Source organism: Patagioenas fasciata, chromosome 8 (genome assembly GCF_037038585.1).
Source record: "Patagioenas fasciata isolate bPatFas1 chromosome 8, bPatFas1.hap1, whole genome shotgun sequence".
Lineage (NCBI taxonomy): Eukaryota > Metazoa > Chordata > Aves > Columbiformes > Columbidae > Patagioenas > Patagioenas fasciata.
Window position 1 is genome coordinate 37243561 of NC_092527.1, and position 144179 is coordinate 37387739.

Consider the following 144179-nt stretch of genomic DNA (forward strand, 5'->3'; position numbering starts at 1 on the left):
ATCTTTCCATGCGCGATTGCACCAGTCTGCGAAGTGAAATTTGTAATTGTAGAATAAAAGAATCGCAGGCAGTCAAAACATTCTCATTTATTTTTGCAAATGGTCTCATTGATTTGATCTTAACAGTAAGCACAACAGTGGGAAATCAATACATTACCCATAAGCCATGTAGTATATTGCAGATGTTAACCACATACACATTGCCTTGAAGGGAAAATGTTATTGTTTTCCTGTGTGCTCAGGAAAACTTGGTGAAGTCAATGGAAATATTCCCATTGGCAAGCAAGAGGTTTTCATGGGGAAGGAGGAAATACCAGAGTCACTCTTGCTTTAGAGATAACAACTGCAGCTGCCATGTGAAAAAGTTATTCCAGTGGAATGAAAGCTGAAAATTAAGTCAGGCAAAAACTTCTTATGCTGAACTGCTTTCTCTGTTTTTGAGAAAGTTTTCATTTTCTTGCCAAAATCTAATATTCATGCCAGTGGTTTTGTGTTTTTCTGTTATAGAACATAACATACAAGTGTCTTTCAGAGTATTTAATATTGAAAATGCATTTACAGGTAATTGTAAATTGTTCTGGTGCCAAGTGTTGGCTGTCGCAAACAAATCTCTTTTTTATCTGCTCTGTTGCCAATCAGAAGAGCTTGTTGTTTTACTTTTGTTCTGAGGAGGTACCTTCTCAAAGCAGGCTTTTCAGAGTGTCTGTTTAATGCATAATATAACCTCTCCAAAAAGCACACAAAAGCCTTTTAAAAAAATATATTTCAGAAGAGGAAAGTAACTCAAGAGCCCCTCTTGCATCATAGTTTATTAACCATCTCACACAGCTGGGGTGCTGTCAGGTTAGTAGATATGTGGTGAAGGATTAAGTGAATTTAAGAATCGGATAGGAATATTGTAAAGCCCTTATCCATGATGTCACTTAAGAGAGTAAGGGTATAGCATCATGATTTATTATTCATATTCCTGTATTAGTAGGAACACATTAGAACCATCTGAGTTACAGAAACAGGCAAATCAGTCTGTCTTGTCTGCAAAAACAAACAGTTTGCAAGAAAACTAGCAAGCATAACAGGAGGCCGGTCTGGCTGAATGGGGAAATGACCCAGCTCAGATGCAAAAAGGGAGCACATGGAAAGCGCAAGTGGGTAGGGACTACCAAGGAGGAAAACAGGTGCATTGCCTGGGCACACAGGGATGCAAACAGGAAAGACAAAGCACAGCTAGGCTAAAAACTGGCAAGGAGTATGAAGGGTAACAAGAAAATCTAAGTGCATTGCTGAGTGGGGTAGGCAACCCTGTGATGAAGGGTGTTGAAAAGGCCAAGGCCATTTTTGCGTCAGATTTTACTGGAGGAACTGCTTTCAGGCCTCCCATTCCTCTGTGCCCAATAGCAAAGTCGAGGTACAGAAGTCCTACCCGCGGTAGAAGCCCGAGTTAGGGATTACTTAAATAAGCTGACATACAATATTTCCATGGGACCTGATGGGATGCATCCAGAAACTGGCTGGTGTCACTGCAAGGCTGCTTTTTATCATCTTTATCATAGTACTCGACACTCCTGTAAACAACTAGACTGAATATACCTTGAATAAACAATAAGGCAGCAAAAATTGTTTCCACTCATTGTCAGATAGCTAAATAAGTGATGGCTCAGCCTGTCAGTCAAAAACAAAGCAGAAAAAGTCCATACTACACATTTTCCACCAACTGCACCTATGAACTGGTATCTCTAATAGCAAAAGAGGAATGAGCTGACTAAAATATCGTGCAGGCAAATAGGAGTGCTTCAAATGTTGTAAGTGTATTCACTACCAAGAGCATTTTTCTGGTGTTTGTCTGGAAGCTACCAGGAGCAAAAGACAAAAAACCAAAAAAGTGCTCCATGACTTCTTAATCGCAGACATTTAGAAATAAAGATCCTTACACTCTCTACAGCGTCATTTTCAAAACTGGGGTCATTCATCCGAGGAAGAGCTGTGCATTTGTCCAACCTATGCAATCAATCCAGACTTGCTAAACCACCTCACTTCGCATTAATCAACATTTAAAGTTGAAATCAAGCTGTGGGCAAACAGGTAATATTGAGAGTGAGCATGCATAACTGATTGTCAGCCTGAGCTATTCACAACGAATTGCAAAAATGCAAAATTCTTTTTCCACTTTTTATGCCCAGCTAAAGCTGACAGGTTCAAAAAACACTGCCCAGCAGTGAAACTACAGAAAACACACTGAATGTAAACAGAAAACTACCCAAGGGGAAAAACATCCTGACCAAAGGGTGAACAAGGACAAAACAAAGTCTGTCCTTGAATCCCTGCAAGGAGCTCTGTATTATTTTAATGACAACCTCGTGCACTGCACTACAACACGGAACTATTTGGGAAACACATGCAGAACAGAGATGATATTGCAAGTGGCAGTGACAAATATTTAGCAAATGATAGAGAAGACTGCCCAGAGGAAAGAGATGGGAGGAAAAGTAAAGGGTTATGTTTTGATCCATTGAGATGTTCAGCTCTTAGTTTTAAATCAGAAAAGTTCTGAAGCTCACGCTCATCTTAGAAGATGTTAATGTCCAATCAAACATATTTAATTTATACAACTAAAGTCATGCATACACTTAAATGCTTTTCTAGGCTGGATGCTCAGTACCTTCCAAAACCAAGCTCGTGCCTGGGTCTTGAATGTTAACATTTAATAAGGAGATTTCTCAGTTCTTAACGTCCTATACTCATACATTTTGTAGCATAACTAATTTATATATATTTGAGTACACTGATGGAGTAATGTTGTATGGAAGAGATACTAATCTTTTTAAAAAGTGGTTTTAAAGTAGTGCTGTTCAATCATAAATAATTTAATAATAATCAGTAATTTTTTAAAATTTGTGTGATGAAGAGGCTAACCTCCCCCATAGTCCATCCCGCTCTGTCAGCAGGGACTTCAGTCCTTCCAGATAGAGTGTGTGTGAAGGAACCCTTGATTAAGCCTGTCAAAAGGAAGCGGAAGCCTCTGGCAGGGGAGGGAAATTCCTAAAATGTATCTGCCAGTGACAGAACAGACTCATTCTGGAAACCTCTGCCCTCTGCTGCCAGTTCCCAAGCCCCAGCTGGAGATTCCCACTCTCCTGTTGTGTGACAGATACCACATCAACTGTTCATAGAGCCACTCTGAGTGGGTGGAGTCTGTAGCAGGACATCTTTCTTACCGTCATTTTCATATTGATCATCATTTGTTCTTACAAGACAGTATTAATCATCTCAGTTAGAAGTCTTTATGAGTTTTTCAGATAATTAATTCAATGTATGTGTAGAAGTCAAATGCTTACATTTACACAATGAAATGAACGAATGGTGCCACCGAATACAGTGTTTATTTGCACTGTCAAGAAAACAACAAACTATTTCAAGCAGGCAGGTGTATACAACTGACAGCTAAAACAGATTATTTCACCTGCAGAGAGTTGACTTCTCAAAAATCTGCCTCATCTCATTTTAGCAAATCTCAGCTCCAATTAATTCTCATTTTTTTTTATTCCTTAAGGCTTTACACATTTCCTTGTGAGAAGGGGAACGCTGCAGCTACTGCCGCCAAGATGTCTGCTGCCTGTGACTCATCATCTAACTAAACTACTGTCCCGCTGCCCTCCTCATAGAGCAACGCAGGGAAGAGAGAGAGGAAAGGAGCAAAACTCAAGAATCTCTTCCAGCTGTCAATTGGCAGCTTCCTTGCAAGGTCACAGAGTGACTGCTCTCCAGGAGAAGCTGCAGTGTGGATTTTACTGAGCTGAGCACTTGAAAAACCTGAGGATCTTGCTGCTCCTCACCCTTCCCTTTAGGCAGCTAAAACTGAAGGACAGACACAGCTTTCAGTTAGAGACACAAAATGCATCCCATTGCAGTCACAGCTCTGCTGTCCATTCATCCCACCTGATATTTCACAAAGCCTTCTCTACTTGAGCTAGACTTCATTTTATGACACTACAAATGTATTTCATTTACACATGGGAAAATAGCACTATGTTCTGCTAGGAAACAAGCCATGGACCAACCCATCCCTGCTACTTCATTTCTTTGTAAGTTTGAAAATATATCACATTGTGCTTATGGAAAAATCAAGAGACTAATTCAAAAGAGATACATTTATTAAAAGGCTAACAAGCCATTTAAACCCTTCTCTTGACCAGTACCTACCGGAGTGATCTGAATTACCAGCATTCTGCCAACGGCATTGACTGCTGCACACAAGAATTAGGCTACTCTGGAAGTTGTGGGGCATTCCCAAAGCACAGCATTTTCAAAATTGGCATCTGTAGCCAAGGAAGAACAGTTCTGCGTACCTGCCCCAGGGAAAACGTTAAGAGATACTGGCATCTATTATCGAATCAAGTTCAGTTCCATTCATATCGTTCCTGTATTGTTTAAGTGTACTTAAAAGAAAAGAGTGACAACATCAGAGTTCAGACCTTATATTTGAAAGAAAAATCCTAAGCTGCATTAAAAATACTATAAAGCCCATCTAGAGACTTCTTTAAAAAAAATTGTTCATTGTCTTAATTCTCTTAAGAAAGAAGGGTAGATGGAAGTAAAAAAAAGAGAAAAATCGGATTTCCAGTACTATGTAAAATTACTTACTTAAATGTGCCATTAATTTCCAAGATACACTGAAGATGTTCTTTCAACAAATGCTCCCAAATGTCTGCATGCACGATGGGACACTTTTTGTCCATGTCCATTTCTATTTCAGTTTTACAGGGAGTGGGACTTCAGCTTCTGTAAACAAATAAAAGTTCTGGAAACCTGCGGACAGCTGTCCAGTAAGGGTCTGTAGCAGTGATGAGTTTGCTCGTACATTTTCCAGCATTGCCTGAAGAGACAGGGTATAATTACCCTTGTATAAGGAGGTATCCCTTTCTGTACAAATATTTAAAATCATAATGAGTCCCCACCGCAGCGCCTCAGCCCAGTTCCCTTCCCCACTGTCTCTGTCAGGTCTGGGTGCCTCCTTCATGGGGAGCAGCTGAGGGGACTGGGCTGAGGGACCTGGAGCACAAGTGTGATGGGAGCAGCAGAGGGACCTGGGGGGTTCAGCCTGGAGAACAGGAGCTGAGGGGAGACCTTCTGATCTCTGAACTGCCTGAAAGGAGCTTGGAGCATGGAGGGGGTTGGTCTCTGCTCCCAGGTAACAAGTGACAGGATCAGAGGAAATGGCCCCAAGTTGTGCCAGGGGAGGTTTAGATTGGATATTAGCAAACATTTCTTCATGGAGAGGGTTGTCAGGCATCGGAACAGGCTGCCCAGGACAGCGGTGGAGTCACCATCCCTGGAAGGGTTTAAAAGGCGTTTAGACGAGGTTCTTAGGAACATGGTTTAGTGCTAGAGTTACGTTATAGTTGGACTCGATGATCCTGAGGGTCTCTTCCAACCGAAATGATTCTATGCCCTAAGGGATTAGTTGCCAGCTCTTCTCTCTGGGCATTTTAGGGCTCTGCAATGTTTTGAACTGCTCCACTTGGGGATAATGGCCTTCAACCTTCTAGAGGAGTCCACAGCGATAAATCCTTGCCAAGGCTTCGATACGGACAGTGTCCCACTGCCCCACGCTCCATGAAGCCCTTTCTAGGAGTCTGACCACAGGCTTCCCCTCCCTTCAGAGGAAACGCATTTAGACGAGGTTCTCAGGGACATGGTTTAGTGCCAGAGTTCGGTTATGGTTGGACTCGATGATCTCGAGCGCCTGCCCCAACCGACACGACTCCGTGACTGGCTCTGAGGGACCGGCGGCGGGAGCGGCAGCCCCGCCCCTCGCGCTCCCCAAGCCCCGCCCACCGCAGCTGCTGCGCCTGTAAGCGCGCGGCGGGGGCGCTGACGGGCCGCGTCACGTGCGGGCGGCGGGGCCGGAACCCGAGCCGGAGCTCGTGCCCGGCTGAGGAAGCGCCGCGACCCGGCGGGCGGTCTGCGGGAGCGCGCGTCCCGGGAGCGCGCCCGGCCCTCCCTCTTCCGTGCGCGGGAGCGGCGGGGTCCCGCTCTGCCGCTCGCCCTCTGTCCCTGCCGGCGGCGTGCGAGCATGGAGCTGTTCCAAGCCAAGGACCACTACATCCTGCAGAGCGGCGAGCGGGCGCTGTGGTGCAGCCGGAGGGACGGCAGCCTGCAGCTGAGAGCCGGTGAGCCCCCCGCCGCCGCGGGGCCGGGGCGCCTCCCTCCCCGCTTCCTGCGCGGGGAAGGGACCCGCCCGCGGTGCCCTCGCCGTGCGGCGGCAGTGACCGGGGAGGGGGCGCGGAGGGGAAGGGCGGTGGCGGGGCTGGGGGGGAGCGCCCGGTGGAGCTGCCGAGCCCCGGGTTGGTCGGTCCGGGGGAGCTTAGCGCTCCGCGGGCTCCATCGCCCCGGCCCGGGCGGCCGGTCCGGCGTGTGCTGGCGCTGGTGGCCCGAGGAGAAACGTCCCTTCCCGGGGCTGAGGGATCGTTTTGTCTGGCACGGGGCGTTTGTTTCTCTGCAGAAATGAAGTCGCGCTGCCCCCGCCAACTCCCCGTTGTAGTTTAATGTGTTGATATGCATCTGGTCACCTTCACCGGAGCATCGTTGAATGGGAAAGGGCCATCTTGTGTTGGGTGTCAGCTTTATATAATTGATGCTTGCCAGCGCTGGTGACAAATGGTGATCACGTCCTTGAACACATGTACTTCGTGGTCTCTTCTTTTGGGAGGAACTGAGCAGGTGTCTACACTTGTAAATTGCTCTCAAATCGTTTTAGTGACTGTAGGCAGTATAAGTGACTATTAGGGGCCCTACATGTATTAATATGAGGCCGCAGACAAGGTAGTGGGAACAAACACTGTAGATACAGTGAGTTGTGTTAATGGAAATTTTGAGATGATGGTGATTGTAACATCCTGTCTTAGAGATTAGTAAAGGTGCCTGCAAAACGGAATACCATCCTTAGAAATTAGCTGTCCTTGAGTAATGTATGTAGCCTAGATGTGAAGGACCCTAGTGTGCCTGCTTATAAGTTAAAACTACTCTGAAATAGCTGGATGTTTCACCAAACATGTGGCAGGCTGCGCAGATGTTACCTGCGGCTTTCAAAAAAATGGGATCCATGTTATGCTGAAAAAGCCAGTTAAGTGTGTGTATGACCAGGTTGGTTGAGTACAGTACACTTCTTCAGCTTTTTAAAAAAGCTGGAAAAACTTTATATATAAACAGCAAATTCCAGAGTTATCTGTGTTTATGCAAACAACTTTCATACTGACCTTTCTTGTGTTATGTTTTCATACTTGCCTCATGCTAATGCTTTTGTGTTGTCAGTGCAATTGGTTTACATCTCTTAGGTAAAATTACAGTTTGCCTCAAGTTAAGGTGACTTATTCTTGTCCAGCACCTTCACTTATGGTTGGAAGTCCAGTAATACTTTGATTTATGGATCACCTTACAAAATACTTGATGTTAAGCTAGCAAATGAGACTGCTGGTCATTGAAATGCATGTTTTTGCAGAGAAAAAGTTCTTCAGTTTTAGATTGGTGACAGCTGTAATCATCTGCATAGGCATAACGACTCGAACAGGAGTAAAAAAAGCACAAACTAGTGAGCTGTTGTTTTGGAAACTGGTGTTTGAAAGCTTTCATTTTAAAAGCATCAGTCACTTGTTTTCATGTGGCCAGTGCTGTGATTTGTTTGCTTTTAGTTGGTTTTTTCCCCCTACGCCCCTTCCTGCAGTTCATTGACTTCGCTGAGGCTTTGTCACCGCCCAGCAGTTTGTCCTTAGCCTAGCTTTAAGTTTTCAGCCAGTATACATGTGATCCCTATTGTGTGTGACCTACAGATTAGTGAGAGGTAATATGATATTGGAGTCTCTTGGTCTGCTTGAAACTCTGGATTGTTAGTCACTCTTTCCCTTTGTGTTTGTAGTTTTGTTTTTCCAACCCGGTCTGTTGATGACCTTACTGAAAGTGGGATGTGAAATCAAATACCTTAGTATGTTGAAAGAATCAGTTTTCTCACAAGAAGTATTTCTTGCATCAATAGCTCTTGCTTGTATTAAGACAAAGATAGATATCCTGAAGTTCACAATTTTATTACGTTTGACCATTTATAATCAAGGCCGCTGACCGGACATGAGTAGATGGATTACTGTGTGATGAGTCACTGCCATATTAAAAAAACCAAAGTCATAACTTGTGTTCATTGACATGTTTAATAATCTGTCAGAAGGCTATAATCTAACTATGTGTCTCCACTAGTTTTTGGAGGTCTTGGTTTTATTCTGTCCCACAGAGGCTGCTTTGAGTTAATCTTTATACATTCGTGGATTGAAATAGATAATACTGGCAAACCTTGCAAAGTATGGCGTTATATGATAGGTCTTAATCTAAAGAGCTGATGCTGAGCTTTATAATATTCTCCTCCCTCAACTGTAAAGGCATGTTCAGAATTTTGCTAGTCTTGAAAGCTGTATTTCTGACCTCTTTGAATCATGGAGAGAACAGCTTGAATTAAAGGCAAAAAACCTCGGTAAATATTTGCTATAAGCAAAGTCTGAGGTTGGCCCTAGTTAGAAGGATGTCAGCCTGTGTTTACAAGATGTTTCTGGTGTGTTTTTTCTCTGAAGTGAAAGCACTAATGAGTCACCTGCTGGAAATCCATGAATCACTGTGGCATCAGAGATTTTGTTTGGAATTTAACTGTGCAGTTTTTTTATTTTCAGCGCAGTGAAGAAGCCTGTGTTGTTCAGCCATGCTTTAAATATCTTTCATTAGGTCTTGATCAGGATTTCACTCTTGGTTTACTCTGTTTACACTCTGCTTGGCTGCTCCTTCTACACAGATTGCAAACATTGTTTTATTGATGTTGTTGGTATAAATTATGTATTTATGTAGGCATGTGTATGCACATATAGAAAAAAGCAAAAGTTTTGAAGACACTGAATTCTTCTCAGTATTTTCTTATCAGCTATTTTATCAGGTGAAACCTTCTGTTATCATTGTGTTGGCCTTGATAGTAGTCTGGGCAGTAATGCCAGACTAAACAAGACTGGGAATATTTGAGTGTAGTAGCACTTGTTCCCACCACCTTGGAGAGAAAATCTACTAGATATTTTGAGAGATACACAGGTTGGAATTATTTTAACACAACTTTTGGGGACTTCATGCTCCAGTCTGCCTGTAAGAGTGTCTTACCTCTGGAGCTATAATTAGAGTCAAACGAGCATTTGTTTGTTTTGAATGCTTTAAGAAATTAATGTTACAGTACTGATCTTCATCTCTTGAAAATGGTTGTGAATCAGCAACTGAAGCAATGCTTCTTAAATATTTTCCTTTTAAGGAGAGACATATTACCACACATATTTCAGAGTATCGGGGAGAGGTTTCAGGTGAGGCGTCCTCATCTGACAATGCGAGATATTCTCTGAATCACAAATCATAAGGCTATCTAATATTATAGGAATGTGTGCTTGCCTTACTCCTCAAAGATGTTACAGGAGTCATGTAGAAATTACTTGTCAGGATTCCTGAACTGCTGTTCATGATTGTAGACTGGAGGAGACAGTTGCTTCCTTTGTTTGAAGTATAATGGCTGTAAATGCGCAAGTGAAGGCCTCAATCTAATGAACATTTTAAGGAGCAATGGATGTCTGGGTAAGTGTAAAGCTACAGAATAGTCCAGAGCATGGCTCTGAGCGGTGATGGCCTGCGTGCCCATTCATGTTGATAAATTAGATATTTCATATAAAACAGACTTCCTGAATTTCAGTAGTTTGTATTGGAAACTGCCTGTCTATTCTGGAAAATGTTCCGGAGGAGGTAGCTGTAGCTTTAGAAAATTTCTCCCCATATTTCAAGTTACTTCATAAGGGACCTCAAGCTGTTTTTTGACACTTTTCTAGCTGTGGTGGTTATGAACTGTTTCTCACCCTTGCCTGCTCATTCTGCTCCCTCTTCCCCATACCCGTTCTTAGCTGTCAGCACAACATACTTGTGGTGTATGTGACAAACTGAATGTCAGAACTGATCTGTATCAGCTGCGACCCAGCAAGAATAGATGCTTAAAAAAATCTTGAGCAGTTAGTTCACTGTTGCTGCTTATTCCTTCTCACAAAAGAGAACGAGAGAGGACTAGGGGAGAGGGCTGGGCTGCTGTGCATCCTCCATCTGATTGAATATTACATACAGCTGTCGATTTTGTAGCTTCTGAATGTGAAGTGAGATCTTCAAATGTGTTTACCAGAGATAATATTCTGCTTTCATTAAATAAGATCTACTTTGTAATTCCATCCATGATTCTTCTTAGAGCATAGTAAACCTAAAACTGAGGCTTACATAGGTTGATGGTATGCTACATCCTAATCTGGTGAGACTTAAATCTAGAGGTGAGATGTTTCTTTGTTTTCCTGTTGGGTCTCAGTAGCAGAAGACAAGTTGAATATAACAAGACTGTTACTGTATCTTTATTTTCTTCTCCTTTTTCTTTATATTAAGAGGTCTGGAAATGCCAAACCTGTCCCAACTCAGATGCATAGGTGTCCTGAAACTCCTGCCCATACTGGAATGACTTTAGGTTTTAAAGAAATGCATGAGAAACCTCCTAAGCTTGGTATGCTCTGTATGTGTAGTGTGGGGTTTATTTTTTTGTGATCTGAAAGTTTCTTGCTTGGTGGAAAAAAAAAGCCTCTCTTTTTTTGAGTGCCAGAATTAAAATGAATCTGTAACTCAGGTGGATTTTTGTGGCTTGTGTTTCGCTGTCGGAGGTTAGACTCATCTTTGATCTCTAATGGGTTAGTATTAACTAAATAGTAGTGAATAGGAAATTTTAGACTAACTGTAACTAAAATATTTAGTACAGAAGGCACTGACAGGTAGCAACCTTTCAATTAAGAAAGATCTACATCTATAGCAAAGGCTTGTAGTCTTTTCACTCTGCAAATACTGTTCTTATTAGGTTCTTTCGCAGTTTAACAGTGTGGGCTCTATTTCAGCTCTATGTGTAAGGAGACATTAGACTTTAAGTGACTTAAGTTTGAAACTGGCTGAATGGTAGTAAAAGGTGACCATTTATTTGATATGCCACTTATGTTCTTTCAAAAACAACTATCGTAGATTGGAATGTGATTTTTTTTTTTTAATGATTATTAATGATGCTATTAAGGAGAGAGACCTTATGTATCTCAAGTTATGTCCCAGAAAGAATAGTTAATGCTGTAGCTTCTGAAGCTGAGAGGCTTTTAAAGACACTTAGCTGAAGGGCTTGGGTGACTTCAGGAGGTCATTAGGTGGGCAGTGGGGCTTTTGCTGCCAATGAAATAGTGAGACTGACAACAAGAAAACATTTTCTCTTGCTTTTCCTCTAAAGCACTTGTGCTGCAACAGGAGCCGTGAGATGTCCAGGGACACTGCAATGACTTCTGCTAAATATTCCCCTCAAACCGTGGGACTTTTCAGATGGTGGTTTAGAATTTTCTGCAGTGCAATATCAAGCAGGTCTATAATACAGCTTTATTAAACATTGAATGTGTGTTTCAGAAATTCATTCTGTTAGGGTTGTGTATTGAGACTCAGGGCTCCGAGTTTGGCAGACTGTAATTTTTTTCCCCTCAAATGTTTGAAATATTTGAGACCACTGACAAAGGCTTTTTTTTTTTTGTCAGTGTTTGAGTTTTCATGATGAATGTCATAAAGAACATGAAATTTCAATATATCTAGAAGTTTTTAGAGGATAATATACAGATTTAGTAACTCAAAACTTGCTTCTCATTAAACTTGCTAAAAACTTGTGGTTTTAAAGTGGTTCTGTTCATTGAATGTTCTGGATTTGTTATAAAAATACATATGGTTGTTCTAATTGAGAAATTCACATGTGCAACTGAATTGTTTTTCTTGAAAACACTATTCTGGTATGCTAACCTAACTTGGTCTAGGATGGTTTAACTCGTTATTGCTGTTGTTTGTTTAAATAAAAACAAAACTCTCCCCAGTTTATTTTCAGGTATCTTTTGGCCATATCACATACCCTTGCAAGAATCATTAGGAGAAATTCTAGCCAGGAAATAACACTGGTTGTGAGATAGAATATGAAAGTCGAGCCCACCAAGGAGGAGTGTGCCCGTGGGTATGTGCAGGTTTCTCTTCCTCCATCCATCTAAACCTTTTGTGAAGGGCTCTGATTGCTGCCTCTGGAGTTAACGCTTCCAGCTGATGGTCTTCAGTTCTATCAGCTGATCATGTTCTGATTATATCCTTCTCTGTCAAAATAATTGCATTTCTCATGTTTTCATAGGAAACAATAGGAATAGAATATCAAGAAGAGAAGAAGTTGGACAGATTTCTACAGGAGGATTTTGGAAGTAGTGCAAAAAGCTTTTTTAATGAAAGCTCTGGTTTAGTAAATGGAAATATTAATACTCAGCAATCAGTTGTATGTTCTTATTCCAAACATCTAAATCCTCCCCAGTAAAAACTGGGAGAAGATTTTTTTGTGTTCTTGAACTGAAATGAATGGAATTCCCCTTGAACACTTAGGTTTTCCTTTAAGGAAGAAATATTACTTGAATAGGAGCCCTAAAACAGTGTTCATTGTGTCTTTGGAAAACTGAAAACAAAGTGTTTGGACTTACTTTGAGCTCAAACTTTATTTTCTATTTTGAGTAACATAGCAAGTCTTTATCTGTGCTAAAATGTTAAAGATAGTAGGCAACATCATACAGAGATGCTGAAGTAAACCACATAAAAGATGCCAGCATTGTGAGAAACAGAATTATGAGCCACATCTGAAAGTATATGACCTTGTCTAAGAGGCAGTTGCAAAATGTAAATGACGTATGTGCTGGCCTGTCATTAATTGTTAACTCTGTTTGTTTTTCTCCCTGTCTGTTTCTCAGGCTGGGAAAATCGGCAACTTTCCCACGTAGAGCTGATGCTGAAGTTTTTCCATATACTGGTGTGTCTTCCAGCAGTGTTTACATGATCTATTGCTTGTTGTAATTTGATTAAATAGTTGATTTGTGCCCAATGTTTTAAAAACAGAGAGGAGGAGTGGAGGAGGGGGAGAGTGTGTTATGTGGTGTGTGTGGCATCAAATCCTTTACTTTCTGTTCCTGAAACATGTGTGTCAAGTTTGAGTGTAACTCCATTATTTAGTGTTTGCAATGGTCGTTCCCAATCCATAATTCTTTTTCTGCATTGAGTTCGGTTAGTTGGGCAGTCAGGGAGGAAAGTTAATTATGGAGTGAGAAGAAAAGGTGACCGTGAGGGAGAACCTGACCTTGGCTTAGGCTTGGCTCACCAGAGCTGGACCAGTATTTCTCTCATGGCTCTTAAGCATTAACATAGGTCAGTTCAGTGATAAACAAACTATTTTTCATAATAGTGAAATCCTTCTGCTCAATGTTTAAATCTTTTGAGGATGGGATAGCTTTCTTGCATTCTCTTTCGAGTACATCTGTAACTGTTGAGCGAACTTTAAAACAGCATCTTTTCAGAACAAGTGAATGTAGTGTTTAAGCTGCTTTGTAAGTAGATTTGAATAAAGTGTTTCTTCCTTTCTGATAATTTCCCTCTTACGAAGCAAATAAGATCAAAAAAAATGCAGACAAACCTACTGCTTTCCTAGCTTTAAGGATATACCCACAAACAACTTGAGCTTTGAAATACCAGCTGAAAATGGGAATGTATGCTAGTCTGTAATAATATTAATACAGTGTTGATAGTTTTGGTAGGATAAAAGATATATACTTTCTCAGAAGTGATACAGGTAAGGAAGTATGTTTACTAGCAGAGTTCAGGAGTGTAGAAGAAGAATAAAGGGAAATTCTCAAGTAAAAAAAAATCAAAGAAAAACCCTAGCAAAACACAAAGCCAAACCCAAGCAAACCAACCCCAAAACAACAACAAAAAACCCAACCCACTGAGCTTCAGTGGCTCAGTGCCTATTCACATTTTGAGAGAGTCACTGTTGGCCACTTATCTGAATGGTATTTACAGGTTGTGGGAGGGGCGAGGAGATTATTCTTATTTCAAGCAGTTGAAGTGAATCTATATCATTTATAAATTACAAATACTTGAGGTGCATGCTAACATGTTTTTTTCACTGATGTCGTATGTGATAAAGTTTGGAGACCACTGGTCTATAGGTTCAAATTCTGTTTGGAGGGAAGATGTTCCACCTGGTAACAACTGGTATTAATAGCAGCAGCTTGTTACCACTTCTAGTACAGGAGTTACTTGTAATACTGGATACTCTCCAGACAACTGAACATTTTCTGTATGTTTTTAAGTTTCCTGAGCGTTGCCTGATGACTTGGGGGATTTTATAACTGCAACAGAATACAAGGAAGTATTCTTCATCAAAAGGAGTAGAAAGAATTAGTTTTTGTTAGGTACTTTCTCTGGGACTTGCATCCTGCTTTTGCACCAATAATCCAAGCCTGTATTATGTACTCCCATCCCCTCTGCTTTACATCTGTCACTGTACAACCCGAATTGTACTTGGACTGTTCCTTTTCATCTAGTCTGAGATACTGAAATGTCCAAAGAAACTAAATTACTGTTTAATTTTCCTGGACACAAGCGGGTTGATGTGCACTGTGGTGTGTGCTGTGCTGCAGTTGAGACAGGCGCCCTGTCAGAAACATGCACTGAATTACTGTTTGAAAACATGCTTTTCCTTGTTGGAAACTGGCTTTCTAGCAAGGCTGTGAGGTCTAGGAGAAGACTGAGTCTTTAGAAATCCTCCTTATAATGGGCTTCTGGAGGTGGGGGCAGAATGGGGTGTAGTGATGATTTAATTCGCTCTTTTATAAAGCAAAGCATTTCAGTTCTGAGTGATTGGGGCCTCTCAAGACTGTAACACAGTGCTACAAATGACAAAGATAATTAAGGTGGGTGAGTAGATGAAGGGATAACTTGTTTAGAGTTTGGGAGAGAATATGCAAGTAAATACAGTTAATACAAGATCTTAATTGTTGTAATACTGCATGTCTTAATACTCTTGCATCTTTTTGCAATTATAGTGGCTTAAATATAGGGATCTGTGCTGAAAGGAAAACTTAATTAGCCTGTTTGTTTGCATAAGCAGTGCTTTATTTCATGCAAGAGAAAGAAGTTCATACTCTTAAGTCTTCCCAGTTAATTTGTAATCTCTTAATCCTGGCTAATATTGCAGAAACTGATCAAAGATGAACAGGAGCTTGGAAGCAGACTTGGTTTTGAAAAGCCACAAGAGATCATAAAGGTCAAATAGTGCTAATAATGAGGTCTTGGGGTTGGTTTTGATCTAAACCAGACCCAATTTAAAGAAAATCTCAAATCTATGTAGAAAGGGTATTGAAGTTTTTTTCATAGTGCTAACACATCAGGTGTCAAATGTTATGTTAGTGGAGCTGAAAGATTTACTTGATTTACTGTGAGTTACTCAGCTGTTACATTTTGTATATAAATATCTGCTGCTTGTGTTGAATGGTGAGAGTGGCTACTCTGTCAGGCTACGCAAAGAATTCTTGAGAAATAGTGTGCATTTATATCTGTGTTTATACACTTCCTTATAAACTGAGCTTGAAGTTCAGTGATGTTTTGAATGTTTTTATACTGAGGACACTGACAGCAAACACTTCCTAGCCAAGGTGCATTCCTGAAAAGCAGCTGAGTTTGGGAAAGATAGGAGGAGTGTACTCCCTGGACTACAGCAAGGTTGCGAGATAAGTAGTTATAGCCGTATGATGGATTGAATAAGGCAGCAGCTCAGTAGTAAGGGTTGGATTCAAGTGATTACGAATGAAATGTTTTTTTCTCCCCAAATGAAGCTGACAGGCCACCTCCGTGAACTCTTCACACTTGCCTGGAGCCATTCAGTGGTGAGCAAGTGGCTTATCTCAAAGCAGCAGTTTGTTTTCTGACCAGAATTTGTGCCTGACCCCGGACCAACCCTGGTGGTAGACTAGAGAAAGAAAGCAGTTTGGGATTTGATGCTTTTCCAAATTGCTTTTGTATCACCCGTTTCAGGGTTACCTTTGTATAAACACAAAGAATTTAAGAAGCTTTATCTGGTATCGCCTGGCCCTGTGTCGCTGCTGATGAGCTCTGAGTGGTGGTGCTGGAAGCAATCACATCAAAGCTGGTTTTGTTCTGAATTTGTGACCCAAGTGCTGTTGTGCTGGGACTACAATGCTGATACAGTCACTGCGAATGGTGAATGTATTGTCAGTGATTTCTGACAGGAATCGGCAAAAAGAGGCAACCCTTATTTCAATAGCTTGAATAAGGGAAGGCATGAACATTTTTGTACTTTGGGATCGAAACTTGGTAAGCAAATACATAGCTCAGAGTACTAGGAGTGTGTGTTATGGCCTGTCAAACCCTGGCAATTTTCAAACTGAAACATAATGAGGACACCAGAGAACTCCCCAAGTTGGGGAAGATCTTCCGTGGGGCTCACCTTGCTGCTCATAGTGAATTTCCGTACACAGCTTCCTACTTTCTGCTTTGAAGGACAATGACTTTGATGATGCCTGTTTTCACCAGCGCAGTACTGTAAAAAGTCTGAACAACATTGTGTTGCAGGTTGATAGGTCTTGATTTCTGTCTTGAGTTTCGAGAGTTCACCAGGTGACTGGTGTGACATCTATAGGAAGGGAAGTTTGTGTGGGGAAACAAGAGTAACTGTATTGATAAACTGTAGTTCATATTATATCTCAGAGCATTCAGTCTGGATTGGGTGTACAGTCCAGTGTTTCTTTTGATTGAGCCCTGTGGTAGTTAATCATTCTTATTGCTAAGGCATTTCTTTTAAAAATAAAATTCAAACTTGCCATGTGTTTCAGTATTCAGTAGTCAGAAATGCAGCCGCATGTCTCTTATGTATGCAAACCCTGGACTTTTAACTGATGATTTTCAATCTTGTTTTCTATGGCTTTAAAAATACATAAATACATTCTTTAACCTGTATCATTTGTCTACCAATTTGTGTTAACCTCTTGAATTCTGCTGTGTTTTAGAGTTAACTGCAAGCCTGTAGGAGATTAGTCTTTAACTTTCTTGGATCTCTGTACATTTAAAATTGTTACATATACAAATATAAGGTTGGTTATCATTTTCAAAGATACAAGGTGGTGGCTGAAGACAGCTGCTGCCAGAAGTGCCAGACAGGCTAAATGGCTGCAAACAATCAGCCTCAAACAATTTTACAGTATTAGATAAACTGGAAAGAGCTCCTTCCAAAAAAAGAGTGAATAGGACTGCACTCAATATCAAAGCCTCTGTTCTTTAGGAGTGGGTTTGGGGAACAATAGTTAAACCTTTTAATTTGGTTAATCCATTTCCAGAACATACTCTTCAAGACCAAGAGGTTCATATCAGTATTTACTGCAGTGATATTTGTTCAGCATGACTGGGTGTTGGCTCTGAGTTAAGATAGGACTGTCCTGCAGGAAACTGAGCTATAACCAGCTAATCAAAAGCTCAGAACCAGATGTGTTTTATTTATTTAAAGCAACTTGCTTCTGTGCTGTCATGGATACTTTCCTATAGAAGTTATCTAGAAATAGTGTAATAAATAGTGTAATAAAAAGCCTTGTGATACTGTCACCAAAGCCAGTGTGATTCCACAACTGGCATTTTTTTTTGCAGCCTGCAGGCATTTCTTCTGTAAGATGACTTTGCAGAAAAATGTTAATCTCCTCAAATGTTGCTAAATGTGTCATTTTTCTTGAGGCAGGCAGGACATAGGGAAATTTTAAAACAGCTTTCACTGTTAGTAGCTTGATAATCACACTTATCTCAAGAAGCAGTGGTGCCTGGCTGAGGATCTGTGTTTGTCATTCAACTCTTAAAGCAGAAGTGTCACTGGCGCCACGTAGGTTGCCTTCAAAGGGCCGAATGTAATTTTAGGACTGTAGAAATGTAGGAGTAGTTACATTTCTACAGTCCTAAAATTACATTCGGCCCTTTGAAGGCAATCACAAGGCTGATGTGACCACCGGTGACAATGAGTTTGACACCCCCGTCTGAAAGTATAACAGGCATTTAATTGCAAATGCATTCTGGATTTTTCCAAAGCTCCTCTATAATTTAAGTGAACATAAAGTCCAAGTTTAGAGCCGGTTCTCATTGTGTCTCTGTGCTGTTAGGGAGGAGTATCCCTGTAGAGGTCTTGGGCATTGTTTATGATTATGTGTAGGGCTATGTATGTTAGAGTAACACACAAAACTAATAGAACAGCTACATAAGACCCATGTGTCCTACAGTCCCTGATATCAGTTTTCTTATGGTCTTTTGCAGGCAAGTCTAAACTGTTGTTTCCTTATATCTGTAACTAAAACAAAATATTTTTTCATTTTTATCTCTTGTAAGGAAAAACTTGTAAGGCACTAGAAGTAAGGTGCTACTAATATCTCATCATAGCAGGAAATCAGTGGTTTGAAAAGACTTAAGGGATATTCTAGACTACTAAGTTTGTAGTAGCTATGGCAAACCTTCAGTGGTTTGGTTCTTCAGATTCCATCTGTCCCTGGCCTTTTTTGGCTGCTTGGCGTATTGCTGGTTTTTAGCTGCCACAGTGGAATATGAACATGGAAGCCAATTGCAGAGGTAGCAAAATGTAGGTGAAGTCTGAGACAATACATGTCTAGAAAATTCCCAGGGGTGAAGACAAGACCCTGGGATTGTGTGGCTAAACTGGGAAATGTGGAAGATTTGGGAGTGAGGAAAGCTGCCTGTGTTGTTCTTTCCTGTAAGTCTGATAGTGCAGGTTTTCCACTTGACATACAGATGCTCTTGCATGTCATTTGGAATGAAACTCTGAGCTCAGGCTGGCCTAGAAGTTGTTTTACATGAGTCTTTGGCATATGGATACAGGAAGAGTTCAGGTACTCTAGCAAGGTTTGAGGGTAAATCAGACTGTTTGCACTGTTATAGCCACAGTCCCTCCTTTCCTGGTATTTATCTGGGTTAGTTTCCTTGAACTTCATTTAATTAAGGCATGATTCATACTGGGTTCTGTATAGAGCAAGTAGCAGTCTATCGCTCTTGCAGTGTAAGAGGAAGAACCAGGAGTCTCTTCGCAGTTATTGACCATTAAATGTCACAGCCCAGTGACACGCATTAGTTGTAGCTCTGTTCTGCCTCTTGCAAACTGCTTTAAATTCTGCTGCTGTGTGCTCTTTGTGCTTGTCTGCATACAAGCATGTGTGATAAATCCCATTTAAATGAGGTCAGTTTAGATCTATCCTGACTTAAACAATTTCTGTTGTATCTCATGTAAGTGCTTGTATTTAAAGATGAAGTTAGAGCCCAGTTTGCTATTAAATGTTATGCTGAAAGCTAGGATTAAATCTGTGTTCTTGGAACAGCAAAGTCTCAATTACAAATGTCTCAAGGAGGATACAGCGTTTGAAAATGTGTATGTAAGAAGTATCAGACTATCAGTTGTCACCTGCAGATCTCAGACTTCCAATAAGAAACTGAAGTCTTGTAAATAAAGTGTGTGTAGGTGGATGATTTGTATTATTCTGTATCTTAAGATATTGTGTGAGTTTCTTTCAAATGTTCGTCTTCTTACACTGGCAGCCAAGATATTTAATGTCTAGATGTTGAAACTGGAGAAACTCTTCTCTGTTGGGACGAGTGAGTTTTGATAGATAACAAGCTTCTTGTCCTTCTTGGTATAGAAAAACCTTCTCTACTGTTGAGTTTGTTCTCTCCTACACAGAAATTAACTGTTTTTAAGGATTTTTCTTCGCTTAAAAGGTTTGACTTAAGAAATTTATTATTTCCAAGAGTCTTGACCTCTTGAGCAGGTCCTGCACCACCACTAGAAACTCTTACTGGGTATCACCAATGTGTGTTGGTGCCCATGGGTTACTCTTCATGTTTATACCATCTCACTGGTTGAATGTGTGTTGAGAGGAGTTTCCTTCACAGGCTGGAAAACCCATAGTGCTGCCTTCCTGCTTTCTCTTCTGCTTCCATGATGTTCACTGGAGTTTCTGAACAGTAGGAGAACCAGAAACCTAAACTTGACTTTGTGTACTTCAGTATTCCATGTAGTTTTGTTGAGAGTTTTTAGAAAAGAGGAAAGGGTGTGTGTGCATGTGTATAGAAAGAAGATATGAAACTAATGGTAGTTGGATTGGTGTGGGAGAGAGCTGGGACTGAAAGTTGACATCCGCTAGGTTTTTGAAGCTATTTTATTAACTTAATGATGTGTATTCAATTTCACTACAGCCATGTGAAATTTCAGTTAGGTTCCAAATTCTAATGGATGTTAGAAGAATTATGCCTCTGTTAAACTGAATTACTGTAGCCCAAAACTGTTATTTTCCTTTTTTTTCTGAAATATCTGGGGTGTGACTTTAATTTGGAAACTTAGCAATTTGGTCATAGCTGCTTGGTAACAAGAAAAAATTGAACAGCATATGTATCTTAATGTGGGAATCCAGGTTTATTTTCTTCGGGGGAAGTGGAGAGAATGCCCATCACTGGATTAATTGTTGGGTTGAGTTTACTTTAAATAAAACAGCTTTTATTTTTATTTTTTTCAGCGACTGACCTTCTTTTGGCTTGGAATCCCATTTGTCTGGGCCTGGTGGAGGGAGTCATTGGTAAAGTTCAGCTTCATACAGGTATGTGGTTGTTTTTTGTTTTGTGTGCTGTTTTGGGGGTTGGATTAGATGACCTTTGAAGGTCCCTTCAAACCCAAATTATTCTATGGCTTTTTCTTGTTATGGCTAATGCACTTTGTTTTAAAGTCAGTGATACTACAAATAATGCTGTGTAGCTCAAAAGGAATTAGGTAGTGTTCTTTGCAGCTGAGGGATACTCCCCAACTATGAACTTGTCATAGTGGTTATATTTTAGCTGCAGGTGCAATTCCCTCTACTTTCCAGTGTATACGCTTTGGTCCATCACTGTCTTGTAAAGGTGCAGAACTGCATTCAGAGTTTGTTTTTGATGTTTTAGCTGAGACTTCATGTGAGATGCATCAAATTCTTGCACCTTTTTGAGAAATTATTTCAAGCAGTTTTTCCTTGTTCTCCCGTGGCACAGTGCAACAACTAATGAAGTTCTCACAAAAATATAAGGCTTAAATTCTCAATGCTGTATGAAAACCTGAAGAATAATTACTGCCTTAGTCAACTATTTGACAGTAAAAGGAACACTTAAACTTATTTGTAGTTAAATGTAAGATGTATCTATAAAATGAAAGCAGGTGTAGAATACATTGGGATTTAATGTTAAGCTTGTCTCTTAAGTGATTCTAGTGACTTTTCCCTGTAAAATAAGGTAAATACTCGCTTAGATTTAGTCAGCTGCAAATTCCTGTAGCCATAATAAATATTTTGGTATGCAACAGCTTTGTCTAGAAAGATTCTTTTGCCAGTAGATCTCTGGATGTGTATTTACTGACAGCTTGGAAAGACAGAAAGTCTGCCTCACTTAGGGTGTGCTGTTCTTTTTGTGAATGCGTAGACCCTGCATTTAAATTAGTGCCTGGCAATGTGATCAACACAGGTAAAGTTTCAAGTGTGTTCCGGGACAGCAGGACGGGTTAAATGCTGAAATGGATCAGATGTTTGTGGTTCATTGAATAGAAACAGATTAGTCGCGGTGGCACTGGCATATGAACAATAGGGGAGGAAGGAAAATGGGGGCTGGTGCACCAGTGTATGATGGGTCTAGTTCTAGGAAATGCTTGGCTCTGTAGTTACTGTAACCCCGGGGTCTCATTTCTGAGATTAACAATTCAGAGATGGTCTCTCCATGAACTTCCTGATCATGTCCTCCTTCCAACTGCATCACTTCATCTTCTTTGTATTTCACCCGATGCTTTTTTTTTCTGCTCATTCTGCAGATCTATTCAGCCATCCTTTTTCAGAGCTGATGATATGAGATGGCTCATACTCTGCCATCTCGCTTTCTCTTCTCCTCCTTCAGGCTCTCTGTGCCGTTCAGCACGTGCTGTTCATGATGAATGATGGCTGAACTCCAGTAATGGCCTCTTTCTGCTATGGGGACAATACTCAGTTATTGTTTATAGCATGCTATTTTTCAATGTTTTGATTTTTTTTTTAAACCAAGCGCTTAGGTAGACAAAGGCCTTTCCCCCCATCTCTCTAGGGAGTATAGCAGGCTTTGAAGTGGGAGACCTTGTCAGATGCTTTCTGGAAGGTCTAATATGCTATGGCAACTGAATGGCCTTGTGTGTGCTCATTGTTAGGCGCTTCCTTTGCTGAAAGCCGAATTAAAACTCCCCAGCGTGTGACACTTCAAGTGCCACCTTGCTGTTGTTAAGTAAATCAAGATGGTTGGGTAATAAGCCTGATACCTGGTCATCTTTCTATGTGTCCCATAGAGCTCTTGAATCAACGGTGCTGATCCAGGCACTCTGAGTTGCAGCCTAGGTCAGTGCAAGAGTTTTGTTTCTTCTCTGCCTTGTTCAGATGACACCATCACAAACTGTCCATAGACCATCCTTGGTGTAGATAGTCAGGTATTTAGTGATGCAACTGTCCTGTAAAGATGTTTTTCTACCATTAAATGTTCAAAGAAAGATACAACCTCCAGCTATTTATCCTTTTCTGCTGAGAAACTGAATTTGCTGACAGCTGTTGATGAGCGTCCTCTGTCGGGCTGACAGAGATGTCTTACACGGGTCTCTTGAAACCTGTTATTGTCAATGGGCTCACACTTGATCATAATCAAGTGTGGTTTTCTGTAATCATCTAGTGCTCTGTAACAGTACCCTGTCTTCATTACTTATTCTTCTATCAATCTTTGTCACCTGGAAACTTTATCAGCAGAAGTCATATAAATATTTAACATTGCAGGACCACGATCTCCAGGCTTGGTAAGAGTCCTGTGCAGCCCCAGCTGGGTGAGATGTTTTTCCATCAGAGCTGATCTGGAACAGGAGGACTTGCTCTGATTTCTCTCCTGCCCACAGACTATAAGGATCAGAAAAGTTAATCTGAAAATCTTTTGGTCAGCTAGTCCTAAATGGGCTTTTCCTGCTCAGAACCTTGTTATTAGCTCTTGTTGGAAAGTAGTACTGGTGTGTTTTGAAAATGCTTAGCGCATACTAATACTGGAAACTTTAGTTTTATGTATTGAAGTTCTTACTTGTGCACTATAAAGCTGTCACTAAGCTTATACACACTTCAGTGTCTTGGGCATAGATCCTTAGTGTTCTTGAAAGATTTGCTTAATGCAAGAATGCTGGAGCAGTCCAAGATGACCTTGAAACGTCCCTGTAGTCAGTCTTGGGCTGTCTTTAATTTAGGATTGAAATACCCTTGCCAAATTGCTGTGACTAAGGATGGGATTTAATTAATCTTTCTGGTTTTATTGCTGGCCGTGTACAGGGGAGTGTGTAGGAAAGCTTTTGTGGAAGGGCAGCAGTCTCATAGAAACCAGCTAGCCAATATTACATGGCTTATTTTTTTAATTCTTTAAAGAATTTTTGCTATGAGAGGGTCAGTTGTACATCTAGACATAGCTGTACACTGACATGGGAGATGAAAGTCTGCTTAAAGTATCATTTGGTTCATCCCCAATACTGAATTTTCTTAAACATAAAGATGCTTTATTTGGGAGGGGAGGAAAAAGCCCAACCAAATAGACACATCTTTACATTCTGATACTCAATTAAGGTTTTGTTGTGGTCTCTTTTTTTTTCATCAATCTCAAGATAACTTGTAAGAAAATGCAGAGTACAAGTAGGAATAGAAGGAAAAGGAATTTAGGATGTGTTGCAGAGATAAGTTACTGAAAGAACATTCCATGCTTTCTTGGTACAGATGCGTGATTAAAATTGTCTCTGTGTCGTCTTCCCATACAGAGGCAAGGATATCTCTTGCATCAAGTATCTCCTTATAGAGTATTAATTTTGTGTTGTCCAGTTAGTGTGCATACATACAAAATATAAACATAGGCACTCCATTTTCTTTTGCCAAAATCTCAATACAGAAGTAGGAGGTTGTATTATTTTTCATTAGAATAGAAAGTAGATACTTAATGGTGATGGTAACCCGAAATGGTGTTCTGAGCTGGGGTTTACTGATCTGCTTTAACAACTTTAATTTTACTTTGTTGAAGACTCTGGCTCTTGATTTATTGAAGTTGTTGCTAGCAGTACAGTTTGCTAGTTGATGCATATGTTTTAATAGTGTAAGTTCTCATTTAGAGGCTTTCAGATCACTTTTGATCAGTCTATTTAGCAAGTTGATGAAACATGACTATGCTCAGGGTTAATACTGTGCATCTAACTATAACCAAAGCTGGATTCCTTAACTAGTTCCAGCAACTTCCGCATAAGTCCTTCATTGCCAGCATGTTTTTCAGTTTCTTGGTCAGAGGACACTTACGCAGTTTAATGTCTGTACTTCTGTCTGTTTGGTGTGCTCTCCCATTGCTGGTTAATTAAGACCAAATTAAATGCTGCTGGCAAGGTTTCACAGACTCACTGAACAGAAGGAGTTCTTCCTTCCCTGTCCCCAGGAAAGGAAAGCTTTTTGTTGGCAAGTTTCTGAATCTTGAGAGAAACAATGAGTGGTTGATTCAGTATCTGAAACATCTTCAATGAGATGTAACTGCTGCCATTTCTGGCTTCATCCAATCAGCAACTTAAAACGTTCTTTTTATGTGCAATTTTTTTTAAGTTATTCAAGTAACAAAAATAAAAGGTATTTCTTGGCTAAAATTAAAATACTTGCAAAAAGCCTGATTAACTTATACAGAGTTTAAGAAAATTACTTCAAAAACCTTTGGGGAAACAAAATGCTAGATGGCTTGGGAAGTGTTAAGGAAAAATAAACAGCAACGGTGTGCTGATGGTGGTGATGCAGAAGAGCAGCTAAATTCCTGTTTTAGTGAGGAGGTTTACTTCAGATATAGTGCTTTAAATTGGCTGTTACCATCAACTCTGCCAGAGTTTGTGAGACACTTGAACATGAGTTCTGATGAGATGGATGATTTAAAACATGCACTTTTCTGGAATGGCAGGTAGCTGTGCTGGTTTTCCATGCACACCATAACTCCCACACTGAGTAGACAACTACTCCATTTGGGGATTCAGTTATTTAGATTTTGCTGGCAATTATAATACGCCTCATCTGTGGCCTATTGTTGAAGCTTTTACTTTAGGGCATTCTTTATCTGCCTAATTACTTCCTGACTCTTTTCTTTTGATCTGCTGGGGAGTCCCTGTTTCCTTTCAATGTTTTGTGGATCTGGCTGTAATACAAATAGAATTTAAGTGCACACCAAGAGAACTTTGCATTTTTAAAAATGCCAATGATACAGAACTCACTTGCCTCTATTAAGCTCTTAAGTTCTTATTTACTGCTACTGGGGTTTGTTAATATGAGGTAAACTGAAGAGACTTTTTTCTTTTCCAGTTTTCACTAAGATGTATCTGCTTAGAAATGCATTTACATTCTACTTTAAAGGTGGAATCATATTGATTATTTCACCAGAGCTCTAGGTGGTATCCTTTTTTAAAAGAGGATCTGTTTGGTGACATACGTTGTGATTTCTTAATCTCTGTGAATTCTTAAGCACTTGGAGGATAAAATACTGTTTAGAATTTACTGAGCAAGGAGAACAGACTTTGTATTTGCTGTAAAACCTCTAAACAGATTTTTTTCAGAGGCTGTATATTGTATTCAAAGGCATAATACATGACCCAATGTACTGTCACAAGTGTGGAAACAGATTTAAGTGTACCATAACAGGCTTTCAATGTTTGTATATGACCTCTTCAGTTAAACTCAGTTGCTTCTCAGCTGGGAGAAATAGTGTATATGTGTCTCCAAGACTTTCTGTGCCTTTTCCATCTCTCTTAGCAGAAAATTGACTTTTGACTTGTGAAAGCCCAGCATACTATGGTTTGGTATTGATCTAACGAAGGGATCAAAAACCGGGACACTCATACCCAGGCACTCAGTGGGAATGTTAGTTTTGTTTCCCTTTCTCTAGAGTGTTGAAGCTCTAATTGCAACTACTGTAGATTGAATGTGTGTATGGCATGCACATGTTACCAATGTCTTCATTAATCATTTGCCTTATTAATTTCTCTTCCACTTAGCATATGCTTCACGGATGACATTGTGAAGCTTTATACATACATAAGACGCTCTACAATGCAGTCCATGTTTGCCCAACACACTTCTTACTCCTGAATTTTGCCACCATGTGTTATCCATGTCTGTCTTGTTTGCTGTTTTGTACACAATGTAAGGTACAAAGGGAAAATCTTAGCTTGCTGTGTCATGGGCTCCAGGTATTCTTTTCAAATAGTGCTGCCGTTAGTGACATTGGTGGGAATGTGCATCATCCTAGAGATTGCGTAATTGCAATAGATGAAGCAGTACTAACTTTACGTCTAATGGATAAGCCTATGAAATAGTTAACCTTATTATATTAGACTGAATTAAGTATTGTGTGTGGTTTGTTTTTTTTTTATTTTATTTTATTATGGCAATGAATAATAACAAACCATAGCAATAGTGAATCATTGTTCACTGGAGTTTTCTAGTCAAATGGTTCCTGGCAGGGGTTTTACACTGGGGAGAAGCTTCTGGCAGACTAATCAAAGTAAATGCCTGACAAATAAATCAAAGCATCTGATCTTTTTCCAGATTTACCATGGTGGCTGCTTTTAATTCGTCAGAAAGCATTGATTGGCAAACTCCCAGGAGACCATGAGGTTTGCAAAATAACAAAGATTGCAGTGATTCCACTTTCTGAAACAGAACCTCAGGATCTGGAGTTGGAGGTATGATTGTCTTCAGTGAATTCCAACTTTCCCCTTTCTGCTTCGGTAAAACTTAAATGTGAAAATTGGGTGGGAACTTGAGGTGGGTCTGGTTGCTCAAGTCACATCAAATTGAGGCTGACATTCGCACAACCACAGGAGAAAATGCTTTCTATAAAAAAGAGAAATATACCTGCATGTTCCCCCTATATCTTCAGAGTGTCTCCCCTAGGTTTGTGGACATTGTGGTCTTGCTTTTGTAGATACTAAAATTTCCTTGAACTTGTTTAAGAGTATTTAAGTATTTGCTTTAATTCAATATTATTACTTAGCTTTGTAAAAAACACCATTTTGGGATAAACAAGCCAGAGAAGATTACACAGTCCCCAGATGACACCAAATTTCTGCTGAAGACTCTTACTCAAATTAAATCAAATGTGTCTGCTCCAAATAAAAAGAAGGTAAATCTTTCTTTTTCCTCAAACTATTTAGTTGCTGCTTCAAAGGTTGTGGATGATCAAATAGAGAACTGAGACTTAAAAAGAGAATTGGGAAAACTGCAGAATGTGCAACTACTGTCTTGAAGTTCAGTTTAATTCTTGATTATTTACCTGTTGCTCTTTTATGACTTTCGTTTTGTAACTATATAATTTAGTCAGAATTACTTAGAGTACCTTCTTACCAGGATTTGGTTGTAGTGGGATTCTAAACTTCTGCAAATTGCTCTGCATAAGCATCTTGTACCATATAGGATTGGAGACAAAATTTGGTGCACAGTTCCTCAGAGGGCACCGTACAATCTTATCCAAACGCTTCCTGCCTGGTAATGGTTTGGGTTTGAAAGCATTTCAGGGTCTAACTGCTCTGAATGCCTGTACTGCTAAAAGTAACAGCATGGTATTTCTGAAGATTCTGGCCCTTGTGTTCATCTCTGCCAGGTATCTTAAGATCATGCTCTTCAATGAGAACGTTTGTCCTACAAGCTTAGAAATGGCATTTAGGAAATAAGGTTGGAGTCTTTGAAGAATAAGACATAATAAGGCCATTTGTTTTCTTTCAGATTAAAGAAAGCAAAGAAAAGGAGAAACTGGAGAAGAGATTATTGGAGGAATTGTTCAAAATGTTCATGGATTCAGACTCCTTTTACTACAGCCTGACCTATGACCTAACAAATTCTGTGCAGAGGCAAAGTGCATGTGAGAAAACTAACTTACCACTGTGGCGAAAAGTAAGTGGGGTGTGGGTTTTTAATATGTATTTTTCTTCCCTTTTTGAAGATTGCCGTTCAGCGATGTCACCAGTCAAGTTTGGACCACATACATTATTTGCTGGGATAAAGTACAGCAACTGTAGATCTTGCCCTGTAACCAGCTTCAGAGCAAGGGAATGAAACAAGTATCTGGCAGCATGTCTTGAGCTGTTATATTCAAAACCAGGGAATGCTAGATTTTTCTGTACAGGTGCAGTGAATAACACTGGTGTATTGACCCAAGATATTGCCAAACCTTACTTAAAATATTGCAAAACCTGCCCATTTTGTTTTAAACAGGTTGATGACAGATTCTTTTGGAACAAGCACATGATTGAAGATCTCATCAGCATTGATGTGAGTCTTATTTCTTGCAATAGCATGTGTATTATGAGAACCGTTCTTTAGTTTTTGGTTGAAATGTTTACTTAAGGCCTCATCGAAGTTATCTGAAGAACCTGTTTGGCAGACAGGTGAGGATCAGAGCTGTGCCCTCGGCAGCTGAGCAGCTGGCGTTACCCTCTTCCCACAGCCACCCTTCCAGCAGCCTCCTGGTTCACCTGTGGTCATTGCTAATGCTAATGTAAAATTTTATTACGATAGAACAATGCAGAATAACTTGATGTAGGATGCATTTACGCTGATTTATGACCATAAACTTAATGTATTTATCTGTGAAACAGACTATCCCGGGACAGAGCTGAGTATTTGGTAAGGAGGAAGAGCCAGAAAAGAAAAACTTGGATTTCCAGAGTTTTCATGAGACAAGATTTTTGTCTTCCTGAGTAGAGAATACTGTTTTTCTCCTTTAAGAGTTGCTGATCAATGTAACAATAATGTAGAACAAGTTATTATGAATAGCTGTTCAGAGTAGCAGGGAAAGCATTTTCCTAGCTATTGGACACAAAAATGCAGAACAACAACTCTTTTCTTCAATATGTAACCTCCTAAATAAAGCACTGAGTTACTAACTACTATATGCCAGTTTAGGTCAAATCTTAGGTTCTTTTTAAGGTGACAGTGGACATTTTGCCTTGTGCCCTGCATCTCTCATGAGTTATTTTACATACTCTAATGCTTATAGAGTCAAAGCAGGGTAAGCCTAGGTGCTCTGTGAAAGATAGTATATGATGTGCATATTTAACCAGTTGTATTTTTAATGGTATACGTGGCTAACTTTGAATTAGTATGTAACTGAAATCCAAGTTCTGTTTAAGAAATTGGGGTTTTAGGGTGACAAAGCACTAATGTGCAGAGCCCTGAGCCAGGTCACTTGGGTACGAAGTCAGCCCATATAAAGCTTATGCCAATATGTTTTGCTGAAAACAGGCTAACAACATTATGCTTTGAAATTTTTATCTGTCTACCTATACAATGTAATATGCTGTATGTCCACAAAAGGGTTGTAAAATTGCCTGAAAGCAGAAAGTAAAATTACCAATACTTGATGCTCTATCTGAACTGACTAACTTTGACTGGATGAGTTACTACCAATGTGTTTAAACATGAGATGTAACATCCTATGAAAATTTCCTTTGGGGAAACGGGAAAAGAAGCTTTTGACTATTGTAGGGTTCTTTTCCTTCCATAGATAGCTGGAGTAAAGGAAGGAGCTTTGCCTTGCCTTGTGTGAGCTTGCTTCAACTTCACAGAAAAATCTTAAGTTGCTTCCTGTTTTCCTGATTTAAAAGCCCCACAACTAATGGAAGAAAAATGCTGGTACCCCTTACAGAAATAAGACAAGGATATAGTAAAAATTTCTTAAAACATGACAAGCATACGAAGCAACAGTTTATAAACATGAGGAATGGCAGAAATAACCGTAGGTAACGTAGAACCAACAAGAATGTAAATGTTTTTTGTAACCTTCAGAATGCTGAAGTGGACTTCTGGATTATACCCATCATACAAGGATTCGTGCAAATTGAAGAGCTTGTAGTAAACTATAGTGAATCTTCTGATGATGATAAGAGCAGTCCTGAAACTCCTCCTCAGGAATCAACTTGTATAGATGACGTTCATCCAACCTTTCTGGTGGCGCTCATTTCACGCCGGAGTCGGCACAGAGCTGGTAGGCGAACAAAGTTCAAGGTGTTGGGATCGTTCCTGAGCACTGGAGAGAGGTGAAAGATAAAACTTGGGTGTGATGTTGTTCAGCAGATGGTCAGCTCTTGTCAATGTATGTGCTATGGCCTTTGCTGCTCATAGGGAGAAATAAAAGGCTGTAGTGCATTCAGCTGTTACTTGGAGCAGTTACTGAGTGAGCTTCCCTAATCTCCTCTTGGGCGCTGAATGTATTTTTGGAGGTCATGGTTGTGAGATCAAAGTTCTGTCTTTGCAAAGAACACCTTGGTTAGGACCTTGCGTACAGCTCTGCCCTGGTGTATTTCAGTAAGCCTGGGTGGGAGTTGACTTTTCAAAGGTCTTTATTTGAGGGCTTGACAACAGCTGAGTCAGGTTTTTAACATTACAAAACAAGAAAAATCCTGCTTAGCTTACTCTGATATGGGACTGGCCTTCGTACCGCAGCTCAACTCAACGCATGCAGTTCAGTTCTCAGGAAAATTGTGTCAGAACAACTCAGAGTAAATATTTGAGGGTTTCAGAGTAGTATCTAGTTTGTAGTATGCCTTACTTGTACTGAATTGTTTTACAAATACAGAAACTGAATTCCCTACACTATTAATGACATTATGCTCATGGGTTTGCTAGTCCAGGGCATAGACTGTGTTGAACTTCCTCCCTAGACACAATAAGATTATTTCAGTAAATTGACGCAATATTTCAAAGAAAAATTGTGGGGTTGTGTGTTTAATTCATTCTGTAATACATAATTTTAGCCAACAGTTCAAAGTGTTTTAATTTCTGAAATACTGTAGTTAAAAAAATCCAACCCCTCAAAAACCACTGATATGAAAGCTCAAGACAATTGTGTGTTAAATATACAGATTCTTTATTAATTAGGCAGCTTGTTTGTGATTTGTAAAAAGTTAAATAACTGCTGCACTAAATTATAAACCTGCCCAGGACCTTAAGGAGAGGTATCATGAGGTAAAGGAAAACAGCTGTTCTTAAGAGAGTAAGAGCCTGGTGTCTACAAAACAGATATTGAAAGCAAGGGAGCTGAAATTTTCTGTGCAATGATTGAGCTTGAGTTTTGATGTAAGAGCCACTATTGGTGCCAGAATGTAAGTAAATGGTGTCTGATATTGTAGTGTACAAGCACCTCTCTGATTAAAGGCTGTGAAATGGCTTTAACACTTTGTCCCTATGACATAAGTCCCTGCAATAGGTATTTTGTTTTGACACAGATCCCTATGATAGGTATTTTACGTTTCTTTCACTTCCTTGTTTTTAACCTTTTCTCCTTCTTTCCCACAGTCCTCAGCTAGTGCTGTTGAGGTTCAGTTGGGAAGTTTGGTCCAGTGCTCCTTCAAGGCTTGGAACAGAGTTGTTCCAATTCTGTAGAACTGAATTTCCGTGTTATAAACTGTGGCCTTGAAGACTTCTCCAACCCTGTTGACTGATTCCTTCCCCATCCCTTGCTACCACCTGCATCTATTCTGCAACAGTGATGTACTGTCCTTTGAGGAAAGGATGTGCAAACACTTATCTATTCTGTTTAATGATCAGATAGAGATGAGTAGGCAAAAAAATCCATGTAGTTGGAAGAGCAGTATCTGTTCTTAATGTGCAGAATTAGTTACGGGTTAAAACAAGGGGGTGGAAGTTGAAGTCTTCTATTCTGTGAAAATCTTCTTGTGCTGCTTGTGGAATCTCTTATTGTGAGAAGTGAAGCATCTGTCAGTAGAAGTGGCTTTTAGGTTCATGTAAAATATTGAGCACTGAAGCAAAACTTTCTGCTAAACTTGACAGAAGAGGTGGTAACATATCCTTTAGGGTGGACTAGATGTATCTGTAACTTCATAGTGGCAATAAATTGCCTTGCCCTGTCAACTTACTTTCTGCTGCCCGTAGTATATCAGTAAATAAACTTTATCCATATAGTCAATGTAACTTGGGGATTAGATTAGGGTAGGAGTGATCATGGCTTTTGTCTAGAACTCTCCTTGTGTTACTGTTGTCAAAGTTGTAACAAAAATTATTAATATCAAAGTGTTAGCCTTAAACATTAATTGATGATTCTCATTCTTCCTAGGAATGCGGTATAAGAGAAGAGGTGTTGATAAAAATGGAAATGTGGCAAATTATGTTGAGACAGAACAACTGATTCACGTTCATAACCATACTCTGTCGTTTATACAAACAAGAGGCTCTGTGCCAGTTTTCTGGAGCCAAGTTGGATATAGATACAACCCACGGCCCCGGCTGGACAGGAGTGAGTATTTGAATAGAACACCTGAAGATCGGAGTTCCCTTAAAAGCAGGTTCTTTGGGCTGTTACCTCACCACTACTATTTCTGTGTCACTTTTTAAAAGCCAAGAGTAGTAGTAATGACTTGACTCCGGTGAACTCGTACTCTAATTGCACCTATGCAGATCTTTGACTCCTTGCATGTTGTAAATTCTAACAGGTCTTGAATTTTAGTATTTAATGAAGTATGTGTATTATGTCCACTCTTACTTGTTGCAGTGTTCTGACTTGAGAAGGAGACAATTTGGTTCTCTCTTTTAAGAACCTGTTTAGACGTTGATGTCTTAGAAATATCTTTGTCCATGAAGTTCACTGCTGTTTCAGTGTGATAAAACACAGACATTTCATATAGCACCAGTTTTGTAGTGTGCTTTTGTTTTCTCTGAAATGAATTACTATCTAGTGGGCTTTGTCAGATCTGAATTGCTTCATTTTCAACTCAAAGATAATGCAAAACATAATATTGAGACTGTGGCAGATCTGGATGCTTGTGTGAACTAGGTATTCACAACCTTGACTATGGTAAAAAAGTAGAACTCAACAAAATCTTCTCTTGGTTTAGTTTTTTAAAGGAGAAAGTTTTATTGGAGGGAAGCTTGTAGGTTGATCATCTTGTGTGATCAGACACCCAACTGCATTGGGCTGACTGGCATCCTGGATCATGAGTATGTACTTCTACAGGTCCATCTTATGTCTTGGATTCACCTTCTCCTCCAGCATTAGCAGCTCTGGTCCTCTGCCACTGAAGAATATTTTTAGGGCTGAAGATAAAAACAAACCAGAAAAAAATTGCCAAAAAAACCCTCATAATCCTATTTTTCAAGTGGGCTTGTGATGTTGGAAAGTCGAAGTGCTGCTTTTCCACTGAGTCTTGAGTAAAATCTGGTAAAATGGCCTTTTAAGCTTGCTTGAGAAATTGGGCAAAGCACATAATTTCACATTGAGAAGCAGTTACTATCATTGCAGACTTAAGGAAGATGCATCAACAGATTTGGGTTTCTGGAGGTTACTAGACAGGGGTGACTTGTTGCCACATCATGGAAATGGAAACTTAAATAGATAAAGTGAGGAAAATGAAACTAAAACGCCTCTTTATCCCCATCCAGATATTTGGAAGCAGAACTTGATTAGTTCTAACTGAAAGCTTGTGCTGTCATGTGTGTTTATAGAGCTAAGTGATTTTTTTCCCACTTTTTTAATAGGATTATTTAAAAAAAATATTTAGAAATTGTGTTTAATTTGATAGCTTTACAGTTAGGAATTGAGACTTTGAGGAACCACTGGTGCCTTGGCATTTGTGGTTTTTGGTTAGGAGCAGTTTTGTCCTCTGGTGGAGCTGGATAACACTTCCAGGATTGTCCCTGTTCTGCATGTCCCCCTTTGCAAATTGCAAACCTCTCTTGTACTCCAGTTTGTTTTCAAAAGATGCAGAACAAATATAAGCTCTCCCCCATTTTGGAAGAGATGTTTATTTGGGCATGTGGTGCATATGTGGAAGGATTAAACAGGCTTATTAAAAGTTAAATTTTTGTCCAATCTGCTCTGCACAAAGCAAAATATAAGAATGGTGTTTCCTGCACGATATAGTAACAGAATAAAAATATTGAAGTTGAGCAAATTGATGAAAGACCTTAGAAAGGAATTCTGTACAACGTGTTATGTTGTGTGTCCAAGTACTTTTAAGCAAAGCTATCTTTGTTTTTTAGAGTGTATTATAGATTTGGGCATCATTTAATAGTTCAACCAGGAACTGTTGCTGAACAGGCTGTTCTGCCTTGTAGGTGAAAATGAAACCGTGTCCTGTTTTCGTGCACACTTTGAAGAACAGCTGAAACATTACAAAAAGCAGGTGAGTGCTACATAAGTCATTTTATGAAAACGTAGGACATGAAAGTTAATGTTTTCAGTTTGTTTTTCTTGTGGTTTTTTTAGCTCACTGACAATTGAAAGTGTGATACATACACAGAGGATACTTGAAAAACTTGGTAAAATTCTAAAAACCAGCAGGAACTTATAGCAATATGTAAGCCCTGATTTTGTGTACCTGTCTGTGAATTCATAGTTTCTCTGTATCAAAATTTGGGTAAGCCAGTAACTGTTGGAGCTTATTTGATCTTGGGTACAATCTAGCAAAGACTCCAACTTCAAGATTATCTGCAAATCGCTTTTAACTCTTGAGCTATTCATTATTCTATGATATATGTCTAAGCAAGTTGTGTAGCAGATGACAAGTGTTTAAATTAAACTTTTGAACAGGTTATTATTAATTTGGTGGATCAGACAGGCAGAGAGAAGATTATTGGAGATGCTTACCTTAAACAAGTTCTTCTGTACAACAATGCAAGTCTGACTTATGTTTCATTTGACTTCCATGAGCACTGGTAAGAAACCATTTAAAAATGCCACTTGGCTTTTTTTTATTAGCATGAAAGACAAGTAGAAGGGAGGAAAAAAGCCATTATTCTACTTCTGCATGAAACACACTCCTTTTAAATAGGAAGAATGCATTTTGTAAACAAAAGCACTATGAAAGTTCATGTTTGGATAACCAAGCACTGTTTGTTGATCTCGTGTCCCTGACCTGTTTAATATGCAGTTATTGGACAAAGCTTTTTTGTTATGCATTTTAGGCAAGTTTCCTTAGACATGCTGTGAATGTAAAGCTTTGACTGACCCGCTTTTCAAACTTTGTAGCATTAATTCTTTTCTACAAGCCGTTCTTCTGCTTCTCTTGCTTGTGTCTATATACATATGACGAGTTCTTTCAGAATCTTGCTGCTGCTGTTCCATTATAAAATACACTGGATTTTATTTTAATCCGATATAAATAGTTGCTGTTTTCATGACTTCACTCTGACATGGCCTAGTACAGTGTTCACATGCCCAAGAATGTGATCTGTCACACAGGCCTGTATTTCTATAGAACCTAAAAACTGTTTTAATCTTAATTTCCCAACTTAATCTATGTATTGCATCTGGCCTGGAAAAACATTACTGACTGAATAAGTGTGTCATTAGTGGATACTGTCTGAGGTGGTGGAAAAAACCCCCTCAAAATAGTACTGACCTTTAAGAGACTTTTGGGTAGCGCTGTTGACATACTGAATTGACTTGATACTTACTCTTTCATTTAAATGAACTTTTGTTTACTTGCATTTTACCAAAGAACTGCTGTGGTAACCGAGACTGTTTCTTTTTGCACTGTGAGCATTAGTGAACAGAGAACAACACTGAGAACCACCTGGTGGGGTGGGGGGAGGAAGGGACGGTGTGTCTATAGGTGTTTTTCTGTAGAATAACTGGTAAAGCAGGGCAGAGCATCCCAATGTCGAATCTATAGTACTTGCTTTTGTTGAGACTGTGCCTAAAATGAAAACAGAACGTTGCATGTACCTGAATAGCTGCACAATTCTTCTTTCTTAGGGAAACAGCATTCAAGACTGCAAATTCTCGAGAATTCAAAGATCTGAATCTTTTGTCTGAATTTGGATATTGAACTGTACATTAAAATAGTTCTGAATGTTGGCTGCTATTTAAGGTTTATTGCAGAAGAGACTCTCTGTCAAAACACCATCTTTGTTAACATTACAAATGATATAAAATAATTAAGTAAAGAAATCACTAGTCTAGTTCAAACTAACTTGGGTGAATTTCTATATTTTAGCCGAGGAATGAAATTTGAAAATGTTCAAACACTGACCGATGCCATTCATGATATTATTCTCGACATGAAGTGGTGCTGGTAGGTACTTAACTGTTTTTAAACTAGTATGAAATATTTGTAGGGGGGAGAAAAGTACATATTCAGAGGCCTTGATTTTTTTTGTCATAACTGGTATGTTTTGTATTCTTCTCTTGGTGCCCAGCTTGTGTGTCAGATTTTGTGTTCCAAAGTATTAGTGTTCCACACATGTAACTGCAAAAATTCTCTGCGGTTTGCCTGGGGCTTAATGCGTTTAACACTTCTAGGATTTCTTGGATTTAATGTGAAACACTTTGCATTTGACCCACAAACCATGGAATGGCCAACTTCACTATTGAAGAGAATAGATATAAACATATCTACTTTAGTAGATATCTACTACAAACCTTTAGTTTGTCCTGATTAAAGTTCATGTGTTTGGGAATAAGCATTGCTGCAGTCTTGATCAGTTATTACATAGTGCTTAGTACATGTTGTGTGAAGTGTTGCTGTTACTCTTGGTTTCTAAATTTGAGATTAAGTGCCTTCTCTTGAAAGCTTGTATTATATCTTTAGGAAGTGAATTCAACATCTGATTACATACCAAATTTATGACCCCAATAGGATGCATTGGATATTTAGCCTGGATGAAAGAGTAATTAATTCTGGGGTGATGAGTGCAACTATAAATAGTATTTCATGTGTAAAGTTTCCTACTGTTTGTAGAAGCTGATAAGTTACTCTGGATTTTAAGTCTCTCGGTATGCTTCTGCTCTGTTTTTCTCTTGAAAGGGTTGATCAAGCTGGTGTGATTTGTAAACAGGAAGGAATTTTTCGCGTTAACTGCATGGACTGTCTGGATCGTACCAATGTCGTGCAGGCTGCTATTGCCAGAGTGGTCATGGAACAGCAGGCACGTATGATTAATGTACTTTGTCAAGTACTGAGGTAGCTCAGAACTTAACTGTTATTCGTAGGGTCATCTGTGTGTTTGAAAAATGCTAAACTAACCTGTACTGAAAAGGATCTTTGCAAACTATCCATGTTTGGAGAGCCATGAAGCTGCAGCTAATATGTACAGTTAAAATGACTTGAAATCATTCTAAAACTGTGATGCCTAATTCCCTCCTTCCAAGCAGAAATGACTCTCCACATCTCAGAGACAATTCTCCTGTTTCGATTTAGTTATTTTAACGTAAGTTGTGCAGTAAAACAAGGTTGAAAATCTCTGCAGTTGGTCTGGCATTTAGTGACTACATTGCAGTTATATAAGTGCAGCTTTACCAGTTTAGTGTGTGCAAAATCACTCAAGTTTCTATCTGAGACTTACATTGGTGGTTTCGAAGAGTAAGGTATGTTACTTTAAGTATCGGTGTTAAACAGTAGTTGTCCAAAATGTGCAAGCATTAATAATAATCACAGCATGTGAAGTTGTTTTAAGGTTTTATTTTGGGAGAGGAGTAAGTTTGAAGGTCGTGCCACTGCATTTGCTTTAGTGCAAAAGATTAAGAAACTGTTACGCTGCTTCTTGTAATTGGAAAGTGATTCCATTTCTTTATTTTGAAACCTTTGAGGTCATGAATGCCTTTGCAATAGGAGAGATTAACTTGTTTACTCATGTCAAGTTTCTGTGGTGTCTGTTTTGATAGCTCCCTACAGAAAATAGAAACACTGCCTGTATCTTGAGTAATCAAGAGTAGCTTTCTTTCAGCTAATTTTTTAAGATTGACTCCTACATCCATAATTAATATAATCCTTCTATATCCAGTGATGTGTTTATCAATGGTTTAGTAATTCTTTGCTAACCACCAGTTTAACCCGACAAATTAGCAGAACAGCTTCCTTTTTCAGATTGCGTAAAACTTCACCATTAAATGCTTGGCAGGTGCTCCCATTTTCTTTATCAAGCTCCGATATTGAGAATTATTTTTATCCTCGAGCCTTGTATTAATGCGTATATCAAATTCTAGCTCAAAAAACTGGGAGTGATGCCACCAGAACAGCCTTTGCCGGTGAAATGCAATAGAATCTACCAGATAATATGGGCCAACAACGGCGATGCCATAAGCCGGCAGTACGCAGGCACAGCGGCCTTGAAGGTAAAGGGTGAGGAATTTTACCTGTTCTGATGTTGTGGCACAGGTTTTATGTCTGGGGAGAACTCTTGTACGTGTCGCAAAGTCAACCAAACGTTCTGCATGGTTTTTGTCTTGAGGCCTTTCAAGAGAAGAATGTGTTATATCACATTTGGTGTGAACTGGAGGAGACTTGAGTGTCTGTGGCAGCGCTGGCTGTATTTTAACTTCATTCTGTTATTTAATATCTAGATACAAAGCAAAGCTGACCTAAGAATTTAAGATCTATATTAAACATTACTTATTTAAATTAAAGCACCATTTTAGTTCTTTTAAGCACAGTACTTAAATACTCTGAAGGACTGAAAATCAGGATATGTAGGTAATAGGTAAATTTAACTAGTTATTTTTTTAAAGACTTAATTAGTTGTAATGCATTTTGTCTACTGAGACCAGAAATCATGTGTGAAACTTCTTACTGTTCACTTCTGCTTTGAAAAGTCAGATTTGAGCCACTCTGTGTGTAGTCAGTGCTGGAACAATTTTTAGTATTCCTGGTATTTGACATTGAAAACCTCTTTATAGCAGAAATGCTTAGCACTTAAATATCTTTAAGTCTCTCTACTGAACTTCAAGTCTGTTACATTAATCCTTTAAAAAAAAAAGCCTGACTCACTTGATTGTAAATATTTTAAACTTCGTATCTGAAGCACAGAACTAGATTTGTAGAGCTACATTTTCATCCATTCTGCTTAAATATTACTCACTGTTTAGATGAATGAATTAAATTTATTTGCAGTTTAATTATGATATATCTTTTAATTTGGAAGTGAAACACACTTGAGGTGTCCCTAGCAGTAGTTGGTGTGGCTTTTAGAACTGTTCCGTGCCAGTGTTCAGAGTATCTCTGCAAATTGAACCCTCTAATGAAGCGTAACTACCAAAACTGCTTGTTGTTCAAATTCTAAGCCTTCTGTGGCCTAGGAACTTTCTTTTGTTTCTGAGCTTGTGAGAATATGTACTATTTTCCTTCAGTATGTTATGCTTGTTTTGGTCACAGAAGCAGAGAAGATGAAAACCACTCTTTAGTAAGCTGCAGTCTTCTCCATTGCTCCAGTAGTGCTCCTTTTACATTAAAAGCCAAAACATAAGTGTTGTAGTTTTTATTTTTTGAAATATTAAAGCATCCCAGTGACTGTCTTGAAAGTTCTGCTTTAATGTTAGCTGGCTTATATTCCAGATTTACTCTTTTCCAGTAAGACTTTATATAGAATCATAGGTCTATCAAAGCATAATATTCTCTGTAGAAGCAGACAATACTATGAGAAGCAAATGCTTTTTGAAAATCAGTATCTTCAACTTCTATATGGAATAGTTGATTCAACATCATTTCCGAGTTCTCATCCATTCAGTTCTGAGTTTCGGAACGCCAAAGCTTCTGAGCTGAGGCTGCTGCTGGCAGGTTGTGTGTGTGCATGATCTGTGTGTTCTGTGTGGCAGGGTGACTTCACGAGGACTGGGGAAAGAAAGCTGGCAGGTGTGATGAAGGACGGAGTTAATTCTGCAAACAGATACTACTTGAATCGTTTCAGGGATGCTTATAGGCAAGCAGTCATAGGTAAGAAATCAATTTCATCTGTAAGCTGAACTATGGTGTTTAGAAGAGTTTATTGAAGTCATCTTGGCTTTATCCCATTGACTTTTTCCTGGAGCTTAAAAGCACCTTGAGTGTACATAATGTTCATGTCTATGTAGTGGATGCCATATGGAACTGTCATGCTCTATTTGGAGATTAAACAACATTCAGTTCAGAGGGATTACATACAGTGTAACTCACTGTATAATTTGCTCTTAACTCCATTTTAGCATTAATTGTGTTGTAACATCTCTCTTAGACAGTTAAATTTATGTAGTGTTTCTTAAAACGATGAGTTAATTCTTCTTTCTCACTGGGAGAAAATAGTGCTATACCTGCTGACTTTTCAGTTTCAAGCAACATTTTATTCACAAAGTATAATTAACCATTTTTTCCTGAGCATCTTCAAATAGGAAACGTTTGGAAGGAATTTACAAAGGAATCAACAGACTATTGCTGTATCACTTATAACTGTTGGCTTCTTGTTTCATATTTTTGTTTTGCTTAGATTTGATGCAGGGTATCCCTGTAACAGAGGATCTTTACTCCATATTTACGAAAGAGAAAGAGCATGAAGCCCTGCACAAGGAGAACCTGAGAAGCCATCAGGAGCTGATCAGCCAGCTCTTGCAGAGCTACATGAAGTTGCTTTTGCCAGATGATGAAAAATTCCATGGAGGTTGGGCACTTATTGACTGCGATCCAAGGTTTGTTGAATCAAATTAGAACTGATCAGCTGCTACTGTGACACCTCGGATAATTACTATCGCCTTTGTTACTACTGATGGTAAATGATTTTGATAGCAGATGTGTTAATAAAATACAAGTTGATAGTTTTGTGGAGTGACAAGAGTCCTTGAAGAGATCAGTACATGTCATTGTGAAAGGAAAGGTCCTCTAAACATGTGCTTTTCCCAAACTGCCATGAAAGTGGTGCATGCTGGAGTTACCTCTGAGACACCACCTGGACATGCACACATTCAGTTGTCATTGCTAAAATGTGGTAGGTGCTGTGGAGAGAACTTCTAACCCCTGTTAGCTCTAGAAGGGACTGTCGGAGGAACTGATTTTCCTCATTGCTTTATGGAGAAAGTGTAACTTGACTTCAAAGCCACATCTGATCAGATTAAATTCTTGTGTAGCGAGTCAGTAGTAGGAAAGCTTAGATCTCTGTTCATGAAAAGTAGTGAGAATCGAGTCTAACTTAACTGATAAGTCTCCTTATCAAGTTCAGAGTTCACTAACTTGTAAAAGAAAAATAGTGGCTTGATCTTCTGCAGGTTAAACTTCAGCATCTAAAAATAGCAAAGCAGGATGTTATGATAACTCTTCAAAGCACAAAATTCATCACCTTAACACAGTCTGAGGTATTTTTCCACTTCTCTGTTTGCATTTTTAATAGCTTGTAGGTTTTCTATTTATTTTTGGATCTGCTGCTGACCTATTTGAGCTATTGCATAACTCCAGGTTTAAAAGTGTTGTGTGGATCTGCTTATGGTATAGTAATTCTAATGGCACATTATGTTTTAGCTTGTGAAGTGTCTGACCTAACTTGTTTTTTGAGGCTGAGAAGAGGTAATAGCATCACATGAGATAACGTACCATAACTGAAACATCTTGTAATCTGCCTGCAGTTGTAAAAGTGTCCCTAAAATACCCTGGGGATGGGTTACAGCTGTACCAATAACCCTTCTCCCTGTATTCATTTTTCTTCTTCCCCTTCCTTAGTCTCATTGATGCCACTCATAAGGATGTGGATGTTCTGCTGTTACTTTCTAACTCTGCCTACTACGTGGCCTAGTAAGTTACCACTTTCTCTTACTGTGTGTAGTTTATTTCTAGTAGCTTTGTTTTAGTAGGAAGCATTAAGTTCTGATTCGTTTTTTTTGTAGTTACGATGATGAGATTGACAAGGTGAATCAGTACCAAAGGTTAAGTCTTGAAGCTCTGGAAAAAATAGAAATAGGTAAGAATGTAGTCATCATATCTTTCTGGAATGCTCTTAGCAATAATTTGAGCACTTCTCAAAGCATTTTGCAAATACATTGGAACAGCGAGCCTCAACACATTGTGTATATTACATCTACCATAGTTGAAAATCTGCTTTCTTGCTGGTAAGGGATGCCAGAGTTGAGTGTGTATTCACTCTTAGTCCTGTCTTTTGCTACTGCTCAAAATGGAAACTTTGATCACTGGTAGGGTCTAAAATTTTCCCACTTTCAAGCTCTTTAACACAGGGATTCATCAAAATAACTTTATTGATTGGCTGTGACAATTTGATCAACTTCTATAATGGATCACAGGTTTGTGCATTCAGTGCACTCTGATCCAAATACAGCAGCTGGTTCTGGATTATACTGTGGATGTGTTTTGTAGCTTATTTAGAAAACTCTTCTTAAGGTTTGATAAGAAACGTGCCGTCATGAAATCTTGTTATGCTGGTTACGTTCTTTAGTCAATGAATAAGTTAACATCTGCAGGCTAAATCCAGCACTTTCAGCTGAAAGTATAAAGATGTGACATCTTTGTTTAGTCCTCCATTACAGAACACATGGTGATTTCATCATCTCCTTGGTGTAACTTTCATTCTCTGCAGTTTGAGAAAGTGGAAAGGGGTCCCTTGATTCTGTATTGTGGAGATCTGTAATAAACCCTGATGTACAGAACAGGTTTGAAACATCTGGACCAAATACCTTATAAAACCAAAAAACCACCCCTGTTTAATGATGTAGATATGATGCAGCACATTGAAGAGTTGAAGTATTTGGTCTAAGTATTGAAATTTATATTGCTTCCACTTGGTAAAAATATACCAGCTTTCCCTTTAATCCTTGCAGAAACATACTCTAAACTACAGGGTGTCATCGGTGTAGCATTTATTTTTCTGTTTGAAAGGGTGATACGTAATAAGCAATCAGGCTGGGTTATAATAGGCATACACAGAGTCAAATTGCTTTTTGTAAGTGAAAATCTTCAATTTAAAATGTGCTATTCTAAAGAAAACATGAAGCTTTTTATGCTGAAGACGACTGTCCACTCTTACATATGTTTAGGTACAGCCCTTGCAATATCTCTTGTGGTGTTTGGGTAAAGATGAGTTCTCATCTGCTGTCTTTCCCAGGGCCTGAGCCCACTCTCTTTGGCAAACCCAAGTTCTCCTGCATGAGGCTGCATTACAAATATAAAGACACAAGTGGGTATTTTCACACCCTCAGAGCTGTGGTACGCAACCCAGACGAAGATGGAAAAGGTTTGTTTCCTATGTAAAAACTGTATACATAAGCATATTCAGTGTACCAGTGTTTCTCTAGGAAGCATTTTTTCATTGTTCTTAAAATAACTTCTGAAGGATAAATCTTAATATAATTTAGTTGTGTTGGGAACCAACAAAAAAATTGCTGTATGTGGCTTCCTGTGTAAACACTAGAATGTTACTGATTTTAATACAAAGAAACACTAGAATGTTACTGATTTAATACAAAGAAAAGTAAGTTTCAGATATGGCTTTAAAGCAACATCTCTCTAGAACTGAGTAATTTCCATGTCCAGATCTTCACTACTCCAAAACTGATAAAATGAACTTTAAATTATCTCCTAAAGAGTGGAAGAAATTGATTTATTTGGTGAAATCATTGTCTAGAAATGTTCTTGTTTGTTGTTTAACTAAATTAAGTGAACACTAATAAGGGAAAAAGACCACTTCTTACATGGAGCACTGAGTTTTGCTAAGAAGGATTAGAATAAATCTAATTGCTTCTCTTCATTCCACAAATGATCCATCATGGCAGTGGTTCACCTACATCCAGTATTAAGGGTTTTAGGACAGTCTATTCTTTAAGCTTATTTTGTAAACTTTAGATCAGAATTGCAGTTTGTAGGGTGGAACAAAGAAAAAGAACTGAAGTAACTTAATTATGTTGCAAAAATAATTTTAGATGTGATTAATTTCAGATTGTTGGAATATGGGATTTTTAAGGTGTATTTTAAGGTTCTGATGGGATGCTGATTACATTTCAGACACTCTTCAGTGCATTGCAGAAATGCTGAGAATCACGAAGCAAGCGATGGGGTTAGATGTGCCCATTATTGAGAAAAAGCTGGAGAGGTGAGTCCTTAAATGTGAACCTTTCGTGTCCCATTTCTGCCCTGTCCTCAGTGGCTGCCAGCACATGGTAACAGCCACATCTACTGTGACACCTAAAAGCAATGTCTGTATCTGGCTACTGTGCTAGGAGTTCAGTAATAAGCCTGCAGGTGCTTATCTAAAAGTATAAGCAATAATACTATTTTGTGTTAATAGACAAAATACACCGCCAAATGTAAATAACATACTGTAAATCAGATGGTTCTCGGTTAGTTTGTTGAATTTAATTTTTCCTGTCTGAATTTTAATGTCTGCTCCTGCAGTAAGAAGACAACCAGTGAAGCGTAAATCTGGCTTGGATTTAACAAATCCAGATAACATTACAGGTCTTGTGTGAAGAAGTGACTGGAGTTAAACTTCTGAAGTTTAATCAGAATGGCACGTGAAAGCACAGTTGATAATTAAAAGTACTTACCAGAGTTTTCTAGATAGCTTTCTCAAAGTCAGTTGTCTATAACTAAGCAGAGGTAACCTTTATCTACAGATACTGAGGAAATTTATGAAGGACAATGGAGTAGAAATAAGAGGATGACTGGCTGAAATTGAGCATGTTTCACCAGTTCAAGTGTGATCTGTTGCATTGCTTTGGACCCTTCCAATCCAGACTGTATGAACTACTAGAAGATGTGTTGTGTAGCACAACTGTAAATTGTCAAGTGAAAACTACTAGGGCAAATATTTCAACAACTTTCTTCTGCATTTGATTATTAGGCAACTATTGCAGCTGCTTTTCCCAGCTGAGTAGAAAGTAGAGCAAGAAAACCTTCCTTTTTTACAGGCACTGAAGACTGGATATTTGCTAAATCTGGTTGTGGAGTAGAACATACACAAAGAATTACAAATGTAGAGAATTCAAATCCAGTTTTATCTAAAACCAAAGACGCCTTTTCCCCTTGTTTGGCTACCATTCTATAACAATGCTCCTTTGTTTTTGACTTTGATTAGCTTATATGGGTACAATTATGTAAAGAAAGGATACTGTAGTGGCTAAAATATCCATCTATGTTATGGAAATAGACTGGAAGCTGGTAAATACTTGGTGTTTATAAGTAGGATTGCCTTGATTGGACATCAGAGGTGTTTTTTTTCTTCCAGGAAGAGCAGTAAACCTCATGAGGACATCATTGGCATTCGGTCTCAGAACAGAGGGTCCTTGGCCCAAGGCAAGAATTACTTACTGAGCAAGTTCTCGTCTCTCAATCAAAAAGTGAAGCAAACCAAATCCAACGTCAACATCAGCAACCTTCGCAAGCTAGGCAGCTTTACCAAACCTGAAGTGAAGGTCAGTTTTTTAAAACCCAATTTGAAAGTGAATCTTTGGAAATCAGACAGTAGCCTTGAAACGTTAGAGAATCCAGCGGTAGATACGAAAGTCCATGCCGAATCCGATACAGAAGGATCGGATAATGATTCATTCCACTCCGATGACTTCCTGACTAATTCCAAATCGGATGAGGACAACCAGCTGACGGACTCTCTGGAGAACATGGGGCAGACGGACTATGTGCTGCCCAGCTGCGGGATCATCGCCTCGGCCCCGCGCCTGGGCAGTCGCTCCCAGTCCGTCAGCAGCACCGACATGAACATCAGCATTCACGTCCCTGTCCCTTCAGCCAGCCGCTCTGACGGTGAGGACGTGCCCACGCCTTCCGCTGACAGCGCGGAGGTGGAATTCGCTAAACCTGTTGATGTGTACTGCCAGAGGTTTGTGTACGATGCTCAAAATCAGGCGTCGGATGTTTTGGAGGCTGAGGCTGGTTCTCAAGAGCCCCATCATGTAGTAAATCAAACCGGCAATAATACAGCGAGGGTGGCAGAAATCAAGGCTGAAGCTATGGGACATATTCCTTCCAGGCCATCCAAGCTGGATGTACAGTCTTCTGAGCCAAATCCTCAGCTCTTAGCTGTCGGTGGGACTGACTTCAACAAATCTCATAGAAGCCCAGGGTCTGTATCTGGCAGCCTTGAGCCAGGACTGCACACGACTCCTTCCCCAGCTGACAGCAGCAGCAGAGCTGTATCTCCTTTTGCTAAAATTCGCAGTTCCATGGTCCAGGTTGCGAACATCACACAAGCAGGATTGACTCAAGGGATTAATTTTGCTGTGGCAAAGGTCCAGAAGAGCCCTGCGGAACCAGAAGCTCTAAATGAACTCAAACAAAAAGAGCTGAAAGAAATGTTTACGCAATGCCAGACGCGGATAATTCAGATCTAGTTGCCGAGGTGGGAAGTGTTCTTCTAGTCGTAGCTTTTAATACAATACTAAAACACATCAGGTTTCATTGTGGCATGAACTGCTACTGAATACTGGGATCAATAACAGAGGTAACTTGTTTACAGGAGTGAGAGATGCAAATGAATTTGGTTCTGACCAAGCTTCAGAATTCCCTCAGGCAGCTGAGACGACAGAACGGTGACCCATAGTTAAACAGGTAGCTTAGACACTGGCATTTAATAAGCATGCTGTCTGTCTTCAATATGTTGCACAGTTATTTTTGGAGACTAATTTTGTAGCTCTTTTGACTTATGTAGAAAGTATTTATACTCAAAAGGTGATACCTGCACTTCTGTGACCTTATTTACCTTGCACTGCACCAGCAAAATAACTTACCGGTAAATGACATGTTATTTATTTTTGGAGTAGTATTTTTACTTGTTTCCACTGAAGTTTTTAGATGCAGCTTTCTATGAATTGTGCCTCTACAATGGGAATTGATCCCTTTTTTTTCCTTGGATTTAGTTATGTTCACCAGAAATTACAATTTCTCCTTGCTTTCCTTTTCTTTCCACACATCTCAAGACACTTTCAGTAAAGATAAAGCACATGGATCCAATCTGAAATATCCATGATCCTGCAGTGCAAATTTAGTTTGTAGATTTTCTCACTTGTTTTCAGGTGATGGGGAATGGAGTGAATGTCCTCTGATTGTCTTGCCCATGGAAAAACTATTCCTATTTCCTTTTTTCCAAATTCCTGGCAATTGGCTCTAATACCTTTGTGTAAAGCAAGACAAGCCAGGTACCTGACCTTCAGGCATTGTGTCCCTCTGTGCTATATATTTTTTAAACTATGTTTTATCTGTTCAGATGCCTTCTGATTTAGGAGTTAGAGGACTTTTGCAAGTGTACTGGTTCATAAAATCAGTGTTGCATTCGAGCATAGCTGTCAGCACCTACTCAAAACCAAATTCATGACCAGCTCAAGCTTTGCAAACTTGCAGGATAAGGCGAAGCATCCACTCATGCTGGGAGTTGGATTAAAAAACCCCCAAAGCACCCTTATCTATGTGTGTCAAAAGATTAAATCTCTCTATATCACTCTTTCCCAGCAATGCCTTGCTATGGCATCCTAGTGTAGGACATGATCCTAAAGCTACTGTAAAACAGGACCTTCCTATGCTGTGGTTTATAACTATGTAACCATCCTTATAGACCCAGTGCCTCTGTGTTCTAGTCCATGTACTGTAGATAGGCTGCACGTGGTGTTCTGAGAAAATAGTGTCATGGGGTGGGGTAGTACCGTGTCCTGGGACTTTGTGTGTCTGAAATGATCATCATCGAACCCCGGTGGTCTGGAACTTTGATAAACAAATCAGATTTATTTATTTGTTTTATTAAAGTGATGTGGGTTTGGGTTTTTGAGTGTCTATACTTGTGGCTATATTTAAAATTAAACTACTGCTGTATTTTAATGTGAGCAATATACATGAGGTATTTTAATAAAAAAAGTGGAATTGGAAGATGGTTTTTGGCATGTGATGTTAAAGAATGGGGTAGTACAGGGTTCTGGGCTTTTAAGTTCCAAAGATGGGTGGGTTGTCTGGGCTTTCTCTGGTTTAAGAGTCACAGAAAGGTGGAGGTCAGTGTCCACCCACCCTGCTCAAGCAGGGCCACCTGGAGGTGGTTGTCAAAGACCATGCCCTGGGCCTTTCTGAATATCTCTGAGGATGGAGAATCCACCACCCCTCTGGGCAACCTCTGCCCCTGCTCAGTCACTTTTATGGTAAAAAAGTTTCCCAATGTTCAGGGGGAACCTCCTGTGTTCCAGTTTGTGCCCATGGCTGCTTGTCACAGCACCCGGAGTTCCTGGCTCTGTCCTCAGGCAGTGACAGACATTAACACTGTCCCTGTCAGGGGTCACAGAAGTGATTGAGCCCTTTATCCTTCTAGTGCTGCACTGCTATGGGCCTCAGGGGAGGGGAAAACGAAAATGAAGTCCTAGTTTTTCCAAGGACACTCCTTGGTACTTGTATAGGTCCTGGAGGAGGGAGACAAAATTCCCAATATTTTGCTGTTATTTTGATCAGAGGAGAAATGTATCTGTACAATCTGCAGTCCAGAACAGTCTGGTAGGGCAAGGGTACCAACAGCTATAAAGTCACTCCTGTATCTTTAAAAATGTGGCCTAGTCAGCAGTCTAGGGGATATATTCCTGTAAACTAACCTCTGATCTGTATTGGGTCACTGCTTGGTGATCCAAAAGTATCATGTCCTTGCAGCTTACAAATTGCCTAATACTTATGGAAATATTTGTCTCAAGCTGTGGTAATATGCATAAAACCATCCTCTAAGCAGCACCAGAAGGCTGCCTTTTCACAAGGGTCTTCATTTTCTTCCTGTATCTGTTCAGTTGCTTATCTTCCTGTTAATGTTGCACAAGTCAGATGAAACAATGAATATTCATTTTAGTGTTCAAAAACAAAACCACCTCTAAGGGATTTAAAAACTAGTCAATCATGAAGTAAAGCTGGTATTGGCTTCATGGAAGTGTGGCAGGAATAATTGCAGCAAAATCTAGAATTGACTCCATTGCTGTCTCCCCCAGGACAGCCCTGCTTACTGCTACACCATCTTTCCATATGGATTTAATGTTGCACTACTTAACCCAGCCTTGTTAAAACTAGTTCTGCAAGCGTTAGTAAGGGCAGCATGTCCTGCAAACCAGCTCAAACTGTACAGCATGAATAAGATATGTAGAGACCATTCTTAGTGCTTAATTGATATTATTGAAACAATTTAAACACAGTGTATTATTGGTACTGTAGAAAGATCCTTTTGTATGAATACATAAGTATAACCAATTCTCCAGTCAATGCTTTTTTTAAAGAAAAGTTGTGCCAGAATAAAGCTCAATAGAGACATTTGAGATGTTCATCTTGCAACGTTGTCATGGATAAGATCAAATCACTTTGCACCACAATGTAAATCACTATTATGCTGCTGCCATCAGCACAAGCAACTTTAGCTCACGGGAGCAACAGTGAAGTTCTGGATGCTACAGTTGCTGTTTCCTGCTGGTTACCAAAACCTCTGATCCTCAACATGTAGCCATTCAAGAATGATCTCACAAACTCATTCCCCACTAGAGCCTACCACTGCTGAGTAGGATGGGGCTCTGGCAGGGCTAAATTCTTATTGTTAAAGGAAATAAGTTTACACAATTTCAGTATTAAAGTTTAATATCAAACAATTTGCTCATTGTTACCAATTTTCAGTTACAAAACAGGATCCAAAAAAATGTCATAAAATATGCTGAAGTGGCTGTTTGGTGTTAAGTGTGTTCTGACTGCGTGGGTAAATATCCATAATTTTTTGGTATAAATTATCTACAAAAACTGGTATAAACAATATTCCGATCTTAGCCTGGGTTCCATCGAGGATTAGACAAATTTTCATAGCGACATCCACAAAGTATTAAAGTTCATTCCCGTTAACGCATTTTTGCTGCTGAAGTCTGGCTTTACGTAACGCCTCCAGTTGTTTGGCTCTCAGCCACCGCTCTCGCGACAGCGTCGTCTGCCCTGCGCTCAGAGACAGGAACCTGGGGGGGCAGAAACAGTGATTCAATGAATCAGAGCTCGTTCACGTCTCAGGGTTGATAAGCTAATACAGCACAGAACCTGTTTTCTTTTGGTCTCCTATGAACTAGGAAGTAGGGAAAGAAATGGGGGAGGAAATACTTTGCTGAATGGAGAATCTGTGCCGAGAGGAACAAGGGAGGAGCAGATTCCATGGTTTAAGTGCAGTCAAACTGCGCTGACTTCATTTGTTACCAGCTCAGGAGAAAGTCTCCAGCAGGACAAACCCACCTCGCCACCAGCAGAGTTCTGTGCAGATCATCGGCCGTTATGCTCTCGGGGTCGTTCTTGCGCATTTCTACAAAGTCTTCTTCTACCGCCTACAAACAACACCGTGCGATTATGTGGCAAGAAAGAATCTTTGCTTCTCTGAGCTTTTAAGGAGCTAAACACCATAACCACGCTTAGATTACAGGAGAAACGTTTCAACTCATTGCTATTGAGAAGCAAGCTCAAGTGAGAACAGGCTAGTTCTCATCTTTGAAAAGAATTCATTTTCAAAATGAGTTTTACAAAGCAGGGTATGTGTAAAGTATGTCCTAAAATCCTCAGGAGTACTAATCCTTAAAGGTACATTCAGGACAAGAAAACACTTCTGTTTGGTTTTTAGAAAGCTTCAATGAGAATCATCGACAAGGAGAACAATGGGAAAGTACAATAACTTTCCATTCAGGTAGTTTCTATCTGAATATACAGTTAAAAACATATTAGCGATGTCTTCCATACCTTGGTCACTTCGTCAGATATACTGTAGTCCAGCAGCCTCAATAAACTCAGGTAAATTCGGAATTTGTTCAGCACTGACGGTAGCACCGCTTTCAGGAGGCTGTTCATGTACTCCTCCATGTTTGGCGGAACGATCTGTGCCTGTAAGTGGACTTGGCAATCTGACTGAAAAATAAAATTACATATCATCTCTTTCCGCATTCTGTTGTGGGTTTTTTTTTGTTCCAAGACTAATTTAATCTCTAAAGCAACAGAAGTCACTATTTGCCAGAACTAAGGTAAGACAATTCATTCTTTAAATATTTAACTGTTCCCTTTTTGAAAACCAGCGTGAAGTCCTTATTCCAGCAGGCACCGGCTGCACTGAGACACAAGAGAGCAAACGCTCAGCTCCCAAAGCTGGAACGCAAGCGATGGGATATTTGTACGTCTTGGCAGCGCTGTTTCTCTAGGGTCGATGCCAGATCTGTTGCTCTGCACTCATGTGCCCATCACCTCAGAACCTCCTGTACTAGAATAAAGCGTCGTGATCTCCGTTAATAACTGCGGTCGCTGCCTCGCTCTCGCAATACTGCTCAGCCAAGAGGAGAGAAGGTCAATGCCCTGGTTCTCCTCAAACAGGTTCTTGGCCTGGCTGCAGCCACGAGTGAGAACTGACGCCAGTAACGCACCCGAGACGGCTCTCCCGCCTCCGCTTGGCTCTGGAATGGCATGACCTAAGGAAGCGGGTACCAGCTGTAATTATTCCCCAAATTCAGGAAGACCCGCCTTACCGGTAGGAGTGATCGGCCCTCTGAAGTGATAAGAACGTTAATATTGCATGGGAATTCCATCTGGTGGTAATTGAAGTCATAATCCACCTTCTGCCAAGTGATCAGATTACCCAGCGCGGTCACATTGTGTACACCTAGAAAAGCAAGAACAAATTCTCTGACAACTGCACCTAAACAAATGTCAGACCTGATTTGTTTTTTCCCCCCAATCTGTTTTTCATGAGCATCTCAGAGAAAAATTCTTGCAAGCATCTTGTTTCTTGTCGTGTCTGTGGAGTTTTCCATATACAGACAAATGTTTCTTAAGATCACAATGAAGAATTCTTGAAGGATTTCAAGCCAAAATTTTATCTGGCCTAGTGTATATGTTAATAGCTAATGTTTTCATCAATCAGTCATACAACGCCAGAAAACTATTTACAGATTAAAAATTATCTCTCAGAAGAGGACAAAATACTACAAATAATCTGACAAAGTGTAATTTAACAAATTAAGGAAGGAAAAAAAAGAGCCTGGCTGGGTAAAGAACACATTAGACAGAACAGCTGAAAAACATACTCCTCATTTCGACTGAATACAAGCATTTCTAAGCAAAATACCAGAAACTTCCAAAAAGTAAAACGGAGAAAAAAAACCCCAAGAGGTGGAGCTGTAAGCTGCCAGAGCCGGCTGCAGAGCAGCAGGAAGTTTGCTCAAGCGATGAAATCGGATACAGAAACCACAAACAGCTTTGTAATAGAAAATCAGCACCGGGACACAATTAGCATCGCTGTATTAAAATATATCAACTTTTAACCTTCCAAATGTACCTGTTGTGTCGAGCTGTCCTTGCTCAAGCTGAGTCTCGTCCACAACAAGGGAGGTGTTGCTGGCGAGCTGCAACAATCCGCTGACCAAGCGATTGGCGGCGTAGTCTTTGTGTGGGATAAATCGAGAATGGTTCATGTTCTCAATCGTCATTTGTAGGCGATAGGACTGCAACGAGAAAATAAAAACTGAGCAGCACGTTTCCTCTCCTGCAGCTTCCCTAGTAAATGCTGCTTCCTTTAGCAAGGGCTGCAACTGCAAACCTCGGTTAGAAGTAAAACAAAACTTGTTACCACAATACAGAATGCACTTTATCCCCAATATCCCAATGCTAAATACTTAAAAAAAAAATGAAAGGAAAATAATGCTGTTAAGAACTCATATCACCTGTATTGCACATCTAGGGTGCACAAAAAAGAACAAATTATTTATTGCAGCAGTACAATTGTTATGACCCCAACTGAATTACTATGAATTATCCACTATGAATTATCCACAAACTTGGAGATAAACAGTAACAACACAATAATTAACTGACCTAAATGTCTAAGCATATCACGCCAGAAAGGCAAAATAAAGTATGCAGCATCTGTCTGTCAGTTCAGTACCTATGAGGATAGGATTTTATTCCATATTCATCCTTGGTAAATAGAGACTTCAACTGACAGGCGAGCCATATCTCCATTTTTATTTCCCTCTACATGGATGACAGGAGCCTACATTTAAGAACCCTGCCTTTAACTAAAATGTTATTTGGTTGTAACAATGAGTCCAACAGAAATATTAAAGCGCTCTAAAGCTGTTATTCTTACCGCTGGAACAAGCTGCTGGATGATGCGGTATACGTGCTCTGTGAAAACGCTGTTTCTCGGACACCCGCTCAAGTTGACTGTGAATTTTCCCAGAGGAAGCACATCTCGTCTGGCGTAACTGAAGCGGAAATGACACAGGTTAGGCAAGCACCTGATGAACACGGTGAACACAGGTATCAATCAGCGTGAATGCTGTGCTGTAACTCTGATAGCCAGCAGGATTTCAGGACTAATACATATAGCAATCACAGTAACATTTCCTTCCTTCTCCAGCATCCAAGGAGCTGTGTTAGGCTGGAGGCTGCTGAGGAAGGCTCTGCAGCATTGCACAAAAGCAGCACATCGAGAGTGCTTGAGATTCTACAAATCTGCCTTCTACATGTTCTGCTCTGTTGTTACTCAATAAACATACTTCTTCATCCTCTTCCTTTCTCTTTGCCCAATCTCAATTTCCCTGCTTATCACACTTCATCATTTCCTTTACCTGCCCTCAGCTTTCCTCTCCCTCTTCTCACTGTATATCTTCTCCCCATTCTTGACAAATTTCAACTTTTTTGTGATATCAGCTAAGAGAGAAAACACATTCTAGTCTAAGTGTCAGAGCATTCACAGACCAACTCGAAAGAACGAAGTGTGCACAGAATAATCATAAAAAAACCCCCACACTAAGCATTACTCATACTGATACTGAAGTACTTCTCATGCTGATAGCGAAGTACACAGGGACAAGGGTTCAGGGCAGGCTAAACATAAACCCACCATAAATCAGATCAGCTCACAATTAAGCTGTCATGGCGTTCCGGTGGGATCTATGTCACCTGTCTTGCTGAGACTGAGAAATCTCTCTCAGCTTTTTACACACCAGTTGCGGTAGGAGAAAGGTAAGATGCGGAGTCCAGTTACAGCTCTGTAAATACTTCTGTTAAATGTGTCCTTTCACTTTGTAGTAGAATGCAGTTTTTCAAAACCATAGAAGATATGACTTAAAAAATTACTTTTTTCCTTTTTTTTTAGAAACTTGGATCAATTTTCATTTTGAAGAAAGATTATTATTAAAATATTAAATTAAATATGAGCGTGACAACTATATTTAACGATCTATTCAAAACACACTGTCTGAAGTTTCACACTTGAAATTTTAATGAGCCAAAGGACGCTGCTCCTCCGTCCAGTGACAGTTTAAAGCAGCATAAGAGATCATTAAGCAAATCTGCTTCCATCAGCCACGCAGACAGATCACAACACGTGCACGTTCAGCTACAGCATCAGCTCAGGTGGTAACTTCCTATCACCATGCTAAATGGGGTTCACTTGAGCTTACCATTAAACATACGTCTGCATTTAACTTAACAAATTCCCAGAATGTACCTTTCAGTGTCTTTTAATACTTAAACAATAATTACTGCAGTTAGTAAATGTCATCTCTCAGAAGCCGGCTGCATGTTCTATTCAATAAAATAAGCCAGAAATAAAACGATGTTTTCATATCTCTGTTTAAAAGTGTATCTTAAGAGATTATGCCCAACATTCAAGGAACACTGAAAGGACACACTACCAGAAAAATGGCCTTTTAACAAAAGCTACTGTTATTTCAGACAATCAAATCCATTTACTATGTCTATTATGACAGGACAACTCTAGCTGGACAAGGTACTAATGGAGTAAGTACTACTGAAGCTATTTCTGCCATTTCTTTGCAGAGTGGTGAAGAAGCCCATAAAAGGAGATTTATTTAAAAAAGATATATATATATAAATTCTCTGCAAGCATCTAAATACTTACACTGTAGAGATGAGATGCAGTATCAGGTACTCAGCAGCCAAACTGTCTCCCAAGAGCGCGTGGGTGAGGAACCCAAGCAACTCTGCTCTCACTGGTGACAGCTCAGACATGAAATTAGAAACAACTGATGAAAGAGCAAAAAACAACAAATGTCAGGAAATGTGCTGCTCCTCACCCTCTTCCCTCCATAGAAACCTTATTTTTCATTACGGTTTGACGAACAAACATGGTTACTCCAAAGTAGTCTAATAAAAATAAACATTCATTGGTTTTCCAACTGAGAAATTACTGGCTTTGGGTAAACTTGAATCACTCATCATTTCCTTAGAAATGCTTGTTTTTGTTTTTCATTAGATATTTGTAATGCATTTCCAGAAAATTTTCAAATTTTGAAAAATCGATGGCCTATCCATACTATATTAAAGGCAGAAAAAACCCCAACCCATACATGTAGCACAGGTCAGGACAACAAATACAAGGCACGCAAGGAAGACAATTATAAGTATCATTTAGAGGTTTGCACGCAGAAATTCAATGACAAAAAAAATAACAGCCAAACAAGCCACAAGGAATAACACAGTTGCCTAAAACCAGAATTGCTTTATCTTCTTCACAGCATTATCATTCTTTATGCTGTCATTACATTTCTTATTTTCATTGTCATAGTAAAGTGCAAATCTAATTTTCCAGCAATTCACTACCCCATTTGAGAACAAATAAGCTCTTACGGTTGAACAACTTGGTAAAATCCTTGGGCGTGTAGCATCTGAAACCAAGTTTCATATAAATCACATTTATTTTAGAAAAATAAACACATAAGCATCACATAAACACAAATGCTCGTGTCTTGCCCAGTTCTGCAGTACTGAATGGCTCCTCCATTTAACAAGATTTAAATTCAAACTCTGCCATCAATGCGTTTGTCTCTGAGCAAAGAAGTATTTGTTCACATGTACCAGGAAACTGCACATTTATTATTCATGTTCACAGAGCGAGGTGAAGTTTGGATACTCACAGGTTTTACTCTCCTCTTCATTAAGGCAGGCAGGCAGTAACGGGTTAATGTGTTGTAATTTCTGCGCCAAGATCACGTGGATTCTGGGGACTAAGGAGGCGGGAGGACTGTGCACCCTCTGCTCCTCCGTGGTGTCCATGGACTCCACGGGTTCGAGGGTTGAGCTGTCCCTGGGGGAGGACACAGCACAACCCGGCTTAGAAAAGTTCCACACAAATTTCTCTACATCTGAGTAACGGCTGCTGGAACCAGGCCAAGAGCAGAGCGGGTCAGAGCCCCTACTCAAACCACCTTCTTCACGAAATGCCAAAGCACGCTTGACCAAAAATATTTGGATTCTGTTATTTTCAGAAAATAATCAAACCTTACTTTGCTGAAAAAACAACCAACCAACTGAATAACCCACAAAACAAAACCCCCAAACCTAAAACCAAACACCCCAAACCAAACTGTATTTATTATTTGCTGCACCATTGAATAGCATGTAGCTTCAAATAAAATGTTACATGCTGTCCTGTCCGGCATGTACTTAATAAAGTTTAAACAGTAACTTTTAAGAAAATAGGGTCATGATTTATTACATTTGTGTATGCACATGTGGGATTTTCATATCCCATCTGTTTCCGAAGCCTGACAAGATCTTTTAGACAGTCACATAAGAGCTATAGCACTGGCTGAGTAAAAAAAAAAACCCAAGTAAATAAATCCTAATATACCTCAGCTCAAACTTGAAGGTATTAACTCTTAAGTTAAGGGTTGAGACATATAAGCTTTGCTTTCCCTGAGGATGCCTTACAAAATTCCTTCCAGGTGGTTTTCATTTGCTATGTAGAAACTACATCCCTAAAGCGACTCTATCAGCTGACAGTAAAGTTCAGTACAAATTTAATCAACTTGTACCGGTTTTAAAAGCTGAAAGGCTTTACAACTTCCAAGCCCCTTCAGCAGTCCACCTACAGACTATCCACTCTTCCCATTACAATAAGCTTCTTTTCTTTACATTCAAAATGTTGCTACATGCCACTGTTTTGCCTATTTGTGACAGAATGACATGCAGAATAAACAAACAAACAACAAACCAACAACCAGCCCATGACAGACCAACTGAGCTGTCAGTCTGGGATGGGGTGTCAGACAGATGACAACCCAAGGCAGCTGACCAGGCTGAGGTAACTCTGGAGAAGCTGGCACTCTAAAGGATTCACACTCCACTCTCCATATTGTACCGACCAAAAAGGTAAAGAAAATCACCAACAGAAATAATCTAAAGTGCAATGGTTCAAGACAGCAATAGTATAAAGCATACGTTAGATGCTCAGCAGCTTTATTTTAAAATTTGACTTCTTGCACCCTTCTCGATTAGTTTGTATTTTCTCAAGCAAGTAACCACAGAACAGGAGGTGAAATTTGAAGTTTCTATCAGCAGTATTTGATGATACACCTTAATTAACGAAAAATATCAACTCAATTTATATTCATTTTGGTCATTTTCACACCCCATCCAGACATGGAATATTCTGCAGACTTGTTTATGGTAACAACTTCCATGGGCTCACAAATTATTTCAAAAGGACATTTTATAATTTTAAAGCTCACCTGAAAACTTTGTTCACTATTTGCCCATTCACTGGAAGTTTCATAGGCATTAAAGGGTACAGAACATTTAGCTACAGAAGCACTGTCTGCTTTATAGACTGTACAACAACCTAGATAAAGATGCATCATGTACCCAAGGGTAAGGACACACCAGAGTACAACGCACTAGATGGTGGATCTAACGATTTCCACGTCAAGCTTTTTTTTAAGTAACAAAATTCACCTCTTAAGCATAACTCTTCTGTATTTATACATTTCCCTGTTTGTTTTAAGGGGACGCCCACAATATTTTGCTCATTGAAATAAAAACTTCCTTTGTTTCATGAAGCCTTACCTCTCATCGCTGTTCACTATGCTCAGCACCGGATCCACAGACAAAATACCATACACCTCCAGAACGTCATTGACTTTGAAGCTGTCCCAGCTCTCATAGACCTGCCACAAAGAGAAAACGAGAAAATTCAGACGCAGGACCGCACACCAAGAAAAATCATCTCAGGAGACTCACTTGCAGATTGAGAACAGTCTGTGTAAAGAGGTCCCTTCTTGCCCTCAGTGGCACTAAGCTTAAAAATGAGTCTCTGGGACTGCACGCTTTTTCCCATCTTTTGCTATGCAAATGTAAACAATTGCATTCTAATCTGACTTACCAGGATTTGCTAAATAAGGGAGCATTCAACATGGGAATGGCACAGAAATTTGGTGTTGGAAGTTTCAGAGTCAATATAGCATACTAATGAATCAAAGAGCATTTCAAATACAATACAAAAATGTCTAGTGTACTATTTTGCTTGTTCCATCACAACTTAAGAGGACAAATCCTAAAAGCAGGATATCAGGAGTCAGTATCAGCTACACCCCTGAACATGTATTATAGTAATGGACTTTTTCACTTTGCTAAGTGTAGCGAGAATGCAGAAGCTCTAATAAATGCTGTTGAAGGAGTCTGGCAATTCAGGTACAGCGCTAGTGACAAGACACAAAGTAACTACCTGTAGAAACATAATTCAGGACTTGAAAGACAGTTTCTGTGCCTATAAACTAATGACAGACTAACTAGGTACACTAAGTTGGGATTCTGTCTGCCTCACCCAGCCACGCTCACCAGCTCTCCATGTTTGTTACCTTTACAAGACACGCTGGTCCCTTCTCTCCTGGCAATGGAAAATTCAAGTCAAGTGGAGAGGAGCAGTTGGTGGAAATGAGATGGTGGCCCACAGACGCTTCTGTTTCTAATCTCTTTGGCTCCACATACCCATGGATGTCACCTCCACTGCCTGAAAAATAAGGGATTGATAGGCTCTTCAAACAGAAACACAAAAGTGAACAACTGTCTTCAGTGAGCAACATGGATTAAACTAACAAGACAACCGAGACAAACATATTTAATAAAGCAATATATTTGACAGAGGATACTCTTACTTGAAAGAGAAAAGGCTCAACAAATGCCTGTTTTATATCATCAAGCACAAGTGTGAGTACTGGTAAACATCTATGTGTCGTAGAAACCCAAACATGGCCAACAATCTGATTTTCAAAATGCAATGTTTGAACTGTGTGAATGAATTTTTTCTCAATTCTGTAGGACTGCAAGAGTAATATTTTTCTGCATCTTATGGTCAAAAAAATAGATGGTTCTTAAAAGTAACAGTATGCAGCAACATAACAGTTTATATAAAAAAATCTCCATAGATTTTCAGCAATAATAAAGCTATAAAAAATGTATTCAACTGATCAGCGTAGGTATAAAGACAAAATAGTCTAAACTATATAATAACCCATTTGCAAACTGGTAAGAATCCAGAAAGAAAAAACTGAATTCAGCTACTGAACCTGACAGACATACGACACCAAACAAAAGAAAGCAATAGCTTCTACAATTTCTTTTAACAGGACTCACAATTTTAAACTAACCACTTTCTCTTGTTCAAAAAGCACGCCAAAATCTCAAAAAAAACCACCCTATCCATGCAATTTTAAGTGGCATCTGCACAGAAGAGCACCAAGACAAATAGTTCACCAACAGATTACAACATGAGAACTGCACACTCTCTGAACACAGCTACTGTTTGAAATACCACCCTCTTAAAAGGTTTAATAGCTTTCTTCAGGATGTTTCAAGTGTCTGGTATTAATTTGCTTCCTTTATGAAACTGGATCAATAAGTCTCATGTTAGAAAAAAGGAAGGTATTTTTGTAGATATATGCTACTGTTCATAGTAAAGCAGCACCTAATTGAGGTGCAGTTTGGCTTAAATTCACACAATAACATCCACAGAGAGAGAGAGAGAGAGACAAGACATGGTGATTTTTTCCCCAGCTTACCATGAAATCTGCAATAGAGTGGGAAATTAAGCAAGAACAACTAAATTTCAGCCTGCTGCTATAAATGGTGTGTGTGCTGTTACATACAAAAGGCAATACTCCAGTCTTGCTGTACAAAATATTAACTTTTTAGGAATCAACTCTAAAAAGCGGTACCAAAAGTCACACAGTTTACACACAACACACACCACCACAGAATCTCCCACACTGGAGACTCCAAAGGTGCTAAATTAGTTATAAAGTCTGCAACAACACTACTGATTTAAACAATTGTAAATATTTCAATTGTTGAGAATGAAATTTTGGTACATTCTGGAAAGCTAGCGCAATAACTATTCCTCAATAATTACTGTTACCCAGATGTTGCTCTTTCTGTTTAGATGGATGCAGATCCATGTCCTCATCTTCCTCGTAGCTCCTCTTGTGGCGACTTGGTGTGTAGGATGTGGAAGGGCTAACTCGAGCTTGGCTTGCACTAATGTATCCGTAAAATTGAGGATTAAGGACAACTACTGATTCAGCTGAGAAAATTCAGGCAAAGCTTTTTTTTTTAAAAAACAAAATCCTATTATCCTATTTTGAGCAAGACACTAAAATAATGATTCAAATTCTTATCTAAACTTCATCTCTGAGTGCTATTCCACTCTCAATCTCTAAAACAGGGATTTTTTTACTCCCACAGAACATGCTTGTGGTCAGGTACAATTCAAAGTCTCAATAATTTTTTCCTCTTCCACATAAGAACAGATAATATATAAATACTTGCTATCTGACACACTTGCTATTATTATTACTTTAAAAATAAAACACACAGAAAATGTTCGCATCCTTGTAAGATACTAGCAATCCCACACTTGTAAATGAGTTTTCAAAATGCTAATACACTTTTCCTTTTCTTAGAATGATGGGCAAATATTGAAATAATGCTCAGTGTTTTCATAATCGTCTGGCTCACTTTAAATTCCCATTGCTGCAGTATTTTGCTGTAAGCTTCATTCAAAGACTAACTTATCAATCTTTATTTACAAGAATTGTGCTAGCCTGACTTTAAAATTGCAGTGGCATCCTGTGCTCACAAGTAGTAGTTTTCTCAGATCCTGAACTCAAATTATGAAATACCAAGTCATATTAGATTTACCATCAAATTTATCCCTTTTTACAAAATGCAACACACGTTAAGTTTTCTAGATGTCTCCCCCACTCCCTTGGATGAGAATATAAAACTCATAAAAGTGTTAAAAGCAGCATCCTGTATCCATTCCACTCAAACTATTCAACTTCCATCTACAGAAGAAACTAAAGATGATTTGTTTCTCCCCAAGACCTTTCCTGTACTCACTAAGAAAATGACATAGTGTGGTCAAACTATTATAAACTCAATATTTCAACTTTCCAGGAACGATTCTCTTCACATGCTCAGCTACAGGTGTTTTTACAGGTTCTTGTAGGAGACTCACTATGTGATGGTGTCCTAATTTAATCAGAAAACGGCAACAGAATGCCCATGGCTCAAATGAAGTTTTATTTTCAAATGTTTAGAAAATGAGAAAACTAAGAGAAATTTTCAAGACCCTCCCAATCAGACATGAAAATCTAGCTTATGTCCCTACTAAATCAAAAAGTAATGTTCCTGAATTCATTTCTATCCTCTTTGCTTATGTAGCACAACACCAGTTTTTCCTACCACCTCTCCTCACCTATATTGATTCACTCTAAAAAACTTAAAATAAACTTGATGTCCTTAAAGCTAATGAATTTGTTGGTAGTCACTGTATAACAGAGCACTAGCGCCGTCAAAAAAGATATTTCTTTCACCCATGCTGATTCACCAGGCACTGGAACGCAGTAGAAAGTCTGTCTCTCCGCAGTGACTGTTTGCGAGGAGTTCAAATCAATTTCTTGCTGAGGCTGGAATACCAACAGAAACTTTGTTTAAAATCTGATTCGAATTTATTTTCTTTTTTCCAACTAATCCCACAGATTCACTTAGGTAGAAGCTACAAACACACAAGACTACATATTCATGAAAGAATCTAAACAGGCTGTATGTATAATGCTTTGATTCCAATAGCACTGTGCTACGCAAAGTAAATTGTTTTCCATAGTAGAAAGTTTCAAGGTCAAGAGCGCTTACTGCCCCCGCAACAAATTTTAAATAGGACAAAAATGGTTTGAAGCCTCCTAAACTTAGAATGCCAATGGGCAGTTAAGAACACTCTGCTTTCCAAACCTGAGGTTAATTTTGTGGTTTAGGAGCAGTATCTCCAGGAATACACCAAGCAAGTTATAAACTTAGAAAGATACATTTTATAAGTGGATTTTCTATCTAATATGTCATCTCAAAATCCATATAACTTGTATAACTTACCCCACATTCTGCTACGTCTCTGTATTTACCAAAATGCAAAACCTGTCGAGAAGGAAAAGGCAATGCGATCATTCTGTTTCTGACAGCATCCTGAATAACACCAAGATCATTGCAGTCTAAAATCCTTCAGAGATACACTGCCAAAACTTTCATTATTTTAGTAATTTTTATTCCCCAACAGAAATAAGAAGTGATGTACTACTGATGCCATACGAACAGTTTTATTAGATAGTGCCCAGGCTCCATAGGTTTATTTAGAAACTAGATGAAATGCAAAGACCAGAATGGAGAAAATGCTAAACATTTACTAAAGTAATAGATCAGTATTTCACTTACACGTGTGTTTGTATTCGGGTCAACTGTTTCATACACTCCCATGTAAAACTCAGGATCAAACATATCTTGAACCATGCAGCGAAATTTCACTAAACTGTTGGGTTTTAGGTAATGTACAGGAACATCATTCAGTGATGGAACCTAGAAAAAAGAGCTTATTCTAAACAACTGGTATATAAATATTAAGAAATGCCCTGAAGCAAGCTAGAACAAGCACAAAAGCTCTCACCAACTTATTCTCTGCTCATTCGGTGTATCCTACCACTCACTTACTTGCCTCAAACCCTGTGGTGTTGTTGTTGATAGATTAATCCCCCTCAGGACAACTCATTGCCTCATCAGGTAACACACTTAATATCTTCTGAGCACACCTCCTGCCTTGATCCCAGCAGTAACAAAGCGCATATATCTCGACACTAGAAGTTTCTGCAATAGCTGTTACAGTTCACAGTTACAATTATCTGACACTTAACAGTTCCCAAATTCATCCAGTTCCAGAGCCACCAGTCCCGCTCGTTTCTCAATCCCAACACTAAAGAAATGCATTTCGGTCACTGAAACCATATGGAAACTCTACAGCAACATTTGAAACTAACCCCTAAAAAGGGAATTATTGCAGCTGCAGTATTAAACAGAATTTATTACTTATTTTATTCCTATTCAACAATTTTTACTATGTATTATGTACCAGTGGTACTATAGCAATTGCATGCACAATTTCTTATAAGAAAAGGCCATGGAAAACCTGTATGTTAACTTCCAAGTCCACACTGGGGGAATCTTTTTCACATCTGTTTACGTGACAATGGAAAAACAGAAGGAAAAAAAAAATCAACGCCTAGGCATGTGGTATAACATGAAATAACGAGACTCGCAGTAAGAACAGAGTTTTCTAATTTTGAAGATAACTGTTGGAAAACAAACACATCCAACATTAAAATGTTACAAAATAACATAAGTGGCTTTATACAAACAGCACTTTAACAAACAATATATATTCCCTTGTGTATATCTTGACTAATAAAATGCACTTCCAGTTCCCTCTAATGCTGTATATTTAGCACAATTTTGCCATCTACACTTTGACTTAAACTATCATTGAAAAAATAAATACAGGATACTCCCACTGACAGGAGAAAAAAAAACCCAACCAAACAATGATTTTCACTTTTTTTTTTTTTTAATCTTAAGTAGAACAAATTTGACATGAAAGTTTCTAATCCACTTAGCAGTGTTCCATGATTGCCAGTCTTTAGAAAACCATTGCCTTCTGATCTCAGGTGTGCACGCCGTATTTTTAAACCTAAAGCACAGCTGCCTTGCTAAACTGCTGAAACAAGGCACGATCCCGCCCAATGAAGCACATTTTTAGCAGAAATTATTTCTGCCTCAAACCTGAAAACCCAAGCAGTTATTTCTTCAACCCACACAAAGTTTGCAGCATCATGATAAAAGACGACGAGAGAAGGGGTTTAAAATCAGCAGCTGGGAAACTTGTGGCGTACAAGCACCTAGTGCAGACTTGCAGTAGCCAGGGCTGGCATTAACACTTTCAAAAATGACAGAATTTGTCAGCTCCTGCCATCTACTGGATTGCACTCAAATAGGCAGCATTCAGCAGTTATGGCCCAGGGCAAACCAGTAAACAGAAGTCAAGTGGATTGGCCTCTCCGCTTTCAGTCGGGATTTTAAACCTTTGCTTTACATGAAGATTAAAGCAAGTAAGATGTAAGTAAAGTATTACAAAGTCTAGGCCTAAAATTCCGAAGTGCACTTATCATGAAGAGAAGGGACTACTCAAAAACATGTAAGAGGCAGAAAGAACAAAACTTAAGAACGGCATATCCCTGAAATAATAAAACTGTCTTACCCAGTTAGTAGCATTATTTTCTTTTAATTTCTCCTTGAAGTAGTCAGTTACCTTCTTTTCCCAATCAGAGTTTGGAACATTTTGGGCTACAAACAAAACACATTTATGTGTGTATTAGCATCACGTAACAGACTTCTATTCGGCATTCTGGTAACATAGCAAACGATTTAAACAATTTACTGCTATTCTGGGCAAATGACTGTGTTTTAGATCACTTTAAGCCTCCCCCAACTGCAATGACTTCCCATCGATACCCGTCAAAGTAAATGGAGATGAGCACAAAGTGAGGAAAAGCCCTGAAACACAACAGATAGAAAGCGGAGAAGATGAGCTGTCGCTTTCTGCTTTATGTTCAATGTGGAAACGCTTGTTTAAAACACGCTTTTAGAGAAAATCAAGCCTAGCATTCAGTTTCAGCTGACGGCACTGGTAACATTACCACCGATCGGTAATCCGTGTAGCCCGCACACATTGCTCTTGAAACCCAAAATACGCTTGAGCTTAATTATTTTTCTCCTTCCCCTAACCAGCCTGCCAAGCCTGAGGCACCAGCACAGGACCGGAGCCGCCCGGGACGGCCGCGAAATCCCCTCAGCGGCCTGAGGGACGCGGCTCCCGCCGAGAAGGAGGAAGCGCCCGCCCGCCCGGGCCGTCGTTCTCCGCTCCCGGCCGCCTCCCGGCCCCGCCACCATCCCCGAAGAGAAGCGGTCGGGCGCCCTCCCGCTCGGCCCCGGAGCGGCTCCCGGCCCCGCCCGGCCCGCGCTCACCGAAGATGCCCTGCACGATGCTGAAGGGGTTGTTGAGCCAGTCGGCCACGCACGGCATGGCGGGGGCTGAGCCGCGCCGGGGGCACGGGGACAGGCAGGGGGCTGCCGGCGACCTGCAGCCTCCAACTCCCGCTCACAAGCCTCGCACGGGGGCTCCGCGCTTCCGCCCTCCTTCTCCTCCTCCTCTTCCTGCGGCAATGGCGGCGCTGCCAGGGCCGGGCCCGCCTTCTCCTCCTCACCCGTACGCGGAGAGGCCGCCAGGGCGCGTCGCCACAGCCGCCATCTTAGAAGAGGGCAAGGCGGTGCGGGCGGAAAGGGCCGGGCCGCCGTAGGGAAGGGACGTGGCCGGGGCCGGGGCGCAGCCATGGCGGCGGCGAAGCCCGGAGGGACCGGCGGCACCAACCTGCTGTTTTCTTCCTCTGCCACCGAGTTCAACTTCACCGTGCCCTTCATCCCGGTCAGCCAGGCCCCGGCTGCACCTCCGGGACCCGCTCTCCTGGCCGCCGGTAGGGAGGGCGGACAGGCGGGGGTTGTGAGGGGAGCGGGAGAGCGCGGGGGGGTGAGCGGGGCCCGGCCGGGTAGGGCCGCTCCGTGCCGCCGGTTAACGGGCTCTGGGACCTGAGGAGCCGGGCCGGGGGCTGCCAAGGGGCGCTAGGCCCCTGGCCGGCGGCTGGACCCGCATCTTCCCTCCTCAGGGCTCCCCGAGCCGGGGTCGCTGCCCGGCCCCAGCGCCTCAGGAACCGCAAATTGCTGGAGATGAGTATGTGCTGGGTACCTGGGGCTGGTTCTGCGTCCAGCGAGACGGGGTGGTTATCATTACTGGGGACTGGACTTGATGGTCTTTCGAGATCCCTTCCAATCCCTAACATTCTGTGGTCACGAACTGAAAAGTTTATTGATTTGCATTTTTGTTTCGGCAATTAGAAGTTGTCAGTACAGGTGTATACTTAGTGTTCTCGTTGACCTCATTAATGTTTATAAATATGTAAAGGGTGAGTGTCAGGAGGATGGAAAAGGGGCAATGGATACAAACTGGAACACAGGAGGTTCCACTTAAATATGGGAAGGAACTTCTTCACAGTGAGGGTGACAGAGCCTGGCCCAGGCTGCCCAGGGAGGCTGTGGAGTCTCCTTCTCTGCAGACATTCAAACCCGCCTGGACACCTTCCTGTGGAACCTCAGCTGGGTGTTCCTGCTCCGGCGGGGGGATTGCACTGGATGAGCTTTGGAGGTCTCTTCCAATCCCTAACATTCTGTGATTCTCACTTTTTATTTTTTTCAGGCTTCCCTTCCATGTTATCATCTATTTTCCCTGTGTGAAAATACTATGTTAATCAGGCACCTTAAACTTCCATGCTAGTTTAACCATTTTTTTCTGGAACAGGCTCCCCAGGGAGGTGTCACAGCCCCAAGCCTGACAGTGTTCAAGAAGAGACTGGACAACGTCCTCAGACACACGGTGTGAACTGTGGGGTTTTCTTGTGCAGGGACAGGAATTGGACTCGATGATCCTTGTGGGTCCCTTCCAACTCAGGACATTCTGAGCTTCTATGAATATCCTTTCCTTCTAGAGCCTTAATGGTGTTCCAAGCACATGCATGTGCAACTTAAATTCTGGTGCTGAAACAGTTTCAGGTGAAGGAATGGACTTTTCTGGAAATGTGTTCAGTCTAAGATTAAAGCTTTAAACATTGGAAATGCACCTAAAAATCAGGTAGTCTGAATTTTACTGCATTGGTACATGTCAAGTCCAAAGTCCAAGTCTTGATTTCAATGCTGTTGTGTATTAGCTAAAATAAGTATTAATATACCTGGAAATAAATGGGGTACGTCTCTAGATTATAAAAAAAGGGTTTGTCAAGTGTGGCTTTGATACATTGTTTTAGATTGACCACATCCTTTTTGGATGGGGCAGATAAAAGCATTAGAATGACATTCCTTCTTATGTGAGGTATCTAGGTAGCTGATACACTTATTACTTCCATTTTTGCGATCCTTATTGTTTTTATTTCTTGCAAATACACATTGGTTTTAATTTTTTTTTTTAAAGGTACTTTTTAGTTGCTACTCTGGCCAGTATCTTTGCACAAATGACTTTCATGTGGCAACTTCTTAAAGACTTTGAAGCCAGCCAGTGACAAAATCTGATGGGATTTCATTAACGTCATGAATCATATAATTCCCATGTCAATTAAAATTTGATGGGATGAAGATTCACAGTTTTGCAACTGGAGTGAATTTCAGTGTCAGAGGTTGTGCCGTATTCTGTGTCTGTCCCAACAAGGCCCCCATCTGATTAAATGGACGATTTCTGTGGCCCATTGTACTCCTGGTTTGTCCAGCCAGGTATCATAGGGATCTGGCTGTGGACGGCAGTTTGCATCTTGAATCATAGTTTGAAGCAGGAGGGAACAAGATCTCAAGTTTGAAATTGTGTAAAATGCAATAAGAATTGATCTCAGGAATTGTTTGGCATCTGATGGCCTGCATTAGGAAGCTGTATGCAGTCATATATTTGTTGTGTCTCCAAGAGTAAGTAGTAAGCTTTGCAGTTTGACAATAGAAGATACATTTTCTGGCTCAGGTGTGGGTGAAGTAACCAATATACTTAGGGTAGATAGAGAGGAGGAAGTGGACTAATGTGACCTGTGGTTGTCAGGTGACAATCTGTGAATTGCAAGATACCACCTTATGTAGGGAGGGATACGGAGGAAGTTGTCAGACAGTCACAGTATTGTATATGGGAAGAATACTGCCCTTCTGTGTCAGAGCTCATAGAGAATATTTAAATTTGTATGAAGTGCTTCTTTTTCTGCCAGTCTAGGCTTATGTTCCAATGTAATTTTTGCAAAATTAGAAAAAGGCAAAGTAGAAAGTAACGTATTGTGTTAGAAAACTCTGTGTGTGTGTATATATATATGTATATTTTTTGTTTTGGTAAAACACCTCATTTTGAAAGGAAAGATACAGTTAGACTAAATCTCTGAAACCAAGTTGAAATTCAAGAATAGGAGATGTTTTGTGAATGGGCGTTTGGTAAAGGCCTTAAACTCTTCAGCACATTGCTATGTGTTTATCGTGAGGTGGATTGCCAGCTCTGGCACCAGTTATTTTAGAAAGCAGAGAATTGACAGTGTGGTACATAATGTGCTTCTCTCTATTTCGCAATGCTTGCAAAATGTGAAAAGAAGAATAATTTTATTGTTTAGAAGTTGAGACCTTCTATTTAGTATAAATGGCTGTTCTGTTTCTAGTTGGGAGATAGTGAATAGGCTTGACTTCATAGTGGTCATTGCCTACAAGTGGTTTTTGTATTCTTCATATGATGGTTCACATACATAGGTTTGGGGTTTTGTTTATTGAAGGGGAATAAAATGCTGCAGGTGAACGTAAGAGAAATTGATAAATGCAGGTGATTCTTGGCTCAAAATGACACCATCTGAAAAGACTACTGAATAAAAGATGGCTAAAATAGTTCTTTTTAGTCATGACGGCTTCTTGGTTTATTATTAATTAATTAGAACATTAGCTTCCTAGGGAGACTTCTCTGTGGATTCCCCTGCACTCCCTTGATGCTCTATATTACAGTTATATTGGCTGCGGATAAAGACATTTTTTACTGGCTCCTTGTAGCTCCGGAGATACTTGGTCTCTCTCTTTGGCTGGGGACTGAGTAGCAGAGAAGCAGTGATACCTCTGTGTTTTCTACCCCATAGCCTGGGGAATATTTGATCGCCAGAGCAGTTGACAACACACTTTGACTTCTGCAGATTGCATTGTCAGCTCACAAGGTGCTCTTCTCTCAGCAGGCAGTGATGCCCAGACCATTCCAGGTTTAACTGAGTTTACTGTAAGATCTATGATAATATCAAACGGCTTTTCACCCCACTTGTTACTAGATCACTGCAAAGCAGAAAACTGGGATTGATCAGGATCTGTTTTATGTATTTTCTCAATGTGTAAGGGCGGTCATGGCCTTGCACCTTTTTAAGCCCTCCCCTGGGATTATGCAGAATGAGGACTGACTTTTCTGCACCAGAGTTTTAGCCGTTATGCCAGTCTGGAGGAGGATTTTTAGAGAGAACTGGAATAAGTCTTGTTCATCAAGTGAGTTGGAGTGATGAGTTGTGGCCACCTTGCAGGTAAAATGGTAAATCTTGTGAGGACTGAAGGAGCAGGTGACAAGAGACTGATTAACCACTAGGTTTGGTCTCATTTGGAATGTCCTTAAGCTCTACTTTTGAATTTGATCTTGGAATTCTAAAAACTAGAGCGTAAAGTCATATACTTTGTAACTGTTTTCATGGTGAAAGGGAATGAACCAAGGCTGCTATGGTGTTTGGTATGCATAAGGGAAATTGGAAGGGAATTTAGTGCCTTGGAAGCAGGGGTCTTTGGCAGCTTGGCTTGGGAATGCTCTGATGTCAGTCATGCTTTGGTTGCATTATTTCAGATTTTTAAAATCTGTTGCTTTATCTGTGCACACTGAGTGACTTTTACGGTCTATTTTAAATGTTCTTGAAGACTTGGTATCTTTTGTTTCATTTCATGGTGTGTTTAATCATCAAGGATGTGCAAGCTTTGTAATGCTTTTAGCTTTATGGGGGCCAACAGAGGTTTGGAAATAGCTGATAATGTTGCAGAACGTTTTGACTACGTACACTAACTGGTTTGAACCTCTCACACTCAAGTGATCTTTTTGTTTTTGCAGATGATTCTGCAGATGTTGGTGAAGAGGACAGCTTCTTGGGTCAGACTTCTGCCAGCCCGAATCCACCTCAGACTTTCAACTATTTCTCTCAAGTCCCCAGCAGCAGTGATCCATTTGGAAGTATCGGGCAGCCACCCTTGACAACTGCTGCCCCACCTGTTGGACCACCAGCCTTCTCCAGGCCTCCCACTTCACTTCCACTTGCGTCTGGGTCACAGGATGGGCAAAATGCCTTTTCACCGCATATTCCCAAGTCACAGTCATCTTACAGCGCACCACCCACTTCACAGGTGGGAATCACGGCTTATCAGACTCCTCAGCAGAGCTGTCCCCCGCCTGCAAATGCGGCTGCTCTTCCCCAAGGAACATCTCAGCAGGGGTATAACCCTTACCGACACACCACCCTGAGCAGCAGAGCTAACCCGTACCTTACCCCGCCGCAGCTGCAACAGAGTCCTGCACCTGCTCACACGCCATCTTCCGTACCGCCCGTCCAGATGTATCAGACACCTCCAGGGTCATTGACACAGGTATAGAAATCATTCCTCATGTCCTCGTACCAGAACAAAAATTGTCGCTTTTCTCTTTGAATTGCATATTTTGTCTTCTGAATATTGCTTTTTTTTCTGACATAAAATGTCTTCAACCTTTTCTGAGCACAAAATCTTTTCACAAGAACCAGTCTGGAACTGTTGCTTTAGGAAAATTTTCTTATCTGTAAAATGAGAGTGCTCTGAGGCTGTAGCTATGTGAGCCTCTGGTGTCAGAAACAAAGCCAGGTTGTGAAGTTGTGTTGCTCTTTTCTGTCTGTTCCCGAATTTGCTGCCATTTCAGCCAGCCTGCTGCATCGTTTGTGCCTCTGCTGTAAATCAAGTCCTTTAGCCATTTACAAGTTATGGGGTTAAAAATCGCTTTTCAAGCTGGTTTTGCGGGTGAAGCCACAAGCTGCGTGTAAATTGCACAGATTGTCAGCAAACCTTTTAAAACATACTGGTTGAGGTTTTTGTGTGATGCAAAGCATTAATCTGCATTCTCTTTTACCTTCACAACCTGACAAATTTTCCTTGAAAACAACAGAAATTATTTTTATTTTGCCCGAGCTATCGATGTATTGCTGATATTGTGAATAAAGAATAGAAAGATTATATAATGACAAAAATCATAGCAAAGGCAGTAAAACCTGAACAATCTGAACTTCTAATTGGTTAATTTTATATGTTGTACAACATGTTATTTTTCTTTTCTTAAAATGTATCAACTAAACCAGTTGTTACTTCTGACATCCCTCACTTTTAGTTGTACTGAGATCTCTGTACAATTTGTATGAAATCAGCTTTATGTGGGCTATAGGCCCTTTCAAAATCAGTTATTTTTCTTGTGTTGCTGAGGCTACGCTTGAGTTTGAAATCTTCCCATCCTGACCACTTTGCAGGAAAAGAGCTGTTACTGAGGTGGGCACTTGTTAAAACTGACACTCTTTATGCAAAAATGTAATTAGATATACCTGAATAATGAGAAGAATAGGTTTTTGTTTTCATGTCAAATTTGATGACTGTAAGAAATAAGCTCAGCCTGAGTTTTGAAAATTTAGGAGAACATTTTAAATCTAGTTTTAGGTAATCAAGGTGCTAGGCCATAACAGTTTTGAACAGTATTTGTGGGAACAAAATTCGCGTCCTTTCTCAATTTAAAAATGTCAGTCTTTTCAAAAACATAATAAAGTGGACATCCTGTCTATAATATTGTTAGACTGAAGGATTATGTTCTTAGGGAAAAAAAATATTAGAAATAAAGGCTCAGAGTGTTCTCTGTAGTTTTTACAGAACTGATACTTGGCTATGTGACATTGAGGTGATGAGCCCGTGTGTATTTTCAGTTTCCACAGCCTCAATCACAGCTCCAAGCTCCCAGACCTATAGGTCCACTGGTCCTGGCACCTCCTGTTTTGATGCAGAACCAATACGAGCCAGTTCAGCCCCACTGGTTCTACTGTAAGGAGGTGGAGGACAAGCAGCTATGGATGCCATTCAGCAGTCTGGATTCTGCAAAACTAGAGGAAGTCTATAATTCTGGTAAGTTGTATCTTAACTCAGAGGTGAGCAGAAGGACTAGCAGAAAGATGTTAGAATAATGCCACTTGTGTTTAACAGAGTGATATGGCAGTAATAAGTGATGTTAGTACATATCTCAAAGATGTATTTTGTGCCACTAAATTTATTCACTTACATTGTTAGTGTTAAGATGCGCATCCCTGTTTTTTCATAGAACTCCTAGTTATCTCTGTCTTGGTTTGCCTTTTTGTTAATCTCTGTCAGCTGTGGAATAAGTATTCATATTTGGGAGTTGTTCAGAGCTTTTTTGTTGTGTAACAGAAGCATTTTAGGAGCAACACAATGGTTGCCTGATATTGTGAAGCTTCTCTTCCACAGTGTAACTATCTGAATGGCTTAACATCACAGAAGTGATTTGCGCTCAGGTGAGAGAGAAAAAAGATTGTATGTGTTCGTATTGTAACCGTGTGTGACTTTTATGTCATAGTCCAGCCTGATCCTGAGAGTGTGGTTCTGAGCACAGACGGAGGACGCTACGATGTGTACCTGTACGACAGAATGAGGAAAGCAGTTTACTGGGATGAAGAACCTTCTGAAGTGAGACGATGCACATGGTTTTATAAGGGAGACAAGGACAGCCGGTTTATTCCTTACGCTGAGGATTTTAGTGATAAGCTGGAGGTTAGTATTATCTTTACATAAACAAAGAACTTGATAGTTCTTTGCATTTATGGCCTTAAAAATATCTTTTGTGTTTCATTAAAATGATTTCCAGAATGCGCTTTCTGGAACGTAAGCAAGCAAATCCTGGAAAGCGGAGTTGCTGGAATGCCCCATTGCTCATGCATGGGTCCTGCACTACTGTGACCTAAAATCAACTCGTGGAGTGCTTCATGTGACACTTTTGTATAAATAAAGTTCAGTAAATTATAACCTTAACATTACAGACTGTGCACAAGCCCAAAAAATAGTTTGTCTGAGAAGGCATACTGATTTCATGTAACTTGTTAACTGTTTCAGGCAGAATATAAAAGGGCTGTAACTACAAATCAATGGCATCGGCGGCTTGAATTTCCAAATGGAGAGACAATTGTTATGCATAATCCCAAGGTAATATGTTTTGGTGATTGGTTCTCACAGAATTCACTAGGGGTGAATGAGCAGATGGATGGAAGCATAAATTGAATGCAGTCTTTAGTCTTGCTTGAAATGTACTTGTTGATTGCTTTGAATATGTGTGCATTAAAGATTATAAAGTTTATAGAACACTGAATTCCTCCTTGCTTCAATATGCTGTCTCATGATTAAAAGACAATGCTTTCTGAAACCTAAGAAGAATAAGGGTTTACATAGTAAATATTTTGACTAAGCATAACTGGCAGCGAATGGGATACAATTTGAATTAGTTTAACCTCAGACAGTCTGTACCAAATGGAAGGTAATGTAAACTGAGTGCTTTCATGTGGAGAAGAGCATTAATGTAACTGTAAGGTAATGTGTATCTAAGCCATGAGAAATCTTCCACTGAAACTATGTTTAAACCACGAGAAAGTATAGCAAAAAACCTTTAAAAGTTACTCTAAATATTTTGTTAACAGTCTCTTGTGATTAAAACATGGACTTCAACCTTATTTCCACTTTGTGATAGAGTAATTATATAATAAATAGGGGTAGTGTTCAAATTCCTCACATAAACAGTAATCCGTTAAGGAAGAGTAGGTGTGGGGGTTTAGGAAAGAAAAGATTGAATAATGCTTGTTGGAGGAGTTAAAGTTGTTAAGAGTCACTGAGCAGGCTGCCTTCTTCAACTAGTGATTATTTTTGTTTAAAGCATCTGGTTGCTTTTAAAACTAGCAAAATTTATATGTGTTATTTTGGAATATACTTTTGGTGAAGCTGTCACTGCCACAGGGAATAGCCCTAGGGTTTTCTAAGGCTTTGTTTTGCATTTGTGCTGATTAAAGAAAGCAGTTGTCTCAGATGCAAGGTGAAGCAGTCACATTAAATTGTGTTAAGCTGTGCAACGCATTCGAACTAACAATATGAATCATGAGCATTTTGTGTTTAATTCGATGATGTATTTTTTTCAGGTCATAGTTCAGTTCCAACCTTCTGCGATACCAGATGAATGGGGCACCACTCAAGATGGTCAGGCAAGACCCAGGGTAGTAAAACGTGGGACGGATGCTGACCACGATGAAATTCCTGATGGTACGTGAGTACTGTGCGTGGGTCTGCAGCCGGAGCAGTCAGTTCGGCTTTGTGCAAAAGTTGGATAATAGTGGGTAAAACAGCAACGTGCTGCTCGTGCCTGGAGTCTAAATTTGTTCCTTAGTCTAATCTGCTTGAAAGAGATTATCTAGTTTTGTTTTTTTTTTAATTGAAGGAGTCCGATGAGCTGTGTTATATCCTGAACCATGTTATGCAATAGGCCTGATAAAGCAAGTATATCTTGAGGTTACTGGACTCTAAACTTCACCACTCTCTACATGTTGGTACTCTGAATTTTTTTTTTTTTTTTTTCTACAGGAGAAATGTCCCAAATTGACCATCTGGTATTTATGGTTCATGGCATAGGTCCTGTATGTGACCTGAGATTTAGAAGCATTGTTGAATGTGGTAAGTTTTTTTCCTTCTTTTAATGAGAAGTCGTGTCCTTAACTGCTTAAATGTGGGGCTCTATATCCCTTATTCAGATAAGCATGTCTTTAAAAAAGAAGTCCCTAATGTTAAGAAGTTCAGTTTTAAGTAGGATTTTTTTCCTGATTATTTTCTAAAGTGCATTCTGTGTTTTTTTTTCAGTTTTACAGCTTTAACTGTTATTATTAGTCCTCAATATTAGACTTGGAGACTGGTTTGGCTTTGGGCTTTGTGGGGTGTGGTATTTTTTGCGGTGTGGGTGTATGTATTTGCTTTGTGTGGTTTGTGTGTGGGGTGGTTTTTGTTTGCTTTTTTTGTTTGTCTTACATACATTCCAGCACAGCTAACTAAATTAAGAAGGCCATGTCTGGTCATGGAGTAAAAATGCATTCTTTGTGAGATACATCGAAGCTTGTTAGAAAATCCGCTTTTACAAAAAATATATTTTCTCAGGGGAGTAATATTATGCTTGCAAAGATTTTTCCACTTTGCAGTTTCCTTCATTTGTATTTTTACCATGTCTGAAAATGGAGAGGGGGGAAAAAACAAAAGAATAATTATATATTACTTGAGTATTGCTATTAGCAGATTTTCATTCTTCTTCTTCTCCACAGTTGATGATTTTAGGACTGTTTCTCTGAAGCTGTTGCAGGCTCACTTTAAGAAATCTTTAGAGGAACATAAAGTGAGCAGGGTGGAGTTCCTGCCGGTTCACTGGCACAGTGCTCTGCATGGAGATGCAACAGGTGTAGACAGGTGAGTAGAGTAGATTGTTTAATGTTGTGAACTCTTCATACAAGTGGCATCTTACCAGTTTTCATAAAGTGGATAAAAAGAGAAGTTAATACGCTAGATGAATAAAGTTAATAGGTTAGATGAATGAAGGTATGACTGCGTTACAAAAGAGAATTGCTCCTTTTTGTAATTAACGTTTTGATAAGGAGGATAGGGAAAGCTGGAAAGGCATGTGGAGTATTTTCTCTTGTTTATTTTCATGACGCTGCGTGACAGAATATGTATATACACACTTTTCAATACCGTGTGTTTGTGAAAGTGGCTATTGTGCTGATAGATGATGGTGAGTGTAGAGGCAGCGATTGTAAGTATGAGATAGTGGATGTGGAGACGTGTTGTCCTAGAGCAGTACCTGGATTATGACTAGGCAATTGAGCTAGGTGGTTTTTGGTTTTGGGGTTTTTCTGTTTTAAAGAAAGTATCTATATTTAGGTAGGAGAGTTACAGCATTCAAAAATCTATTTAAAAATAACTTCTTGGTGCCTGTTCCTTTGCTGTTGCTTGATGTTTCAAGGTGTTTTCTCTCGCTCAAAGATGGGAAAGTAGAAATTGTGAGGGTAGCAACCTGAACCGCTTAGAGCACATGCTGGTGTTCTCCAGACGGTTCTAGCTCAGCCAAGTCATACTGCTTTCCTAGAGGTTTAGTCTTTTATTCTTGTTGGAACAGTACATTATCATGAGGAATTAAGATTTTCATTCTGTGAATCAAAGCAAGCAATGCTAACTGACTAAGGCAGTCTCAGTTCTCTAGCAGTTCCAGTGCAGCTGTCTTAACTCCAGGCAGGCAGACGGTGATGATAAACTTTTTCTCCAAAAAGAGTATTATGTTTCCTGTTAGTTCGATTTAACATTCAATTTTTTATGTGAGTTCTTTTTCTCTTCCACTCCTACCAATCTGCTCACAAAACTTCCATGCTACTGTATGAGAGCATTGTTGGAACAGAGAAAGGATACATTCAGGCGTTATTTCAGCCTGGAGAATAAAAAGGGAGATGCATCTTTCTCAGATATGTGCAGTTAGCAGACAGCACTGCTGTATGAATACGCAACGAGGCCAGAAGTCTCTGTCTTTTTTTTACTGTCTGTAGAGACCATATGTAGTATTTACAATGCAGTTCTTGTTATTTCAAAAGCTAACGAAGTTCTCATTTGCATTTCCTTAAAGACACTCATGCTTCTAATGATTTTGTGTTACTAGGAACATAAAGAAAATCACTTTGCCGAGCATTGGACGCCTGCGCCACTTCACCAATGAAACGCTCCTTGACGTTCTGTTCTACAACAGCCCCACCTACTGCCAGACCATTGTGGAAAAAGTGGGGATGGAGATGAATCGGTTGTACGCGCTTTTCATGAGTCGCAACCCAGACTTCAAAGGAGGAGTCTCTGTGGCTGGACACAGTTTAGGTAACTGTCAAAGGAATTGATTGGGGATTAAACCAACATTCCTGCATTAAGGGAACTGGAACCATTGTTACGCATAAGGTTAAGATTAGCTGGTAGGGCATGGCTGTATTTCAGAATAGTGCTGACTAAAAGTCAAACACTTCTCAGTACTTAAGTTTGTAAAGGTTTGAGCGAGGATTAGCACTTCACAGATGCGTGAATTCTCCTCCTGCCGTAGTTTTCTATGTGAAGACTTAGTGTCTAATTCATGTTTAAAAGTTGACAGGTTATCTGGTGTCTTGTTAGGTGGGTAACTTCTGTGTCTTAGAACCCCTGCTTAGTAAATTAAGATGTTTTTTTAGAACAGCAAATAAGTGTTATAAAGACAGATGACCTACTGGTTTGGGCTGGTATTTCCAGTTTGGTAAGCAGTATAAGATGATTAAGGAAAGACAGTTTAATCTTGGCAATTACATAAAGCTATTTCGCATAAATGGGGAAGAAAAAAGTTTGCTTTTTGCTGAGAATGATCATGTTCGTGTTAATATGTGGATGTTTCAGTTTTAATTCAACCATCGTTTTTGATCAATGTGTACATTACTATTACTGTTGCATATCAGTCTTCCTTAGGAGTTATAGACAGGAAAATCTGTCATTTTTCCCAAGGCAACTTTAATTCCTATTTCCAGGTTCCTTAATTCTATTTGACATATTGTCTAACCAGAAGGACTTGGCTTCATCAGTAAATAGCGGACCATTCTCTGGTGTTAATGGGACTGTAAAGGATATGGCTGCTCATGATAAACAGGTAATTTGCATTCTAATCTTTCCAGGCAAATAGATCTGATATTTGCAGCAACCTAGGTTTTCAGAATTTATTGGCTGAAACACAATTGTGGCTTCTGATATTACATTTTAACATATTAATGGAAATGTGCAACTTAGTAAATATTGTCAATTCTCAGGACAAACTACTTGTATCTCTCTAAAGTTATGAGTTTACTAGTAATGGGATTTGATCATGAACATCAGCTTTGACCTTTGTGGACCCACAACTTGGTCTTAACAGTAGCTGAATGGTGATTAGTTTGATGATTGAAATGAAATATCTTTTTTTGTGTGTTAGAAATCACAAGAAACCTTTGTCGTTTTTAAATTTATGTTTTGCTGGTCAATTACTAGTGGAAAATTGTATCCTGCTTTATGAAAAATGGGCATGAAGTTACAAAGCTTACCTATAATAATGTTTTTTATTTGCTGCATGTTGGCTTTTCACTGTTATATAATGTGATTCTATTTCTGTGCTGTTTTGTTAAGATGACTGAAGATACCAGTTCCTTGGGCTCCTCAATTACTACTTCTGGTGATGACCTTTGTGAGCCTGAAGTAGATGATGATGTTCCTACTTTGCAGAAGACTCTGGAAATGCTCAGTTTGTCAGAGTATGCAAGCACATTTGAAAAGGAGCGGATTGACATGGAGTCTTTGGTAAATAATGTTCACTTAACTTATGGGGATTTCCTATGATATGGAGGTTTATGTTGAGGGTTTGTGTGTGTGTGTGTTTAGGGCACTTTGTATCATGTCTTAATTTTTTGGTAATTTCTGTAGCTTTGTGAAATGTCTTATCTAATTCTTAAGTAATTGCAAATGAGAGATGATATATGCTACTACAACAGTTCTGATGTGTGTGGGCCTTTTTTTAGCTGATGTGTACAGTCGATGACCTGAAGGAAATGGGGATACCTCTTGGACCAAGAAAGAAAATAGCTAACTTTGTAAAAGACAGAGCAGCAAAGCAGGTAAATACATTTTTCAGGAGCAAAATAAAAAATTGTTAAGCAAATGTAACTGGCTTTCTTGCCGTGGAGTAACTTCTATTCTTTAACACACTTGTTAACATTATTGATATATAAAAGAAATTTTGACAACAGTGAAATAAACTTTTCCTTGTTTTGAAACTTGTCTCAAAAGGAACAAAAGAAAGCAGTAGCAGAGAAGAAGGCGGTGCTGGCTGCCACACTCCAAACCCAAGATGATGCCCAGAAGGCAAAGGAGACAGTTAGTGCTGTCTCCCCTTCAGAGGCTGCTCAGCTGCACTCAAAGAGGAAACTTCCAGTTGGTGCATCCGTTTCTTCTGTCAACATTGACTATGAGTATTTTGAAGTTGGAACTGGCCAGGTGAAACTGCCTTTTGCTTGCTTTCCATTTATTTAGTTATTTGATTTTAATTTTTATTTTATTGTTGATGACTTTGGGCTACTTTCCCTGATCGTTGTACAAACATTATGTTTACCTAGAACTCCACGCTTTGGCAGGAGGGAGGGCTGGTAGAGTGGGTTAGATTGCTGAAAAGCAAAACTTAGTGTAACAAGGATGCTGCTACAATTCATTTTTATCTTTTCAGCTGTGAACATGGTTCTGTTCCAGAAGCAGAACTGCGTGAATGACATAATGTTGAATGGTTCTGTGGCTTTACAGTTAACATGGTAGCCTAAATTGGTCCATTTATGCTGTTATATTTAAGTTTTACCTCAAACTTAACTTAAAAACCAAACCTCTAAGACTTCTTGTTTTAAATATATTTTTAAACATTTTTGTATTTTTTTTAAAGAAAGCATTTTCATATTACAATATATTAAAATGTAATGTTACAATAGTAACAGTATAGAAGAGGGCTGCAGCTTCCTGGAAGTTCTGTGATTGATTTAAGACACAACTTGTTTTTCCTTCCACACTAAGCATTATGTTAACTGGCTGGTGGTTCTGGGAGGTTATATATCCAATTTCTGTCTGGTAGGTTTCTGTGGTTTACAGCGCATTGGACTTTGAGCCAGATATTTTCTTTGCTCTTGGTTCTCCTATTGGTGTGTTCCTCACTGTGAGAGGTGTGGAGAAGATTGATGAGAACTACAGACTTCCCACCTGCAAGGGATTCTTCAATATCTATCACCCAGTGAGTAAGCAGGGGTTTTGGGATTTCATTTTGATTGATGCAGAAGACAGCAATGCAGAACACTAAGTTTTAACCTCTGAGCATTACACCTCCTGTTCTCCTATGTACATTTCCCAAAACACCCTTTTAAAAAAAAAAGTCCCAACTGAAATATATATTCCAAATATTTGTGATCTTTACTGTGAAAGAGATGTAGAGCTGGCTATAGGTTCCATACATGTCGTTGTAGGTATGGGTTAGCTTGAAAATATTTGCCCTGTTCATTTTCAGAGCTTAAAGAACTTTTCAAAAATTAATTTCAAGAAATTGTAGATTTTTATGAAGTGGTTCTATTTGAGCTGTTTACATGAGTTTTCTGAGTTTCTAGTTAAGATTCTTGGAAATTTAGAACTCCTTGGAGTTTTTGCAATGCATGCAGTACACTTGTCCTCTTCTGTCTCATTTGCTTAACAATTAAACAGTGACATGTTGGTAGAAATCGTCAGAGTGCAAGAAAATTTTACTACTCTTTCACTGTTGTGTTTCCTCTTTAGAATCTCTGTTTGTAGGAGAACAAGACCTAATTAGTCAATGAACTTGCCTAATCTTGTGATTAAACTAAATGGTCAGGAACTGAGTTTCTGTAAACTGAAATAGAACAGAATTAAAGAATGGTTCTCTGTTAATCATAAATAGCAATGTTTTTCACTGAAATGTGATAACTGGAATAATTTCTAAGATGACAAAATGTCAATGTGTTGTTTCTTAACAGCTTGATCCAGTAGCTTACAGGTTAGAACCAATGATCACTGAAGACCTGGATTTAAAACCAGTTCTCATTCCACATCATAAAGGCAGAAAAAGACTTCACCTGGGTAACAACTTTTTTCATATATGGATGTCATTGCTAATTTACTCATTTGATGCATTAGAATATCATAAAATGTCAAGAGAGTAATGAATATTCCTACATACCTGACTCCATATTTTTCTTGAACATCCACAGGGATTCTTCCCAGCCCCATAAACTGGGCATTCACAATTGCATTCAGATGTAATAATCGTAATTCCTCCAGATTTGAGTTTCTGATTACCAAAGTTCCATTTCAAAATTGCTCTTCATTGCTTGTTCACCTCGATTTTTAAGATGATGTGAAACAGAAACTGAGTTTACTGGTTTCTTTTACCTTGTCCCTGATGACCACCATGAAGTGTTTAACAAGTGTCTGTTTATTGAAACATAGAGGAGAAAAGTGGTTCCCTAGCCATTGATGGGCAAGGACCGGATTTTGTTGCTCACAAGTACACATCAGAACAAGGTGCTGCACTTAAATTTTGTGTACCTGATAGGAAAGTCAGCTTTGCTGTGCAGTTGACAATATTACTGTTATATGAGTTCACAGGTTCTTCCTGAAAGCCTGTCTGCAGGCACTTGGATGGAGAAGTGATGCAGCATCCATACTTTGGAGTGGTACACTAGAATGAGTCTGCTTTCCTAGACTAGACAAGGTCCTTGTTAAGGAATGGTTTAGGTTACAAGTCTTAGAAAGAAAAAGAAAGTTAAAACTTTCTCCTCCTTCCTTTGGAAGTGTTTTCCGCTTTGCTGTTGTCATACGTTTTCCCTAGAGAATGCCTTGTGGTGGCTGCACTCCGTGGTGATGATGCAGTTTTGTGTTTGGTTCTGCAATCTGACATTTTATCAGCCACTTCTTTTGCAAAGACAGGGTTCTGAATGATAATTAAAGGGGGTAAAATATCCAGGAAAGTAAGAGATAAAAACTAGTGTCTTTGATATGCCCAAATGAGATGCCTAAGAACTATCTGAGGTTGACATCGCTTCTACTTTTTCAAGCTTGTAGACCTGCAGCCTCTCTGAAGCCTTAGCTTAATAATTTGGTATCCATTTTTCTAGATTTTTTTTTTAAATCTGCTGCAATAATTTTCAAATAGGTTTTTCTTTGACATAGCTGAATGTCCATGGAATAGTTATGAGGTGGTGGGTGGTGGTGGTGGTGAGGGATTGGCTGGTGTAGCTATTTTTGTGGACCCTTCTGGACTTGGAGGCTGTTGTACTGTTCCCTGTGCTAGTAGGTGTTAATTCATTGACCCATACAGTGAGAAATTAATTGTGCATTAATTACATTTTAACTAATCTTTTAAAATGGAATAGAGAAGCATGATACACATGTTCATGACATAACAGGCCCGTTTCTCATAATAATTGGGATTTTTTTGAACAGTTTCGTCATTCTGGTGTTAGTTTATAATTTTAAATCCTCCTATGGTGATTTTCTTTTTCCCTTAGAGTTGAGAGACTCTCTGTCTCGTATGGGTTCTGACCTGAAACAGGGTTTTATCAGCTCTTTGAAGAGTGCGTGGCAGACCCTTAACGAATTTGCACGTGCTCATACGTCTTCAACTCAGCTACAAGCGGAACTGGAGAAAGTAGCTAACCAAATTAAGGAGGAAGAGGAAAAGCAGGTGGTAGAAGGTATGTGATCATGTTGGTTTTCTTACAACTTGGCAATCTCAAATTAGTAGAAACTTGAACATTCTAGTTACTGCTTGCTATTGATTTTCCTGACCTTATTAAGGAGACCTCTGTGCTTTTGGATTATTAATGTTAAATGTGAGCTCTATTGCTGCATTTTTTTTGTCTTTTAGGAAAGGAGAAGTTAACTTTTAATGGAGGATATTTTAGGCTTGGGTTTGTATAACCTTTCAACTTTGTGTCAGAAAGACAGGTTTTAAAATCAGTTGTGTTTTCTTTCCTCTCAGGGCAAATCAGTATAAATACGTATTTATTTGTGAGATTTATTCTCTTCAGTAGTGTTCTGGTGAATTTTTTGGGACCAGTCAAGGAGCATTTAAGTATGTACTGTAACAGAAAAAAATGCTGCTGGGGTAAATAAACGTAGGTCAGATATGAGTATTACCCTAATGATACCAAGGGCAGGCTTCCCAGTTGTGAATTATCTGTTGGTCTTTAGTAATACTGGCTTTGTCTCTATTTACAAAGAAAACATTCCTCTTAGTTTAAATTGAGGATAGTGATTGACTCTGTGCAAGAGGTGGTAAAAAGATATTATTTCAGTTTATTCGCCTGTCAAATGACTGGATATGTCTATGTATAAACCATGTGGTTTGTTTTTAAAGTTGCTCACCTGCTGCTTTATGTGAGCTATTCCTCAAACAGATTCAGTTTAATCTATTATGAAAGAAAGAAGCCTATAGTTCCAGTAACCTTTCTGAATGATGCAGTGGTGCAGTCAGTTAAGGCTGTAATTATTGTCTTATTGCAAGCACTTGGAAATTATAGCAGGGAAAATGGGTAATTTATCTTGATTATAGTCAAGCGGGCTGTGCTTGAAAATAGTATAAATCTTAAACTCTTTAATTTTAGCTGAAAAGATCACTGAAAGTCCAGAGCCTCCAAAAGATGAAGACTTTTCAGTGAAGATTGGAATGCTAAATGGAGGACGTCGTATTGATTATGTTCTACAAGAAAAACCAATCGAAAGCTTCAATGAATACCTTTTTGCTTTACAGAGTCATTTGTGCTACTGGTAAGAGGAAATATTTGTGATTCTATAAATACTGCTTTTCTGATATAACTATATCTTTACATGTTGGTAATGACATGCCTGTCATTTATCTTGTTCCTGTTCTCTGTTATTTACCTGTGACCAATGTGATAATGGCTAGAAACATGTTTCCTGTCGTGAGTATTTTATAACGAAAACTCAGGAGATCTCTGTCAAAAATCATGCCCTAGTGTTTTGCTTCAAGTATGTTTTGACAAAAACAGATACGAGGTCCTCATCGCTTAATTCTGAAACGGCCTTTTGTTTGGAAAGTCGTTGCCTTGCCACGTACTGTAAAGATAAATTTGTTATACTCTGGATGCTCAAGTGTTCTATCATTGAGATGATTCGAGTATTAGGGTAAACAGTATATATGACCACCAGGAAAGTCAGTCTCGAGGTGTCGCGCCTAGATGTCACTGTTAGCTAATAGAATTTCAAAATAAAACGATGTGTTAGCACAAAGTGAACACATCTATCGTCCTGTTTGCAATAAAGATGTATACTGCTCTCTTGAACTTCGACACTCCAAGCACACACCTTTACAGTCATTTTCAGTACAAGGAGAGCTCTATCTATGAGCATTGTGACAACTGTAGTTTTTCAAATAAAACTATTCATGAAGGAATTAGGCTACAATATGTAGTAAAACTTCACTACCTTTTCATGCTGGAATGAAATTGCTGGATATTGATGCTCTGCTATAAAAGATTGACAAGTAAAAAGAAGAAAAAAGGCACAATGGGTCTTCCTGTAAATTTGGATGCTTATAATTTACCACTTGTGTATAGTGGTTGCTCATATACAGAACAATTTATAGAACAAGAAGCAGAATTTTGTGTCATCATGTAGTCAGAGTCACAGTACACCATTGTCTTATCTGCATTTGTTTTGTTTTGTCTTGTTTTGTTTTTTTAAGTCCTTATGTGTTTCAAATGGAGACGGTGTAATTCCATTTATAGGAATAGCAGTAACTATTGACCCTATATATTGTATTTGCCTTTATGAGTTGTTCTTTTATTTTTGGTGTGTCATTGTATGCATTTTATTACTGTCATAAAATTAAGCACACATGAAAATAGACAAGATGTGGATGTTAGAGCAAAGGGTGTGTGAACTCTGTTTGGCAACAGGGCAGCGCAGCTTTGTGTCTCGGCCAAGCTGGAAGTGACTGGTTTTGTTATTCCAGAAGGAAAATGCCAGTGTCTTGTTCAGAGTTCAGCAGGTGCTGGACAAGCAGCGCTCTCACCGGTTTTCACAGTATCACAGTATGTTTGGGATTGGAAGGCACCTCAAGAGATCATCTAGTCCAATCCCCCTGCTGGAGCAGGAACGCCTAGGTGAGGTCGCACAGGAAGGTGTCCAGGCGGGCTTTGAATGTCTCCAGGGAAGGAGACTCCACAACCTCCCTGGGTAGCCTGTTCCAGTGCTCTGTCACCCTCACTGAGAAGAAGTTCTTTCTCAAATTTAAGTGGAACCTCTTGTGTTCCAGCTTGATCCCATTGCCCCTTGTCCTATCATTGTTTGCCACTGAGAAGAGCCTGGCTCCATCCTCGTGGCACTCACCCTTTATATATTTATAAACATTAATAAGGTCACCCCTCAGTCTCCTCTTCTCCAAACTAAAGAGCCCCAGCTCCCTCAGCCTTTCTTCATAAGGGAGATGCTCCACTCCCTTAATCATCTTTGTTGCCCTATGCTGGACCCTCTCCAGCAGTTTTGATTTTCTATAACTATTAATTTTTAGAAGCAGGCATTTTTTTTCCAGGGGTTAAAATATGGAATGGAAAGCTTTACCTGTCAAGGTACTGTTTAAGTCAATGTCATGTTACTAAAGATCAGTAGGAGAAGGGATTTTCAGCAGCGCTGCTGAGTTTGATGCTCTGGCAGGGCTCCCCAGCAGCCAGTGGCACGCTGGTGGCAGTGCCGGTGACCCACGGGTGGCAGTGTGGATTCACAGGTAGAGCTGAAGGACCAGGAGCTGTTTTCCACAAGGCGGCAGCTCTTCATTGCCAGGCTTTTTCTTTTTGTCACTCAAGTAAGGAAGATAAGCGCAATGATTAATGACCTAAATTTGAAAGCATGGGTGTTTGGTTTGTTTTTTGAGGGGTTTGGTGGGAAAAGCCTTAAATGAAATGATCTGTCGAGAGAGAATGGAGCTTCTGTGGTGGTGCTTCTACTTGTTCGCTTGCTCATTTAATAGCAGACACCATCAAGAAATATGGTTATCATCTCAATGCTTAATTGTGGAAAATACCTGTAGTCCCTTAGCTTGCACATTAAACTCTGTCCTGGTGCTCTGCAAATGATGTTCCTCACATTTGAAGGATTACAGTTCTGAATGTCTAAATCTCCTTTACTACCTCCTTATGTCATTTCTTTTAAAAAGCACAGAAATCTATCCTTATCAAACAACTGCAGCTTTGGGACTGTGTTAAAATTTGCCTGTTTAACTTCGTTATTTTTTACAGTGATTGTTAATCTTTTATACTGGTATTGTTTGCATGTGACTAAATAACACCTTAAAGACAAGTAAGAAAATCAAGTCTGTCCAATGTTGGATTTAAATTCAGATAGTCTGAAGCTTTGATTTTTTGAAAAGGGGAGGAAAAACACCAGCTTGGAAACATGGCACTAATATTAATCTTAAAATTAGCTGAGAACTTCCTTACATTTTAGTGGTAAGGAAGACCATGGATAGTTAATATAGTCTATTTACAAGGAACTGCCAGCCAGTTAGGAGAGAAGAATTAGAATATTGCTGATGGAACGGGCAAGGCTGAGTTTTGACATTGGGCTAAAGAAACCCTGGACAAGCAGCATGTATTCTTGGGATGTATTCAGGAGCCCGTCACAGACAAAAAATGATAGATTATTTGAGGAGATTTAAGCCAAATGAGTAACAAATCAAAGAAGTGGATGAAGAAGGGGATGATTTCAAATTGCAAACAGAGTAAGTTAGGGAGGACAGAATGGGGAGAAAAATGCAGTAAATGCATAAGCTACTCTGATACAGAAAAAACACAAAACTAATGTAGAATTGTAGCTCAGAGCAAGTTGGTAGAATTAAACTGTGTTCCCAAAAGATAAGTGCAATAGGTTGTACAAACTTTTTTGAGAGCTGGAATGGGATGGAGTGTGGCTTACAAGAATTAGAACATGGACCATACCAAAATAACTTATTTTTTCATTCTTCGTAGGGAATCTGAAGACACTGCCTTACTGTTTCTCAAAGAAATATACAGGACTATGAATATCAATCCTGAACAGCCACAACATTGATGTGTAGATCCATGAATTTGTAAGTTTGTTCTAACATATATAAAATTCAGCTGTAACTTAGGTGTCTTTACTTTCCCTTTTCCTCTGAATTCTAAATTCTGAAGCAGGCAGCTGCAAAGTGTGATTTTGATAGGAAAAACGATTTCTAGACTTAAATGCAGGGGAAGTCTTCAAGTTCTTCCCCCCTTAACTCCTAAAATATATCTGCTGTTAGAGATTTTGGTACAGGGTAATAACTGCTGGTGCAAATGTGTCAAAAGTATGATCTCTCTCTATGATGTTTCTTCTCCAGTTAAATTGTTCAGCGAATGTTCACGTGTAGGAAAACTTGGTGATATTAGATATGATGAAATTTCCTTTACAGTGCAGTAGATGAAATAACACCAACAGTGTTCCACTTTTCTCTTAAGAAGGTGTTAAATGTTGATATTGATAAATTACTAAATGAGACTTTTATAAATGCCGGTATTTTATTATCATTGTGTAGCTGACTGAAAGTAGAAGGAAATGATGTAACATGGAAGTTGGTTCACTTGGAAAAGAAATTAAATATACAATATTTGAGTGTCTTAGATATGAAATATACTTGCAGGTATTTGTATTTTAAGATGTGTGTATCCTGACTGAGGATCTGTATTGTACCAGTTTGCATCACCAGATGTAATAGGAAAGGCTATATTCTCTTTTGAGAGGCAAGGAGGAAGAGATATGCACCTTTTATGTTTGGAATCATACAGCAGGGTAGTTTCTGATATATTTCTCCCTTTTTCACAAGAACTGATAATGTCAAGGTACATAAATACGCAGTACGAAGAGAAATACTTGACATTTCAGAGGAATATTCTAGATATCTCTAACTACCACCATACAGTTCTAGTAGCATTTTGCAACAGCATGTTTCTGGTGGTCGGTTGATAGCATCTCTTTGTAAAATGAAATGTCATAGCTGATCAAATGCATTTCTTTAAGCACGGATAAATAGTAGGAAAAAGGCAGCACAGCTCTGACAGTGGTTTATCAGTTATCACAGTGGCTTATGCAGAGTCTCAAGTCACAGTGAAAACACTTGAAGCTTTTTGATACTCTGAATAGGTTGGGGTAACTTACTACCATGAGTTAAAGCATCTAGTAGCTAATTAAAATGTAAAGTGAATGGCATCTTATTGAGCAGTTGTTGTGAGCTCTCTCTGTAATTGCCAATCTGTGTCCACAAAACATATTTCAGGAGCTTTTTTGCATTAAAACATTGATTAAAAATGTGTATGAATTTTTAGATCTTTTTGAGTCCTCTTGCACTTGAGTGCTGGCACATTTATTAGTACTACTGCAGGAATAGAAAACTTGATGTATTTAATATTTCCCATATGTATATGTTGTGTTTTCTCTGCACAGCCACACCTGTTGCTCCGACAGACCTGGTGAAAAGCGTTTCGAAGAACATCCAGTGTTTCCATAGTTACAGATGACAGCATAAGCATCAGACTTTTTTTCCTGCCAGTCTAGAACTTGCTCAGATTCTACCTTCTAGTGTCACTCCTAGCAAACTTACATTTTGAGATGATCATCACCATCATTCAAGAGCTGGATGGAATGACACAATTTTGATCTTAAATCAGTTTAATTGTACCGTTGCCAAGTATAAAGTGATCGCTGTGGAAGGTGTTTTTTTGGCATGCAAATCATTACTTCTCTCCTTTAGTTCTCCTGTCAAACACGCTTTGCCTAGCAAGGCAGCGTGTCCTTCTTAAGAAGGATTTGTTGAGAAATGGCAGTAATCTGCTTTTCTTGACACCTTTTTTTGGTCCACCTTTTAAAAATTAAATGTGAATTGTAGTTAGAACCATCTTTAATGGAGATTACACGAAGCAGTTCATATTTACTAAAAACTAGAAACCAGAATAATTTTCTTACTATTGTAAGTGTGACAGAGATTATTTTATAAACCTTTTTAAGCCTCTGTTAAGAGTTTTATTGTGTTGCTTTTTTATTTTTCAAGTAAAAATGAACCTTAGACTTGAAAATGTTAGAAGTTTGTTACAGCTCGTTCAGTGTTCACATCTCCTGAACGAAGAACAATTTAAAACAATGTTTTGGTCTGGTAATTGAGGTAATTTTAGTGAAACTGGTTGCAGTTGTGAGAACTAAAATACTTTCCTTGACCTTTCAGGTTAATATCTCAAAACAGTTGATGTAAATAGATGAATCTGCAGTTTATGGGCACTAAATAATAAACTAGGTCCAGACCTACAATCCAGGCTCTATTGCCACGTGATGAAGTTGAGATGAGTTGGGTACAATGAAATCCTTTGAGTTCCTGTCTCCGAATGCTGAGCTTCTGTAGCTTTCTTCTGGCTTCACTTTACATGCAAATTGTGGCTTTTCTTAATATTAGTGACTTACCCTTACTACTGACTATTTACCTCTGTTATTGCAGCCAATGAGTTTTGAAATGCAGAATGTTTTTTTCTTGGTATATGTAAAATACACATTATTGTGTATATATTTTGATTATTATAATTAAAAATATCTTATTCCAGTGGGTCTTTATGGCAAGGTTTTGTATTTCATCACGGAAAATAGATTGGAAGGGGCCTCTGGAGGGGTCACTTGGTCCAACTGTGCTGCTCAAGGTGGGATCAACTTGGGGCCGTGTCCAGGGATGAAGGTCCTTTATGTCTCTGTGCCCTATTTAAAGTTTCACTGCTACGGTGGCAGTTTCTTTTTTCTAATACACAATTGGAATTTCCCAGGTGGAGCTTGTGTCCGTTACCTCTTGTCCTTTCTCTGCCTATCTTGAAGAATAACGTCTCTGTCTTCTTTTGTACCCTCACGCTACATAGCTGAAGACAACAATAAGGTTTTCTTGTTGGGCTTCTCAAGACTGAACATTTCCACCGAGATTTTCCTGCACGGCCTGTGCTGTGGCCTTGTGGTCACCCTGGGGCTTTCCACTGGACGTGCTTTAGTTTATCAGAGTCCATCTTCTTCTGGGAAGCAAGTTTGCCAAAGGAAATTTTGCATCCAAACCCAACTTATTTGTATCATTGTAAAATAACTTCTGAAGACTGAGATTTCTAAGCTGAGAATTTGCGTTGTTAGCTAGAATATATATAAAAAACATACATTAAAAAAGAGAAAAGCAAAACCAAACAAAAGAACCCAACAAACCAAAAGAAACCACATCGCTTTGAGTTAGAATGTGTTCCCTAATATTGAAATATAATAACCCCATGCATTCTTGCTTAATAACAGGAAACATTACTTCAAGTGCCTGTTCCCATTTCGATACTCTTGGTGTATCTGTATTTAATGGAAGTGGTGTAAGTCATTGACAGCTTACTTTGATTTAATAGGGGCAATCTGGTGGTTGTTTTCAGACTCTTGTAACAGCAACTGTTAAAATAAAACATGAGCTTTGCTCTAGATTGCTATCTGATTTTCATAAGTGTAAATCAGGATTAGCTTCCCAGAGGCTAATGGAACCACTCCAGTGTAAACACGATTGCAAACAGAACTGCTGGGACTTGGCATTTCCACAGAGTCAGCGAGGGGCTTTTTATTTAAATGCCAATTACTAGCAGTCACTTCTATAGAATTAGCATTTTTGCATGATGATGGGAAGGAGGTGGAGGAGAGCAGAGCAGAAGAGAGGCTCTGGGTCCCACACACTCCTGGGTGCCCCTAGGCAGAGAAGGTTTGGAGGCTGCGGAGATGAGCATCACTCTGGTTACCTGCGATCTGCTGCATTAAAACTGGGTCTCAGTTCAAGCATCCTTGACACTGCATGTGAGGTTTTCACTGAAGAACTGGGAAGTACATGAACCTTAGTTTGTCTTGCTGCATGATGCAAACAATGGTAAAAAAGCAAGAATGTAGATGTTATTTACATCAGGACTCCAGAACCTTTCCTGCAAAGTTCCTTTCCAGCTGGCCAGCCCCACCTTGTGCTGGTACGTGGGGTTGTTCATCTTCAGGTGCTTTTGCTGGAGCATTTTATGAGGAGAGACTGGGAGAGCTGGGTCTGCTCAGTCTGGAGAAGAGAAGCTGAGAGGGATCTCATCAATGTTTATAAATATCTCAGGGTGGGTGTCAGAGGATGGACCAGACTCTGTTCAGTGGTGCCCAACGACAGGATGAGGGGCAATGGGCACAGACTGAAGCACAGGAGGTTCCATCTGAACATGAGGAGAAACTTCTTTCCTGTGAGGTGCCAGAGCCTGGCCCAGGCTGCCCAGAGAGGCTGTGGAGTCTCCTTCTCTGGAGACATTCAAACCCCCCTGGACACGATCCTGTGTGATCTGCTCTGGTGATCCTGCGTGAGCAGGGGGGTTGGACTGGGTGATCTCCAGAGGTCCCTTCAACCCCAACCAGCCTGGGATTCTCCGAACCTCATGGGATTCCTGTTTGCCCATTTCTCCAGCCTTTTGAGGTCCCTCTGAATGGCAGCACAGCCACTGACCAGTACTCACCTAATCTGTGTTTCTCTTTAGAGTTTATTCCTAACTACAAAAGCAACCTGTGCACAGAAAAGCATCAACTTGTATTTCCTTTGTTGCAAAGCCCAGAGAACTAAGTATTTGTCTTGTGTCTGCAGTGAAAATATTCAGTGAGCTGAACAGAGGTGACGATCAGGTTTTTCTCCCAGTGCGGTGGGTGGAGGAACCCTGGACACCTCACCTGCTTGCAGTGAGAGCACAGCTCTTCCATATGCGTGAGGAACAGTGCGTTCAGCTCCACGACTTTCAAAACCCAGGGCTCCCCCGCCTTTCTTTACATAAGGAGACTGTAAAAGAAGAAATATCTTTTATAAGTCAATAAAATAGCCTCAGATCCATACAAATTCAGGCAATCAAAAGTGAAGTGTGTCTATTTAAGAGATGGTAATAGAGAATAAAGGTCTGAGAGGAGAAGCAAGCAAGCAGTTGACCTTGTATCTCCCTTTCTGCCAAGAAATGTTCAAATAACTTTTAATATAATCTTGTTAAAATGGCCTCATGAATGCAACCAAAGCAATAATTATACCTGAGACTGCTTTGAGTGCATTTGTAGGGAAAAAGGATTTATTCAGAAGCTGGAAGGAGCTCAGTTGGCTGTAGAGAGAAATCAGGTTTTCCTGAGTCTTATGTTATGGGTATTGTGAAATATTTAGTTGTTCATCTGTTTGTAACTCAGGGGATTCGTGATCTCTGCATTGCAGGATGTTCAGTTAGGATTGTCCTCTCCTCGGTTTTTCCATCAGCACAGAGGACTAAGAAAACACAGCTCTGAAATTCCAAATAATAAGTGGTAGCCCTGGCAGCCTCCTGGGGGTGTCTCTTAAGCAGGGTGGGAGGGCAGCTGTGCAACAGAACTGAGGCAAAAACATCTCAGATTTCTGCCAATATAAAGTAACCAGCCACAGGGAAAAGACCATTTTCTCAGGACTGAGGTGTGTCAATAAACAGGATTAGATTTGTTTTTGCAGACCATCCTTTGTACAAGTATACATGCTTTTAGTCACTGGAAGGTCCTTCGCTAATAGGATTGCAGGACAAGTTTATTGATTCAAATATAATGACATCTCATATTGAATGATTTGTGAAGTCCTCACAGGAGATAGCCCACTTAGAAAACACTGACAATAGGATGGAAAGAGCTATTAACAATCTAGTAAATGAGCTGAGACTGTGACTACATAGCACTAACAGAAGGGACGAAATGGCTTTCGGAACCACACACATGTCACATTATTTTGGCTTTTCAACACAAAGTAGGGTGGTTTTGGGAGTGTGTGTTGGAAAATATGTGTCTATTCAGTTCAAATTTCCTTAATAGGAGTTGTAAATAAGAGTTGAAATCAGTGAGTAGCTGTGGACAAAAATGGAGAACAAAACTGAAGGTGTAACCAGTCAGCAGATGTTCTGAGTCGGTGGCTGATGCTGATGATGTTTGAATACAAGAAAAGAGGGTTGGGGTAGTGAGAAGTTATGCCAAGCTGTAGAAAGTAGACATGGAAAATATATGCGATGGTGACTTACCAAAAATATTTACAAATGGCAACATTATATTGTTAAACACCCCTAAAGGAAAAGGATGACAGGACGCATCTGCTGCAAAGGGGAAAAAGCCCCAAGCGCTTCAGAAAACACTCAGAAAAAAAGATTGTGTACATGTATCTGTGACTACAGGGAAACACCTGAAAAATTGCCCATATAATGTTTGCATCCAAATGCCACAGCATTTTAGAATAAAAATACATGTCCAGAAGTCCTTCTGTTTTACGGTTTAAGCTAAGAAACCTTTGAGAGACAGAGCATCTGATAATACTTAGGTGGTAACTGTGAACATTCTGAGTGGATTGTTTTTATTATTGTTATTCTAGGTAAAAACATGTAACAGAATTATTATCTGTAACGATAGCTAGTCAGGTATCATTTGACCAGTATCTTGTGCTGACTGGACTACTTACATCTTTTGTATTCTTTAATCCGATTTACTTGTTATAATGTATAAAGGATTTTTGTGGGGAGTGTTAGGCAGGCAGTACCCTGTTGACTACAAGCATATACCCTTAGAAAAATAACAAGTATCATTAGCACGCTAGCAAAACCCCTTTAGACTGCATGCGTGTGCTGAACCCACACTGTGCCTAATTTGCTGATAAATGTATCTTGTTAGGTACCATTTTCTTTAGATGTGCGTTGACCTTTCCTTGGTTTTCAGCAGGAAGTTCATAGTTAAAGTGCAAGATAATTAATGGCATAGCTAATCATATCAGATGTTGTACTGGAAACACTGAGGGTAAAGCAATTAGGGCTCAGCTAAGTACAACTTAAAATAATCTGTAGGGTAATGACATTGTAGGGATTGCGCTTGGCCACTGGTGAACCTTTGAAAGTTGGTAGGGAAGGCAAAAGTGTTTTAAAATAGGTGTAAATTCAGTGAGCCAAACAACAGTGCCATATCAGCCACAGCTCTGAGGAGACGCCTGAAAGATCCTGTGCTTTTGCTTGTCGTGATGAAGTTCACCAAATTGAGTTAAAATGGAACCGACTGGAAGAAAAAAAAAAACAAAACAAAAAACCAAAAACAAATAAGAAAGAAAAGTTAATACAACCTTAACCTCTGAAAACTGTTAAGAAAAACAATATGAGGACCCCTTTACTGGTCCAGCCGGGGTTCTTGCTGCCAGCACCATGTTGTCCCTCCGCCTGCTGCACCCCGCAAGGTGACAGTGGCTCCTGAGGGCTCCCCCATCTCCGCAGCTGCTTCTGCCGACACTGAATGTCCGCGGAGGCCACCAGAAGTGAAGGCAGAATCACAGAATCAATGTTAGGGATTACAAGGGACCTGGAAAGCTCATCCAGTGCAATCCCCCCATGGAGCAGGAACACCCAGCTGAGGTTCCACAGGAAGGTGTCCAGGCGGGTTTGAATGTCTGCAGAGAAGGAGACTCCACAACCTCTCTGGGCAGCCTGGGCCAGGCTCTGGCACCCTCACCATGAAGAAGTTTCTTCTCAAATTTAAGTGGAACATCTTGTGTTCCAGTTTGAACCCATTGCCCCTTGTCCTACCATTGGTTGTCACCAAGAAGAGCCTGGCTCCATCCTCCTGACGCTCACCCTTTATATATTGATAAACATTAATGAGCTCACCCCTCAGTCTCCTCCAAGCTCAAGAGCCCCAGCTCCCTCAGCCTTTCCTCACACGGGAGATGCTCCACTCCCTTCAGCATCTCCATTGCCCTGAGGTGATGTTCTTTGGTGTCTTCTCCTCTTACTGCCCAACACTTCCCGCACTCTCTGGGCTTCTTACCCCCTGGTCCTGCCCATGCAAAATGACTTTTTTCAGAAAACCAGCCTTGCCTGGTGCAGAGCTGCAGCATCTGAACTAAACTTGTTTCTTCTTGGTCATAGAATCAGGCGTCTCACCGACAGAATGGCCTGAGCTCTGCCCACACACCATGTGTCTGCAGAGAAATGAAATAATATTTTCCTTTTACTGCTATTCATTCCAAGCGGCCACATAAGCAACACAGACTCTCCGGTGCATTCTTGCAGCGCTTTGATAGTCAAAGCAATATTTTGCAACGTTTTGCTTACTCTGCCGACATTTATTATGATAGAAACTTCACTGGGAGAGAGCAGCCGATGCAGCAGAATTGTGACTGTAAATGATTGTGGATCTGGGTGAAACAAGCAGGAGTCCAGAATGTAGGCTTGGTGACTATATAGTATGCCAAACTAAATTCAAATATTGGGACAATAAGATGCAAGCTACTAGTGCTATGAAGAAGGAATTCCTATGAGCAAACGGTGATGGAAAAACCCGCACTGTCTGTCTTAAACAAGATTTGATCATTACAAATCTGCGATTTACAGACCAAATTAGGCTTCTGAGTTGAAAACATTATTTGTGCCTTAAACATACGGATGTGGAAGGAGAGAAAACACCAGAAGTGGGGACAGATGGCTGGTCATCTTTGAAAGCAGCTCCCTTAGGAGGATACCAGGTTTCAAACGCAATGGGCATGTGCCACTGGTCAAGATTTGTTCAAGAGCTCCACAAGTCGCTGTGCCAGAGCTGTGCAGACAAGGGGTGTGAGGAGCAGAGCTCTGGATGGATGTGATTTGAGGCACCTGAGACAGTGATTGAAAAATCCCATTGGGATATAGAGGGGAAATATTCTGTTCCAGACGCCTGATAAGCCGCAGAAGTCCCGCACAGCACTTCATGGGGCAAACAGGAATAGTATGATATAATATAATTCCTTTGTGAGCCCTGCAACTTTTGATGTTATGTCTGGTCATGTCTGGCTCAAATATATGCGGCCAATGTTTTAACAAGGCTTTTCTACTGATAAAGAGGGTTCCTGTCCAACTTCCCCATTACCCATGGGAAATTTCTTGTACCAGTGGCAACCTGCAATGCAGAGGTAAAAATGTTCTTATTTCTTACCCTCTTGTGTGCACTTTAAAGCAACAGCAAACTCTACAGTCTTTTACTTTTCCATGCTGAGCCTCAAGAAAAAGCTCCTTCAGAAAGGAAAGGGCGGAGGAATTTCTTAAAATTCTCTTTAGTTAGGGAGTTTGTGCTGATTTTGTAGGATTTCACCTCCAGCACAGCAACGAGTTAAAGACTTCACATTAAGCTTTCTGCTGATATGTATTGCAATGGAGCTCTAGCAATGCCTGCCAGCAATAAAAGCAAATGTTGTGTTTATCTTGGCAAGACCCTCGCTTACATTCTATCAAAAGCTATAAAATTCTAATATTAGCCCCGAATCCATTGCTTCTGAGCAATGAGTTTCCAGAGTCAATTAGCGTGTCATTAATATACACAAAAGACTGATTCTAACTATCATTCTTAGCAAAAGATAATGACAATGTTTCTCACTCAAGCAAGGACTGAATTCATGAGATGCCCTGCCCTCCAAAAAAGAGACCTTGATACTACGAGTATGTCCGTGGTGCAGACTGCAAAGATACCAATTAGCTTAAGCGCAGCTTAGATGTGGATTCAGTGATGTACTCAAACACGGCCGCTGTGCTGCCTTTCGCTGCATCTCTTGGCAGACGAGTAGCTACTCACTGCCTACTTACTGGCAGAGCAGATTGGTGTGTGGTGGGCACCAAACCCAGCTGATGTTGGTTTGGGGAGGTCTGTGCAAGAAATGCCACCCACATATGGAGAAATCCTCAGTCAGGAGCAGTGGGACAACACTCAGCAGCTGAGCTGGTGGTGGCTTGATGGATTTCATGCTGAACAGGAAAAAAAGTCGTGTTTTCTTTGAATATGCTTTTTATAAGCAGCAGCTGCACCGTTGGGCTGGAATCACATGTGTGAGCTGGAGTAAGGGATGGAGGATGATGACTCTCAGGGAGCTCCTCTGACCTTTGCATAGCAATGACTGGTGTAACTAACGTGGGTGGGTGTGATTGTAAGAATCATATAAGAGAACCATACAACAGTTTGGGTTGAAGGGACCTTCAAATCTCCCCCAGTGCCACCCCTGCCATGAGCAGGGACATCTTCACCAGCTCAGGTTGCTCAGAGCCCCGTCCAGCCTGGCCTGGGATGTCTCCAGGGATGGTTCATCCACCACCTCTCTGTTCCAGTATTTTACCACTCCTTGTAAAAAATTCCTTCTACATGTCCAGCCTGAATCTCCCCTCCTTTAGTTTAAAACCATCACCCCTTGTCCTGTCATAACAGGCCCTGCTAAAAAGGCCCTGTCCCCATCGCTGCTCTGCACGACCTCTCTTAGTCAGCTGCTTCTGATGGTTTCACAGGACACATCGCTTGCAAACCTCCAGTTTAAGAGCGAGCTTTTTTTCAGAAATGGAAAAGCAGTTGAAAGAGGATTATTTTTGCTGACAGACAAGGTGGCCGAGGAGTTCATTAGTGCTGCATGGATCTGACTTGATGTGCTTTTGGAGAGCCAGTCCTACTGACAACCTCCTGCCCCTCTCTCCATGGCCAGTTTAATCCATTACTTCTTGGAACAGGCAGTCTACAGAAATGTAAAGATAACTAGATGGTCAAAAATGCTGTTTGAAAGTGAAAATAACTGTAAGTGACAGGTTCTACCTTGTAGGATCCAAGATGTAAAGGTGAACCAATGTCTTTATTGGCATTAAATAATCAGATATGGGAATAAAGGAGGTTGCACAAAATAATAAAACCTTTATCTTGCTTTGACACCATCATTTGTTCTGCAGCATAAATCCAATATGCTCACACAGATTTTCCTGAGAAGATGCGTCACAGAGAGCGCACTTCATCTACATTTTTATTCAGGAATAAGGAAATAGAGTCTTTAGTACCACTGTGGAAATAAGTTAGAATTTCTTCTTGGGCTCGGGAAAAAAGACCAATTGCAAGAAGTTTTTCCAGAGGCAAAACTGAACGGGTGTGAAAGATGTGTGGTTGGTGCCAGTCCCTCAGACAGCAGCACCCTCCTGTTCACGGAGAAATTTCACCTGTCAGCACCTGCCCTAAATTGTTTTTTGGAGAGTAAAGTTTCCCAGTGGGTCTGTTTGGCTTTTCCTCATGCACGTTTGCACTGGCAGCAGATTGGGTTTTGTGTTCCCGTCAAGAAGCAGAGAAATCAGAGAAGCAAAGGAAAGAGCCACGTCAAAATTCAATCCATTCATCCTTCTCATTCCCACGCAATCAAGCTCTCTCATATTTCTTGAGGAGACATGAGAGCCATTTAATGCCTTGGAAGGAAGAGGTGATGAGGCAGAAAATGAATGAATTATCAGCAAATGCAGACAATCCATGGGAGAACAATACATGCAATGTTGACCTTGTAGTAAGATAATTTGTGTGTGAGATGTGAAACTGAAAGTTGACATTTTTCCCTCCTTTAGTTTCAACTCTAAGGAGTAAAGGAAGAACTGCAAGCTGAAAGTCTACTGAAAAAGGATTAAATATAAAAAGCCTACTTAAAAATAGCTCGATACATTCCTTCCTCTGAGAACACGGAGTAACATCCCTCATAATTTAGATTCGTATTTGCTGCCGTTGCAGTGTTCATGGGGTTGGCTGTTAAAACTCTGCCCCTCTTCTGCGCGTATCTTGTCCGGTCAGGCTGCAGCCTCCCTGGATGTGAGCACTGCCCTGCGCTGGTGCTGTGCCACCAGCATCGCCCAGTGCTTTGTCCAGCCCAGGCCTAAGCCACAGCTGAGCCGGGTCCTGCTAAGCTGCCGAGCACACAAAGCTGGCTGCCTCTTATGTATCTCTTGCCTGTAAATCCCCGCTTATGTTTCCAAATAGCAGCAATCCATACCTTTCCACTTGCACATGCTTCCTCCTAAGTACTACTGATGGACACATGGATTTCCTACAACTAATCTGGCCGTTTTGCTGCCTGCAGCCCCAGTCCGAAGTTGGCTTTTCCTGGGGTAGATCCTTCAGCTCTTGTTGGATCCTTATTCCATAAGCAGGGTCTTAAGCATGGTACTTGCATTTTCACGTCCACACGAGTGTCTGCAGACATGCACGTTTCAGCACACATGGACGGCTTGGTCTCGTCTTCCACTTGAGAGAAGTGGAAGACTAGAAGTAAGAAAAGGGTAAGGAGGTCCCAGCCCCTTTGCTATGTCCCATAGACATCCTGCTGTTCAGAGGGTTACTGGGAGTTAACTCACACTTGGACTTCGGTTGAATTTCCATTTCTATTCACACCCTCGTGCCATGTACTAGAATTATAAGTTTGGGCAGCCTGTGTTAATTTTTCTGTCACGTCGGCCTCTAAAACCAAATTTCATAAGTTTTCTCTCTCAAACACTTCCATTGACTCAATGTTACCAGATAATTTGTGTTTCATGAGAAGGCAAAATACATTTTATAGGCTGTAATATTGATTAAAATCTTTTCTTGTATTTTCATGTTGTTGAAATGAAATGAATGAAATGTTTGCATACAAACCTCTCTCAGAACTTCATGTTACAAAACCCTGTTAAAATACGACATTCCTGAAAGCAAAGTGTTTATTTATTTTTCTTACCCGAAGCATCTAATGTGTAAGTGGGAAATTGCTGAAGAGAAAATGAGACCTAAAAAACTGATTTCAGATTTAATATCATGGAATATTAACAGCAGCACAGGTAGGGGTTTGTTTTAATGAGATTTTTCACTTGTCAATTTAAAAAATAAAGAAATCCGTAATTCATAGGCAGGACAGCTGCTACAAAATAAGATGCCAAGGAAAACAAAACCTTGTTGAAAATGATACCAGTTATCGTTTTTCTTCATTTCCATGCTTAGCGGCATGTAATTCCTAGAACTATTCTGGTCCTGGTTACAATTTACATCTAATCATAAAATCATTCTCTTTGGAAATTCTGTCTTTTGGCATGTTATGTAACTAACATTACTCATGGAAACCCTGGCTCAGTTATGTGCCCATCAATCACTGCTGCTTTTTTTTTGAGGTATTTTCCTTCTTTCTTCTCTTGGTTTATTGGTTTCTTGTCAGAAATGGAATATTGCACGGCAGCTCCGTTTATATCTGATGTAGAACACGAAATTCTGACATTTCTATTATCTTATAAGACTTAAGATGTGGTAGTTGCAATGTGTGCCTGCAGAAACTATAAAATGACATCCAAAACATTTATATGAAATAAGTGGAAGTGGTGTAATTAACGTAGCAAACTCAACAGACATTAAAATTGAACTTCATTCAAAATACCTCATTAAAATATAACTAAAGAGTTAGAATAAAATCCTCAAACTGTTTGGAAAAACATATTGCCCAAATAGATTTACACTGATGAGTAAAGTAGAGCCTCTACTATTACCAATCAGCACAGCATCCTATTTTTTCTCCAGTACAGCTGAATCATAAAACTGTAAATTCATCTGTACAAAGTGGCTGTGACAGAACTGACAGTCTAAACTGTTTAAATCCAATCTTTGCATGTAAGAAAGAACAAGGTAATTTTACACTGACATCGAGATCCTTTGTAAATGAAGCTCTGAGAAGAAGTTCAGCCCAAATTTATGTCTCAGTTGTGCTGGTTATAAAGGAGCAACAATTCCACTTGCAAAGAACAACTTGTTGCTTTCAGACGAGGACAGTGGACAGGATGAATCCAGTTACACTCAGCGATCTGATTTGCTAAGGAAGTTTCCTAAAAAAATATCAGTGTTTATAGAGAAGTTGATAGGTTTGTGACAGCTACCAGAATCCTCTTTCTGGACGTTATTCTGCTAAAATTGGAACTATGCTGGTGTGTGGAATAGGATCAGTTTTCTCCTACAAACCAAGGAGCCAAACAAAACAGCAAATAAATTTGCAGAAGGTGTTTTTTGCAAAACTATTAACTATCTTTTTTCTATCAGCAACCATTTCTTTTCCATCATTTTCTTTCCTATTAGCACCGTGAAAATCATGGGGGACCGTAGTATATTTCATTATGCTGTGAAACTTTTTGAGCTAACACGTTTTCTCAACCATCCTAAGAAGTAAGTGGGGGATTTACATCTTCCTTTTCCATGCACATCAGGGGGACCGGCAAAACACCTCCCACAGGTCCATGTATTCTAACACAGCTGCTCTGCTCCCTCTCATCATCAGCAAAGCAGATGGCTGTGCTTGCCCAGGTGACCTCTTCTCCAAACAAATAACAGACACAGCTTGATGGAGGGCACCTGTCAGAGTCCTGAGGGCACCAACAAACCTTAATGGCACTAAACAGTCTCACCTGAGGCCTCCACCCCCAGCCCTGACCTCAGGGACTGTATTTAAGCTCAGCCTGAGGCTATTATTCCTTCCACAGGTAACGTAGGTCTGCTTCTGATCTGATGTGGACAAGTTGCTTCTTGTTCTTTGCTTTGTTTCCCTATCTTCAAAAGGTGAGACGTCTGCTGACAAGTAGGAATTTATTGTAATTAAGCAGAGTTTAAACATGAGACAGAAGCTGGGTATAGGGGTTGTTTGGGAGATACCTCTTGGGGACTTTCTGGTTACTGAAAAGTTGTTTAAGACAAATATTGGAAGCATCTGACTACTGACAACTTGGTAATACAGACAACGAAAATACATTAGAATTCACTAAAATGTTTCCTTATTAACAAAAAAGTGAAGAATTGCATTACTGTTCCTTGTACCACTTTTTTCTCCCAGTGAGTGAAGTTTAGGAGGTTGCTTGTTATGTAGGAAGGACCCCTCCAGCCACTTGAAGCTCACCTGACACCACTGCTCCCAAGGAGAATGAAGTGTCTGAGTTGCAAAATGCATTCGACAAATAGTTTGTTTCTATTTGCTCCCTGCACAGGAAAAACCCTGTAAACTGAGCCTAATATTCCATCTCGAAACTTAAAGGTGAAGGAAGGGTGTGGATGCTGTCACCTGTTACAGAGTAGTTGGCCTGTTGGGGTCAAAGGCAGGCTGAAGTAAGGGGTATACTGTTAACAGGCTATTTTTGAAGGTGGGTTTGACATGCTAAGTGGTGGAGACTTTCTTCAAGGGCAGCCTAGAAGTCAAGATCAGATATCATCCTCAAAGGCGAGGTTTAGTTAAAACTAGAGGAGGCGTATGGCCTGCACCACAGTGATGGTAATCCTTTCTGGCTTTACAGTCCGTGAATATATATAAATCCCAAGGATAACCAGAGGTCACATAAGTATCGTGTACCTTCATCATTTGCCATATGCCAGGCTGCTTTTGCTGGTCATGAGATGCTCATTTATTCCATAAACAGCCACCCTGATTTCAGTGGTCTGCTGATAGTAAAGTGGATCCATTCCTATGGGGAGAACTTTGCTTTGCCTGGCAGCTCCCCAGATGGCAACTGCAATCTGCCCCAGAAGTGTTTAGATCACCAAAAAACAGCTGTCTCATCCCCTTCACTGCAAGAAAACATGAAGAAATCCTTGCAGGAACACACAAAAACCTCAACACCAATGCCTAATGCTTGTTTGGTTTGGGCACTGTAATGTTTTCTGCTTCTCATTGCTTTTGACATGTTAGTGCTCAAGATCTTAAGTCTGTTACAAAAGGTCCAGATGTCGTGAGGCTCATATTCTGCAGAATATTTTTTTAGTGGTCTTTTGTCTTATGTGTCTGCTATGTGGTTGACTCCAAGGTTGCACACTGACTGGATAACTGTATGCCAGTTGTTTCTTTAGGCTACAACAGCCCGAACCTCCTCCTGGGGAAGTCTGTGGCAAGACTGTCAATGAGGTTAGTGTGAACGAAATACAAGAATTCCCCATTCAGAAATGATTTTGGGCTGCTCAGTTATCCCATGAAGGTACTATGACTTTTGGTCAAATATTCAGTACTAAAGAAAGCGTTCTATAGTCCCAAAACATCAAGAAGTGGGAAGCTGCCCCAAAGCCCAGATGACGTAAGAAGATATTAAAATGAAGCAGTTATAGCAAAATATCCCGGATAATTATGCTGATGTACCACTGTGTCGCTAAAGCTTGCAGGAAGACATTTAGGGAAGTAGTGAATTGCTATAATGAATGTTTGTGACACTCAGAGCAATGCACATGCCACTTGTGATGGCTCATTTTAGTTCCCTGCCTGAATTTTTCTGTAAACTCATCCTATACTACATGTTCTACTGCTGACATTTAAACCAGAGCAGCATACTAATGAATTTGGGAGAGGGGAGAAGTTTTCAGTAGTGGATTTGCAGCTGCAGTGGGCTTAGCAAGAGAAACAATGCTGAATTAATAGCCTGCTGCTTCTCCAACCTGGATTTGTAGGTGACTTTGGCAATTCACATAGTGACATTAAGGGTTTGGGATTCAGCTGGAGATTCACAGTAATGGCTCATTTCTAAAATAATTTTGAGTTGCTTGCTTCTGCTGCCCGCTTTACAGGGATTGCATGGGTTATTATAGAAAGAACACTCAAAACAGATAGGGATGGTGTCTCATTAGGAATCAATCTCTAACTTATTCTCCTGGAGTCAGTACAGCAAGATGACTACATACCAGCTTCTTAATCTCCAATTAACTCTGTCTTCACATTACTGTGGTTTATTTACAGGCAACCATCTGTAGGTGAATCTATAAATGGTCCCACCTGTACGTGCCAGTCTGAGTTCTGCATTTTCTTCTTGCAGTATCACAAAAGCAACCTATTTTATTTATAACAAGTAGCTGCCTAAAGCAGATCTTGTATTCCTTAGTGGCCACAGGCTGCACAGAGTTTACCTCTTGCTGCGTTTTTTAAATGCAGCAAGAGATGACTTTGTTACAGCAAGGTAATTGCTCTGTATGGGAGTTGCATTCTGCTGAATGACCCCTGAAATTCTGGGTTTGCTTCCCTGAAGGATGCAGCTTGATCCCCTATGGTGCAGCTGGAGGGATGGGGAGCCTCGCTCCATGGTGGAGGGAAGAAATCTCTGCATCTTTCCAAAGGACTTGTGGGAACACAGTGCACCTGTGGAGGAAGTGATTTCTGTTTACTCAAAGAAGAATGTCACTCCTACCCTCTTGTATGCCTGGTGAATATTCACCCTGCACTTTGCAAAGGCCTCTGAGGTCCTTCCAATGTCGTTGTTGCTTCTGGGAGTTCTGTGTGGCTAAATATGAGCCTTGTATTGTCTTCCTTGAATGTGAAGTGTATTTGCTTGTTTGCAAATACTTGGTTTAAAACAAGAGGAAAATAAAGGCAAGATCGTGTCTAATGATTCTTATGTTTCTTAGAGGTGTTTTTTTTTTAAACGAGTGATAGATCTTAATATAATCTGAAGTGTCTCAAATGGTAAAATACAATATTGCTATTTCCTCCAATGGAAGCAGATAATTAGTTTTGTTATAATACTTATATATGCATTGCTTTATGTAGATTGCATTATTTTTACAGCTGTGTTTTCCCTTTACTGTTTTACTTGAACATTGATTTACTCAGAATATAAAAATGTGTTCTAGAAGACTGGTTAAATAGGCATTTTTTGGGTCTAGGGCTTGCCTGTGATAGAATATTTCCAGTGGGTCCAGTATCTTTCATTAATATCAATAAAATTCCTGCTCGCCTGATTTCAGCACTGTCTGCATTTAGTTTCAGTCTGATGTAACTCAGTGGGAATCATTGCATTCCTCTTGATTTACTCTGGAATGAATGTAGTAGTGCTCTCTCTTTTAGTTCTAAATAAATACCAAATTGCTGTAATTTTTTCAGACTTTGAGCTATATATTCTGTCCTCTGAATGTATACAGAGAATTTTCTTCAGGCAAAGAATCTGATGAATAGTGGCTGTGAAGCTCTGTTAAGAACTGTGCAAAGTGCAGAGATGAGAGCCCCATCACTTGCTATGTTTTTAATTTTTTTTTTTATTTGAACACTATTTTCCTTCTAGTAGCTAATGATAATAAATAGGCTGCCGGTAGCAATCCTACCACCTATTGAGCGTCATTTCTCATACTGTCCCACAAACAGCAAAACCAGATCTAAACAGCTATAACAAGCCATTGAAAAAAGGAATCAAGTCTGTGTCCAGCCTCGCTGCAACGAAAACAAGAACAGGATGCTCAGGAGCATCGGGGAGCTCTGAACCCCATTTAACCACAGACCCAGTGTACTCAGGTGAGAAGTGACCTTGGAAAACAGCAAAGCTAAACATTTCTAAGCAGAATAGCATGTATATAGTACAATGTACAGCTGTTTGGTGACAGCTTTTCATATCACACATCAGCATTTCTGTTATAATTAGAAAAGCAGAAAGTACACTTCATTAAAGCATCAGTGTTTATGAGGCTACCTAGTCTGGCTTAGCACATTACCTGTAATAGTGTATTCTCCAAATGGAAAATGCACATCTGGCATATTTAGCTATTAAAAAGAGTAATTATTAATACCTGAAGGCAGCTGATACAATTTGGTTTATTTTTAAAGGCAAGGTACGTGTTTGTTCGCAGAAACTCTTGATCATTAATAGGACAGATGATTAAGAGCCAAAGATACAGCTATGTATAGATCTCTTTCCTGTATCCATATATAAAACAGTCTCTAAGATGGTGTAGTCTACATAGCTTACAGAAAAGGACAAAATCAGTAAGTGGAACAAACTGAAACATTGATGTATGTCACTACTATAGCAAAAGAAGGTTAGACATGTAAGTCTTGACTGCTGACTTTAATGAGTTTATCTTGAAAAAGATATTATGTTCTGTTCTCTTTCTCCTCTTAAGATTAAAAAACCCTGGTTTTCTACAGTTATGTAAACACATCATTTCAATGCTGAATACTGTTACATTTCCAAACAACTGAGATTTTCTTTCAGGGAAATCAGTCAAAAGTCCAACTTCTCTTGTTGTTTTCAAATCACACATAAAGAACTGCTTATAACAGCTTTATTACTGCTTGCTGTCACTGCTATGCTATAATGCTGTTGTAAGGCCGTAGCGTGAAGATATTGGAAAATGCAAGTTACTGTAGGCATTGGGAGGCCCTACATAATGCGAAGTGTCTAAATTCAGTCACAGTGTAGTCAGCTGTTCTTGTAAATCAACACCTTTATCCAAGACCTCCTCCCATTTTCCCTATTAAGACATTGGACCATAGCTAACAAACAGTCTGCTTTTATCATTAATATGAAGACTTGGTGCATTTAATAACAATAAAATGAAGAAAGCCAAATTAAAGTCTTACTGCTGAAAATGAAAATAAAGGCCAGGTACTTGTACACAATTTGGAAATAATGGCATTTAAAACTCCAAAGTTTGACTTGGGACATTGTGGCCACAACTGCATGGAACACATGTACACTGTGCACCCCCTTCTTCAAAAGGTAAGCACACAAACTACACAGTTTTCAGGGATATAAATCAGTCACAGGCTAGAAATCTAACATCGGTGAGGGGAAATGTTGTCCTCAGCATTGGCTGTTAGGCTTTTTATTTTTTGACTTTGAATATTTTCAGTGTCAGGCTACATCCAGTTCTCATTAGTGTGGGGAAAAGTTATTTGGTACTGAGGTCTATATGATTTTTGAAGGGAAGAAAGAGGCTGTTATGTGCCACTTAATTTAGAGCCCAATAAAATCCAGGAGCAAAAAATTTCGCTTAAGGGTATGGGAACAGTGATTAAACTTAGCAGAACTTTTCTGCTTAGTTATCAGATAATACAGGGATTAAACTCACCAGATCATTAGTATAGTTCAGCAATGCAGTATATACTTAATAAGGAAAAGTAGAATCTAAGTGCAACTGCTTATTATAAAGAAAGAAATGGAACCTGGTTGTTTCTTTTGAGATTTCTTTAGTAATACAGATGAGATGCAGAGCCCATTGAAAGATCCTGGCAGTAAGGATTTGTACTTCAGGTAGATTTTGCCCCAAAGTCCTACATCCGATATTGTTTTTCAAAACAGCAGTGAGATCTGTCCATCTGATGGATATTGACTTCTATTAATTTCTGGCTTACTACCTGTGGAGGGGAGGATACACATGCCCCTGATATTGAAAATGCTGAAAGAGATGTCCCCAAAAGCAGAACAGAACATTAAGTAGCTACAGAGCTTTGTGAGTGGGTATAAATTTAGATGATCTGATGAGCCATCTCAAACTTTTCTCCAGCTGCTTTGATGGCATCGTTTGTTTTGCTATTGAGAGTGGCACCATTGTCACATTAAACAATGACAGCTCTAAAACCATCATCTCTGCTTTCCTGACAGATATTCATATGCTGTAGAAGGGAAAAAAAAAAATCATCTTGTCATCAAATTTTTTTTTCCTCCCACGTAAATTCCATTTTGTCCTTCAGGTCTTAATTGCAATTCATTATTATTTTTGTGAAGAGCAGCTGCATGAAGGCGAAGAGTTAAAGACATCACTTTAAATGACAAAAGCTGAACACTTTACCCCGCTTTCAGTCTCTATCTGTTTACTTTAGCTCTTCTCTGAGCAGTTCTCTTTCCTAGATGACATTCTTACAGAATAAAAACAAATATACAGAGAGGTGTCCATTTGGGAAAGATGGTATATCCTTAAACTGTCTTCTTGAGGTTCCTGAGGAAACCAGGTTAGAAATAGTTTGCTGCTATTTAGTGGTTCCATGCTGTCTATTAACTTTGAAAACCATCTGTTCTTTGCTATACTTTAAACAGACACCTGTTCAAAAGCTCTGAAGCAGAGTGATGCTGACAGAAACTTTGATTCATTTTAATAGCCTGGCCTTCTGTAATTACTCTCTAACGTTTGCCCAACTAATGGACTAAGAGGAACAAGAAGAGAGAAACTCGCATACTGGCAACAGAAAAATAATGGTGAGAAACCTGCAGGTAGGTGAGAGCAGCTACTGGATGTGGCAGAGCCCGGAGTGGCTGACGGGAGCAAGGCTGTGGAAGAGCAAAACACTCCAAAAGTTTCAGCCTTCTTCAGTCATTGGCCTTTCATGGTTGAGGATGAGCTAGAACCAGGTGCACCCTGTGTAAAAGTGATGTGTCTTCTAGATTATGGCTTTTTCTGTTGCCATGGTAATATTTCACTTTTTTCCTCCCCTTTTAGTGTGAGACTATGAATATTACTTTATGATTATATGGAGGGATGTTCCTTTACAGCAGTAACAGCTCTAAACTCCCTGGTTGGGTAAAACAGAGAAACATCAGCACCAATTCTCAGCTTTGTGTGACAGCAATTTCTTTAAATTCAAACAGCTTCTGAAAGCTGATGGTATCTTTTGAGGGTCCCTAGAGCTTTAAAGGTCACTACTGTTATCAAAAGCATTTTCTTCAACTTGTTTTATCTTCTGCTGATCTCCACTTCTGGGCTAGAAATTCCAGGCTAGAACTTGCTTGGTATTTATTGCATGGAGGAGCTTAAAATATTAAAGCCTATTTCACTGTACAACTTTGAAAGGGCACTTCCATATTCTTATGACACTTTTCTTCATAAATATTCAGAAGTGAGTGTTTTGAGCTCTACGGAAATTATTTGACACTCCCTGTCAAACTCTACTAACTCTGTCAGGTTCTTACTTAGAAGCCATTTTGGTCTATCATACCAGCTTCAAATTCACTTTAGTGACCTTTTGAACATAAAAGGAACTCAGATTTTTTTCCCAGCCACCCAAGACTTCAAGGTTTTAATTGCTTCTGCAGTACCTGTCACTAAACTCAGCCAGCAGTGGCTCCAGTATGATTCTACCCAAGACTTTTGGGTCTATAAAAGCATGCGAGTAAGAAATCTTTTTGATACCAAAGGAATTAAAAAGCACACCATAAATTTTTTAAAACCTGTGCCTTTCAAGGGATGATTTTCTAGCCCATTAAAATCAATGGCAATCCATCCAACAGCTTAGATGAATATCAGGCCAGGCTGCTGTCTCCTAGGCACCTTCTAAGCTAGCTAGACATTGTAGAGAAAAACTAATGAGCTATAATTAAAAATCACGTTGTTTAATATGTATTACTTGGCAGAGATATTTTTTGCTTTCAAGTTAAAGCATGGTTCTGTTCTGGGAAGTCACTCTGAGTGGCACTGGGAAATGGCATATTTATTTGTCGCTTTACTCTTTCCAGATGGGACTGCTCAGTTCATAAGCAAAAAATAACTACTTCTGCCTTACTGCTTGCTATGTAACTGGCATTCTTGAGATGAAGTTTGAGCCATGTCCTTCCCTGCTTATGGTTCATCATCACTGGACATGATAAAGCCCAGAGACATTTTAGCTGAAATCAAAAATGCACATGAAACATACCTGTCGTAACCATGAATTAAGGATATATCAGTGATTTGAAACGCAGCTTTCCACAGTGATTCCAATCGCATTTCCATTGTTGTTTGGGAGCTAATTCTCAAAGTGTTTATACATGTACTTAGTCCTCATGCTGAAAATATCACTGTCCACAAGCGGAAGCCCCGTGTAGTCTGATGATGCCAACTCTTTCATTTTCTGGTGGCTGAATTAACTCCCCTGCTGAACTGATCCCGAATCTGCTGCTTGCACAAGCATCTTCATGGGCTATCTGAGCTCAGACCTTAAAGAGTGTGGACAAAAAGGTGACAAAACATAACCAGAAGAAAGGAAATGTTACCAAGTGGATGTATTTGTATTATGTCCTGTAGGGACATAATACAAATGTGTTATGTCCTTTGGTCTTCAATCAATGAAAATTCTGAAAAAAAAAATAATCAGTGACAGGTCTAGAGGCTGAACAGGAGTGAGAATTCACACGATACTTGTTGTGTTGTAGTGAGGACAGTTACCAAAGGGATGGCAATGATGAAAATATAAATTATCAGTGCATAATTTCAATGGGTGGGTAGCCAGAAGCCACAGGGAGTTCATGAATGTGCAACATGTGCTGCATGTCTGTACTGTGACCTGCACCACTGCTGCTCCCGCCTGCGTTTTGCTGCAACACGTGGATGCACACCAAAATTGGGAAGGCAGTGAAGAGTAAAACGTGGATTAATTACTGTAATGTAAGTTGCACTTAAATACACTGTTGCATTTATTTGGATCAAAGACAGTTCTTTAAAGCAAAAAATCTAAGTTTTAGGTCCAATTTACGGTTGTTAATGCTGCACTTATATGAGCTCAATGACAGGAAAACGTTGCAATGTAGAAGAAGACATAACAAGTATTTGAAATTATTTTGGCTATCCACCATACATCTCAGTCCTCTGGAGCAGTTTTTTGCTGATAGCTGTCTTTGCCGTTCACCCGAGGGAAACTGTTCACGTGTCACTACAACATTTTTTCAGGATCACTTCAGGACTGCTGGAATTACACAGTAAAAATGTTCATTTAGAAAATTTAGGGACTGAAAGAGAGGGAGAGGCTGCCCCTCCCTGAGCCAGGAAAGGGAAGGTCAGCTTCCTCAGCCAGAGCAATAGCTTTGGGTAGGAAAGAAAGGATTTATTACGTTGTCACACTCATGGCAGAGTTATTCAAAGCTTCCAAGGATGGCACTGTCTAGCAGCCAGGAAGGATGGGTTATTTCCTCAGCTCTTCCGCAGGTGTCATCACCCAGGGTCTGGGTGGCTCAGGACCTGCCCTGTCCCTCCCTGAGCAGCGCAGAAGCCCCATCCTGCCCAGGACATCTGTGTCCCCGTGTCTCAAGATCATAGAATCATAGAATGCTAGGGACTGGAAGGGACCTCAAAAGCTCATCCAGTCCAATCCCCCTGCCAGAGCAGGAACACCCAGATGAGGCTACACAGGAATGTGTCCAGGCATCCACCATGTGGGTTAAACCTCCCTTTATCACTCACATCCACAATGTTCCTTCCAATTTGTCATTAGAAACTCTGTTGAATTGCTGTTTGTTGCTCAGCTGATGTTTGTTTGCACTTAACAGTGTTTGTGTTTTCTGTGGAGCAAGATTCAAGTTGAAGCAATTGTACCGTTCCTGGAAATACCGCCCTCTTGTGTGTGATAAAATTAATAAATAACATTTGGAGCACTTTGCAAAAGAGGGACTACATTATGTTTTATGTATGCATCTGTGCAAATAAAGGGAAAAAAACCCAGCCAGATGAAGCAAGTGTCTAAGCTCTCAGATGAAAAGACAAGTTAGAAGGTGACAGCATCTGTAGTAACTGTCTGGGAACACAGCCCTAGCAACTGTGACATAATTTGAAATTGATCTCATTTGTTGATGATGAACACATGCTAACTCAAATCAGCTGCTGTTTGCCTTAGGGCAGTCACATCCACTCTCCATTAACACTGATTAGCTGACCTTGCTGTGATCTGAGTGGGATGCTGATCAGATTGGGAGAGAAAATGAAGAGCTGAGCAGAGCTACTAGTCAGAGCTTGGAGTGTCACGTTTATTCCCATCCAGCCTGAGGGGTTTCCAAGTGCATGTGCTGCTGTGCTTCGGTGTCCTGCAAGGCAATGGGGAGAGGAGGAAGGAACTGGAAATGAGGAAGCAAATGGCTGGTTTATGAGAAATTATCAAAAATCTGGTTACAACTACCTAGGCATCCACTTCATAGATGAATACTATCCAACATAATCAGATAGGATGGAGCCTCCAGTTGGCTGTAGAAGTGTGATACCAATGGCGCTGGCACACGTCTATTTTTGCACACAGCTGAGTTTTCTTCAAGTTCTGTTATATCCAGATTTTGGTCACGCAGTGCAATATTACGCTCTCCATCAGATGGCATTTTGCTTGAAGCAGGCATGCTTCTCCATAACTTATTTTCCTTCTCTGGGGAAGGAGAAAGGAGAGCAAAGCAAACCCACTGAATGGCAGCCGAGCGCACCGGGGGAGCTGCAGATAACTGCGAGGCATCATCTGTTTGCTGGCAAAGGTGCTACAAAAACGTGCGCGGGGAAAATCAGCTCTTCAGTCATATTTCCTAATCTGGAGGGACAGGTGGGTGTGGAAAGTAATGACAGCCTGTAATAGCCTTGGCTAGCCAGCTGGTAGGGTTTTTATTTGCTCTGTAAAATATAGAGAGTTGGATACTCGGTTTAGAAAAAATTGTGCTGTCTGAAAATTCGGTCAGGAAAATAGACTTCCAGGAGGAGAGGGAATTTCTTCCATCCCAAAAACATTTGTAAGCATGGAGGTACTATGCGTGTGTATGTATATATGTACTTACATGTGCACACGCCTTATATATATATAAATTCCTTACAATATCAACAAAGATCTCAAGAGTATATTTATCGGTAGTGTTGGGTTTTAGTGGGTTAGAACCAATCACAGAATAATAGGAAATTTTTGAAATATATCCTTTTTACACACTGAATAAATCAAGGCATATGGGGAGGAACTTAAACACACTCTTCAATCATCAGCTTCAAAGGAATGCTTGAGGAGCTGCAAAATCAAATATTCCAAGTTTTCGAAAGGGGTAGGTAGCACAAATATACCTGGGTGGGGTTTCTCATCCATATGCAGCTTGGACCATCAGTTTGCTGTGAAGGCTGAGCTGCAGGAGGCCTCATCCTTTCAGCAGTGCTTATCCACTGATGTCTCCATTAACCTGCAGCTATGTCATTTCTAGCTCTAAGCTGGAATTAACTCATTTGAGAAGTCTTCATGGAGCTACTTTCATTCGGAAATAAAATAGCAAGTTATGACCCTATGGTTTGTTGTGCAAAGCAACCACCAAATCCCACCAGCTCTCTTATCATATTTTGTGATGCAAGCTTCGAGCCAGGATTGAAGAACAATTTCTGGGATATCAGACTGAGAATAGATCAGTGAGAAATTGAATTGTTCTGATTAACCTAGTCTTAATGTGATTTCTGTTCCCAGGGAGGTGCTGGACCAAGCATGGTCAGTGGGGTAAGCGGAGACAGATCACACTACTGTGGAGCGACTCCTGAGCAACTGGTAGATGCCAATCAGCAGAAATGGGTGTAAAATGGAGAACTTCAGTGAAATTGGCTCTGCATTAGCTGGGGCTGTGGCCACCGTGGTACTCACCTCCTCCAGGACAGCTTCAGATTAGAAACAGCATCTTTCTGGAGAAGGACAGAGAAGGGAGATGGTGTGTGCAAGCAAAATAGATGAATGAAGGTATTTTATAAACTTTTATTAAACTTTTATATATCAGGTGCCAACTGAGCTTGGTCCCGGTGCTGGGGCCTTTAATGGATCTTTAGGTTGTAGAGTGTTGTAGTGGGATATGGGTTTCAGTTAAGGCCTGCAAGTAAAGTTCTCCTGCTCTAGACATTATTATTATGGTAACCAGGCATTCCAGTTACAGCCCAGTGCTATATACCTGCTGAATGTGGTCTATGTAATCCCATACTTGAGCCTAATGAAGATGAAAAGGTGGTGTTAAGGGCCAACCATAAGTGATTTAATCCTTAAAATTTTTCCCAGACAGGATTGAATACCGTAATGTAATTTCCACTTTTCACGTACTCGCATTTTGGATATTAACACACTGATTCAGAATTGCAGCTTTAAACTACTCAGAACATACACAAAAATATTTTATGAATAAAAGCCATTGAAATGTAAAATGCATCAATGCAAAAAAGAGAAAAAAAAAAGGAGGGGGTGTCTATGGTAGGTTCCCTACTCTGATTACTTGGATGATTCCTCTGCATAATTGTTCCCCTAAGACTTCAGCAGATGGAGTAACAGGCAAGGTTTAAACACGAATTACAAATTCCCTCACAAGTGTTTTTGTCTGTTTTGTCAGTTCAGAGATCTTTCGTAACTCTTCCCCAGAAGGCTCTCACACCAGGTTACCCAGCAGACTGACGGACCTGGCGGGTCACTGTGTGTCCCCTGGTTGCAGAGATCAGCCCTTATGTCCCCGTTGGAATCCACAAGAGCTGCTGCTGATCTGACCCTCAGGGGCAGCTGCTCAGGGATACAAAGATCATTCAACTGCAGGAAGAACCCATATTGCTTAATTCAAGGGTCTCATATCTGAATGTAATCATTATGCTAATATATTTTGCTTATGATATATGGGGATTTTAAACCAAATTTTGGAAATAATTGCTAGAACCTTAAGCATCTTTTTCTTTCCAATTGTAATATGTTGAAAGCATCCTATACTGTCTAATAGTTTCCTTTACTGAGGCATAATAGAACAGAAAAATAGCTCTCTGATCTCCTTTGAATAAAAGCCAACAGGTAACCACTCTAAATGCAGAAGAATCACTTATGAATTCAATATTTCTATTCAAGCAGTTCTCAATATTTTCAGACCACAATAAGCACCCAAGATGCCTAACAGGAAAAACTGCTTTCAAGACATTTGTTAATCAGTTAAAATATGAATACTGATGCTAATCCTTATTTTTTGTTTTAGTAATAAGGAACTATACTAGAATCCACCTCTTTTCTCATTAACATTCCAAGAACAGAAGAGATTAAATAAAAACATGCGTCAAGTAAGAAATCAGCTGTCTAAGTTGTGATGTTTATGGCACAGGACCTCATAAGCTCTACCTTAAAGTGTCTTGTTGGTGTTAGACACTATATCAAGAGGTGGCTTTTATACTTTCATTTCATAATCTATCATTTGCCCATTACATGCTTGTTTTTACTGAATTCTCACCTCACTTCATTTCTTTTCAAAAACATTTTCTTAAATACTTAATTGAAATTCCTTTACATCTGCATGCTGGGAACATCCATATTTCAGCTCTCTTTGATGATCTTCCCTATATTTAATTCGTGTGCTTTTCATATTCGATGCACTAATTGGCTTTTCACAGCCTGACTTTTCAACTCTGTGTGATAGATCTTACTGCATTAAAACAATTTTTACTCCTGTGTCTTCTATTCCAGCTTAATATTCTTCCTTCTTATTAATTCTGTGCTATCCTCTTTCCTGTCAGCAATGTGTATACACGTAGATGACAACTGCTTCAAACTAACGCTTTGCCCAGCTCTTTTCCTGCTCTACAAAAGTTTATTTAAAGACAAATTGGCCAATACTTTTAGCTTATTTAGGCTGGCTATGTAGGCTCCTCTGCAGCCGTGCAGATTTACAGCACCTCTCAGCCTGGCACTCTCAATGAAGCCGTGGGCTAAAAACTGGAATTTGGACAGTAGGTGTGGAGTCATCCATCACTTGGTGATCATCATTAGTGCTTGCTCAGATATATCATCTGTCACAGGAGAAATGGTTTGCATCTGAAGTAAGTCAGGCGCTAAACTACAAGTGGGTTACTCAGTTTCAGACACAGTTCTCTTTTTCAGGGACAGCTTTTGTCCCTTTAGTTTTGTTCAGTTTGTGATATGTACATTTGAGCTATCAGGATTGTTGAGACTTCCCTGCACAAGAGCAGACCCCTTTCCTGGATATTCACTAGCAATAACTCATTGAAGACTTCTCACCTCTGTTTTGTAAGCAAATTCTCTTGCATCTCAAATAAAATATTTCACGGGACGTAACCATTCCTAAAAAGAGAAACGAAGCATTAATGGAGTGTGTGTATATAAACAAGTGTCTATCCTAACATGAAATAAATCCATTCACTTTTTTTTTTTTTCAATTTTGTGTTTCATGCAGTATTTACTTTTCCAAACCGGTCTATTACAATCCTGTTACTCTTAAACCACTTATTTCTTAAAAATGTTTCCCAAACCCCTTATTATGGAAGGAATACCTTCTTTTTGCAAACTCTTCTCATGTATGTTTATCTGAGCCCCACACAGATGATTTTCACTTGACAAAGGGGCACTTGAGGCACACATCAGATAAAAGAGAGCGTACATGTTAACCAAAACTTTCCTAGGATAGCTGGCTGCAATCTTACCTATAAAACTCCTCCTGGTCAACGGTTATTGGTGGCATAAGCTGTGGAGAGCAGCTGCCACCAGCTCAGCAGGGACTCTTGTTATTTGTGTGCTCCTGGATACAGCCAAAGGGACAGGCTGGCCATGAGGATCCTCATGGAGAAAGACACCCACACCATGTCCCACCATGGCCCTGTAGGACTGTGCTGCGCAGACAGAGTGCCTGAACCTCTAGATATAGGGTGTCCAGTGGCCAGATATTTGTACCAGAAAGGTTTTGGGTCTCCAGCAGCCAGGCAGTGTTGAAAGAACCCAATCAGTTCTTGTTACTGTTGCTGCTGTTGGGGGGAGAGCTGGACTGGCACAAAGAAAACCAAAATTTTATGTGGAAAATTAACACAGTTTCTGTGTTATTAAATCTTTAACTTTCACGTAAGAAACTGATATATGTATCTTTTGAAAACCATTTGTTCTGAATAAAATAGCTTGCTAACATGACATTTACTTCCACAGATTATTTGGACAGAGTATTCCAATATATCTATCTTGCATTTCAAATCTAATGCCTTTTTTCTTTAAAATAAAAGCTTAAAAAAAAGGGCAAAATAACTAAAACCGACAGCCTAAAAAATGCAGTCCATCAGCCATCATGAGAGAGAAGGCAGCCAACGTTAACACTGAAAGCCACCTCCATATGTAGTTCCTCACTGGGTGGTTCTCATACCAATGCCAAACATTGAAATAACACGATGAGGAGAAAAAACACTGCTTGTGTGCTTTGCTGTTTGTTAGGCTTATTAGATAGACTAATTAATATTGCAGATACCATGTCTGGATTAGTGACTAAGTGGTAAATTCTGTTGAAAGCTGATTGGAAAAAAAATAAGACAAGTGGAAACTAAATCACTCTGATGGGATAAGAGACATGGTGGATTGAATTGGAAAAACTGAAGAGCGCTGCTAACACAGGATCACCAGAGCAGATCTCACAGGATCGTGTCCAGGGGGGTTTGAATGTCTCAGGGAAGGAGACTCCACAGCCTCTCTGGGCAGCCTGGGCCAGGCTCTGGCACCTCACAGGAAAGAAGTTTCTCCTCATGTTCAGATGGAACCTCCTGTGCTTCAGTCTGTGCCCATTGCCCCTCATCCTGTCATTGGGCACCACTGAACAGAGTCTGGTCCATCCTCTGACACCCACCCTGAGATATCTACAAACACTGATGAGATCCCTCTCAGCTTCTCTTCTCCAGGCTGAACAGACCCAGCTCTCCCAGTCTCTCCTCATAAGAAGCTCCAGAACCCTCATCATCTTTGTAGCTCTTTGCTGGACTCTCTCCAGTAATTCTTTGATAATTAGTGTCCTGAGAACAGGGTTTGCAGATGAGGGAGGAGTTGCTTGAAACTACTGATGCTTTCTCTCCCTTGTTTCCTGTGTGTCTGAAGATCAGCGTCGCTCAGGTTGTGCACCAGCAGGTCCAAGCAGTCACATAACTCAGCATCACCAGTGGAGCTGCTCATTCAGCTCTGCCTGGCTCCAGCCAGCGATTTCGGCAGGGCTAATGGGATTGAGAGCAAGAAACTTTCCCTGCTGAGGTAAACAGCAATGACAGGCTGAAAAATACCCAGCTTTTAAGGTCACATTTCAGGTGGTTCAGCTGACAGAAATTTTACCCTGTTTGTCTCAAGTTAGAAGCTTTGCCGCTTAAATTAAAATAACTGCTGATTTATGCAATCAAGGCTCAATTTGAAGTGAGTTACACGATCTTATAAGGTAATGATAAAAATATCTGACATAAATATAACTGCTTGCTTAAAACAGGCAAAATATAATCTATTCAGCAAAAAAATATCCTTTTGATGTAACAAACAGTATGTAAGTGCAAAGCAAGCTCTACTTTCCAGAGCATCTTCCATTCGTTCAAATGCAATATGAGCTATGAAACACTTAAGGGAATGCTTTTCCTTTACATTTACTTGGTTTGTCTTGTGTATTCATGACAATGCTGCACATAATTGTTATTGTAGATTCTTGGAAACTTTTACACCTTGCATTCCTTGATATTTTATTTGATACTGGAAGAAAAATGGTCTGAATGACAAATGTAAGTATCTAAAACAGGCTGGGAAGCTTGTTTTTAATACTAACCAACTTGGAATTTCATACAGAAAAATTATTTCCCCAGAATCTCTCATCTAGCAGAATTTTAAAATTTTTCTTCCGTTGTTGAACAAACTTGCTAAAAATTATTTCTAAACTGTAAAGCTACTTCAGTGAAAATTTCAGCTTAAAAATCATTTTCTGTTCCAAGAAGCAGAAAATGGGACCCACTTTGAATCTGTGAAACAAAAAACCAACGCCTGCTGTGAGACTTCAGCTTTTCTTTTTGTTTGGTGTGACTTTAGAAGGGCTTAAAAAGTTATAATGAACCTTGTAACTCGATGTCAACCAAATGTCATTCGCTTCGGGACAGACTCTGCCCTCTCCTGCGTCTTGGTCACCGTGCTGTGGGCTTTCAGTAAGATTGTTCCTAATGATTTCAGTTCCCAGTGATTGACACTTGGGAAGGCCCACAGCTGATAGCATGACAAAAGAAACTGAAACATAAATACCACCTTTGTTATAAGTTTTTATTTGAGAAAGCACTATGCCATTTTATGCCTGCTTCATTTTTAAACAGACTCGTTTGTGTGCATGTCAAAACCAAATTAAAGTAGCAGCGCGTCTGCCAAGCCAAATACATTAGTTTGTTTGAAACTGCTTTTCCAGGGATGATGCTATTCTTTCTCTTCTTTTTTTAGGAAATGAGTGCTTTAGAAGGCAATGATGTGTGTTAGCGAGAACTTGGTGAATACTTATTTCTTTAAGCAATAGTTGCTCTTATTTGTTGGTAAAAATAAAGAACAGCATTAGAATTTCAAGAAGTTCTTGCTGCTGCCGCTGCCTCGGTGCGGTGCAGTCACCCTTCAGTTGGTGGCATCAAACTCTAGCACTTTCCTCCCCGGTCTAAAAGCCAGTATTTCTGAGAGGGAGCATAAATGGTACAGTAAATGTAATAAAATTAATTCCAACACATGCATTCAGTAACTAAAAGGGATGAGACATCTGACATAAGAAGATTTTAATCCAGAAGTCAAAAGCCAAATCGCAGTAATACAAGCAATAAACAATCTCTGAGGCAGAAGACATTCCCCGTGCAAACTTGGCAGCCTGGTGTTTGGCTTGTGTGCCAGACTGGCTGGCAAGGTGAAAGCCAGAAATCAGCAATTAGCCCTGATTCCCGGCAGCTGATTGAGAAGTGTTTTAGGAAAGTGGAGAGGTGGCTGTTTGCCTGCAAGGAGCAGAAAGGTCTGCATGGTTGCCTTTGAAAGAGGTCAGTGTTGTTCTTACCTATTAATATTTTCAGTTTTATGGCAACAAAATAATTTTTGAAGCATTACCTGGAGGTTGCTGTGGTATTTGCTGCCTTGGATGTGACCAGGCTGCACACGTGCGTGTTAGTGTTCCTTGTTGGGTTGATTGTTGCATGTTTTTGGGTGCTGCTGGCCGGGTAGTTTGTGCAGGCAGGGACCAGGCTATAGAGCTGTATTTTGGCTTTAGAGTCTGCAAAATATATTTTTTGTAAATATTTTACAGTTGAATTTGCTGTTGTCTTAGGAAAGAGGGAACAACTCTACAGTTGTAAGCACTGAGCTGCTACCGGGCTCTTTCTTGAGGACAAGGACAGGTGGGGAAGCATCTGCAGTTGAAGTGCAGATACAGTTTAATTCTCCATGGATTTTGCTTTGCCGTTGTATCTCCTGTCTCTCTGCCTTTCTCTCACCTTGTGAACTGAGCTGTTTTAGAAAGCGTGAGCTCCCCACTAGCTTCCCTTTCAGAAGGCTTTGAGAAGCAATAAATAAACAAAAATCTAAGGTAATAACCTAAGTATTTACCAGATTCTCTACTAGACAGTGTGACTGGTTCCCAGTCCAGCCTGCTGACTGGTATGGTACTGTGTGCCTCAGGTGCCTGGTGTTACAGCGAAGGTGGGAGTTATGTGGGGAGTTGCTCTGTAAGGGCAACCTCAAAGGAGGGCTAATGGCTCTGTAAGAAACATGAAATCATTACAGCAGCCCACTCAGCCCTTTCCTTTATTGCCATTTGTTCTGCTAACTGATCCTGAGCCATCCTTAGGGCATGGGCCTGGGTTCCCACCTCTGTGTAACATGTTTTAGCACTCACAGCTTTCCCTCTGTGCCGTGCAGGTAGCCCTGGGTGGGTTCCTGCGATGGGCTGATGGATTCCAGCTGTCCTGGTTTCTGTTAAAGGTGTTGGCATGCTGGCTGGCTGTCAGCTGCTGTGCCTTTCCACCTGAGTTACAGGTTGGCAGTTAAAGTATTAGATATTCGGTGAGTAATGCAGTCTATGAGAAATATTACCCGCTTCCCCAGGGTTGACGGGGCTTGAAAGGAAACATTTATCAGAACTGCTCCTTGTTTGCTGTGCTTTCCTTAGTCTTCCTTATGCATTGTATTAGAATAAATAAGTGGCATGAGACAGAGAGGTGATGAATTTCTTTAATTGTGAGGCTCTCTAATAGACTCCCTGGGGGCCTATCACACACCAGGGCTGCTGTTCAGGCATCTCCTCCTGGGTTGTGATCACCAGCACTTTTCCTTGCAATGAAACCTTTCATCTTAAGCTCTGCTACTGCTTTGCAAACATCCATTACATTTCACAACACTCAAGAGAACGTAATTACTGCCTCTTATCCAATTATATCTTGCACAAAGGGAAAGCAAGGCACAGATGAGCCAGGGCAAGATGCTGTTGTCATGTGGGTGTGTGGGACCAGGGCTGCACAGCCACTGCTGCTGGGTCATGCAACCAGGTGGAAAACCATCTCTTCCTTCGCAAAGCTCCTCGTTCCTACCAGCTTATAAGCATATCTGCCACGTGGCAGATAAGGAAAACCTCATTCTAGGCCCTTTCCTGGGTCCAGCAAACACCAGTCTTTTAAAGAGCTGAGACTGGACTCCTCATTTAGTAGGCTTATGCTTTAAAGCATATAGCTCAGTCCAATGCAGCTTTCCCATAATACTCAGCACCAGCAAGCAAAGAGAAAATGCAGATTCTATCTGCACATAATATGTTAAAAATAAGATAACTTTATAATATATGATGGTAGGGAGAGACAAGAAGGATCTACTATGCTTGGCTTACAGCTGGGCTCCCTTTCATTAAAGCCTTGGAGTAGCTGTTTGCTCTGTGTTTTCCATTTGGTGCAGCTCGATGTGGCTTGTTAAGAAGCACGGAGGTTGTGCCCCAGACGTTCACGTACAAAGAGCAGTTGGATCAATATCAATCTCTGCAGCCTGGCGTTGTTACAAAGGCTCGCAAGTGCACCTTGTTCAGCTGCGGCTGTGCCCGTAATGGAGATCGAATTGAACTGGATGATGATGTAGCTCCTGGGATGCTGCAAGAGATACAGAGAGCAGTGAGTCAACAGGCTGGGAAAGATGCAAATGAAAATGAGTGAGCTCTAGTATTCGCCACAATGAGTTAACTTCATTAAGGATGAAAAAAGATCGGAGAAGGAAAAGGATTTATAATGCTGATCAGTTAGTTTAATATAGTGCAAGCAATGTTACTGGAGTGTGCACTGTTTATTGCTCAGTATTATACTCCAGTTTATGGTGCAAGTGTGATGGGTTTGAGGGCTATGATGGGGAAGTATTCTGTGCTCTGTTTAACTAACATAAACTGGCAGCTCATTTGAACCACTGAGGACCGCAAACCAAAACTACTTGAAATGTTTTTTTTTTTTTTTCTATTACACTCTTCCATCTGAAGAATTGTTTCTATCTCTGATTACCCTTCTTTAGTTTTGTCTAAACCCCTCCCCCCCTTGCCAAAACAGCAGAAAACAACCCACACCCCCCAAAACAGAACAACAGTTGAGATTTCTAGAACCTAAACTTCTCCTAAGCTCATGGTGATCTGTGATTTCTCTGTCATTACAGTGCTTAAGTGTCTGTGACTATACTGTTGTGTGATTTTTATCTCTACAAAGTAAAATACTTTAAGATAACCTGCCTTTCCAGGACTGATCACAAGGAGATGAAGTCTCTGCTAGAAACCTCTCTGCTAAAACATGCCAGTATTTTTGTGATCATAAGTATAGCAGTTAAATTCCAAGAAACTTTATTGGATCGCAAGGGTCGTAACAGAGGGAGAAGGAAATTTAGAGGAACAGGTGAGGACAACAGGATTTTTTAGAAGCATTGACAGCAAATAACACGGAAATTTGATAAACCTGTTTGAGAAACTGCGGGGGAATGTGCTCTTGATAGTGTGTAGGCACCAAAATAAGGATAGCAGACAAAAAAGAAAGAAGTTGGAGTTCAAGTTTTTGTTGTTGTTTCCAGATAGTTAAATCAGTGCTCTGAGATTCTTTTGGGGAGCTTTATACTGTCTTTTCCTTCCTTATTTTAAAAATATATATTAGTATCTCATTAGAAGGTATTTAAAAATCACTTCCTCCATCCTTTTTCTGGACGTTGTCGCTACACAAATATGAAAGTAAAGAGTTGAAATGAAGAGACTATGTCCTTGTGTGAACCTTTCTATCAACCATGATGTCCTTTGTATCTGCAAGTGCCACTGCAGTATGTTTTGTACATACCTGGAGACAGCAGTGATGGCGAGGCTGGTAGAAGTGATTTTGATTTCAGTGGACAGGAAAGACATGAATATGTTCTGTGACAGAAGGGAGTTGTCAGAGGGTGGATATGGCCTGGAAAACCTGCAGCTGTGGGTTTGTCTCTTTTATTTTAGGAAAAAGCCTTGATGCCATATGAAGGAACAGGGTGTCTGGTCTGTGAGATGTGGGAGGATGAAGAAAAGAAGGGAAAAAGAGGCTGTTCTGGGACTGAAGGGTGATGTTGGATGAGGAAGGGCCCTGCTGCTCCCTTGCATAGCAGAAAGTGGCTGTAACCTCGCCCTGGATGTGTGATACAGTGGTCTGGCTTCTGCAAACTCATTGCTGGCACATCTGTGCCACAGCTGTTCCACAGGCCCCTTCGCTTCCTCCCTGGAGACCCAGGGTAGGAAGATGTGATAGTCAAGCTTTGCAGGAGAGAAAATATCCTTATCACAGTGTTTCTAACAGTGTTCAGTGCTGGCTCAGCCTTGTTGAAGTCGATGGGAAGCTTTTTGTAGAGCTGAGTGAGGTCAGCTGTAAATATCCTGCTTCACTGCAGCTGATAAAACTGGGGGATGTTCCCTGAGACTGACTGGCAGGTACTATAAAACAGGGCTTAGTTGATCTGCGCTTACTCGCTTCATCTGTATTGTTGAACTGGACTTGCACGAGTGCTTATAAAAGAGCAACAGTGGCCTGACAGCCCAACATGTGTCTTAACAGTAAGTGGCACCAGGAGTTGACTTTAGAGTTGGGTCTGTGGTGGGAGTAGCTTCACTTGGCCAGCAGCTGGGTGTCCAGGCATCGGTGCCCTGGCCAAGCTACGGATGCTTGGGCCAGTCCCAAAACCCATTGGAAATAGCTTTAGTTTGACAGAGACTAGAAATATCTTTGCAAATGCTGAGATGTGGGGAGCTGTTTTTCCAGAGTGGTGTTGGATAAGCTTGTAGACTTTCAGCAGTTAACTACAGTAAGGCCCTGAGGAAAACCTCCAAAGCTAAAACTGATTTTAGCCAAAGTTGGCCTGTAGCAAAATTTTGAAAAATTACAGAATGTATGAAAGCAGCGATAAACTTTAACATGTGTTTGTTTGGTTTTTTTTTTTACTTTATTTATATGAATATAAAGATGGCAGTTTTATCATTTGATGGACTGCATGTATATTTGGTTATAGTGAATCTGAAAGTAAATTTTATTTCCTCAAGGCTGCCTTTGAACATGTCTGTGCTGTGCCTTATTTCTGATTCAGAACACAGTAGCTCTGCTGTCTAGTAATATCACAGTGCAAAACCAGGTACTGAATGCTTTTTCAAAAGACTCTATACCATTTTTCCCTGTTTAAGGATGTTTTTACTAGGTATAGTTCAGTACTTAAGACCAACAAAAAGGCATGCATCTATAACTTCTTCCATGTTTTCTTGACCCATAACCTTTACTTTTTGTCAAACTAAACATTTCATACTAAATTATTCAAACTGCTGTTCTTCCATGAAATATTGTCTTGAATACAATAAGCACAGATCTCTATAGCACAAAGGATGTACTCCAGTTCACAGAACAGATATTTCCAGTAACTTTGATGCCTTCTTTGGCAGCAGGTCTGGTTATATTTCTAGCACTGGTTACTCATGGAGTACCTAATGGACCATCTGAACTCCAACAGGCAATGACTCACGGGCTAGCAAAGTTAGGGCAGTGGCGTCAACTCTTTAACTTCACACATTTCGTATTTTATTTGCCCTTTAATTTTAAAAGGATGCATTTTTGCCATTGTTACAAATTCACCTTCTCTGTTTTAAGAAAATTCTGGTCGTGAAAAACCAGCTCTGATAGAATGAATTCCCTCGACTCCTTGGTGTGTGGTATTCTGCTGTTTCAAGCTTTAGCTTTAGAGTTTCTCCTTGGTATGACAGAATTCACACAGAGGTTTAATCTTGTTACTTCTGGGGTTATTGGAAATATTGACTCTGAGTCAGCCCTCTGTGAGACTGTGGCTTTTAGGGATATTCTTTAGATTATATTCCGGTCGTGTAGAACTGCTTAAATAGTGAGATAGATAGATATATATATTTTTTATATATATATATATATATATATAATTACTCCCCATCCACTTTCTGTGACATATAGAGTTCACTGAATCATTGTGTGTTTAGGCATATTTCATAGTGTTAAACTGAAATAAAACTAGCCTAGCTCGTATTTAGATCTCAATGTATTACGTCAGGCAGCCCCATAAAGGCTTGGGAGAGACTTCTTCAGTTCATTTAATTAAATCTGGGGGAAAAAAAAAAGCCTCTAAACATCCATTTTCTTACCCAAATGGCTGTTCTGCCTTTGCAAGGTAATGTGCTTGTGGCTTTAGGCAGAATCCCAGTCTGGAATTCTGCTAGAAGTGTTTCCAGATATTTCACTGCAGTCTCATAGTGAAAATCAGACTAAATTATTTAACTTGCGGGGATTCTTTTTCCCTAAGAGAGGCAGTGCAAGTTAAACTGTAGAATTAGTAGATTGTTTTAATTCTTGCACCTATCCACTTCTTTATAATACTCTCGAAATCTTTTCAGTGATGTTTTCTCAGTGCTTTTGGTTTCCAGTGAAGGATAAAAGGCAGTGGACTATGAAGTTCTGTTTTTATCAAGCTGTATTGCTATAAAAATAATCTAATAAAGGACTAGTCTTGGGATGTTTGCTGTAATCATTATATTTGTTTTCATTAAAAGGAAATTAAGATTGAATGGCAAAATAGATGACCTAAATTCAGCAGAAAGCGTGCTTGGGTGTAGGTAACTAAGTCTTTAATGGACCTGTTAATAGTTCAGGTGATCCTAGATTTTATGGCAACTGATTGATAATTAATTGTCCACAATTAACTGTACTTTAGGATTGGACAGTTATTGGTGTACAGCTCTCTGGAGGTTTTAAAAAAAAAATCTCTTAAGAGGAATAACATCCTACATGAGTTCCAAGTATCTAAAGTAGAAGTACGTGCACCCGTTTTGACACTGGTTCAGGCAAGGTTTGCTAGTTGAAGCTGTAGTTTGAAATGATCACTCTTGTTTACAGATCGATCAATTCTATTACAGAGCATAGTGAGTTTAGCGAACTTCGTTTAGTCCCTGGGAAACAGTGATATAGGGAGCTGCTTATACAAATAAGAGTAGCATCTGTGCTTACCTTAGGAAGAAATTATGAAGGCCATTAATGCTTCAAATCACTGACTGGAATTAAAAGAAAGAACTTGCCAATAATGGCACATTCACACTGTGGTGTAATTACGTACACCACCTTTTCTCTGATTAAATGTAATTCAAGCTTGTATTAAACAAACAAAAAAAACTCCAAACCCAAATAAACCACCACACAGAAAAACCCACACAAACCCATAAACAAAACCCAAAACCACGCAACACAAATAACAACAACAGCAAAGCAGACCAAACATCAAATCCCCCCAAAATGCACAGCAACAAAACCAACCTCCTCCAAACACCCCCCAACTTGTTTCTGGTTTGTAAACTTCAAACCACACTCCTATAGACGTTGGGGGCAATTAGTAGCCCTATGCAATATTATTCCATGCCTTATTTGGGGTAATGGTAATTACAATGTTAAAATCACAGGTATTAATGAGTTAGATGGACTGTGCGATGCCTTCATGCGTCTGGAAATGCTGTTTCATGCCTCCTTCAGGGTATGATATCCTATGTATCTACAGACCATATGTCATAAAAGATGATGGTGTGGTAGTCTTGCTGTTCTCTGGATGACTTTGTGTGCAGACGTCTGATGTGGAGCCTTTCACTAATGAGGCTGGAAAATATATCGCCTCCTTTCTCTAGATCAGATATACTGATTAAAAATTTAAGCTGTTGGGATTTTTTGTGGGCTTTTTGTTTTTGATGTATGTGGTGTTATTTTGTTTTGGTGGTGTGTTTTTTTTTTTTTTTTTTTTATAGGTAGCAGCCTGTCATTTTTCTGTATTAGTGTACTGAATATAGTTCTATATCGCTTTGTCTTTAATCTTTCAATTTGTCCTTAAATGAGAGGCTTGTCAAGTTGTCATTAAATGACAGGCTTCTGAACATGAGACAAACCTACTTTATCTCTTAAATTAATTACCAGGAGACTGTATAAACAGTGAAAACAAATTTAATAAAAGAGCACTCCAGATGGCTGAAGGTAGGCTTACGCATTCAGAACATTCCTCATTATAATTGCAATACCATGCACAGACATTCATACTGACGCTTTGGGGAATTTAGAGATGAGATGCACTACAATCTGCTAGGAGGCATAATATTCACAGGGTTTTACTGCCACAGAAAAAGCATAATGACTATTGAAGAAGACTAATTGCTGACAGTTTTTGAGCTGGCGTTGGTGCACAGTGCATTTGTTCTGCCCTGCAGATCCGTGTTTCAAAAAAATATTGAAAGTATACGTGCAAATAGCAACATAAGCACCATGGAGATTAGCGCACTATGTACAGTTTTCCTTAAATGACTCCAAGCTCCCTTTGTCTATATGGGTGCTTAGTTGGCAATGTGATTCTTTCAAAGGTTCGATTTCAATGCAGCTCTGGGGAGATACCCTAGATTGTAGAGCTCAGGTCCCAAATAAAGTAAACTGATGAGAAAGGCTTTAGATAACACGCTTCAGCATATTCTTCTCTGCTTTGGGAAGGCAGCACGAGAACACAACTGGTCCCTTTCTCTGCGGTGGAAGCTCGGGGATGCTGCGCTCATCTGGGAGCAAAGGAAGAGCTGCAGTTCAGGCCTCTGACCAGAAGCTCCTGCAAATAGAAGGGATTCCCTCCAACATCTATGTTTCTGATCTCCAGTGGCCACTGCAGCATGGCTTTATTCACAGTATTTTTCTAATTCTTCTTCTGCCCTTCTCTCGCTGAGGAAAATCCAACAGGCAGCGTTACAGTTTGTTAACGTGTCAATGTGACTTTCAAAACTTCAAATATGCACTTCTAGCTGACTTAGAATGTAAACAAATTGCAACGTAGATGCAAAGGGCTCACCTGTGTGTTGAAAATGAAGTGGGTTTGTGTCAGAATAGTTAATTAATTAATGCTGCTGCATGAGCTTAAGACACCCCCATGCAGGGTGTGCACAATAGCTACTATTAATAGCTGATAACTCAATATTAGCAAATGTATTTTCAGTAAGTTATTTACACATGTAGAAAAGTTTAGGTTGGTGTTCAATAACTTCTCCGTGAAGCAAAGGAGTTCTGTAGGTTCTGAGAGATGCTTTTCTAAGTGTGTTTCAAGGGCACCTGGTGCACTTTAATTTGTTCACCTGTGCAGTCTTGTTATTCATTTCTTGCACAGTGAAATGGTTTTGCACATCAAGCCATCTATCAAACTTTCAGCCACAGTCTTGGAGGAGCACTGTGGTGACTGGTGAAATGTGCCTGGTGAATGAAGGGCAGCTAATGTATAATAAAAATTGAAAAGTCATCAGTCTTGGAAGAGTTGTGAATGGGTATTAAAGTTGTACAGGTGAATGAAACAGAGAAAGTGTATTTGTAGTAATTAATTACTTCTGCCTGCTCTTGTTTATTTGCTGATGAAAGATGAAGACTTCTCTGGTCTTCTGATTTGGTTGCATTGGCTTGGGTGTTGAAGAAAATCATGGTTGCCACTTAAATAGCTTTATCAGTGTGGAAAAAGACTGTGAGCACATAATTTATATATGAAATAGAAGCAGTGGTGCATTGAGCGGTTGGAATGGAGCCCAGGCTGTGCCTCCTGGGATCTGCAGAGTGGTGCCTGAGCTCAGGGAAGGAAAAATTTTGGTCCAGTGGGGTTGGGAAGGGATGAGGACATTCAAAGCTGGGAGACTGCACAGGTGTGATGACCAGTGGTACTAGGAATCTCTCCAGTTTGGTGAATTATAATCACAGAATGGTTTGGGTTGGAAGGGACCTCCAAAGCTCACCCAGTGCCACCCCTGCCATGAGCAGGGACATCTTCACCAGCTCAGGTTGCTCAGAGCCCCGTCCAGCCTGGCCTGGGATGTCTCCAGGGATGGTTCATCCACCACCTCTCTGGGCAACTTGGGCCAGGCTCTCACCCAGTAATCCTGAGAGTGTAACTGTATATACCCGCTTCTCTAAGTAAAGCAAAAATTGTAATAACAAGAAGTTTAGACCTTGGATAAATTATTTCTTTGCAACATTAGTGTAGAGGCCCTATAATGTACCAGGGGAGCACTTCCAACACAAATTTGTTGAAAGAAAAAGTGTGGATTATAGGAATAAAACTATTCAGTTTCTTCTTGGCACCTACTCTAATCCATCAGAGCTCTGGGAGATACAAATGTATCAGCAACTCTTGAAACAAAGCAATCACTATTCCTTTCAGTCCCTATTTTAAAATTGTATGTGTCTAGTTGCAGGGAAAAAATACAACAGAAGCTCTGAAAACTGTTACAGATTTACCTACTGCCGTATTTAAGCAGCTCACATCTACGCGATAGGAGCATTTTAGTGCTGAAAATTGATTTCTGGACAAAACAGGGATCAAAGAGGTAAAAATTGGAACTCAAACCATGTTTTCTTCAGCAGTCAGACTTCAGACAACCATATGGTGGGAAGGTTTAATAGCATGTTGAGCTGTGGTTTGATGATATGATAAACCTGGCTTTTCAGTCAGTGCTGGAGGATCAGAACTGCTGTGACTGTGCCACACAAAGCTCTGATCAGAGAGAATTCATGATGAAGGCTGAAGTTTTGTTTAAAGAAATGCTTACGGATTAATGTTGTAGCAGGATGGTTTTATGCCACGACAGAAGCTTTGTTGGTGGGCATAAGTTCAATAGAAAGTAGCATGAAATTCAGGCTGTGCACTCTGACTTATCAGAAATGCAATTATGTGCCAGTGTTTGGACAGTTGGTGATTTAGTAGTGCCCTGGACATGGTATTAATCACTGTAGAGAAATGTCCTAAATTCAAGTGCTTAATGATCAAAGATGAAGATCCTCTGCTTCCTGCACAATACCAGAAAAACATTGTGTTAAAGATGTTTGCTGGTTTTAGGGGGATGCTTATTATTAAAGGTGTTTGGTTTTGTGGTGTATGTGGTAGTATAGTGGGTTATTTTTAATATATATATTGTTTTTCGGGGGTAGGGGATGCTTTTTTGAAGATACTTCTGCCTTGACTTATAGCAAAGCTAAATGTATATATAAAAACCAAATGATTGATTCTCTATTAAATGACACCTAGGATTTCCAGAAAGGTTACACGTTATGATTTCTTCATGTGTTGCATAGACATTGTTACGTCATGTATGATTTTCAAAGAAAGTTTTGGTTTACTATTATAATAGTGTTCCACAGGAACAGATCGAACCTGTGACTGAAACAACAAACTTACTCTGGAAACAAAACTTTAGTTGACTTTTGGTTTCAGTTTAAATTGTAGTATTGCACCATCAATTATTTTAGGCCAGTTACTTTATTAGTTGCTTACAGCACATACCCTATTTAAACTACCACTATTTTAATACCTCGAAAGAGGACTTGAAGAACAAACTAAGAATAAGTGTGCAGAAACATTAAGAAAAAAATCAATAGAAAACCTTTCTATACAACTCTTATTGTTACACTGGGAGCACTGGTGTTGAATTATGGAGTTTTAATGCTCATAAGAATTTGCTGGTGGAGATAAGAAACTGATGCCCACATAAAACTACAAGCAGGAGATTTATCAAAACTGCCTTACTGGGTCTTGTAGGTTACTTTTACAAAATTATTCACAAGTGTTGCAGAACATCTTTCTGGAAAGGTCATAGTTTGCTAAAAATTAAAATATAACAATAGTCTGATAGCCTTCAGTGTGATCATTACATCTGACCTTCAAATGAAGTACAGAAGATATTGCTTTCTTGGGTGATCTCTGGTTTTAGATTATGCCTCTAGAGCAGTGTTGAATTTTACAATGGAAATCACTGCAAAGAAAATGCAAATGTATGCACATTGACTCTGCTCGTATATCTGCTAGTTTTTCAGATCTAGAGACCTGGTGTACTCATAGGTATGACGTTCTTTTGTGATGATAATATTAATCAAAGCTGCCTTCCGAATGCAATGAGCATAAGACAGCGGCTGCCTGTTTCTGCTGTAGAAAAACATACCAGGTGCAAAAGGAAACCAAAGACTCACAGACAGAAGAAAAGATTCCTAAAATAGTATCATTTATTAAATACACAAATAAATATTTATACAGCTTGGCCAGCTGAATAACGTAAGAGTAGTGAGATTTATCTGGTATTTGGCCTTCATCATCCAGATTTATGGTACTGGTGTAAGGAAAGATGTCAGGAGGAATTTTTTATCCCTGTCTTTGTCATGATTTTTTTTTTTAAAGATGAATGAAATCTGCAGGTGGTGAAAAACAATCCACTACAGAAGGACTAACAAGTCTAATGATACCTATTTGCCGTTGTCTCCTGTAAATGAGGATGTCTATCTCAAATGAATCAGACTCTAGTTAAAGTTCTTCCAAAATGGCAGAACATTTCCCCTCTAGCAGCTGAGAACAGATTTCTCTCATTTTCTTTGCTTAAAAAAGAAAAGAACCTCCTTATGCTTAGCATCATAAATTATTTTGCTCATTTTGATTTTTATTTTTCCTGTATGCAGTTATTTTTATTTTGTATGGCCATATTAAAATAAAATGTTAATCAGATAGAGACTGACCTCTGCAAACTTGCATGCATTTCATTTCCTCTGCCTCTTTTTACAAGCTCTTTCTTAGAAAATGTCTGGAAAAATAACAAATGATGGAGTCTGGTGAATGCAAATCCTCCAGGGTTGAAAGGATGCCCAGGGAGATTGCAGTTCTGGCAGACCCCCTGGGTTATCAAGCACTTTGCTCTGAGCACCCTGATTGTAATTACAGCAGCATTACACAGATTGAGAGGCCATTTCTGCAAAAAGTCGGTGTTACAAACCATTTAGGGTTTAGTTCAATCCCAACTGCTGTTCTTGGCAATTTTCTGCAGCTTAAGTGTCTACAGATCCACTTCTTAAACCTCGTCCTTAAGATAACTGTCAAATGAATATGGCAGAGCACCAGTCCATAGCTACGTTTTCCCAAACCTTGTCTGGATCAAACCAGTAGTACTATGTCAAACTTATATTGGTGTTATAGTTTGTTGTTGTTGTTGTTTTCCCCTTCCTTTTTCTGCTTTTATCCTCCTCAGATCTTCTGTCTTTGGGTCTTCCCCTCCAGGTGATGTTAATGGCTTGTAAGAGAAAATTGACATCTCCTGAATGAGCAAATACTGAGCTGGCATAATGTTTAGTGCTGTAAGATGGAACACTTGCCACAAAATGAAGAATTGCTCAAAATTTTTGTCCTCCACTTTTTATACAATTAAAAGACTGTCAGCTTCAGGAGGGAGAGAAAAACCCAAAATGTTTCTCATGATTACTCAATTAAACTATGAAGGAACCAGCCGTATTCCACCAGTCAACACTGCAGTGCTGCCCGTGGGCTTCCTGAGCCCTTCTGGTGGTTTTGCAGAACTTTGCAATTCATTCCTGCCATAACTTTAAAGGAATTCTATCATAATGTGTGTGTGTGAAATTTGTCTGCTTGTTGATGCATTTTCTTGTTCAAGACATGCGGGATCGTTATGTGAAGCACCAATTGTTAGCTATTGAGTGAAGTTAACAGTTTACAGTATGTCTACTTACAGCCTAAAAATGGGAGTGTGTTATTAGGAACTAAAGTCCCACCAGAGTAGAAGACGACTTGCCAGAACAATGAGCTTCATATTTGTTTTTTTCATAATGCAATGGTTAAATTTTTTTTAACTTTATGTTGTGTTACTACTTGCGCATGTGGTCCAGACTCATGCCCGTTTCATTGGTACATATGGTGTCCTACAACCTGGCAAGAGCTGATCTCGTAGCACAAGGATTTACAGTCTGAGGACAGTCACTTAAAATGTATTGAAGATCCACTCTGTGGTGCATAACCCCAAGTCTTTGAAATTTCTGTATAATTTGAAAGATTTGCAGGAAGTAAATCCTTTTGCACTAACGCTTGGTGCCTTCACGAGCCAAGTCTTTGAGGACATTGGGCCCTTGCACATGAGAAGTCCCAGTAACAGACCAGTTACTGCCTGTGTGTAGCATTCTCTTAACTATCTTGATTAAAATACACTGGAAACACATTTTTCTCAAGTACATTTTAGCCCCTCCTGTTTCTTCAGTGCTGGAAATCATGTTAGTTATTTGAATGAAATAACATTTTTGGCATGATGAAGGAAAGAGGGAATACTGGTATGCACAGTAAGGAAGGTATTTCTGTCTTTACAGAGAGGTCAACTCCTCGGCCATCTCCCTGACTAAATTAGAGCTGGCAAGAATGTGAAGAGGCTCTTGGGATGTGTGTGAAGGGAACAGTTAAAGCAAGAAATCCTGTCTTTTCTTTTAAAGAAATCGTGTTCAAAGGATTTAGAACTTTAAAGTAGTCTCTCCAACTATGCCAAAAACTGTGAGGACTGAAGACTTGTTATCCTTTTGGGTTTCCTCCTGCTTAATTCTTTCCAAGTAAGATGTGTGTGGGTTGTGGTGTTGGTTTCTTTGTATGCTTTAAATTTATTTATTTATTTAATTTTAGTTAATTTTTTTCAAAATCTCAATAAGACACCAAAAACGCCTTGAAGTGGGACAACCAGGTGAGGGTTGATAAGTCAGTGTTAATGGCTCTTTGCTCTTTTGGTGTATCTATTTGCTGAAACAACACTAGCAGTGATTTGTCTTTTGCTATGGATTCGTACGAATAAATGTCAATAACTGAATAACTCGGTGGGAAGCATAACCACCACACTTTGGAACAACGTGCTGAGCTATCAGCTAGATGTTTCAGCTCCCACTGGTATTGCTTTGGGAGCCAGGGATCCTAACGAGATGCACAGACTGTGTCAGCTACACGTTTTCCTGGGGAATTTCCAACAGAACTGTTGGTTTCTCTCTACCTTCACTAGCTTATCAATTTATTTTTATTTTGATTATTGTGGCTCCAGGCAGATTGTTTCCAGACTTAACACTTGTCTCTTTTATGCATTTTTATAGACCCAGCACCTTATGGAGAAAGGGTAAAAATCAGTTCTCTTATCTAGGTGATCCTTATGTTTAAAGCAAGTTTACAAAATGGTTTTTGTGTGTGGACCAAGATGCTAATGCAGGTACCTCGGAAACAGTGGGCTGTCTAACAGTCTGCTGTGTTCAACCGTCAATAACACACTGCTCTGATAAATGTGATCAATTTTTTGGCTGTCCCTGCTCCTTATCAGAAAGACCCACTGTGGAAAACCTGTACAGTCTGGCATCTCGTGGTGTTAGGTATCAAATTTAAGCGGATTGACGGGGAAACAACCTGTCCCCTGGGCCTTCCGTGTTTGGCTTCTGTTGTAGAGGACCCCAAAACGTTGTTAGCATGATGTGTGGATTCCTGTCATGTGTGTGGGTTTTTTTAATTATTATTTTTAACTAAAACAGAATGATTACTTACATTCTTTATCAGAGAATTACAAATTAACTTAAAAAAAGAGATTGTGTTCAGAGATATAATAGTCTTAGAGTATACTTGGCAATAAAACTTTTTCCAACTACAGTTTAAGGCAGGTTTCAGATCTTAGGAATGAAGTTTCTTCATCTTAGGACAACTTTCTCTCAGAGAGGTGCACACATCTCCTGATCGCTGTGCCTTCACTTTGGGGTTTTCTGGACAATTCACGTGATACCTCAAAGCACACATACAAGTCAAAACTCCTTTTTATTTTCTTCTACTTTTGCATGATCAGAGTTACAGCTTTCTAATTAGAGTGAAAATGTGAATAAGCCACCTGTGACATTGAGGAGGTCACCCCTCAGCTGTGAAAGGAAGATCTGCAGAATGTCAGTCCTTCCACATGTGCCTCAGGCTTGCTCAAAAGAAGTTACCTGGGCTTCTATAAAATTTTTCTGTTATCATATGTTTTATATGGTTTATACTCAAGATAATAATAAAGCCTATTCCTAACCTAAGAAAAACATTCTTGAATTAAGCTGCTTCCCACTGTTCTACAGACTGATCTCGTGTGTCATTGTGCCTTATTTATGGATTGTCAGTAGGTGGAACAGAGAAAGATCATCTACCTGTGGTACTTTGTGGGATGTAACATTTTAATCAAAAGAATTATGAGACATTTTGGACCGTGTCAAGCTGTTTGGGTGTTGAGAGTGTCACCTAATTATGTTGTTTTTTGCTCGACTATGCTCTAATCCTTTATATCATTCATTTTTCTGTTTGGTAACAGCACAAAGCTCGCTTTGATACGAAGGTGGCTAAAAACTGAAGTATCAGATTCACCTGTGTATTTGTCTCCTAAACACAAACAACTCCATTTCACCCTTATCCTTAAGTGCTATAAAGCTTGAGTGGATAGTCTTAATCCATTGCATTTAGTAAGCGTGTTATAACTCATAGAATCATTTCAGTGGGAAGAGACCCTCAGGATCACCAAGTCCAACCATAACCCAACTCCAGCACTAAACCATGTCCCTAAGAGCCTCGCCTAAATGCCTTTTAAACCCCTCCAGGGATGGTGACTCCCTTATGTGAAGCTTAAGAATATTACCCTAAGCCAAGAAGTTACAAAAGAGATATTTATTTAGTTATTGTGAAAGACTACTTGTAATGCTGTTTTGTCACTTGTCAACCTAGTCCCATTGTCAGTCATGGATTTTTAGCAGTGGCAATTTTTGTTCTGTATTTGGATACACAAAGGTGAACAGAAATATTGTTCCTCGTTATTTCAAAGGTTATACTGGAGGAACAAGCTGCAATTCACCTGATTTCAGCTGAAGATAACTCCAAGCAGCTAAAGGAAAATGATGTATTTTTGTCAAGCCATTAAGAGAATGCTTTGGTAAAAAAGTTGCCCTTGCATAAGTCCTGTTGTTATAGAGCAATGATAATTAGTTTGTACTGTTCAGAGTGTCAGCCAGGAGTCCGTATGCTTCAGGGAAATAAGACCGGCAAGTTTATTACTTCACAGTTTGGAGTGATGGCAAACTGCAGCATGCTAAATAGCTTCTGATGAGATGAAAACATGAATTTTGTTACTTCTGAAGGTCGTACCATATTACATGTGTCACAAATATATATATAAACAGCCATAAAATGCAAATTCACTTCCTCCATCAAGAAAATTTCGTGTAACATAATTCAAATTGTGGGTGTTTTTTTTTCATTTGGCTTCTGCTGAAAATAAGTCTGTAAGATTTATTTCTGGAATGGCTGAATTAGTGTTCATGCTGGAGATACAATCTCAACTAATTGTTTCTTTACACTGCTGCTCTTTCCAGTTTGTAAAATTCAGATAAAACATAGTGACCTTTTTTTCTCCTCATAGTGAGGGATTAAAGGATTTATATATATATAAAAATATATAAAAGTAACAAAATAGAGTCTTTGTCTTTTTACTGAAATGTGCTTTGTCACGATGGGTGACTAAATGTTAAATTGTTGCAATAGCATGATATCAGGCACTATTTTCATTGTTGGATTGATGATTCAGATCTGCATGTGGCAAGTGGAAAAAATGACCAAACATATTTGTGCTGTATGCTGCGTATATTTGCGGACAAACGTTCACTGACACGTAGGACCCAGTCCAGAATATAGTTTTTCATGCTAGTATTTTATTTTTCACATTTGCAAACTAAAGGTTTCTGGAGAGGTCCATTAGGAGGTTTCCTATAACCTCAGTGGTGTGTTTTGCTGACAAGAAACACTATTTTTCTTTCCTAGAAACCTAGCTCTTTCCCAATATATTTTCATCTTTTTCGCAGAAAGAGTCTGAAAATAAGAGTTGTAGAGATCCGTGGAGAGAAAAAATTCATAATTATAACTTATGGCTCTGACTTTTTTTTTGCCTGAAGATAGATGGTACGTTTTACAAGGATTTTATCTCTCAATAAAATGATTTTCAGCTGCCTGAATTCACATGACATGACAGGCAAATATTTTTTGATTTAATACTTTGATTTTTGGGTAGTTCCGGCCTGCAGGGTTATTCATGAAGGCCACTGGAAGCTTTTCTGAACTATATGGCTATCTCTTGTTGGGCTTTGTATTCAGAATTATTCACTTGATTAAATTAGAATTGAATATGTCTAGATTTTGCTTTCAAAGAATTCTGTGATAATTGCTTTTTTTTATATTTTGTGTTGTGATTTGTTTTGGCTTGTTATAAAAATCCCAATTAGCATTTACCCTTCTATCTAAAGTTTGAAAGGAACCCAAGAACACGTAACTTGTTTCCTCCAACAAGAACACTTTTATCTGTCTAAACCATGATTTATGAATGTTTTAGATAAATCCAGAACTTGGGGTTTAAATTAGTAATATCTTTTCATTCTGTTCTATGAATGAAAGAAGATTGCCAAGCTTTCATGTGGGTTTTGTATTTGAAGAGGATTGGAGAAATTTGAGTACTTAGAGCAATTGCTACACTGTGTATCTCCCAGTTCCTAAACAAAACACGTATGCAATATTCTGCAAGAGTTAAGAATTAAGAAAGTCAGAGTTTCTGTTCTGTTTCTCAGGGAGCAGGGGAGAGGGTACCTTGATTCTCTTGCTTTATAAAATGTGTAACATGACATGAAGGTGCATGTGTTAATGATTGTATGGTGCTTAGTTAAGTACTATGGAGTGAAGTCTAAAAGTACCTTATATCTGATTAAGACTTTAGAAAAGTTGAACTTTGAAAGAAGCTTCTTTGAAACAGCTATATTGAAGTCAGGCTTCTAATCTAAGTCATCTTTACAGACAATGGAAAACCCTGGAGCAGTCAATTCACCCTCTCCAGAGATAAGGAGGGGTGAATCATCCTCTGGTTGTGCCTTTCTCCCTGGATTATTTGGGGGGGTGTGGGAGTGGGTGTCAGAGCACATTGATCACTGTCTTCAGACAAAAACTAAGAGCAAGAGCCTTCAAGTAAGCATTTGCAGCTTGATGGCTTCAGTACAATTTTTTCCTGTACCCATCACTCACAAATTTGATATGCAGGTAAGCTCTAATACTAAGTATGTAGTGACTAGCATCGTAATGTTTCTCCTTGGTTTTATACTGCAGCTGTTATTGAATTACTGAATGTTTCTGCCTCTGTTTCCGACTACTGTCGGGGGAGCAGCCTGCCTGCCATGATTGATGGCAACTTTTCCCATCGCCGACTCCTTCTGATTTCATACTCCAGGCATGTCTACATGAAATTTTATTATGAGAGATTTTTGCTTTCATTATGCAGCTATTGGAAGAAGGAAGGACTAGGAGCATAAACACTTTTGTAATAAAGCTATATGTAGATTTCCAGATTCATGTTCTGAAATGCTCACTGTCTGAGAGAAAAATTCAATGCTTCAGGCAGAAAGAACCAGCCAGGGAATTATAAGTTAAGGCCTGGGAGAACCCAGCTGAGGTTTCTGCCAGTACAAATAGGCAGTCAGAAAAATATCTGCCCCAAAGGCTTTTAGATTTATAGACAAGAGAAGCAAACGACATCTTAGGAAGTGGAGGAGAGGGGGGGAAAAACCCACAGAAAAATGTCTGAGGGGACATGACATACTGGTGACAGAGCCAGCCACGAGAAAGTGGTGGCACTTAGACCCCCATGTTGCTTGTCTCTGGGGAGTCAAGATCATCTGCTGTGTTGCCAGGGTGGCTGGCTGTGAGCTGGTCCCAGGTCCAGGTGGGCAGCACTCATGGTGTCCCAAAGCCTCTGCTTCTCAAAGCTGAAGAGCTTTCCTTGTGGGAAATGGACAGCCTGAAACATCAGGATGTGGGCTGAATGTGCTTGTCTCCAGAATGGCCGGGTCCTGCAAACTCACCCTGAAGCCTCTTAAAACTGGTGCTTAAGAAAACGGTGTGTGATGATGAACTGTATTCTTGTGGTGTGGTTTCTTAGGATTTGGAAAATCTAATTTAATCAGAAGTCCTTGCTGTCTAATGTATGTTTGGTTCTCCCACCTGCCTCCCTTTGTGTAAAAGCATTGGCATTGCAGACGCTACCCTACATGTGGGGTTGACCAGCTTTGCACACTCACCATGCAGAGTAGTGGTTTTTCATAAGCCCCATGCAGCTGGATGAGAAATTCCAGAAATGGATGGACTCGAGCAACAGAAAACAAAGCAGAGTTGAGGAAACAAAGTAAAATAAAATGCAGCCTGGGATTTCTAAGGAGATTAAAGGATAAACTTGGCCAAGTTTCTGTGAAATCTGACTGGGATTTAGAGCTGTGGCTTCCCAAAGCTCATTTGAAAGTTACAACTTAAAAGAAGACATTTTAGAAAACAAGTGCTAAGTATCCATTTCACAGATGGCCAAACATAGAGGGTGCAAGTCTGAGCCTGTCAGACATACCTGGCCTCTTGCCATGGGGCTGGGGCTCAATCAAAGAGATTAAATATCCTGGCCCGTGTTGAATGGCAAACAGAAGCAGGGCCGGCAATGCTGTCAATGCCGTGCTGTGCCCCATGCCTTCGATTTCGGTCTTGTGCCTGGCTCTGAACTATGAGTGGTGTGAAAACCAACCACTGATACAAATGAAAAACAGGAATGTGTTCGACATGTGCTCTCTGGAGCCTTGGGGACCCAAGAAGGACAATGCAGAGCCACTGTAACCTGGCTGGAGAGAGACGGTCATGAAAAGAGCAGTGGAAGGACCCTGAAAGACTGAGCCTCGCACCAAGGCTGCGGTTGAGGTCTTCAACCCAACTGCTGCTGTTGTTTTGACTTTCAATGACCTCTGGAAAATGTAATTCGATGACAGCTAGTTTTGTTGGAATGATAGAAGTCCAATAATATACTTGTGCCTGTTTTATTTTTTGTCCTTTTTCCTCTGTACCACGGGAAACAGAATATAGATGACTTAGATGTATGCACTACAAACACGTTAGTCCCAGCTCGTTTACTGTCAGTAAACTGCCTCCTCGTTAAAGAAGAATGATGACGACTAAAATTTTAGTTGACATCGCAGTGCAATAGCCAAAGCTCTTCTACGCTATTTATTTGTTATGATCTTGAATGCTCTTTCTCTGAAGTTTCAAGTGTTATCACTTAACGATGGTCATTACAAGAGAATGTGAATAAGTCAGAGGAAATTATATAATGGTACAAAGAAATAAGCTACAAAGCACCGATCTAATTATAATACAGAAGGAATGTTTTCTTTTACCCGTGAAACTGCCTCAGATTTGCCAGCTACATCAGTTAAACTGCTGTTTTCACGGTGTGTGATAAAGATTTTGCTACCCTGAGCCAAACCAGTAATTTCTGCAGAAATTAAATATATATGTCTTGTGTATGTTTTATTTTTTGTGGTATTTCATATTTGGTTATTGTTGTATGTTATGTTTTCTCTTCTAAAATTTATTTTTAAGTTTCTATATTTGTAATTCTTTCCTACCCAACCAGACTTCTACCCTTGATTTCACTTTACACTTTTAAGAGCCTAATGAATTGACTTTACCCAGTCCTTAATGATGTTAGTTGACCATCAACAATAGCTAGAATAGGATCATTGCCCTTGTCTGTTATGAAGCATCTTGTACAAGGCTGTATGGAGCAGCCTTGTGATAATTTATCCTGATTTAGGAAAACTTGTAAAGCCAAATAAATGCATATTTAGTCCATTAATCACATGAGAGGCCCCAGAGTGCTCGCAGCATCATTAGTAGACTGTTAAAACTATTATCCTGGGAGATGATTTGATCCTGTAAAAGAACACAACCTCTCAGATAAAGACACGCAGCACTTGGCCTGTGAATGTGTGTGTTGTTTTACTGAAGAAGAGCAAATTTGTGTGAGCACTCTTTTGCTCCCAATAAACTGGCAGCCCATAGGAATCAAGTACTTTTTGAGAGCCTGTAGACTGAAATTTTTCATTCCTTATACAAAATGAAATGAGGATTCTTACACAGCAATCTGGTTTAAATACTTGAGGCTTTTAATAAATTAAAAAAAAATAGTTTCTTAATCTTATGATTCAGCTATCATGGCATTTAGAAGTAGGACCTTAGCGACCTTTAGTGTCTCAAGACTCCTAAGCATTGAATGAGAAGGCAATCAATGCACTGGTCTGCCTATTACTCAGCCCAAGAGAGAATGAGTCCTCAAACATTTGCAAGGTTTATTTCTGCAGCTGAATTCACAGCTCATTTTCTTACCGCTCAAAGAAAAGGGGGGAATAAAATCTAGCTTCTTCTTGTTCGAAGGAATCCTGGCTTGGTGACCAAGATGCATGCAGATTTCTTCCCAAGTAACAGTATTTATGCACTGAGGTGTGACTGCCAGAATAATAGTATTCATCTGTATAAACCACTAGAATTTATTCCATTTTAGGGAGATAAAACAACCTTATTCATTTACTCAGTTTCAATTTGTGTGAGTTAGTGTCTCTCTTCCATTGCCAATCAGCAAAGCGTGCAAATAATGATATCAGTGCATGAAATTAGCCCTGACCAAGAAGAACAGTGCACAGTCTGTTGTATAAATAGACTGATTCCTTCCTTCCTATTTTTTTTTTTCAGTTCCCTTTAAAATGAAATTCTGTTAAGTGATAAACACACAGGGCTTATTCACTTGTTTGTGTTGGATAAGTGAATTCGGTGCTTGTGAGAGATGCCAGATGGGCTGCACGGGAGACAGAAGGTCTCTGTCTGTCCACCGAGCAGCTTCCTAAATTGTGCTGCTAAAGTGCCTTAGACCTGACTTAGAGGTAAGAGGCTAATTTTTATACCACTTTAATCCATAACATCTTTGACACTGAGAAAGCTTTAATGGCCTAAATACTCCATTTCTTCCTGGCATGCCACTGCTCAGCATGTATGCTTAGATACTCCTCAGCTTCCACCATTCTTTGAGACAAAAATACTCTGCCCTCAGGAAAATACATGTGACTGATTACACTGCTCGGGCTGCTAAAAAAACCAACCAAAAACCCCAAAAAACACAAAAGGAAAAAAACATACACATACACACAACCATGTGTGGTTGAAAACAACATACAGAAAACTTCTAACAGCTTTTTCTATTCATAATGTTTTTATCGGTAAGTGAACAGATGAATATCAGAAATGTTTTGTGTTGTAAACAAGTGCAATAGGAAAGCAGAAGTCCATATTTGTTTAAAACTGAAATTTCACCTTAGCTTAAGCAAAAGTTTCCAGAAAACAATATTCTTAATGATAGAATTCTTTGTGGAATCTACAGGGTCATGGTAACAGCTGATTTCACTTTAAGCTGTGTGCTAATTTAACTCATTCTCCAGTTGTCATCAATGGAGAAAGTTTAATGAATGTTGGTAAGATTGAGAGCTACACTGTACCTTCTTGTAAAATGTGTTTGCAGTGAGTCTGTCTCGTTGCATGTTTTATGCATCCCATCTCGCAAATCTTAGCACGACAGATTTGGTAGTTTATGCTGAGAGTTGCTAAATCCATTCTGAGAGCAAAATGCCAATGGGAATGTTTCTCAGGTTTTGCTTTGCGGTGATCATAATGCATTTTAAATTTGAAGGAAGATGATTAATTTGGATATTTGGGCAGGAAACAAAAGCTGCAAGGGAAACAAAAGGATTGCGTGGGGGAGACTGAAGAGTGCTTTGTTTTGGACAGAACTAAACTTGTAATTACATGTTGTTTTATCTATTTCACAGTATAAGACTTTCTGAACTGCCACAGTAGGACACTAATAATTGCAGGTATTACAGTTCAAACCAAAGTTAACAGCTTGTATATCTGGAATTTGCCATCTTAGTCAGATAAATCCTTATATAAACCAGCTACAGGATTGTTTACTAGAATACTGAAAGGATTGATCTATATGTAGAAGTTGGACGGATTTACAGCAAATTCCTTGTTGATTCATACAAATTTGGTTTTTTTAATTTTATCATAACTAGTCAGAAAATATCAGTGTTCTTTATGGGAGCATGTGAGATACATATAAGAAATACTACATTCTCCCTCCCTATTTCCTTCCTTCCTTCATGTAAAAGGCTAGTACCAAATTCCAAATAGACTTTTTCATCCAAAATGTGTTTCAGTGAGTACTATCACCAAAAAATTAAATGAAATGTGGAAGTCTTAACTAAAATAAAATTTTAATTGTTGAATGGAAGTTCTTACTAAAACTAATGTTTCCAGAACATATCAGCCACATGTAGTTCTTTAGCAGACCTTTAAATAGTAAAAATTGTGTGATTACTGGTTTGTTTTTTCCTCAAGACAACTTTTGTTCAATAAATCCCTCTATTTCTTTCCTTGTTTTTAATGGTTTTAACTTCCTGACATGTCACCTGTTTGTAGTTAGACTGGTGGGTAACTCTCCCTCACTAAATCAGGGCCATGTCTGATGGCTGTATCCATCACTTGATTAATGTGGAGCTGCTGGTGAGATTCTGATTGCAATGTCCCTTCACCCAAATTGATCCCTTCACCTGTGTGGTTTAAGTCCACCCCAGGGAAATGATGATGGCCTCAGGTGGGAGAGTTTAAACGTGCTTTTACTCCTTATTTGTTACTGGTGGTTGGGGAAAGAGGAGGTGAGGAATTAGGGCAACAGTTTGTTCTGTTAAGGTGGTTGAGAAGAGCAAATATATATATATATTTTGAAAACTGAACATTAGTGGAAAGATGTGTTTAAAATGAGGCAATTCTCAGTGCTAAAGGTAGAAGTTTCCCCCCTACTTTAGTGCTCCAGCAGGGGCAGAAAGAGAAATCCACAAGTTTTATCTCTCTCCTTTGAATTTTTTTCCCCACAGCAAAATAAATTCCTTATCACTCTTGAACAGGCAGCTTCAGTGTCACAGATAAGACCTTTCAGTACTGCCAAAGTATCTAGGACATAGAGATACACAGTGAACAACAGAATAGCATATCACAACTTTAACAAGAGGAGAAGCTTCCTCCACTGGTGTGTTATTGAAGATCATCTTCCATTGTGAACTTGGATTCAGTAAATAAGTGAGGCAGAAAAAAATCTGAGAAGAAAATTGCTAACATGGTTATGTATCAAGTATCTCCTGTGTCACTGTATTCATCACTCAAGTGCATAGTTTCCTCCAGTTTCAATCACCATATACGGAATTCAGTGATAACATTTTAAGCATTTTATTTCTTTATTTGTGCCACTGTAATGCAGTAAACCTCAGACATTCACACGGGAAGGAATGGATAATCTCCATCTGGCATTTGCACATCATCTTCTGCAAACCTGCGCTCGTCTGTTGCGTGTACAAGTCAGACTGGATTCAGAAGGGTTAATCCTTTGCAGCACGCTGAATATTTTAGGTTTAAGTTTTTTTGTCTTCAGTGCACAAGCCCATGTGAAATTATAGAAGCGAAGCAACATATTGACTGCCCTCTGAATACAGAGATTTAAAATGAGGTTTTACACACAGGTGTCTCAGCCAGCAGAATTTAAACGATGGTGACATCTTACTTGGACTCCCAGATCAATGTCTCATACTGATTAAGTTACTTCATTGCAGTTTGAAATGCTGTGGAGGTGAATCCTAAAAATCAATCTGTTTGTCTTTAGAGAAGCAGTAGAAGAGTGTTAAACATTCATCCTTCCTGCTTCTTAGTTTGGTACTTCAATACTTTGTGTTAATTATTGTTTCAGTCCTGTTAATTATTATTTCAGTCTTGCAAGGCCCTGAAGTTACTGTTGGTTTGGTTACATGGAATAAAAGAAGGGAGGGAAAGAATCAGGCCTGAGATGTTCTTCCATTCCTGGCCCCAGAGCAGAAGATAAAACAACAAAACACAACCAACCAACCAAAAAACCCCACAAAAACCAGCCCCAAAAAGCCAAACGAAAAACTCCCAAACCCAAACAAACAAGGGTGTAGGAGAAAAGGGCAGGAAGGGAGAAATGAGTGAGCGCTACCTGCATCCTGATGGGACCTATTCTGAATTCTTCTGACAAAGTCAAGTTTAATCCCAAAATGCCCATTTGAACTTGAAATGTGTTATTTTGAGACATTGTGCAAAAGGATGCTGGTGGAAATGGGAGCAGGGCTCAAGGGTTTGCTGCATTAAAAGAGGGGGAGAGACAGGAACAGAAAGCCTGCCATGAATGTGGAGCTGTGGAGGCTGATGTGATGTGAGCTCTGATCACGAACTGGGAATGGAATTAGGAATGGAAATGCTGACACTGCCTATACCTGAAGAAAAGAACAAAAGAAACGCCCAAACCCACCTGAATTTGGCACAGTGATCATCACGGAGCAGATGTGAGAGACACGTTCAACCTCCTCCCCTGCTGCCAAATCCCAGCCAAAAAGCAGCCACAATAAAGTGCTGGCTCAGGGAGTTTTCTGAGAGGAGGAGGTGTAACTCTTCTCTCATCTCCTTTACACCAGCATCGTTATTTCTGTCAGTGCAGATTTATCAGATGTGCAAGGCAGTTTTCCTCTGGCATTAGTACATAAGCTGTAAATGACGTACCTGGGAAGTAGGTCTTTC

At 39.8% G+C, this 144179-nt stretch overlaps 3 protein-coding genes across 5 annotated transcripts; 2 read left to right on the top strand and 1 right to left on the bottom strand.

Moving 5' to 3' along the window:
* The first annotated feature begins 5992 nt into the window (after nucleotides 1-5992).
* On the top strand, nucleotides 5993-47638 carry INPP5F (inositol polyphosphate-5-phosphatase F). 3 transcript variants are annotated; one of them, XM_065843665.2, is made up of 20 exons: nucleotides 5993-6167; nucleotides 20526-20606; nucleotides 26622-26758; nucleotides 27070-27198; nucleotides 27798-27965; nucleotides 28287-28343; nucleotides 29859-30057; nucleotides 32146-32325; nucleotides 34143-34210; nucleotides 34618-34742; nucleotides 36026-36103; nucleotides 36836-36956; nucleotides 38014-38142; nucleotides 39619-39736; nucleotides 40263-40461; nucleotides 41483-41554; nucleotides 41647-41720; nucleotides 42876-43004; nucleotides 43772-43859; nucleotides 44994-47638. In XM_065843665.2, the coding sequence occupies exons 1-20, from the start codon at nucleotides 6071-6073 to the stop codon at nucleotides 46111-46113; spliced, it is 3369 nt and encodes a 1122-aa protein (XP_065699737.1). In that variant the 5' UTR covers nucleotides 5993-6070; the 3' UTR covers nucleotides 46114-47638. The 3 variants fall into 3 exon arrangements, with proteins under 3 accessions (XP_065699737.1, XP_065699740.1, XP_065699738.1); XM_065843668.2 differs by lacking the exons at nucleotides 40263-40461; nucleotides 41483-41554; nucleotides 41647-41720; ... (1 more) ...; nucleotides 43772-43859; nucleotides 44994-47638 and having other exon boundaries at nucleotides 6016-6167; nucleotides 38014-38149; nucleotides 39619-39716; XM_065843666.2 differs by lacking the exons at nucleotides 5993-6167; nucleotides 20526-20606; nucleotides 26622-26758; ... (7 more) ...; nucleotides 36026-36103; nucleotides 36836-36956 and having other exon boundaries at nucleotides 38059-38149.
* A 1701-nt stretch (nucleotides 47639-49339) lies between these two features.
* MCMBP (minichromosome maintenance complex binding protein) lies at nucleotides 49340-64140 on the bottom strand. Its single transcript, XM_071812201.1, has 15 exons — nucleotides 63042-64140; nucleotides 62297-62437; nucleotides 61961-62002; nucleotides 61399-61500; nucleotides 59943-60078; nucleotides 58393-58544; nucleotides 57602-57702; nucleotides 55672-55841; nucleotides 54657-54780; nucleotides 52875-52992; nucleotides 52065-52230; nucleotides 51256-51389; nucleotides 50483-50647; nucleotides 49988-50076; nucleotides 49340-49719 (listed from the first exon to the last, which is right to left on the bottom strand). The coding sequence occupies exons 2-15, from the start codon at nucleotides 62369-62371 to the stop codon at nucleotides 49593-49595; spliced, it is 1701 nt and encodes a 566-aa protein (XP_071668302.1). The 5' UTR covers nucleotides 62372-62437; nucleotides 63042-64140; the 3' UTR covers nucleotides 49340-49592.
* Nucleotides 64141-64938: 798 nt separating this feature from the next.
* Nucleotides 64939-88860, top strand: SEC23IP (SEC23 interacting protein). Its single transcript, XM_065843149.2, is given in 21 exon segments — nucleotides 64939-65000; nucleotides 65002-65140; nucleotides 65142-65439; nucleotides 69645-70174; nucleotides 71521-71716; nucleotides 72183-72376; nucleotides 72716-72805; nucleotides 73786-73906; nucleotides 74225-74314; nucleotides 74950-75091; nucleotides 76329-76537; nucleotides 77206-77324; nucleotides 77834-78004; nucleotides 78223-78318; nucleotides 78491-78697; nucleotides 79317-79472; nucleotides 80224-80326; nucleotides 81757-81942; nucleotides 82855-83017; nucleotides 86236-86336; nucleotides 87710-88860. Coding segments are annotated over 20 exon segments (3354 nt in total). The 3' UTR covers nucleotides 86318-86336; nucleotides 87710-88860.
* Nucleotides 88861-144179: the final 55319 nt, after the last annotated feature.

Coding starts and splice junctions, on each gene's coding strand:
- INPP5F (XM_065843665.2), top strand. CDS start 6,071: ATGGAGCTGTTCCAAGCCAAGGACCACTACATCCTGCAGAGCGGCGAG. Junction 20,607..26,621: donor TAAAGTTCAGCTTCATACAG/GTATGTGGTTGT, acceptor ATCTTTTTCCAG/ATTTACCATGGTGGCTGCTT. Junction 43,005..43,771: donor CCCAGACGAAGATGGAAAAG/GTTTGTTTCCTA, acceptor ATTACATTTCAG/ACACTCTTCAGTGCATTGCA.
- MCMBP (XM_071812201.1), bottom strand. CDS start 62,371: ATGGTTCAAGATATGTTTGATCCTGAGTTTTACATGGGAGTGTATGAA. Junction 52,231..52,874: donor TCCAGCAGCTTGTTCCAGCG/GTAAGAATAACA, acceptor TTCTCGTTGCAG/TCCTATCGCCTACAAATGAC. Junction 50,648..51,255: donor AGGGCCGATCACTCCTACCG/GTAAGGCGGGTC, acceptor TTTATTTTTCAG/TCAGATTGCCAAGTCCACTT.